Here is a 144179-nt window from a genome sequence, read left to right on the forward strand (position 1 = left end):
TGCCAAAGTGTGCACTCAAAATTTCTCCAGCTACTGTCATGCACAGACCTTGGAAGTCCACAAAGCGACTGGAGAAATTTAAGGGAATGTAGGCTACATCCTATCTAAACACCACTAGGTTACCACTACTCTGTCCCCAATTCCCATTGGTCACCAGCATTGTGTCATTAGTCAGTAGGAGAACATTACATAAAGGCAAGCAATCAGGTTATTCAAACATGAACTTTTATTTAAAACCACCAAAACCAAAGACAAAATAGAGATGGTGTAGTTTGCCCCCACAATGCAGGCATCATGACCAATAGCCTTTCTTTCTTTTATATCCCACAATGGTATGCTGCCCCAACTCCTCCTAATTCAGACCACTCCAAGCTGCAGATCATCTTCAGCAGCTGTTGTACCTGGTCCACCATGATTCTAGTCAATGCATGAATAATATTGTATCTGCATTCCATAACAGGGTCATGAGCCATGGCTATAAAGGGTAGCACTTGTTCCTCAGTAATCTGCCCACCATGTCATTGGAGACATGGTACCCACCAGAGTAGTGGACACACACCTCCAAGAAATGGTAGTGGTGATCACATGTGACTTGAATACTAACAAAACAGAACCCCTTCCTATTGTGAATTCTGAATGTTGCAAATGGCTCTCTATACCATGTATGCAGTGAATGGCAACCTGTACATGGTTTTGGGGGTGTGGTGGAGAGGGTAGATGGGAGCCAGCTATGTTTCCAAATCCTACTACTCAGGCTACAGGTCTAACCTGGCCATTGGCAACTAGTATGGTCTTGCATAGATTGCATTGGACACTGTCCTTGTATGTTGTGGGAGTACAATTGAAAATTCCCACACAGGAAAGACCCTGAGGCCAATTCCACCCCAGTGTTTTCACTGACTTTGACAAGTAGCTCCTGGACCTGACTGATCAGACCACCGACCATTGTCTTTGTAGTACTCCAAGTAACAACACATGATTCCCTGAATGCTAAGCAGACTATTGTCCACTTCCCAGACTGTAATCAAACAGATTCTCTAGCCGTTAGCAGCCCAAGCAGATGAAGGACCACAGCCAAGTTCCTGGACAGTGTGTGGATGGTACCTGTGTCTGATCATACCAGGACTCTCGGACAGACAGCAGCACCCCCATGACTGTACTGAGAACTGGAGTCATAAGAGTCATAGAGATATACAGCACAGAAACAGACCCTTTGATCCAACCGGTTTATGCTAACCAGACACTTTAAATTAATCTATTCCCATTTGCCAGCATTTTGCTTATATCCCTCTAAAGTCTTCCTATTCATATATCCATCCAGATGCGTTTTAAATGTTATAATTGTACCAGCCTCCACCACTTCCTCTGGAAGCTCATTTCTTACACACACCACCCTCTGTGTGAAAACTTTGCCCCTAAGGTCCCTTTTAAATCTTTTCCATCTCAACTTCAAACTACGCCCTCTAGTTTTGGACTCCCCCACTCCAGGAAAAAGACTACTGTATCCATGCCTCTCATGATTTTATAAACCTCTGTAAGTCATCCCTCAGCCTCCGATGCTCCAGGGAAAACAGCCCCAGCCTATTCAGCCTCTCCCTGTAGTTCAAACCGTCCAATCCTGGCAACATTTTTGTACATCTTTTCTGAACCCTTTCAAATTTCACAACATCCTTCCCAAAGCAGCGAAACCTGAATTGCATATAGTATTCCAAAAGTGGCCTAACCAATGTCCTGTACAGCCATAACATGACCTTCCAACTCCTATACGCAATGCACTGACCAATAAAGGAAAGCTATCAAATGCCTTCTTCACTATACTATCTACTTACAACTCTATTTTCAAGGAGCTATGTCACCATTCATTCAGTATTGCTGGATCAAAATTCTAGACTTCCATTTGTAATGGCATTGTAGGTCTATATACTTCCAGGTACACTTTGTTTTTTATTCATTCATAGGATGTGGGTGTTGCTGGCTGGCCAGCAATTATTGCCCTTCCCTAGTTGCCCTTTAGAAGATGGTTGTAAGCTGTCTTCTTAAACAGCAGCAGAGCATGGGCTGTCCACAATGGCCTTAGAAAGGGAATTCCAGGGTTTTGACTCAGCGACAATGAAGGAATGGTGATATATTTCCAATTCAAGTCGGCAAGTGACTTGGGAAAATACAGGTTGTGGTGCCCTTGTTTTTCTGGATGGAAGAGGCTGTGTGTTTGGAAGATGCTGTCTATGGATTTTTGGAAAATTTCTGCAGTGCATCTTATATATAGTGCACACTGCTGCTACTGAGTGATGGTGGTGGAAGAAATGGATGTTTGTGGATGTCATACCAATCAAGTCTGGATTTGTCCTGGATGGTGTCAAGCTTCTTGAGTGCTGTTGGAGCTGCCCCCATCCAGGCAAGTGGGGAGTATTCCTTTGGGGAGTCAGAGGCAAGTTACTCATTGCAGTATTCCTACCCTCTAACCTGCTCTTGTAGGCAATGTAGTTACGTGGTAAGTTTGGTTGAGTTTCTGGTCAATGGTAATCCCAAGAATGTTAATTGTGAAGCATTCAGTGATGATAACAAATTGAATTTTAAGTGGTGGTGGTGGTTAGATTGTCTTCTATTTGAGATGGTCACTGCTTGGCATTTGTGTGGTTCAAATGTTACTTACCACTTGCCAGCCCACCACTGCAGAGGTTCATGAAGGCAGCTCATCTTTTGAGGGCAACTCAAAACAGGCAATATATGTTCCCATGCATCTGCTACCCTTCTACATGGCAGTGGCTGTGGATTTGGAAGATGTGATCTAAGGAATTTCTGAAGTGCATCTTATAGATAGTGCTGCTTCCTTTGATCATTGTTGTTGAAGAGAGTGATAGTTTGCGGATATGGTGCCAATCAAGTGGATGGTGTCAAGCTTCTTGAGTGCTGTTAGAGCTGAACTAATCCAGACCAGTGGGAAGCACTTACTGGCTTTGTGTGTGGCAAACAAACTGCATGAGTGAATCAAAAGAAACATGTGACCATTCAGATTCACACATACCAAGCGCATGGCTATCAGTATGTCAGTGCATTAATTTCCAGTTCCAGAAGCCACAGCCACGCACAAAACTAAAAGTTAAACACAGTGGGAATAAAAATGACAGAGTATATAGCCAGTGCATCTGTGCAGAAAAGCTAGTTAGGATGGTAGTATGAATCACCTTGGACTCTGGCTAAAGCAACCAGCATGGCACAACACAGCAACTCAAGGCATGGATGCTGTAAGCATGCATTCAGGCTTGTAGTCAGCTAAGTGGCTGCGTGCTAAACAGCGCTGAGCTGCAGCCTCATCCGATACACGAGCGGGGTACCTGTCCCTGCATGCAAAGCATCAATGAGCAGTCTTTCAGTTGATAGTTGTCAAAGAAAACTGCAATGCAATTCTGTGCTTCCTAAGGAAGTTTATCAGAGAGTTATCGTGAGGGTCAGGAGGTTTTGATGAATGCCAGATACTCATATCCATGTACAAAGAGTGTATGTAGCTGATGGCCTTGGATTGTGCCCCAAGATGCTCTTTGGTGCTGAATATCATAGCTTCCTCATAGCCAGGGATGAGGTGAAGCTGCCAGGTATTCTCTGACTTCCAAATTGAGAATTCTTGACATCGTCTCAAGCACATTTGGTAACAAAGGAAGCTGATTCACGAGGTGAATGACAGCATTAATAAAGTGTTTTACACGTTATTAGGTTAGATTCCTTACAGTGTGGGAACAGGCCCTTTGGCCCAGCAAGTCCACACCGAGCCTTTGAAGAGTAACCCACCCGGACCCAATTCCCTCTGACTAATGCACCAAATACTATGGGCAATTTAGAATGGCCAATTCACCTGACTGGCACATCTTTGGACTGTGGGAGCAAACCAGAGTACCTGGAGGAAAACCGGACACACGCGGAGAGAATGTGCAAACTCCACACAGACAGCTGCCCGAGGCCAGAATTGAACCTGGGTCCCTGGTGTTGTGTGAGGCAGCAGTGCTAACCACTGAGCCACCACGTCGCACCTTATCCCCCTTAATTGGCCACTACCTATTGAGAAACTCTCAATTCCTGTTTGACAAATCCAAGTGAGTTGTTCCTGACATCAATTAGAACATTCTGAAGAAAGGTCACTGGACCCAAAACACAGACTCTGCCTTCTCTCCACAGATGCTGACAGACCTGCTGAGGTTCTCCAGCAATATCTGTTTAAGCTTCAGATATCCAGCATCTGCAGTTCTTTGATTTGATTTTGTTTAATGGAATGTTGGTCCTTATTTCAAGGGGGTTGCTGGTATTAAAGTAGAGAAGTCTTATTACACCTGTACAAGGTGCTGGTGAGATGATATCTGGAGTACAGCGACCAGTTTTGATCCCCTTTCTAAGGGATGGTGTCATTTCACTGGGAACAATTCAGAGAAGGTTGACTCAGATGTTCCCTGATATAGAGGGATTGTCTCATGAGCAAAAGCTAAACAGATTGGAACTGTACTCAATGGAATTTAGAAGATTGAGAGGTGATATTATTGAAATGTGTAGGACTCTGAAGGGGCTTGACAGGGTAAATGCTGACAGGATATTTCCCATCATTGGAGTTTAGTACCAGAATTAAGGGATATTTAAGACGGAAATGAGGAGGAATTTCTTCTTTCGCCAGGTTGAGTATCTTTGGAACGCCTTGCCACTGAGAGCTGTAGGGGCAGAGTCCTTGCGTATATTTTAGACTGAGATATATAAATATTTTTAAAAAGAGGTGGGGAAAGGGCAAGAAAATGGATGTGAGGAATGTTGGATCAGCCATGATCCTGTTGAATGATGGACCAGGCTCAAAGGGCCAAAAGTTTAGATTAGAGTGGTGCTGGAAAAGCACAGCAGGTCAGGCAGCATCCGAGGAACAGGAAAATTGATGTTTCAGGCAAAAGCCCTTCATCAGGATTAAAGAGCCAAAAGGTTTACTCCTGTTCTTATTTGTTATGGAGCTTAAGAATCAAGATAAATTTGTTCAAAATTATCTTCTTGTTTCAAAGTGCAGACAGTTCTAGCACCCTCCAAATTTAATTTAAATTTTGAGCATAAACCCAGCTAAAAGTGCAAAACGTTTATTCAAGGTAGTATAGTCTGCAAAATCCATAAACATTAAAATATTTGGTTACAAAAGCATAATATACAAACATTTTCTTTCATCGATTTCCTTAGCTTTGTTCCAAATGTAGCAGATACATACCCCAAAGTAAGGTGAACAGTTAATGAGTTTGAAGTAAAGTTGCAGTAAGGATAACAAATCAACAGATATTTCCGTTTCACTCAAGCTAACGGAACTCAGCAGATTGTGAATGACAGCATAGAATTCTGTGTGGCATTTCAGACGAATACATTTAGAACTTCAGTGTTGTAAAGGAGAAATATATGAAGGAATGCTACGTATCTTTCAACCCAGTTGGTGTGCAGAAGTGTTTTGATGCATTATGACCACATTTTTCTGGGAGAAAGTTCAATTTTCCTCCACATACCAGACCCCACATTGCTTTCTTTTACTCTAAGTGAACCTGGAATGCATAGTTTACAAAACACTATCCTACCCGAAGTCTGGTTACACATTTTATATGGAGAATGAAAATTAGATTCCCATTTTTGTCTGGTGGTACTGAGTGTTGGAAGGTTTAGGAATTTATAAAGAAAATGAAAAGCCTGCTGAAGTGATAAGAACATTATAAAAGATGTGTGAAATTTCACTTGTCTTCAAATGACACTATTAGGGCTGTACTGTAAGGTAGATGTGTTTTTAATTCATCATGAGGTTCTGTGCTACAAAGATAAGTTAATTCTTTCATTAACCAGCTCACATGTGTTACATACTTTTCCACTGGAGGACGTACCATAGGTATTAAAGCAAAATTAAGTAGACTTGGCCATGGTATTGGACCTTGATTTAATTGGACTAGCAAACCTAGCTGTGATTTTCAAAACTCTATTTCTGAAGGTAGAAGGAAATGATCTGTATATGCTTGCCCTCCATTGATTAACAGGTATGTAGCTTTGAAATGGAAATGTTTGCTGAGATAGTGTTCCATTGTGAATACTTGGCTGGGTCTCAAAAGCTTCAGAATTGCAAATGGCCTTATTGATCCAAGAACTGCTGAAACTTTTACAGCCTATAAAGCAGAATGTTTTAAAAATGGTTTCTTGTGAAAAATATAAGACTAATAGGCACTTAAATGATTTCCCTTGCGTTTTTTTGGTCTAGTATCAACGATAGCAAATTTGAATAAAGTTATTTGCCTAGATTAAACCTCTAAACAATATTTCAAGGTAATTCCCATTGTTATTGCATGTCTCCTAAGAATTATACATGGTGGATATTGGGCATGTGGCTATGAGATATACTTGAGGGAAGGTGAGGATACTCGGGAGAATATAATTGACATGGGAAGTGTAAGATGACATGAGGGGTGAGGAAACAGTTCTGATTGAGGAACCTTTAAAGAATCCTGGGAGCTTGGCTACTGGACCGGAGCACAAAGGTGAGTCTTCTAACTGGTCTGACTCTAAACTTATGTACTGTATCAAGGTTTGCAAAACAGACACTGAGACTGACTCCAGTCTGAAAAAGTGGTAATTCCTTGTAAATCACACTTATGCATTTTGCAAGTCACAGAAGGGCACAGTTTAAGTTTTCCAAAAAACTGGCCCCAAGAGCCCAATGTAAACTCAGTTCTAAGCTGCAAAAAATAAGAGTCTAGATTAGAGTGGTGCTGGAAAAGCACAGTAGGTCAGGCAGCATCCGAGGAGCAGGATTCCTGATGAAGGGCTTTTGCCCGAAATGTCAATTTTCCTGCTCCTTGGATACTGCCTGACCAGCTGTGCTTTTCCAGCACCATTCTAATCTAGACTCTGGTTTTCAGCAACTGCAGTCTTCACTTTTGCCTTGCAAAGAATAAGCACTAATTAAAATCTAAGCAGAGATTTAAGACCAACACAAGACAAAAGAAGAGGCAAAGGAATGACCATCCATTCCAGTAACCTACAATCTGAGTATCTCGTCTCTAGTGCTTTATAAGCAAGTTTGGGATCCATCAGTATCTTGAATGCCTGGAATATGCCCCAAAGTTTTATATTTATTTCAATGATTTAGTATACAACAGTTTAAGTCACCCAACCATGACTAATAAAAAAAGAGTAATATTAGACTCTAAAAGAGAATCATATGAAGATGGGAAAAAAATTAGCCAGCCAAAGTACTGGAAGCAATTGGAGTTCGACAAAGCAAGGCCTAGAAGTGGATTGAAAGGAGAAAAATAAGTTTAGAGTAAATTTTTAAAGACCGTAAAAGCAGATTGTAAGAGTTTCTGCAAGTATGTGCAAAAAAAATTAGTGTAGTCAAATTTAGGCTGCTTACAGTCTGAATGGGAGAACTGATAATGGAGAATAATGAATTGGCATAGCAGTTAAATATATACTTCAGTTCTGTTTTCACAGAAGATGAATGCTAACCATTTTAATTTGATCAGACAACAGTATTGTCTCTATAGTCATGCATTTTCTTTGCCTGCGCCCCTAAATTTGCCTTTGTTCATTCTTTGCAAATCTTGATAGCTGTGCTGATGTATCCACTTTCCTTCCACCATGTGCAATCAGCACAGAAATAAAATGACAAATGAACAGCAACTGTAACACAATTCCCTTTAGCCAATGCTATAAAAGATTCCTACTCAATTGATGAGTTCAGACATCATTATAAAAACCATTATCATCAATATTGCATAAATCAAACAAAATTTACAAAGAATTCAATGGATCCTTAGTTAATGAACTTCAGTGCATTCTTCACTGCTATGTAGCCTTACATTACTGTCCCTGCACACCATTGGCCTAATATTCCACATTGTTTGCACCCATTTTCTCTGCAGTCTGCAAGGTGCACTTTTAGCTAGAAAACAGGTATTAGACTAGTCAAACCAGACCTGCGCTAGCGTGAAGAGTTTTGGTCCCGTTGTCTAAGGAAAGATACATTGGAAACATTCCAGAGAAGGTTCACTTGATTAATCCGAGCATGGAGAGATTGTTTTATGAGGAAAGGTTGAGTAGGTTGGGCTTGTACTCATTGAAGTTTACAAGAATTGGGGTTAACCTTATTAAAATATATGAGATTATCAGTGGGCTTCACAAGATCAATGCTGAAAGGTTGTTTCTCTTTGTAGGAGAAACTAGGACCTGAGGGCATAATCTCAGAGGAAGGGGTTGACTATTTAAGGCAGAGAAGAGGAGGGATTCCCTCTTTCAGAGGGAAGTGACTGTGGAATTCTTTAAGGTAGAGGGCTGCCGAGGCTAGATTGTTAAGTGTATTCAAGGCTAAGATAGATTTTTAATCAGTAAGTGGCTCAAAGGTTATGGGAAAATCCAGAAAAATTGATTTGATGATCATTGAATTATCACGATCTCATTGAATAGCAGCACTGACCTGATGGGCTGAATGACCTATTTTTGCTACTGTGTCTTATGATCTCATGAGTTATTTTATTTGCTTGTTCTCAGGAACTTGGTAGTGTTAGAATTTATTCCCAACTCTAGTTGTCTGCCCTTTATTACCCGCCACATTTTAAGGGCCACTTACAGATGGACCTCTGGTGCCCATATTTAAGCTAATTGATAGAAGGATTAGAGGAGCCATTAGAAAAAATGTTTCCATTCAGAGGGTGATGGGTGTCTGGAACTTGCTGTTATGTTTGGTGGTGGAGGCAGAAACACAACTTGTTTTAGATTAGATTAGATTACTTACAGTGTAGAAACAGGCCCTTCGGCCCAACAAGTCCACACCGACGCGCAACCCACCAATACCCCTACATTTACCCCTTACCTAACACTACAGGCAATTTAGCATGGCCAATTCACCTGACCCGCACATCTTTGGACTGTGGGAGGAAACTGGAGCACCTGGAGGAAAGCCACGCAGACACGGGGAGAACGTGCAAACTCCACACAGTCAGTCGCCTGAGTCGGGAATTGAACCCAGGTCTCAGGCGCTGTGAGACAGCAGTGCTAATCACTGTGCCACCGTGCCGCCCGTTTTAAAATTACCTGGATCTGCATTGGAAGTTCTGTAACCAGTGAGATTACAGATTAGGTGCTAGAAAGTTGAATAAGATTTTAAGAGACTTTGGGCTGAATGGTCTTGTTCTGGACTTCACTAATATTTCTTTAGTTTTGTGCAACTGGAATTATATCCTGAGTAAGGAAAGGGGTTTCCTTCTCTGAAGGATGATTTTTAGATTTCTATGATTAGTGAAACAGTTTTCTTTTAAATGGCAATCCATGTAATTTATTAGTCAGGTCACGCATTACTCATTCTCTGGAAGCACTGGAACTGACACTTTAATTCATTGTTAGTAGCTGAAAAATCTCCTAACAAATTATAATGGAAAACCTTAATTTTACTATTTTCAAATAATAATTGCCTTACCTGTCACTATCATCTAGCCTCTCTCTTTTTTTGGTAACCTTTTCCCACCTTCTACTTACAGATGTGCAAAACATTTTGCAAGTTAATGAGAAATCACTTGAAGCAAATTTAAGCTTCAAGTTTGGGGGATCTTCCCAGTAATAGATTAGATTTTGCCTGATTCAATTTGTGGTTTCATATGAAGTGGTGGTGAAGGAGTTGCTCTCCTACAATAGCATTCAATTTTCACACTCTAATATTGCTGTAGTGTTGTTCATCTTGCTTTCCTTGGTCGAAGTATTTCTTTTGTGTTGTTAGACATCATTTTGGCAAGCTCCTGGCCCGTATTTCCTCTTTTTGAATGTGCTGATAGCAAGACTGCAATGAAATAAGATTAAGTAGTCAGAAGGTCTGCATCAACCCAGAGAAAAAGGTAACCACATGAAATGAAACTACTTTCACACGGCATCATTGGGAACTGTTCCCAAAATTGGCTTAAGCTCAGTAATAGCAGTCTCAACTCTGAATTAAAAAAAAGTTTTAATCCATATTCCAGACATTAGAGCATATAATAAAGATCAGCAATTCAGCACAGATGATGACATATAATACTGTTGAAAGTATTATAAAACAGACTAACCATCTGCCTTCTCAGTTAGATGTAAAAATGCACTGTTTAAAGAATAGTTATGGAATCATACAGGACAGCAGAGGCCCTTCAGCCCATCAAGTCTGTGTGTCAAAGTTCCCCCTATGTTCTGGCCAATATTTATCCCTGAACTAACATGCAAAACAATTGAACAGATGTCTATCCCATTGCTTAAGGCAAAAATGGATGCTACCTTTTCAGATTACAAAACAGTAGAGACTTTGGAACATCTTAAAGTCATAAAAAGCTGTGCATAAATGCAAGGTTTTTTTTCATACACAATTACTTTGAAATGTGGTTATGTTCAGACCAATAAATATGGTAATTTTGCCCATAAAATGGAACAGAACAAATGATCACTAATCAATTATTATTGGTGTTGTTTGTTGGCTACAAAGTTAGAAAACCAATTGATTTTGCTATTCATGTCATTCTATTTGAAATACACAAACAGGGGTTTGGGACATTGGTTGAATGTCTGCACCAGCAGATAACTCCTCCAATAACACAGTAGACATTCAGTGGTTTCCATTAACTACACAAGTTCTGTAGTAAGATTTGTACCCCCAATCTTGAGCAGGCAATATGGATGGTAACAGTTTTATTTCTACAGCTCTCAACATGTAGAATCTTATTCTAACATTAACATGACTCACCTATGCCTCAGAATATAAGACAGGTAAAATTCCACTCCTGCAACTCAGCGTTTAAACATAGACTAATACTGCAGTGCAGGACTGAAGGAATGCTCCACAATCAGAGATACTATGCTCGGATGTGCTAGAATGCTGGAGGGCTCGGTGCAGAGTGGTAGAAATTGAACTAATACTTCTCCCTCAGACAAAAACAGGTGCCAGATGTAGGGAATGCTGTACTGATAGAAATTGTCTCTTCTACATCTTTAGTGAACAGTGTCCATGTCAATTTGGTTGACGACTAAAGAAGTAAAAAGTGAGGTCTGCAGATGCTGGAGATCAGAGCTGAAAATGTGTTGCTGGTTAAAGCACAGCAGGTTAGGCAGCATCCAAGGAACAGGAAATTCCTCCTCCCACCCTGCCCCCTGTAAAAACTCCATCTGAATAACTTCTCTTTTCAATCCTCCCACTTCCTCCAAACTAAAGGAGTTGCCATGGGCACCCGCATGGGCCCCAGCTATGCCTGTCTCTTCGTAGGATATGTGGAACAGTCCATCTTCCGCAACTACACTGGCACCACCCCCCACCTTTTCCTCCGCTACATCGATGACTGTATCGGCGCTGCCTCATGCTCCCACGAGGAGGTTGAACAGTTCATCAACTTTACCAACACCTTCCATCCCGACCTCAAATTCACCTGGACTGTCTCAGACTCCTCCCTCCCCTTCCTAGACCTTTCCATTTCTATCTCGGGCGACCGACTCAACACAGACATCTACTATAAACCGACTGACTCCCACAGCTACCTGGACTACACCTCCTCCCACCCTGCCCCCTGTAAAAACTCCATCCATTCCTGACGAAGGGCTCTGGCCCGAAACGTTGAATTTCCTGTTCCTTGGATGCTGCCTAACCTGCTGTGCTTTAACCAGCAACACATTTTCAGAGCTGACGTTTAAAGAACTCAATTTGCCATTTTAAGAGCAAGAGAGATTTATCTTAAAAACTTTTGTCCCTCAATCAAAACTAGATTAATTGGTTATTTATTAAATTGGTGCTTGTTGGACTTTGTAGGTCAATATGTATGCCATATTTACCTACATGCAGTAACTGTGTTTCAAACAATATAAAGCACTTTGGAAAGTTTAAGACATAAGGCAATGTAAAAATGTTAATTTTCTTGCCAATTCTCATCCTTAACTCAGACTGCTGACTGCTTGAACAAAAAAAGTGTGTTATTTTTTAATCCGTTGTCACTGACATGGGTGGCACGGTGGCTCAGTGGTGAGCACTGCCGCCTTACAGTGCCAGAGATGTAGGTTTGATTCCAGCCTTGGTTGGGCATTGATAGGATAAATAGACAAGGTCTTTTCACTGGGGTGGGGAGTCCAGAACTCAAGGGTATAGATTTAGAGGGGAAAGATATAAAAGAGACCTAAGGGGCAACTTATTCACTCAGAGGGTGGTATGTGTATGGAATGAGCTGCCAGAGGAAATGGTGAAGGCTAGTACAATTGCAACATTTAAAAGGCATCCGGATGGGTATATGAATAAGAAGAGTTTGGAGAGATATGGGCCAGGTGCTGGCAGGGGACTAGATTGGGGTTGAGATAACTGATTAGCATGGACGAATTAGACCGAAGGGTCTGTTCCAGTGCTGTATATCTCTATGACTGTCTGGTGGGTGACTCTGGGTGGGCTGCTCTTTGGAGGCGTAGTGTGGACTAAATGGGCCAAATGGCTTGCTTCCACACTGTAGGGACCGTATGATTCTATGACACAGAGGCAAAATTTATTGCCCGTTGCCAAATGTTACTGCGTGTCTTCTTGGGTCATTTATAGAAAGAAAAGTACTGTGAGGCTGGGATGCATCATCACCCTCAATAATGACAGAGTCATGGAGAGTAATAGAGTACGATAGCATGGAGAGAGGCCCTTTGGCCCAAACTGGTCCATGCCAAACAAAATGTCGGTCCACACTGATCTCATTTCCCTGCACTTGGCCCATATCCTTCTAAAGTCAAGATTAGATGGGCCAATGGACTGAGAAGTGGCAAATGGAGTTTAATTCAGATAAATGTGAGGTGCCGCATTTTGGGAAAGCAAATCTTAGCAGGACTTATACACTTAATGGTAAGGTCCTAGGGAGTGTTGCTGAACAAAGAGACCTGGGAGTGCAGGTTCATAACTCCTTGAAAGTGACGTCGCAGGTAGATAGGATAGTGAAGAAGGTGTTTGGTATGCTTTCCTTTATTGGTCAGAGTATTGAGTACAGGAGTTGGGAGGTCATGTTGCAGCTGTACAGGACATTGGTTAGGCCACTGTTGGAATATTGCGTGCAATTCTGGTCTCCTTCCTATTGGAAAGATGTTGTGAAACTTGAAAGGGTTCAGAAAAGATTTACAAGGATGTTGCCAGGGTTGGAGGATCTGAACTACAGGGAGAGGCTGAACAGGCTGGGGCCGTTTTCCCTGGAGCATCGGAGGCTGAGGGGTGACCTTATAGAGGTTTACAAAATTATGAAGGGCTTGGATAGGATAAATAGGCAAAGTCTTTTCCCTGGGGTCGGAGAGTCCAGAACTACAGGGCATAGGTTTAGGGTGAGAGGGGAAAGATACAAAAGAGAACAAACGGGCAATCTCTATGACTCTATTAGAGTGGTGCTGGAAAGGGACAGCAGGTCAGGCAACATCCGAAGAGCAGAAAAATCGACATTTCGGGCAGGAGCCCTTCATCAGGAATCCTGATGAAGGGCTTCCGCTCAAAACGTCGATTTTCCTGCTCCATGGATGCTGCCTGTCCTGCTGTGCATTTCCAGCACCACTCTAATTTTGATTCTAATCTCCAGCATATGCAGTCCTCACTTTCGCCATATCCTTCTAAACTTTACCTATCCTATGTATTTGTCGAAATGCCTTTCAAATGTTATTAATGTACCCATCTCAACCACCTCTGCTGGAAGCTCATTCCATATGCGTATCACCATCTGTGAAAAAGAGTTGCCTGTCAGGTTCCCTTTTATTCTTTCCTCTCTGACCTTAAACTGATGCCCTCCAGTCCTCGATTCCCCAACCCTGGGAAAAAGACTGAATGTATTCACCTTATCCATGGCTCCCATGATCTTATACGCCTCTAAGTTTCCCCCTCAGTTCTCCTCCATTCTAAAGAAAAAAGTCCTAACTTGTCCAACCTCTTCCTCTTACTCAGACCATTGAGTCCAGGCAACATCCTTGTAAATTTCTTCTGCACTCTTTCCAGTTTAATAACATCCTTCCTATAACAAGATGACCAAAACTGAACACAATACTCTAAGTGCAATCTCACCAATGTCCTGTATAATTGCAACATAACTTCTCAACCTCTATACTCAATACCCTAACTGATGAAGGCCACTGTGCCAAAAGCCTTCTTCACTGCCCTGTCTCCCTATGACTCCACTTTCAGAGAACTGTGAACCTGAACTCTAAGATTCATCTATTCCACTACACTCCTTAAGGCCCTACCGTTCACAATAACACTCCTACCATGATTTGACTTTCCAAAATGCAAGACCTCACACTTATCTACATTAAACTCCATTTGCCATTTCTCAGCCCACTTCCTCAGCCAATCAAGGTCCTGCTGCAATTTCTAATAACCTTTCTCACTGTCCATGATACTGCCTATTTTAGTGTCATCAGTAAACTTACTTAACATGCCTTATACATTCTCATCCAAATCATTGATATAGATAACAAAAAGCAATGGGCCCAGCACTGACCCCTGAGGCACACCACGAGTTGCAGGCCTCCAGTCTGACAGGTATCCTTCCATTATTACCCTCTGCTTCCTACCAGCAAGCCAATTTTGTATCCAATTTGCCAGCTTGTCCTGGATTCAATGTGACCTAACATTGCAGACCAGCCTATCATGTGGAATCTTATCAAAGGCTTTACTGAAATCCATATATATTTTATCTGTAGTCCTGCCTTTGTCAACCTTCCTGGTCACTTCATCAAAGAACTCTAAGAAATTTGGGAGGCATGATCTCCCACTCAAAGCCATGCTGCCTACTCCTAATCAAACCCTGTCTTTCCAAATGCATGTATATCGTATCCCTCAGAATCTTCTCAAGTAACATAGATGTTTATTTGATTTAATTTTGATAAGTTTCCAATAACCTTTTGACTTATTGTATTTCCCACAATGCTACACCAAAGTATTTTCTTATAAAAATGTAGAAAAAGGCCTTCCAGCCCAGAAGTGAACTTTATTGCAGAAGTTGCATATAAGGCAGCAGGTTAAGGACTGGTTTATTTCCTTGAAGGACCTTGGTGAATCCGTTGTATTTTTACAGCATCTAAAAGATTCTTGACTCATGCCAACAACAGTACAGAATTAAAATTCTAAAAGTCATGTTGGAATGAACATGGGCAGCACGGTGGCACAGTGGTTAGCATTGTTGTCTCGCAGCATCAGAGACCCAGGTTCAATTCCTGCCTCAGGCAACTGACTGTGTGGAGTTTGCACATTCTCCCCATGTCTGTGTGGGTTTTTCCAGGTGCTCCAGTTTCCTCCCACAGTCCAAACATGTGCAGGTTAGGTGAATTGGCCATGCTAAATTGCCTGTAGTGTTAGGTGAAGTGGTAAAATGTACGGGAATGGGTCGCGCTTCGGCAGGTCGGTGTGGACTTGTTGGGCCGAAGGGCCTGTTTCCACACTAAGTAATCTAATCTAATCTAAACTGTACCCTGACAGTAGGTGGTCCCTCATCTCAAATGAAATACTCTTCAACATGAAATAATAGACATATTAGCTCCAAAATACCAACAGATTGCTGCCAACAGAGATTATGCCATCTATGCTAACTCACATCAAGAGCAGTAAGCAAGAAGTCATTCATTCCACCCTCAGTGGAAGGATCCATCATGTCTCGTATCAAGTGGAGTTCTGCACCCAAATGCAAGATTCTGTAATGAAGGGAAAAGATAAGTCAAATATGAATCCATTCTGTTAATTTAGTGTTTGTCGTCTACATTACACTAAATGATTTTACCAAAATGCCTATTATTTCTTTCTAAACAATCCCAGGTTAGTCAAAGCATGGATGAGATATTAATTAAGCATTTCTAGATTGAGTACAGTTAGATTTTGATAAAGTAAAGCATCAAACATTCCCAAAATCATTTCCTTTGGGTAATGGAACAGGTAATCGCAATGGAATAGGCCACATGGCCTTCTGTCATTCAATAAGATCATGGCTGATACAAATGAAACCCCAAATCCACATTCCTGCCTAATCTCGATATCCTTTCACATGCTCTACACCTTACTTAACAAGAATCTATCTACCTTTGCCTTAACAAAATGTGAGAACTCTGCTTCCACCATCTTTTCAGGGAGTCCCAAAGACTCAACCTCAGAAAAACATTCACCTTATTTCTGTTTTAAATAGGTGACCCTTACAACTATTAATTTGACCAGAATTAGCATTAATAGTTGTAATTAATAATTGCTGAACATGAAGAACTACAAGATGATAATTATCCAGGGATGGTCTTTTAGTACTAAAGGAGTACCTGAGAAAATTTGTTCATTTTGACTTTACAGAGATGAACACGGTGTATCAAATGTTATTTTCAGGGGCAAACAAACCCTAATACCAAAAGCATTAAACCAAGATAATACCCATGTTACAGCAGGGACACATCGGTATCAAATGTATACGAAGGCTCGGATTTGAGTGTGTGTACTGACCAGGGATGAAACAGCATATTCAATAGCATACGAATGTACATAGTATGCCAAACAAATCAACCCTAGTGAGGGAACCTCTGTAGCTATACAGCACTACAGTCACTTCTTGGATAAAAGTAACAACAGATCTATTCACAGTGCATAAGCAGATGACTTGTGATGGATTACTTCTGCAAATTTCCCAATGTTTAGCGCATTAGTAACACAATAGGTATGACCATTGTTGATATGAGGAGTGCTATGTTCAATTTATTTGGCATCCCAAATCAGATAATGTCACACAACAGATGTCAGTACACTGCTATTTAAAGACATGCATATGAAGTGGGTAATGGTCCATGTCCATGTTCAACCAGTCTAATGGAAAGTATGCTCCATATTATCAAATCGATGATTATTAAGTATCGAGCAAGACAAGATTTCTGCATTACATTCCTGCATTTTCATATTACGCCAATGGAGAAGAGATTAACAGCCCGAGCACAGCCAATCCTCAGACAGCATGTATGAACAATCTTGCCTACGAACCAATTGCCTAACCATTCCAAGATACAGGACAATGAAAGGGATACATAATGAGGAATCGGGTAGAAAAAAACTAACAAAACGGCACACTGGGCAAAGAATGAGTGTTAGAAGTTCAAATACTTGGGTGCCAGTAAAGGTTTCTAACAATATGTAACCAGTCTAGGCCATATAGCGTCATTACTGATCATGGTCATACATTGAATAAGGACGGGAAGCCAACTGAGACTAATGAATGACACACCAAATATGCACAAAGAGTGAGGAAGAGCACTCATGATGATGATGATGATTGTGTGATGATATCAAGTGACACCAACCAGCAACAAGATTACCAAATAGCCAAACAAGTGCAACAGAAGACAAGACCTGTACCTCCCCAGGCAGGTGTACAATCTCTAGACTGGGGAAAGTTGTCAAACCTTCAAAGCATTGCACTGAATTTTGAAATGTTAACTTTGTAAAGTATGTATAACTCGTTTGTCTAATTATTGAAGTAACATATACCTATGTCCAACCACATATCTCTGTTTGGGATTAGTTTTTAATCTTTGACAAATGGGAACTGTTGTATGTTTTTGAGAGGCTAATGTGTCAAGTAAGAGACATGCTCATGATATCATCACTATATTTCATTTTACCTTAAAAATCACTTGAAATATGTTATTCTACTGGAAGCATGTTCCTCTGCCTAGTATTACCCCAGATATCAATGTTCCTAATGAACATGTTTGTACATTATAGTTGTTTGTGAAATAACTTTAGAATCCCCACAGTGGGGGAGCAGGCAATTCAGCCCATCAGGTCCATACTGACCTTCTAAAGCACATCCAACCCACACCCATCTCCCTACCCTATAATCCATATTTCCCAGGTTAATCCACTCAGCCTGCAATCCCTGGATACTATGGACAATTTAGCATGGCCATTCCACCTAACCTGCACATCTTTGGATTGTGGGAGAAAACCGGAGTATCCAGAGGAAACAAATGCAGACAGGGGGAGAATGTGTAAACTCCACACAGTCAGCTGGCTGAGGCTGGAATGAAACCTGGGTCTTTGGCACTGAGAGGAAGCAGTGCTAGCCATTAAGCCACTGTACCACCATAATAGTTGTCTGTTGGCTTTTCAAAACCATGATATCCACATCCATTTTTTTAACGCTAAGGGAGAGAACATATTCATTGCTGCATCAGGTAAACCACTTTCTTCCTGCTTTCCATATACCTTGACTCCCTAAGAGATCAGAAATCTGTTGATCTCAATCTTAAATATATTCAACAATAGCACATCTACAATGCTCTAAGGTAGAGAATTGAATGATCCCAAATGTGCTGAGCAAAGTAATTTCTCATCCCATGCTAAATAATTGACCCTAAACCTGTATACTGCCAAGTGCCTTCATAATCCTGTGTTTCAATGAGATCCCTATCTATTTTTCCCAAACCCAGAGCGCAGGGTCATTTGACTCAGCATCTCTTACAGGATAACTCCACATTAAATAGAACAAAGCGAGCAAACATTCTCTGTACTATTTCCAATGAAAGTATGATCTTTCCTTAGATGTGCTCATCAAAACTGTGCACAGTAAATGTAGTTCTGAGATGATGTTCTGAGAAATTACTTACAATTAAAGTGTGCACATAAGACAAGATACACAAGTTCAAGTAGGGGAAAGACCAGCTTCAAACCTATAAGGCTCATCAATGGTTAACAGATAGAAGGAGCAGCTGAACAGGGAAATGGGAGTGAAACTCCAAGAATAATTTTACAATTAAGTACGTGTTTATGGGAAGGCTATTCAATTAATTAGGGAGAGCTCCCCCTCCTCACTATCTAATGTTAATGATCATGTGCTCCAATCTACATTCTTTTAGAGTAATGCTCCAGTTAGTTTCCAAAATATTGACTATTCAGTAGTATCCCAAAACAATCCTTTCTTTCCAAAGCACATCACAACCCAGATGTTGTGACTCATTCAACTCATGATAGTGCTGTGAAATTCTACCTCTTACCTTGCCCTGGAAACCACGTAAACAAGTAATGGCAGCAGGTCATCCATGGAAAGACTGTACTTTCTGTTTAGCACTCGAGTCACTGTGCCCTCTATCTCATAATACGTTTTCATGATGGTGTTCAGCTTTTCCTGAGGGTCTGCTGTAGTACTGCAAGAGAGAGTTTCACACTTGCAAATTATATCTTCCACAGCATTTTCACAACTGCAGATTCAAGAAGCTTTACAGTCTCTTCCTGATACTTTCCAAAATTATTAAGATTTGTTTATGTTCAATTCTTAAATACCAACCACTAAAGGGATAAAGAAGTGAACCCCAATGTTGTTAAGTGGTAAAGGATCATATTTCAGTAATTTGACAAATTGGGTGGAAAAATGATCAACATTAGGCAGAGAGTAGTAAACATATGAAAGACTGTGTTTGTATTCACTCATGGGAAGTGGGCATTGTTAGCGGGGCTTTTTATTGCACATCCTTAATTATCCCTTAATTGAATGGCTTGCTAGGGCCATTTCAGAGGCAATTAAAAGTCAACCACATTGTTGTGGGTATGGAGTCACATATAGGTCAGACTAAATAAGTACAACAGGTTTCCCTTTCTTTCTTAAAAGGACACTAATGAACCAGATGGGAAATTACAATGACCAACAGTGGTCACCATTTGGCTAGCTAAATTCCATTGGTGGGGCAGGGGGATTCAAACCCACGACCCTGGGACTTAAATGTGGATTTCTGGTCGAATAACATTACCACTACATCATTGCCTCCCCCAATGATTCTCTGAATGGTACAGAGCCACACATCACGGTGTTATTTCAGATTTCTACTTTGAAACCCCCATTCAATAAAACCACAGTTCCCTTCTCAGTGCCTACCTTATTTTTTGGAAACACAAGATGGCAGAAGTGAAGCAGACGTCTTTCACAACAGAGATTCTCTGTGTACAAAACACAAGATTTTCCATCCTTAGTGTTGTACAAACATTTACTGTTGTTCCACCACCATGTTCAGTCTCCATTATAATTCCAAATAAAAACTTCTAGCTGGGTCAAATAGAGTCTCAATTTCCTTGCAGTTTCACCTGCTCACTTTACATGCAGCAGACCATCTATTATACCCCATTGCATCTCCAATACTCTCAAATTTAAATACAATCAGAAAAATATTTAATATCTTAATTCTAAATATTTTAATTATAACACCTAATCTTCTAAAAATCAATGGAAAAAAGCCATGTTTATGCATTATTTAATGATTTGGAGATGCCAGTGTTGGACTAGGCCGTACAAAGTTAAAAATCACACAACCCCAGGTTATGGTCCAACAGGTTTATTTGGAAGCACTAGTTTTTGGAGCACTGCTCCTTCCTCAGGTAGTTGTGGAGTCCATAATGAAAAAGTAATGCTCTGAAAGCTAGCGTTACCAAATATACGTGTTGGACTATAACCTGGTGTTGTGTGATTTTTAACATCATAATTTAACTCTTTAAGCCCTAAATGTATTATTGTACTATGATCTTTATTCTTGTGTACTATATCTCTTCAAAGCCAAATATAGCTTTCCTCATGATTCATGACCAAATTGCTAAGAAAAATCACGATTAATGCATCTGAAATTTCTTCACCCATTCATTTTAATACCATGACGGGGGCGGGGAGGGGATCTGCAACTTTATTAATATCTTCATCTTCAATCTCATTTTAAGTCAACTATATTGCTTCACTTGACTTAATGTATCTTGTTGGCATTGTTCTCCTCTTTCCCACTATGAAAATGTATACAAAAGATTCATTGAACAATCAAGTCTGCCACTTTCTTTTATTCCTTATAGCTTTACTTGTATTTATTAAGTCCACCTTCTTCCTTACCACACTATTTCATTTAATACATGTCTGGAAAAAAATTGCTCTTTGGTTGAATAGCACGTGTAAGTTTATTTTCACATGATCTTGTTACAGCGGGAGTCACTAGCTCAGCCAACTAGATGACTAAAGTGGGATTCGGAGTAAAGATAACAGCACTAGTTCAATCACCGTCCTGATTGTGGTAGCTTGTGAAGATCTGCCTCCTCACCTTCCCCCTTGCTTGTGAAGTGGCCACCATCAAGCTATACATAAGAAATTCCCTCTCTAACACAAAGAGATGTCTTTAGTCTTTTGTTCACTACAGTTTCTTACATTTTGTTGCACACCTTGTGATCCTATATTGTTTTTTATAGCTCTTCAAGTCTTTTGGACATTCAATTTTCCTTGCTGGCATCTCTTGACTCATTTGTTGACCAAAGTTATTTTGCCTTTAATTTAACCATGGCATTTCATTGGTTGATGGGCAGAATGGGTGTTCTGTTTACTCAAGCTGCATATTAAGCAGCTGAACCAGCAATCCTTAAAGGGCCCAAGGGTAGCACAAATGCCAGCCCCAAATATTTCAGGAATGAATTTTTCCTCAGCTTTACAAGAACATGATTGGATCTCTTGGTTCTCCAAGCTCCAACCAGCAAGTTTAATTTCACACAACATGCAGAGCACAGTCCATCAAATCAGTTTTCAACTGGATGTTCACTGCAATTGAATATCACCTTCACTGTGACTTAATCTACAGTCACCTCAACATAACACATAAATGCAAGTATTATATTTGTTTTCCATGTCAGTCAACCAGCTGCCTTCTATGAATGAGTAGGATTGTTTCTGTTTATATGCTGTATTTCTACAATCAGCAGAGACAAAATTAAGAGTGGCCCGAAATTAATTAATTTCTAATTCTCTTAAATCCACCTCTTTGAGGTAAAGGGAAGTTGTTGCATGCTAACCTGTTTGCTTGTCAGATGGATGTCTTGAAGAGGCCACAAGTCCCTGCGAATTAGACAAGAATACAACTATAAAGATATTCAGGTCAAGATCATTTTTTAATCACATTCGTGACTTGCACCTTATACAGTTTGGGCAGTGAAGCAGTGAGCTAAAGTCAGGTGATGAGCCACTCACACTATAATATGCAACAATTCTCATTTAGTCCAGTATTGTTCTGATCTATGGCAAGGTTCTTCATTAGAACCAGACTAACAATTTGTTCCAACAACAATAACACTTGTATTTGCATAATTTCTCAGTGCCACACTCAATGAATGAAGTTTTGAAGTGCAGTATGTCACACTGGTGGCAGATATTTAAATAATGTGTGAGCTTTGAACAGAATCCCATAACCTTAACATAGTTTGCACAGTTATAGGTTTTCTGTCAGCCTTTGTTTTGGAAGCTTTTTTTTTAAAGATATTTTTATTAGAAATTTAATATTTTGACAGATTTACAAAAATAAACAGAACTTTCAAGCACAAACATTAATATAAAAATAGATCTTAAATATATAATCATCAAAATTCAAAGGAATGATACTAAAGAAGAAAGAAAAACAATGAAACTCAGTTAACTACTAATCTAATCCACAATTATCCAGAGTGTATAGTTGAGTCACTTACATCCTTCAAACAAGAGAAAATGTTCTCTAATACACTCATAACAGTATAATAAAAAGGAAACTATTTCCAAACAATAAGAGCAAAAAAAAACATGTTTGAATGGAGATCCTCCCCCTTGTTCTCAGGGGGCCTTACTTCCTTTCTAAAGGTCCACCATATCCTCTCCCAAACAGTGTCCCACCCTTGACCCGGGCGCTCCTTAATAGGATTTAGATATAATACCGAGCTAGAGTTGACAGTGAGCGCCCCACCCCCACCCCTCCCCACCCATACCTGAGTATATCTGATACATCAATGCCACGTACAAACACACATAACTATAAAATTACAACTCCAACAAATTACAATTAAGTATAATAACATAAAATAGCAAGAGAAGACAACCCTGCTCCCAGAAGCAAAAGTAAAGTAGAGTAAAGTATCCACTTCTCCCCACAGAGTGTGGAAGAGGCAAGCCAACATAAATTGTCTCTTACGATTTATTTAAACGAGTCTAAAAGTTCCTTAGCCTCTTCTGGTGATCTAAAATTATACTCGGATCCTTCGTGGGTAAAGCATAACGTCGCTGGGTAGCGTAAGGTGTATTGAATATTTAAGTTCCTTAGACATTTCTTCACCTCACCAAACGCCTTCCTCCTTCGTGCCAAAGCCGGGGAGAAGTCCTGAAATAACATAATCTTGGATCCTTCATGAATCATAGCTTTAGGATCCTTTCCAAGATTTCTGGAGGCATCCAGGAGTATCTGCCTCTCCCTATAACTCTGCAGCCGGAACAGGACCGGGCGTGGGCGCTGGTTTGGGCCAGATCCGCGTACTGCGACCCGGTAGGCCCACTCCACCCTTACCCGGTCAGTTTCAGCCCCCAGGTTTAAAAGCTGGGGCAACCATCGCTCCAGAAATACTACTAACTGTCCCTTCTCTTCTTGTTCAGGGAGGCCCAGAAGACGGATATTCTTTCTCCGATTTCTATTATCCAGGTCATCCATGTAGATTTCAAAGGCCCGGACTCTCTGCTCCAGAGCTCGCACCTGTTCTGCAGCTGTTTGTGCTGCAGCCTCGGAGGTCGTGGCCTTTAGCTCCGCCCCCTCCACTCGGCCCTGTAATTCCTCGAGAGCCTGGCTGTACTTTTGTAACTTTTCTTCGAATGCATTCCATCTCTGTCTGGATTCTGCAATGAAATTGACGAGTGTCGTTTCCAGCCTGGCAATCATCTCTTCAAGGCCTGTTTTTACATCAGCTGCAGCCGGAGGAGGAGAGGAGGGTGGGGGAGGGGTCTTTGTTTTCTGAGAGCTGCGGGGTCCCTTTGGTTTACTCATTATCCACTTAATATTAAACTGCTTAAATATAATAGTAAACAGCTAATTAAGGTTAGAAAATGTTTTTGGGTGGTTTGGTAAGTGTGGTGGGGGTGAGTAACTCACTTTACCCAGGTTTTGGGAAGAGCACTGTAAACTCAGACTTGCTGAGTCGCCGCCATCTTGGATCTCCCCGTTTGGAAGCTTTGGACCTGAATAAGCAAAAGGGAATTCTCCAAACAAATCAACAGCTATGGATGAAATATTGATACAGAGCCCCAAATGCCTGTATCTTCAAACTTGAAAAGAGTTAAAGGGACTTCATTGAAAAGCATAAAGTCCTGAGAGGATTTGATCAGATGGATGTGAAAAGGAGATTTCCTCTTGTGGAAGAATCTAGAACGATCAGTTAAAAATAATGCATTACCCATTTAAGACAGGCTCAGAGGGTTGCATTTCCTGGCAACTGTCTTCCTCAAAAGGAAACGGATGCAGAATCTTTAATTTTTATTTAAAGACAGAAGTAGATAGATTCTCAATTACCAGGGGATAAAAGGTTATCAGGGATATGCAGGAATGTAGAATTGAGGTTAAAATCAGATCAGCCGTGATTCTATTGTACAGGTTTGAAGGGATGAGTGGCCTACTCTTGTTCCTTATTCATATATATCCATAGAGCATAAAACATTACAGCGCAGTATAGGCCCTTCAGCCCTCGATGTTGCATTGCCCTGTGAAACCAATCCGAAGCCCACCTAATTTATACAATTCCATTCTTGTCCATATGTCTATTCAATGACCATTTAAATGACCGTAAAGCTGGTGAGTCTACAACTGTTACAGGCATTCCGTGCCTCTATTTCTCTCTGAGTAAAGAAACTCCTTCTGACATCTGTCCTATATCTATCACCCCTCAGCTATGTCTCATCATGCTAGCCATCACCATCTGAGAAAAAAGGCTGTCACTGTCCACCCTATCTAACCCTTTGATTATCTTGTGTCTCAATTAAGTCACCTCTCAACCTTCTTCTCTCTAACGAAAACAGCTTCAAGTTCCTCAACCATTCCTCATAAGACTTTCCTCCATAGCAGGCAACATCCTAGTAAATCTCCTCTGAACCCTTTCTGAAACATCCACATCTTCCCTATAATGCAGTGACCAGAACTGCACACAATACTCCAGAGTTTTGTACAGCTGCAACGTGACCTCACAATTCCGAAACTCAAACCCTCTACTACTAAAAGCTAACACACCATCTGCCTTCTTAACAACCCTATCAACCTGGGTGACAACTTTGAGGGATCAATATACCTGAACACCGAGATCTCTCTGCTGATCTACACTACCAAGAATCTTACCATTCGCCCAGTACTCTGCATTCCTGTTACTCCTTCCAAAGTTAATCACCTCACACTTTTCTGCATTAAACTCCATTTATCAACTCTCAGCCCAGCTCTGCAGCTTACCTATGTCCCTCTGTAACCTACAACATCCTTGGGCACTATCCAAAATTCCACCGACCTTAGTGTTGTCCGCAAATTTACTAACCCATCCTATTACGCCCTCATCCAGGTCGTATATAAAAATGAACAACAGCAGGAACCCAAACCAGATCCTTGCAGGTACACCACTACTAACGGAACTCCAGGATGAATATTTCCCATCAACCACCACCCTCTGTCTTCTTACAGCTAGCCAATTTCTAAATCGCCCTCACTCCCATCCCTCAGTATTTTGTGCAGTAGCCTTATCAAACGCCTTACTGAAATCCACTTACACCACATCAATGGCTTTACCCTCACCAACCTGATTGGTCACCTTCTCAAAAACTCAATAACATTTGTGAGGCATGATTCACCTTTCACAAAACTGTGCTGACTATTCCTAATCAACTTATTGCTATCGAGATGATTATAAATGCTATCTCTTATAACCTTTTCCAACACTTTACCCGCAACAAAAGTAAGGTTCACTGGTCTATAATTACCAGGGTTGGCTCGACCCGCCTTTTTGAACCAGGGAACAACATTTGCTATCCTCCAATCTTCTGGCACTATTCCTGTGGACAATGACGACATAAAGATCAAAGCCAAAGACTCGACCACCTTCGCCCTGGCTTCTCAGAGAATCCTAGGATAAATCCCATCCAACCTAGGGGATTTATCTATTTTCACACCTTCCAGAATTTCTAACACCTCCACCTTGTGAACCTCAATCCCATCTAGTCGCTGCTCTCATAGTTCAAATAAACGTAAGAGGAAGACACAAAGCTCTCATGAAGTCCTAGAACAAGGAACAAAGAAAAATAAAGTTTACAGCCCAGGAACAGGCCCTATGGCCCTCTAAGCCTGAGCCGATCCAAATGTACTGTCTAAACCTGTTGGTCAATTCCTAAGCATTTGTATCCCTCTGCTCCCCACCTACTCATGCATCTGTCCAGACGCATCTTAAATGAATCTACCGTGTCTGCCTTTACCACCTTTGCTGGTAACACGTTCCAAACGCCCAACACCCTCTGTGTGAAGTACTTGCCGCATGTATCCCCCTTAAACTTTCCACCTCTCACCTTGAAAGCATGACCTCTCATTATTGAATCCTTCACCCTGGGAAAAAGCTTGGCTCTATCCATCCTGTCTATACCCTTCATGATTTTGTAAATCTCAATCAGGTCCCCCCTCAATCTCCTTTTTTCTAGTGGAAATAAACCTAACCTGCTCAACCTCTCTTCATGGCTAGCACCTTCTATACCAGGCAACATCCTCATAAACCTTCTCTGTACCTTCTCCAAAGCGTCTACATCCTTTTGGTAATGTGGTGACCAGAACTGGACACAGTATTCTAAATGCGGTCGAACCAATGTCTTGTACAATTTTAACATGACTTGCCAGCTGAAAAAACAAGCTGCTGTTAAACAAAACTATCTGGTCAACAACTTATTGTTTGTCATCTTTTTGATGTTGGTGGTGTTTTGCTGGGGCCAGAATGATTATCCATGTTGCCTCCTGACAATAATCATTTAAAAAATAACACTTTTGAATGTTCAGTGCTCTGTGGTGCTTGGAATAAGTGTAACAAGGCACTACAAAACAACTTTGTCTTTGTTTTGCAATAAACTCCTTCAGCTTGTTAAATATATAATAATAGAATTTTACAAAAGACACATACTTGGATTGGAGACACATCACTATCAATACTTTTTCTTGCATTAAGTTTTATGTTCTTCTAAGTTACCCAATAATTTAGTTTAATTCCTTACTTCAAGACAGTTGTCCTTTCTGTTCTCAAGTAGTTTCAAACTAATGCCAAATTTAGGACATTTTTGTCCTGTGATTTTTTTTTTTGCCCTATTGGAATTAAGCTGAGATCCTTATTTCCAGATCAAGAGATCATTGTTCCAACAGCTAGACTTCAAGTTGAAATATTTAACCGATATCAAGCAAAGGTTTCATCTGTTCTCAGATGGATGGCAAAAATAATGCAATGATAGGATCTGAATTAGATAAGGCAGCTCTTATGCACTTATTTATCTCTCAATCAATATCACAAAAACAGATTTACGGAGCATTTACCTCATTAGGGCTATATTGTTTGAGCTATATTGCTGTGCAAGATTGCCTACCACATTCCCTACATTAATTCAAAATCCCTGGTTGCAAAGCACTTTAAAAAGGTGTTCAGAGTTTCTAAAATGTGTAATATAAATGCAATTTCTTTCTTATGTAAGGTGACTAAACTACCTTCTGTGAAAGGCTGCAATTCCAGTAGTCCACACTTACTTTTGTACCTCGAGGAATTCCAGCAGCTTGGTGTCAGAAAGAAGTTCCAGATGCAGTATTCCCTTCCAGTACAGTGAATCTTCTGTCTCATGGTACAACATATACAGCATGAAGAGATCAGGATAGAACCGTGGCAAGATCAGGGGAAGTGTCACTGTGTAAGCATTTAAATGATCTCTACAGGCAGAAAAGTCAAATGTAAAAAAAGATACCTCACACACTCAATTTAATCAGCGATTGAATTATTACTGATGGAAATTAACCTTTCACACTAAATGTCAATATTAATATTTAATACATCACCTCACAATAGTAACAGTTCTAAACATTAAAAGGCACATCTTCAAAGTGATTAATATCTGACAAACAATGGTAGAAGAAACTCTAGAATCATTCAAGAGGCAGTTAGATCCTGGATGTTAAACATTACCCATCGGATGCTTTCTCTTCAGGGAGCAGTGCAAATAATTTTGCTAACTGTTCAAATATAAAGAGAATGTACATTCTAGTCTGTGCTAATACGTTGATACAAAATGAAATGAAATATTGGCCTTTATCTCCCTATATAATCAGTTTACCAATTAAAATCTGATTTACCTGGTTGTACCTTCAGTAGAGGAATGGTCATTCACCAGTGACTTGGGCAAGAAGTAGCTGGAAAGTAATTAACAGAAAGATAAATTAAAACTTCTTTCAGAAAAACTAATAGTTTAGCGTTATCGGCCTATCATAGAATTATATGAAGTTGACAACACAGAAATAGGTCATTCAACCCAGCTGATCTATGATGATGTTTGTATGAAACAGAATTTTCCAAACACAAACTAAAATAAGGAACTGCAAAATCTAGAGATCAGAAACAAACAAAAGCAACATTTGCTGGAGAATCTCAGCAGGCCTGGCAGCATCTGTGGAGAGAGAAAAACAACGTAAATGTGACTCTTCTTTCAAACTGGTTCCTGCAATTTCTGATTGTTTGTTTAACTCTTATATCCATTCCTCTTTATCCATCTCACCGGCTTATCTAGTTCTTTCTTTCTCCTTCACATGCTCAGCTACATTTTCCTTAATAGGTATGCAAGCTATTCACCTCAATCAGTTGTGGTTTAAAGAATCATATTCTTACCAGACACTACTTGAGTAAAGAAATGCTCTAACATTCTCAATTTGATTTATTAACGATTATTTTACATTTATAACCTCTGTTTTGGGGTTTCCACCACAAGGTGGAAACACTTGCCATATATCTAGTTTATAAAATCCTTTCACAGTCTTAAGCTCCTCCATCAAGTCACCGTTCAGCCTTCCCTATTCTCAACGGAAGAGCACAACCATGTTGAGCCTTTCAGTGATTTATTCCTCAGTTATGGTAGCATCTTTGTAAATTTTTCTTGCATTGTCTACAAATTGTCTGTAATATTTTAAAAATATGGACACTAGAGCTGAGCAAAACTGTCCAACTGTAGCCCGAGCAAGGTTCATTCTAAATTTAAGTTTTCTTTTCATTAAAGCATTCAACAAGGTTCCTCATGGGAGTCTGCTGTGCAAGGTTACATCTCATAGAATACAGGGAGAACTAGCCATTTGGAAAAAGAACTGGCTTGAAGGTAGAAGACAGAGGATGGTGGTGGAGGGTTGCTTTTCAGACTGGAGGTCTGTGACCAGTGGAGTGCCACAAGGATCAGTGCTGGGTCTAGTGCTTTTCGTCATTTATACAAATGATTTGGATGTGAATGTAGGAGGTATAGTTACTAAGTTTTCAGCTGACACCAAAATGGGGTGTAATGGACAGCAAAGAAGGTTACCTCAGAGTACAACAGGATCTTGAGCCGATGGGCCAATGGGTTGAGGAATGGCTGATGGAATTTAAATTAGATAAATGTGAGGTGCTGCATGTTTGAAAAGCAAGAGACCTTGGAGTGCAGGTTCATAGTCCCTTGAAAGTAGAGTCACAGGTAGGTAGAATATTGAGGAAGGCACTTTGTATGCCTTCCTTTTTTGGTCAGAGCATTGAGTACAGGAGTTGGGAGGTCATGTTGCAGCTGTACAGGACATTGGTTAGGCCACTGTTGTAATATTGTGTGCAATTCTGATCTCCTTTCTGTCGGAAGGATGTTGTGAAACTTGAAAGCGTTCAGAAAAGATTTACAAGGATGTTGCCAGGGTTGGAGGATTTGAGCTATAAGGAGAGGCTGAATAGGTTGGGGTAGTTTTCCCTGGAGTGTTGGAGGCTGAGGTCCGACCTTATAGAGGTTTATAAAATTATGAGGGGCATAGATAGGATAAATAGACAAGGTCATTTTCCTCGGGGTGGGGGAGCCCAGATCTAGAGGACGTAGGTTTATGGTTTTAAGGTAAAGATATAAAAGGGACCTGAGGGGCAACATTTTTCACACAGAGGGTGGTGTATGTATGGAATGAGCTGCCAGAGGAAGTGATGGAGGCTAGTACAATTATAGCATTTAAAAGGCATGTGGATGGGTATATGAGTAGGAAGGATTTGGAGGGATATGGGCCAAGTGCTGGTAAATGGTTCTAGATTAGTTAGGATATCTGATCGGCATGGACATGTTGGACCAAAGGGCCTGTTTCTGTGCTGTACATCTCTATGACTCTATTTGTGTTCCTTTAAAGTGAAGCAAAGAAGCCAGTATTTATTCTTTTTTTCTGTCAATTATGATTTACATAATTCACTTTTATAGAACTTTTATGGGACCATTTCTCCTGAAAAGACTCTTAGAATTCAAGCAGCAAGTGAACCAAATGTTCTAAGAAAGTGAACCACCTCCATTTATCTACATTAGTGTTTGCCAATTATATGATTATTCTGAAGTTTTTATGTCATCTTGTACTTATGTCATATTTTCCTCAGTGTTAACTATACATTTCAATTTAATTTCATCTGCAAACTTTAAAATTATACTCCTGATTTCTAAGTTCACATCATTGAGGTAAATTGCAAAAACCTCATCTCTCTGAAAGACCACTTCCTCACTTTTTTCTGTTGGGGTAACTACCTTTAACCATTAGCTATTTTCTGTTTTAACCTAGTCAACTACCCATTCTGCTGATGTCACATTCTCTGACCTTATACATGGATTCACTGTGTGTTACCTTACCAAAGCCTGACAAGTAGCTCATCAAATAGTGACAGTATTGTATTCCTTTGACTATTTCTTTCTTAAGACATCTGTTGTGACTTGGAGAATGGCTATCAATTTAGGCATTGAAGGTTTCATTGGAACTATCACAATTAGGAAAGATAAATGTAGGGAAATAAATTTGGAGGATCTTTTCCTAGAGTAGACAGGTCTCCATACTCATATGTATTTCCCAGCATAAGTCACTGGATAACAATTAAGAACATTTACCCTGTTGACTGTTCATATCCTTAGGCTGCCATTCGTACCACCAAACCCCTGCCCAAATCAAATTCCGATCTCAGCACCTCAAGAATGACCTTCACCATTGTTGGCTTAAAAATCACCAATAGACCAGGAGTTAAACAAAGGACTTTCCTAATTTTTCCATTTAACTCTGGGTTACCAAAGCAGCCATACTGATGATTCATTTAAGCTTTCTCCCTCCATTCCACCAACCAATTCAAATGTATACTCTTGCTTAACTGTTGAACTTCGAAGATCCGTTGTCAGGCCTCTCCGCAATACCATTCCTGATGAAGGGCTGATGCCCAAAATGTCGATTCTCCTGCTCCTCGGATAACATAACTGATTTCACCCTAATATCATCTTTTTTCCCTTATAGCAAAGCACATGTAGCACACAAGTCCAATTCCCAATCCTTCTTATGCCTATATAGAGAGCTTATTGATGAAATCATATGAAGCAATACAGGTTGAGTGAATCTTAAATCAAAGCTAGCTACTTTGATTAGTGAGCAATCTACACTTAAAACTTCTTTTAAAATAACAGCTTGCACAACCAGTCAAAGAAATATTTTGAAAGTTTAACACTGATCTAGCCAATTGAAAAATTTATCAAGGGATGAGCATGCCCCTGACCAAACAGTTAATGGAAAAGAATGACTATCTGGACTGAAGTAGTTAGTAAAGCGTTCCAAGTTTAATACTGACCTTGCTAGCTCAAAGAGTTTCTTAGCATGTGATACAACTTCCTGCTGTGCCATCGAGAGTAACCGTTTATGCATACAGATTCCAGAATATGTCTCCTGAAATACTAGAATTAACGTCTGGAGTAGTTTTCCAAGAGGATGACGAGAAGATGCAAAGGCCTAGAATAGAATGCAAATAGAAAATCCTTGACAAATTCATTTTCTACTTTTGTCATTTTCTTTTACGTTAATCTTTTAAGGAGGCAGCATGAACAAGAAATTGGCTAAAATAAAGTGCATTTGTGTACCTTGGCTGTATAAATGGAAATCCGAACTAGGAAAGCAAAGTGGTATCATCAAACCTTTATAAGTCACTAGTTAGGCCTGAAATAGAATATCATTTTCAATTATAGTCACCATGGATTTGTCAATTTGCTCTCATTCTTTCATGTAATATGAACCTTGTTGGCAAGGCCAGCATTTCTTGTTCATCCATAAGAACGCAACCATAACAGGACAATTCAGAGAGGAGTTAAGAGTGAGCAAACTCATCCACAACCGAGCTACACATCTTCTTGAATACTCTGAGTCAACAGCATTACTGTGGGTCTGGAATCATATCTTCCCGAAATTGCATGAGTGAACCAATTGTGTTCTTAAGGACAATTAATGACTATTTCATGGTCATTTTACTGAGAACAATTTTCACTGCTAGATCTTTACTAGCAGAATTCAAATTCCACCAGCCACTGTCTCCACAACATTAGATTACATCTCTGGATCACAAGTCCAGTGACATTACCACTGTCCCACAGATGAACTTCAGAGACACTAGAGAAGCTAAGATTCTTCTCTTCAAGAACAGAGAAGATTATGGAAAGATTTAATAAATATTTTTAAAATTATGACTCATTGAAACACTGGCTGGAGAGCTCTTTCAGAGGACTGGCATGGACTTGCAATAGTATGAATTTCTGTGTTGTAATATTTTGATGATTAATGTGATTCTATGAAAAGCAGGAGAATCAATGCTTCGGGCATAAACCTTTCATCAGGAATCACTCCTTATGCAGGGCTTATGCTCAAAATGTTGATTCTCCTGCTCCTCAGGTGTTGCTTACCCTTGCTGTGCTTTTCCAGCACTACACTTTTTGAACATAATTAAATAGATTATTTGAATAGCATCACACATTTTTTTGTAGGATCTTGAAAATTATCTACATTAAATAAAAACTTGTATTTATATAGCAATTTTCACAACTACTCCTGGATGTCCCAAAGTATTTTAAAGCCAACAACGTAGTTATTGAACTGTAGTACTGACATAATGTAGAAAATGTAGCAGCTAATTTGGTCACAGTACACTCTCAAAAACAGCTTATGACCACAAAATCTATTTTTATGATGTTGATTGAGAGATAGATATTCACCAGGATGCCCTGTCTAACTCCTCTCCAAAATAGTACCATGGGAATTTTATATTCACCTGAGGAGACAGAGCACCTCTGACAGTGCAGCATTCCCATAATGTTGTCCTGGGAGGGTCAGCTTAGATTGTTGTGCTCAAGTCTTGGACCCACAGCCTTCTGACAGAGTCTAGAGTTCTACCAACTGAGCTGTGGCCCAACACTTGCATGACAACAGTGACTGCACTTCAAAAGAAAAGGAACTTCATGATGAAGGTGCTATATAAATGATAGTTTATTCTTTCCTTGCATAAACCTGTATAGCTTACCTCACTCAAGTACTCCTTCAACTGTTTCCCCTCAGTGAAGTTACATTGGTTTGGTGGGACAGTCTCAGGGGTGGTACTATTTGACCTAGAAGAATGGGAAATAAGTCATCAAACTAAGTGTCTAAATAAGTGGGTGAGATAACTGGGGGACTATTCTCAGGTCTTAGCCTTTTCACATAAATCAGAATCCAATCTGATTAATAGAATCAAGGTCTCCCTTTTTGTTTTTACAAATTATTTATAAATTATGTGTTATTCTCAATTCATATCAACATTCATATATCTGTCCTGTTTATTTAACATTGTTTCTAGCATTCCAGGTTTGCTATTTTCAGTAGCATGTAGCATTGTAAGTAAACTTCATCTCCCAGGATCCACACTGATCTGCTGTGATTCTCAAGAGTCTATAGTTTCGGAAAATGGCAAATGCCAGAATCCATTATCTTTCCAATTTTGAATTTTAAAGCCATAAACTGAAAGGCTCCCACTCAATGGAATTGTAATTGTGCAAACAAAGAAAATTGTTGCACTTTTGAAATTTATTACAGTTGTAGGAATATTTGGTCCTGTATAATTGCTAGGACAATAGGGAGCTGGTACAGGCACATTTACTCCTTCCAAAAAACTAGAGTAGAACTAGAGTAGAATACATGGGGTACAGACCATGTATAACATCAGTTGACTGGTGGAGCCAATGAACATGAACCCCTTAAAACCATTAACTTAAACAACAAAAGGGAAACAATCTTACCTACTGCAAGACAAAAAATCAAGAGGATCTTCAGTGGAATGTTCCATGGCATTTTCCACTTCTGTAGTTACTACTCTGCTGTTCTGATTTTTCCGTCGTTCTCTGTTCTTTGAATAAAACCCAAGGAAGGATTCCATTGAAGTTTCATCAGAGCCAGAACTAAGGAAATCACTAAATTGGTCATAGATTCCCTGCCATCGATCTTTAGCTGGGGTTATGTGGCTGCCCAATTGCCTAGAATGGAACAATATGTCGCATGAAATCGCCTCTTACCTTCTCTGCTGTTAACAGAAAACCAAAATATTATGTATATTGGAAATATGAAATAGAAACAGAACATGGAGGAAATACTCAAGTCAGACAATGTCTTCAGGGAGAGAGAAAAATAGTTAAAGTTTTAGATCTGATGAACAGCCCTTGGCTGCAACATTAACTGCTTCTCTCTCCATAGTTTCTGACCTCAAGTATTTCCAGCATTTTTCTGTTCTTATACTAAGTTTGCTTGTTTTGTATATCAGCCTTGAAATTCCATTGTTATTTGACCTGTTTCCAACCAGCACTCCAGCAGGAATCCAGGGAATTATCAAAGAAACAGGATAAAACAACTATGCCAGTACAGAGGAAATGATGAATTGCCGTGTTTTGGATGAGACTTTAAACTGAGGCCCTGCGTCTGACGTGGACAGACAAGAAATATCAAAATAATGTCAAGTCAACAATCAACAGTAATATAATTAATGGCTGCATTTTCCAACAAGGATAAGAATCACTTCAAAAGAAATTTTTTGGGCTATAAAGTACTTTGGAAAATGAGGTTCTATATAAATACAAGTTGATGTTTTCTCATAACATAGTTATTTAGTTAATCTATTTGTTTTCCTAAATGCTAATTAGTTTGGCTGTAACTCCCGACACATGCCATAAGTTCTGTTTATACACATTCGTGAAATGCCTTGCCAGTATCCAAGTAAGCAGAATAAGTATGATCAAATGAGATAGAATGTAGTCACTGGTGGTACTGGCTTGTCAACTGGCCACATGCATTTTGCAAACGCACAGTGAGAGCATTTCCAGGGTGTCAGGAGACATTCTTAATTAATTTTGACCCCGATTATTTTCTTTACAAGGTTCCTCACTGGCCTGTATTTGCCAGGTTTATCCACTTCCTATTCTGTTTTTAGCTGGCATCGTGTTGGATACAATACTTTGACACCTCTTGGTATGTCAGAAATATTGGAAGATTGTGACCAGGACCTTGAAAGTTTCTATGCTTACATTCTTCAGTATATACATGCCATCCAAACCACATCACGTTTTTTACTGTGATCACAGCTAACTTTATGACATTGGCCACATCCTTTACTTCTGTGAAGCCAAATATGGAGTGCTCATTATCTAACCTTCAAGAATGTTTCCATTTTGGTTCCCTAATCAGTCCCTTTCTTCCTTCGATTAGCTGTTTAGTCTTTGTATTTACAGAAGTTTGCATGACCAAGTCCTATCTTTTATATAGATAGGTAATTAATATTTTCAGTTTTCATCTGTGCTTTCTATACTCTGGTTCTCTGCTGAATTTTGAACTTGACATTGATCAAAAACTTGCTCTATTTCATTTTTAATTTACATATTTAGTCATTGAAGATGCTTTAGAATTTAACATCCTTCCTTCCTTATGAGAATCCATCTAAACTGTATCCAAAATATTCTTTTTTTCTTTGAGGACCTCTTACGTTCATTCATTTTGTCTTTAATCTGCCAATTTTTGGTAGCAATTTGCCTGGCCCAAACAGAGTGTCTTTACTTTTGACGTTTTCTTCTCCTTTTCTATTGTCAATATAAACCCAATGACGTGGTAGATATGGAATTGTTACAATGTAAACCGAATCGTTAAGTGGATTCTGTTTCACAAAGTAAGCTGCTTTCGAAGTTTGGATAATTCACACTCACATTTTGCTGGTGACCAAAGGGTTTAGTTCTTCTGTGGGTTTGCAGAATGTTCCATTGGCCTTCAAACCACTTCCCCATTTGTTGCTGAACAGTCCCTCTATGATATATCCATTACTAAAGGTGAGCTTTCCCTGGAACATAACAATTGCAAATTAGTCTATTTAAGTACAGGACTGCTTTTATTTTAGCAGTTTGATAGAACCAAGTCGTGTGTTGGGCATATAATGCAAACAGTCTGGAGTAACATGTATGCCAGACTGGGTAAAGATGATATTTCTTTCTATAAAGGAGATTTATGAATCAGGTAAGTTTTCATGACTATGCAGTTGGTCATAGCCACCATCACTAGTACAGTAAAATTATCACTATCATTTCTCAATGCCTCAATACTTCTCTAATCTCCCACCACATCTTTGATAAAAGACCAGCAGATCACCCTGAGAAATGTTGTAAAAGCTGTTTCCATATGGTTGTAGTATCTCTTAAAAGATTTACACTGCATATGTAATATGAAATTGTCATGACAGCTTTTGGTGAACTTAATGCCAATATTGGAGAAAGGCCAATGGCACCATAAGAAATCTTGGAAGAGTGACAATACATTCACGACAACCCAAGCTATTTTATTCACAAACCAAGTCAAACTATTACTCCCTGTCCTATTCAAAACATCTCCTCTCATTTCTCATCTCTCAACCTTCAATGTTTGTTATCAATTCAATTATACGAAAACTATTCAAAGCTGACATTCAGGAGCAATCTGGAAGTAAAACATGGTGAACAAAATGCTATTAACAAACAGCAGTCTCTCCAGCAGCTGCAAAGAAGAAAAGAGAAGCTATGATCTTCAATGAAATGAGTCTTTTACTTTCCCACCATCTAATCCATTCAGTTTGTAGGTCCTGACCACCATTAACTTGCTCAAGTAGTTATTCTATGTTCTTGGTCTTGAACCAATAATAGACTGAGATTGCTTCAGAATCAGTTCACCTGGGATGAACAGTTTATCTTTTTAAGAAAGATGGAACAGGTTAGGCTCATGTCCACTAGAGTTGAGAAGAATGAGATGGACCTTAATAAAACAGATAATCTTAAAGGGACTGAACAGGGTAGATACCTGGAGGATTCCTGATGAAGGGCTCATGCCCAAAACGTTGAATCTCCTGCTCCTCGGATGCTGCCTGTCCTGCTGTGCTTTTCCAGCACCACCCTCCAGACTCTGATCTCCAGTATCTGCAGTCCTCACTTTGTTCTACCAGGAGGATGTTGTTTTTCATAGGAGAAACTAAAACTAAGGGATACAGCTTCAGAATAAAAAGGTTTCCCTTTTAAGACAGAGGAGGAGATTTTTTTTCCCCCCAATGTTGTTAGTGTGAGGAGTTTCCCAGAAGTGGAAACTGTATCTAAATTCATTCAAGGCTGAGTTACATTTTTGATAAACAGAGAAGACTAAGGTCATGTGGAGAATACAGGAAACAAGAGCAGAAACCTCAACTAGTTCAGCCGTGATCCTGTTGAATGATGGAGCAGCTTGAGTGGCCAAATGGCGTACATCTGCTGTTCATCTTACATTCGGATGACTGAGAGGTCCATCTCAACAAAGTGTCATTTTTTTCCTAAGCCATTGCTCATACATTCTAACTGTTTACAATGTAGGCCACAAAGTAACATTGAGTGTTCTTTCCATGAGGCCATTGTGAATCAGCCACACAGCAGAATCACATAGGCCAAACAAAATAGGACTGGCAAGCATCTTTCTCTGACCAACATTGCTACGTCAATTATGTTTTTTATGAAAATTCAACAGACACAGTGCCATTTTTTGATGCCAGCTGAGAAATAACCAAATTTATTGAATTTGATTTATCACTTAATTTTAAAATTACAGTGACTGGACTCTATATCTAGCATCATAACTACCAAGTTACTATATCTATTTACAACAAGCCCCAATGGATGGTCCAAGTGCACAGTATTTCAAATTTCCTCTCCAGAAAATTCAAGGCCAGTTGCCATTCTGATATTGCTATCTCAGCTGGATTTACTAGCAACTTGGCTATGGACAAGTTCTGGAGTACAAGGCGTCAGTACAGTTGCCACGATGTTGTCAGGACTTACAGCCTTTATAGTATTGTGCACTTTCAGATGTTTCTTGACGTCACGACTAAACGTTGGTGTCTTTGATGCTGGGGATCACAGAGGAGGCCTTGATGGATCATCTCTTTGATACTGTTCGCTGGAGGTTCTTCAAATGCTTCAGTCTTATTTTTTGCACTGATGTGCTTGGTCTGTTCCATCCTTGAGGATGGAGATAGTTGTGGAGCCTCGGCCTTCAGTGAATTGTTTAATTGCCACCACCATTCACAACTGGATGTGGCAGGAGTGCAGAGCTTAGATCTCATCTGTCAATTGTGGGATCATTTAGCTTTATCTATTGCATGTGTCTTACACAGTTTGGCAGGCGAGTAGTCCTGTGCTGTATCTTCACCAGGTTGACATCTTATTTTTAGGTGCGGCTGATGCTTTTCCTGACACATTACCTATATTCTTCATTAATCCAAGTTGAACTCTTGGCTTGATGACAATAGTAGAGAAGAGGTTATGCCAAGTTATGAGTTTACAGATTGTGGTTGAATACAATTCTGCTGCTGCCAATGGCCCACAGTACCTCATGGATGGCCCATCAGGAGTTGCTTGTTCTGTTTGAATCCTAACCTATTCAGCACAGCAATAATACCTTACAACATGATAGAGCATTCTCAAAGCAGGACTTTGTCTCAGCTCCTGGTAATATCACAGACAAATGCATCTGCTACAAGTAGACGTGTAAGGACAAGATCAAGAATGTTTTTCCCTCTTGTTGGTTTCCCACCAGCAGCAGTAAGCCCGGTCTAACAGCTAAACCCTTTCGGACCACGCCAGCTCTGTTAGTTGTGGTGCTACTCAACGAAGTTCCCTGCGCAGAGTACATTGTGCATCCTTGCTACCCTCGGTGTTTCCTCCAAGTGAAATTCAACATGGAGGACAAGAAAATTCCTTATCATTATCAACTTGATTTGATGAGTCAACATTGAGAACTCAGAGAGCAATGCCATCCAGACTACATTCCATGTGCAACCAACTTTGGTGGATCTCCAGGGATTGTGACCGTGATGTTTGGAACATTGTCTGTAATATATATTCCAGTCTGTTCTAATCTAGTCTCCCAATTTTTATTCAGATGCTACCAAGGTGGACTTTGTAGGGTCAACCACGTGTACATTGCCATTTCCAGTGCCTTGGTCAATCCAGGCTGGCCCATCCTATTTCATTACTTTAGCAGACCATTTCATAATTAAATGCTATTTAATATTCACCATCTTGCTACTAGTGAATTACATGTAATCCAGACCAGGTGAAGATGGCAGATTTTTCTTACCCCGAAGGATAGAGTGATAGAGACACAAAGGTATACTGTACAGCACAGAAACAGACCTTCAGTCCAACCCGTCCATGCTGACCAGATATCCTAAACTAATCTCATTCCATTTGCCAGCACTTGACCCAGATCCCTCTAAACCCTTCCTATTCATATACCCAGCCAGATGCCTTTTAAATGTTTTAATTGTACCAGCCTCCACCATTTTCTCTGGCAATTCATTCCAAACATGCACCACTCTCCACATGAAAACGTTGCTCCTTAGATCCCTTTTAAATCTTTCCCCTCTCAAGCTGAACCTATGCCCTCGAGTCCTGGACACACCTATCCCAGTAAAAAGACCTTGTCTATTTACCCTATCCATGCCTCTTATGACCTCTGTAAGGTCACCCTCAGTCTCTGATACTCCAGGGAAAACAGCCCTAGCTTATTCAGCCTCTACTTATAGCTCAAACCCTCCAACCCCGGCAACATCCTTGTAAAGCTTTTCTGAATCCTTTCAAGTTTCACAACATCCTTCCTACAGGAAGTATTGGCAAACCAGTTGTGATTGTTCTTTTTTTTAAATGACAATTGACAGCTTTTAACTCTATATTTATTAATTAAATTCAAATTTCACCATCTGCCACATTGAGTTTTGAAATCATGGTCCTAGGGCATTAGTCTGTGCTTCTGGATTACTAGTCCAGTAATCATACCACTGTGCCATTGCTTCCTCTTCAAGATGTTTATGGAGGCTAAAACTCCTACCTTTCCAGTTAGAAGCAGCTCTTCTGTAAATTCCCCTTCATAGGCAGAATCATCCTCTGACAGAATTGTTCCTGGACCCTGAAGATTATATAAAAGATAGATTAAATACTGAGTTGTTTATAAAGAGCATTTGATTTGAAGACATTGAATAAAGAGAACTAACACTCAGGATAAATGAGGTCAGTATTCTGCCTCAGCTTCTGCTCATACCAAGTATAATCTGATACTTCAGATTGCCTACTTAAGAATAGGGCAGAGTAAATAAAGGGGACATTAATTCTGTCTGAGTTTGGTTTCTGGTTATGTTGTGAAATGCCATGTGTTTTGATCCCAGCTGATGGTAATACTGAACAAGCCAGATCCCAGATTGACACCTGTCATAATATACTATAAGTTTTATATTTTCTTTTTGTTTACCATGGAGGTCTGTCAGTGATTCTTTACAAGAGTCTGCTAATACACTGAACAAAATAATGAGTAAGTTCATTTCACGAAAGAAAAATGTACAATTATACTATACAAGAACAATTGTAATGAATTCATTACAAATATCTGAAAGAACAATGCAACTCTTTTCATAATAACATTTAGATACTAAAACCTCAGTGAAGGGTTACCCCATCTTCATGTTCAGCTAACATTGTGTAGTCAGCTTCATTTTCCTTAAGTTCTAGTGTGCATTCGCTTGAAGCATTTTTTTTCATTTAATGTCCCTCCCAATGACCTTTAAACGAGCTGTTGTGTCAGTTCACTTTTACTACCATGTATGGGTTCCTTAAACTCATACCTTGAGCCTTTTTGAATGTTTTCTTCTCATACCTCCACAGATTTTGGCATTTGGAATTTTCTTAGAAACAATTCAGGATGTCTCTTTTTCTGCCCTGACACTGCTAAACTAGCAGCACCTTTGCTGTTATAAATCTTTTTAGTTTTGAACAAACCCATCCCTAATCCTTTCTGTTGTTGTAAAACTCAAGTTAACAGATATTTAGCAATAGTCTCCTAGTTGCTTGCTTGTAATTTCACTAAAATCGAATTATATTGAGAAAGCAACCTTTAGCTCACTATTCAAACTGTCATTACGAACTTTGAAAACCTACACAAGTGAAGACTAAAATTATTTTTTACTCCATTTCAGAACCCAAAGTTTCAAATGATAACAATATATTATGAGCCTGTGTCTCACAGCTACAGCTAAGGGCCACATACCATCTGTTAAATGCTGTGTACTTTCCATGGAGGGGGAGGGGTGGAACAATACTGATGGAAATATAACTGCTGGTTGGTCCGCCAAGTTAACAGAAAGGAAGGAGTTCGACTAAAATAGTCTCTCAGAGTCAAGCTAATAATCTGTTTGTTAGAGAAACAATCCAGAGACTGCACAAGTCTGTAATCCACATTTTATAAATCTGTACAGAAAATAACCATTGGTGGAGAGGCACAATCTGTTGGATACCAGACAGAATGATGCCCAGATTGGAGATAAATATCTTGCTTTGAACATACAGAAAAGGAAAACAAAGCTGCCTCATATTCTACTAGACATAGGAAAGTAACTAATTATATCCACAGCTCATCAGCTAAATGGGAGATTTGTTGTTAAAATACCTAAAAGTGACTATTAAAATGAAAAGTTACTCTTTAAAGTTCTGTAATAGCTCTGAGTAAACATTGGATGCCATTTTCAATAATGAGGCAATAAATTTGTTGGGCCACTGTTTGCCATGAGAAAGGGTAAAAGAGCATCCAGTTACTGACCAGCCCCAATGCAAACATCCTCAGATATCCCAGGGTCAGCATATGGGTGGGGATGACAAAGATGACAGTCCAGCTAGAAATTCCACAGTTGAGATTCTGGTTACGTGGAAGGATTCCTCAAGGAGAGAGTGCTTGAGGAGAATTGCAGTCACTTCAGGAAAAAGCCCAAAAGCTATGCATTCTACAAAAGGAATCATGAAAACAAAATGCAACATGGAGGTATTATTGAGGTCTGACAAACAGAGGATGCCATTCCTGAAGTGGATAGAGGGAGGAGAATCTCAGCTGCTCATTATCAATGACTATCAGAGGCAGCCCAGCTGTGCCATGGGATTCTTTCCAATGTGGGAATCTCCACCAGTTTGTGAAGGCAGCCAAAGTGGGCGGCACGGTGGCACAGTGGCTAGCACTGCTGCCTCACAGCGCCAGAGACCTGGGTTCAATTCTCGCCTCAGGCTCCTCCGGGTGCTCCGGTTTCCTCCCACAGTCCAAAGATGTGCGGGTCAGGTGAATTGGCCATTCTAAATTGCCCGTAGTGTTAGGTAAGGGGTAAATGTAGGGGTATGGGTGGGTTGCGGGTCGGTGTGGACTTCTTGGGCCCTCGAAGGGCCTGTTTCCACACTGTAAATAATCTAAATGAAAGAGCTTGTATTTATATAGCAGTCCCAGAGTAAGCATGCTTTATAGCCAATGGTGTACTTCTAAAATGCAGCTTCTAGACTTCTATTAAGGGAAATACTGTGGCCAATTTACAAACAGAAATTTGACAAAAGGCAGATAAACTATTTTCATGATGTTGGTTGAGGAATAACATTGAAGAGGCACCAGGAATGCTCTTCTACTTTTCTTCAAACAACACTGCTAGATATTTAACCTCTGCCCTAAGAGGGACAAAGGCCTTGCTTAACAAGGGCAGAAGGAAGAAGGCTAGTGTTCTGAGCCACACTAGACCAACTAATTACTTTCTACTCACCACTAACTTATTGTATTGGAAGTTTCCCTCGTAGCACAGCCCGGACTGGGTAATTATGATGCCATTCCCATGCTTGCAATCTTCCAGCCATGTGCCAATGTACCTCTCTCCCCTGTATCATAGAAACTTTATATTTAATTTTTAACTAAAGTCAGAAAATTAAAGCAAAGAGTCATCAAGAAGAAATAAGCATTTGTTATTTGAACAAGCTTTTGCTGTCATTTAGTTTTTAAATTTCCTCAGTGGAGAGCTTTGCTGAGAATTATTTGGAGTACTGTATTCAGTTTCAGGATTTATATCTCAAAGGATTTATTTGCCTAGAGTAAGGGACACCACTGGGCTTGAAACATTTACTCTTTTCTCCCCGCAGATGCTGCCAGGTCTGCTGAGTTTCTCCAGCAATTTTTGTTTATGCTTGTTTCAATATCTGAAGAGTTGTGAATGGTACTGAACATTTGTACAATCATCAGCAAATATCCCCACTTCGGACCTTAATATGGGGGCAAGATTAAACAGCTGCCACTGTTGGACCTAGTACACTTCACCAGGACATTTATGCTATAATGGTAGTGTCCCTACCTTTGAGCCAAAGACCTGGGTTCAAATCCCACCTGCTCCAGAAGTGTGTCATGACATCTCTCTGTGAACAGTCACTCTCACCTCACCTTTGGAGCTGAATACTATGGGGCAGATTTGTACAAAGGCTATTCAAGAGATAAGTGGCACTCTCTGACCTCAATATGCTTGTGAGTCTGTGTTGCAGCTTCACCAGGTTAATACCTTATTTTTCAGTATGCCTTATGCTGCCTCTTTTGTGCATTCTTGCATTCTTCATTGAACCAGGTTTGATCCCTTGACTCACCATTTCATTTGAAATATAGTAATTAAAAAAAAGGAACAGGAGAAAGTCAGTCAGCCCCTTCGAGCATGTTCCACCATTCAAAATCATCATGGCTGATCCCACAACTCGATACCATGTTCCCACATTGTCTGCATACCCTTTGATCCCTTTATTCCCAAGAATCAAATCTAACTCCTTCTTGGAAACATTTTACATTTTGGCCTCAACTAATTTGTGGTGGAAAATTCTGCAAGTTCACAACTTTCTGGGTGAAGAAATTTCTCCTTTATTGCAGTCCTAAATATCCTTAGACTGTGATCCTGTTTTCAACTACCTGGTCATTGGTAATGTCCTTCCTGTGTTTATTCTGTCTAGCCCTGTTAGAAATTTTATAGATTTCTGTGAGATGGCCTCTCATTTGTCTAAATTATATAAACACAATGAGTAGAAATCGGAAAATAGAAGTTTGGCATATTGTTTACTTTTATAATGAAGTAAAAGTAAAATGTTACAGTATTCACTCATTGGTTGCACAAGAGCATGTGATTCTTGGAAGCTGGACTTGACTTTTTTTGAGACTACCTCACACTAGGTGCCTTTGGGTTGAAAATAACACTGCTCAGCAACAGCTTTCGGGATGGTGTTAAGTAGTAGTGTTACACACAACTGAGAGAAGGAGACACCAGTAGGATTCAGACGCCCAAAACCCTACAAGCAGGTCAGGTCCCTTTCTCTCCCTCTGAGTCGAAGGTAAATAATATCCAAGACTCTTCAAGGGAAAAAAGTCTAACACCATCAAAATCAAGGTCTAAGTAACTGGCTCCTGAACTAAGGACTGCATGGTTGAAAACATGATATTGTTGCCAAAACCGAAGTAACTGAGAGAAAGTCACCTAATTTCCCCTGTGAATTGGACTCTTGATCCTCTCTTTGTTTATTTTTACCCCTATATTCTACCTATGATACTGCTGAAAAACAGTCTGTCCTGTTTGTGAATCTATGTGTACATGTTTGGACTTAATGGAGATATGGTTTAATTTGCATATTAGTAGTTAATGAGTTTTGCCACGTTAGAGGATCTATTTCTTTTTGTTTCCTTGTTTATTAACAAAACCTGTTATAAATTTCTTTTATTTTAGACTGTGGTCACAGTCAGGGAAATTTTCCATCCTAGTGATTCAATTGGTTATATTTCATATTTGTGACACCTCACCAAATAAAGGTGCCCCATTTCCAGCGCACGTTCCTTCCAGGGGGGAAAATGGTACGGGTAGAGTAGAGGCACTGAAATAACTCTTCAGGGTCTGGTATCTCATCAACAGTCACCCTTCATTTACAAATACAAAGCCTTTGTCTATAGCACTATCTCTTGCTGAGTCAGGCAAAGAGTGTCAGTATCATCCTTGTGATTTAGCCAGAGCTCTCTAATTGTATCAAATTAACAGTCCATTTTGCTGACCTCACTGCAATCACCCGAAGCAAGTCAGGCCATGAGGTTAAAGATTGTGCTCAAATAAAATGCTGCTGTGGTTCTACAGTACCTCATGGATACCCAATTTGAATATGTCCTATGTCATTCTTCCTCCGCCTCCGCGTATCTGCTCCCAGGAGGACCAGTTCCACCACAGAATACACCAGATGGCCTCCTTCTTTAGAGACCACAATTTCCTTTCCCACGTGGTTAAAGATGCTCTCCAACACATCTCGTCCACATCCCGCACCTCCACCCTCAGACCCCACCCCTCCAACCGTAACAAGGACAGAACCCCCCTGGTGCTCACCTTCCACCCTACCAACCTTCGCATAAACCAAATCATCCGCCGACATTTCCGCCACCTCCAAACGGACCCCACCAGCAGGGATATATTTCCCTCCCCACCCCTTTCCGCCTTCCGTAAAGACCATTCCCTCCATGACCATCTGGTCAGGTCCATGCCCCCTTACAACCCACCCTCCCATCCTGGCACCTTCCCCTGCCACCGCAGGAATTGCAAAACCTGCGCCCACATCTCCTCCCTCACCTCCATCCAAGGCCCTAAAGGAGCCTTCCACATCCATCAAAGTTTTACCTGTACATCCACCAATATCATTTATTGTATCCGTTGCTCCCGATGCAGTCTCCTCTACATTGGGGAGACTGGACGCCTCCTAACAGAGTGGTTTAGGGAACATCTCTGGGACACCCGCACCAATCAACCACATCGCCCTGTGGCCCAACATTTCAACTTCCCCTCCCACTCTGCCAAAGACATGGAGGTCCTGGGCCTCCTCCGCTGCCGCTCCCTCACCACCAGACGCCTGGAGGAAGAACGCCTCATCTTCCGCCTCAGAACACTTCAACCCCAGGGCATCAATAGGACTTCAGTAGTTTCCTCATTTCCCCTTCTCCACCTTACCCCAGTTCCAAACTTCCAGCTCAGCACTGTCCCCATGACTTGTCCTACCTGCCTATCTTCTTTTCCACCTATTCACTCCACCCTCCTCTCTGACCTATCACCTTCATCCCCCCCCCCCCACTCACCTATTGTACTCTATGCTACTTTCTCCCCACCCCCACCTTCCTCTCACTTATCTCTCCACCCTTCAGGGTCTCTGTCTGTATTCCTGACTAAGGGCTTTTGTCCGAAACGTCGATTTTACTGCTCCTTGGATGCTGCCTGAACTGCTGTGTTTTTCCAGCACCACTCTAATCTAGACTCTGGTTTCCAGCATCTGCAGTCATTGTTTTTACTTATTTAGGAAGATGGTATTGCCAGCTTTGACAAAGGGTCAGTTAGACTCGAAACATCAGCTCTTTTCTCTCCTTACAGATGCTGCCAGACCTGCTGAGATTTTCCAGCATTTTCTCTTTTGACTTGCCACACCGTATAATGGATGCTGTTCTCAATGTGAAGACGTAACCGTCTCCACAAGGACTGTGCAGTGGACACTCCTACCAATACATTCATGGATGTACATATCTGCAAGAGACTGGTGAGGGTAAGATCAAGTAGATTTCTCCCTCTTCTTGGTTCTCTACTGCCTGCCACACACTCAAACTAGCAGCAGTGAGAGGACTGAGATTTCCCGGTCAGTAAATGTACTCTTGAGCTGTTCTTGATGGACATTGAAAATCCCCGCCCAGAGTACATCCTATACTCTTGCCACCTTCAGTGATTCTGCTGAGTGGCATTCAGTGTCGAGGTGAACTGATTCTTCAGTAAAATGGGGGAGGAGGAGGAGGAGGAGGAGGCAAGTGGTAATTAAACAAGTGGTTTTCTTGTCATGTTTGATCTAATAACGTGTTATTTCATGGGATCCAGAGTCAATATTGAGAACCAATACTTTCTTGGGTTTCTCTTGCTGTGCCAGACTATTCTGCTGGTGAGATAGAACGTCATCATTCCTGGGTATCAAGGAAATTGTAATGTTTGATTCTGTGAGTATGAGTATGCCAGTGTTTCTTACCTAGTTAGTGGGACAGGTTCCCCAATTTTGGCATTAGCCTCCAGTTGTTAGAAAGGAGAGTTTGCCGGTCAACAAGACTGGATTTGCATTGTCATATACAGTGCCTAGGCTGATGCTGGGTGGTCCTCCCTGTTTCGTTTATTTCTTTGGATTTCATAGTGGTTTCACTGAGCAGAGTCTCTTGCTAGGCATTTCTGAGGGAGGTTAAGAGTCAACCACACTGTTGTGCATCTGGAGTCACATGTAGGCCAGTTCATAGGAACTTAGGAATTGGGAGTAAGCCATTCAGCCCCTCAAGCCTGCTCTACTATTGAATGAGATCATGTCTGATCTATGTCCTAACTCAATGTAATTGTCTTTGGCTTATATCCCTTAATATTTCTATTTCATCAAAATGTTATCTGTCTCAGATTTAAAATTAGTAACTCATCCTGCATCAATTGCTGTTTGCAGAAGAGAGTTCCAAACAACTATCACACTATGTGTAGAAGTGCTTCCTAACATGTCTCCTGAACATTAACATCATTCTCAGATTAAGTCTCCTTGTTCTAGAATCCCCAACCAGTGGAAATAGATTATCCTTTCTACCCTGTCTTATCCTGTCAATATGCTGAAGACTTTAATCAGATCATCTTTTAAACTTCTAAATTCTCTCCTCATAACTTAACACCTGAAGTCCAGGTATTATTATTCTTGTAAACCTACATTGTGCTCCCTCCAAAGCCAGTGTATCCTTCCAGAGGTCTGGAGCCAGATATGGTTTCAGTATTCCAAGCGAAGTCTAATCGGTCTGGTTTTGTATTGCTGCAGTATAACGTCATTATCCTTATTTTCCAATATACGTTCAGTTTTTTGTCCAGTTATTTGATTGCCATTGTACTAGTTTTTAATTTCAGATTTTTATTCAATTCAAATTTCAACATTAGTCATGATGAGATTTGGACCCAGGTTCCCAGAATATTAACTAGAGTGTCTGGGTTACTAGTCCAGTGAAATTAATTAATTAATTAATAAATGATACATCTATTTTCCCTCTTCCTCTAAGTTTTTAAATCTACTTCTGGAGCATGTTTCATATAGATTCGGGATCAGTCATCAATTTTAAATGACATAGACTTTTTTTGTTATAAAAGGAATGAAGGGATATGGGCCAAAGGCAGATATATGGAATTAGACCACAGATCAGCCATAACCTCATTAAATGTTGGAATAGGCCTGAGGGCTGAGTGGTGTACTCCTGTTCCTATGTTGCCATGTGTCACTCTCACTACCTTAACTAGGAAAGTAAAGTCACCACGGTCCAAAAGGATCAGAGGGATATTCGCTCACTAGAGAGAGAGAGATGGCTGGTGGTGAGTTTAATCTGAGGCTCACCATGCCTCAGATGATGATAAGATTGAGAAGTCAGGATCTTCATGGTAACCTCAGTCAGTGCAGGAACTGAACCTTCACCACGAGCATCACTCTGCACTGCAAACCAGCCATCCAGTTCTGTGGTGGCAATGAACCTTGACGGAGTGGTCTCACAGTGGAGCTGTACACTTATTAATTCCACCGTCTAGTCCAGGAACTGCTGCCATCCAAACCAAGGTCAATTCACTGAGCAGAAACATTCCCTGGGTGCATGGCCTAGCTTATTCAGTGGCTAAATACTTTCAGTCATCAAAGAGCTCAAGACTTGAGGGATCACTTAAGGGGCAAATGACAATTGAAATGTTTGTTCTGTCTGATAACTTTACATTACGATCTAATAAATTGGTTCAGACTGACCTAAAATTGCAAGGTTCATAATTTATCCATCATCCTGGGTTGATCGAGGCCAGTTACAAGATAGAAGTACAAGGTTGATCCGTAAGCAATAAGAAGGAAAGTTGATCTTTTCTCCTTCTTGCCTATGGATTCAGTACTGGAATACAGTAACTGATTAGATTATCTCATACCTGTCAAGGTCATCAAATACTCCATATCCACTTTTCTTATCATTCTCCCAATGTCCCACATACTTAAAGGGAAGATTTTCCATTCGAGAGCTGTGTAAAATTCCAAATCCATGACGTTGATTGTCTTGAAAATAACCTTTGTAAGTCATTCCATTTCCATACCTAGAAACAAATTAGTTTTATTTACATTTTCAGACTGAGTTGCATAGCATTATCACAAACAAGCTATGAAACACCCAGGTATAACCCATAGTCTGTGCTCAATTAACTCAAATCTTCAAGCCATAAATGCTTTACTTTGTGTGCAGTTAGTAAACTTGCTCTATTGAATTCAGTTTTCCACTACATAAGTATAGAACGTCTGCAGACAGAGTTGTGTCACCGAGATTCATGGGTTGTAATGAATTTACAGAGTATTTAGACAACCCAGACCAAATTAATAACAATGCTAAGTTTTGAATTTCCCCTTTCAGATATTGAGCTGTGTTAGCCAAGTCCATGAAAGCATGAAATGGCGGAGGATGATGCATTGTATCCGGACATTAGTGGGGTGGAAGTTGAGGACCGGGGTGTGAGTGGTTCTATCCTTGTTGTGGTTGGAGCAGTTGGGGTTCAAGGGTGGAGATTCAGATAGTGGAGGAGATATGGAGGGCATTGTTGAGCATGTGGGAGGGGAAATTGCAGTCCTTGAAGTAGGAGGCCATCTGGGATGTTCTGGAGTGGAATTGTTCCTCCTGGGAACAGATGTGGCAGTGGCAGAGGCAGAGGAATTGGGAATACAGGATAGCGTTTTTACAGGTTGGGGCCTGAAAGGAGGTAGCTGTGGGAGTCGATGGGTTTGAAGTAAATGTCCGTATTGGGTCTGTTGTCAGAAATGGAGATGGAGACATCCGGAAGGGGAGGGACCTGGATGCTTTGGAGAGAATACAGAAAATGTTTACCATGATGTTACCTAGGATGGGGAATTTTAGCTATGAGGAAAGGTTGCTTGACTGGGTTTGTTTTCACTGGAATGCAGGAGGTTGAGGGGTGACCTAGTAGCAATTTATAAGATTATGAATGGCATGGACAGAGTGTAAGTGTGAGGCTTATTTTGCACGGTGGAGGGGTCAATTATTAGAGGACACAGGTTCAAGGCACAATGGAGGGGAAGCTTAAAAGAGATGTGTGAGGAAAGGTTTTCACACAAAGGGTGGAGAGAGCCTGGAACGTGTTGCTAGAGGCGGTGGTGGAAGCAGGCACAATAGTAGCATTCAAGAAGCACCCGGGATGAATACATGAACAGGAAGGGATTCCTGTAAGTGAAGACTGTTTTAGCATGGAAGGGCAAAATGTGGCAGCACAGACTTGAAGGGCCGAAGGGTCTATTCTTGTACTGTACTGGTCTTTGTAAGATTTTTATTTAAGGAGGGAAAGAAGGAACTGACTGGGCAAATAAAAACTGGTTCGTTTAATGTCAGATATAGGCAAAGGTTTGGAATGCTGAGAAACAGATGTTTTAATCAAGGATAGATAACATGAATCTGCTGGGAACTGAGGCACCAAATCAAGTCTTTCTAGTTTCAAAGCCTGAGAGCTGACCATGACACGGATTCAAATATTCGATGTACTTACTCACAGATGCCATAGCCATGCATCTTCCCTTGTTTCCAGTGACACTTATAACAATCAAAGATCTCAGGTCCTCCAGGAGCAACATATACACCAAAACTAGAACAGAGCACAAGTCATTAGTATACCCATAAATCAGTGGAATTCCCAATTTACCAAGGGGCTACTTGTGCCCCTTCAGTTCCCATTCACTTGTGACCATCAGTACCCTCTGATAATTAGCTGTATGATGCTGACCAAGCCTGAATTCAATACTGCTCTCTCCCCTTTCCTGAAGCAATGCCAGAAGAGGCAGGCATATCACAATTTTGTACTCTGTCAATCAAAAAGGATGCCTGTAGGGTAGAGGCCTTGGAACCTTAATGATGGCAGGATGAATGTGGAGTGCTTACGTTCAGTCTTTCCCCTCCTCCAAGCAATATAGCTATTTAGCTCATCTTGGAGCCATACAGCACATTTTGTTAATTGTTTTGTATGATTGCTGCACCTCTTAAATTCCACCTGACCCAGTTAAGTCGCAATCTGCATTGAAAGCATCGTACCAGCAAAATGTTCCAAAGTATTTTACCAGTGCATAATTTGGCAACATTGATAGAGCCAAGGATGGGAGACGGCAAAAACCAAAGGAAGAGATTTCTAGAGTGGCGGGCCTCATAGGGTTGGTAGTTATCCATCATGAAAACTGAAATGACCTTGATTTCACTTACAATAAGTGTTGATCTTACGCTAAAGTGGGCCGTGTCTTTTTGGAATACGGCAACAACTCTCCTTTATTAGATTATTTAAAACTGTCGGACAAATTGAATCACTACCTCATCATTCTGAGCAGATTTTCAGACCCACTAAAGAGGAAAATAACTACGTAAATGCACTTTGCTAGCCAAGCTCTTAGCCAGAAATGTCATGGTTGGGAAAGTTACATTGGACCATGTTTACACATCATGATGAAAGACGATTGACCTGAAACATTCTCTTTTTTCTCTTTGCAGATGTTTCCTGACCTGTCGAATATTGAACATGTACTGCCTTTATTTTACAAACAAAACCTCAAACTTAGCATAATATTCCAAGCACTTCAACAAGAAAATAATTAGGCATGAAGCCACATAGGGAGTATTAAGATGTGACCAAAAAGCTTAGTCAAATGGATGGAATTTAAAGGAGCATCTTAAAGAATGAGATAGGGGTAGAGAAGCAGAGCAATTTCAGGATGGAATTCTAGCACTTAACAACTGAAAGCATAACCATTAACACTGGAACAATGGAAGCAAAGGATGCACAAAAGACTAGAATGGAGAACACTGCATATGATTGTAGAGTTCAAGGTGGTTATAGGAAAGATGGGGCAATGGAAAGTTTCAAAAATAAGGATGGAAATTCTAAAATTAAACTGCTGCTGGACCAGGAGTATGTAGGTCAATGCAAGTCAAAGAACATGGGGATGAGAGTTAAACAGGACTTGTACAAGTGAGAATATAGGCAGCAGAGTTTGGGATGATTCTAAAGTTTCTGGAAGCTGGAAAACAAGAGACTCACCAAGCAGCCTGAAACAGTCAAGCCTAGAGGTAAGAAAAAGGCTTAGATCAGGGTATCAGTAGTTGACAGAGTGAGGCATTGAGGCAGGGGTAGAGCCAGGTAATGAGAAAGTGATGGAATTAGACAGTCTTGGCATTTCTTACCCATGTTCCTGACCATCTTCATAATTTCCAGCATAATTCCGTCCATCTGGCCATTTCATGATTCCACTAAACCAATGAAAATACCAGTTACTAAATAGCTGCTGCTATCCATAACCCTAGGAAATTCAAGGTGGTGCCCAAATTGGAAGGAAGGGATTAGTTCTGCAATCAGTCTCACCTGGCAATGAATAGCACTGGCAGTTAGTGTAGATCTGAAAACTGTAGATCCACAACTCCTATTTCCTACCCAATTGGGGGTCTGGGTTCATGATCTATAGACCTGTTTGCTCTGAACATTTCTCACTGGTGGGTCTGCTTACAGGTAAACACGATATCACTTCTCTGATTTTCTTCATCCGATCTCGCAATACATAAGGCATCTTTTAACCCATTAGCTCTTGGAAAAAAACTTTTCCAATATGTTCACTTTCATGATAGTCCTGATTTTCAAGAAGCTAACTAATTACCTTTGAAAATTACCACTGAATTTGCATCCATTATCCTAGCAGACAGCACCTTCCATGTTTCCATGTTTGCTCCACAGACTTACTGATCTCTCTTAAATAAGGTAACCAAACTGGATCTTGTTTAAATTTTAAGTGACCCTTGTGTCACTTCCACAGCCATAGTTATAAAATGAATTACTATACAAAATAAATGCTTTTTAAGAGAAGTTAGAGATTATTTCTGCCAACATTTTATATTTTTCAATCAATATTCCTTAACTAGTCAGTTCTTGTGTTTGGAATTACTTTCAGAAAATATTGTCAAGAACTGTCTGCAAGACCATCCCAAAAGAATTGTTTTTTTCTGCTATTCAGATGAAAGGACCCTGTCTTCAAATACAGATACTATTAATGGGAACATATTCATGGGAACACACTGCACCTATTGTACCAGTAATGAGGAACAGGCAGGAGGTTGTAAGACTTAATTTTGCTCAACAAACACTAATCATAAACCGTCTGAACAATATCAAACAATCGTCAGTGCTACTTCCCAATTAGACATTGGTTGAAAAGGTTAACTCTCAACAATTGTATACCTGCCATGGGGCTTTCCCTTATACCAGTTGCCTTCATAGATTGCATCCTTAAATCGAGGGTTGCTGTTATAAGTGTAGGCAGCAAAACGACAAACAGGCACATTGTATGAATCCTCTGCCCCTTCTTCACCCCACAATGGGAAATCCAGTTTGCCAGCTAAGTGCTGCCGAATAGCTTGGTTCAGCTTCCAAAACCATACCATCTGTGAATTTAAGGAACAGAATGCTCAGGTGCGAATGTGTGAGAAGAATGTGCATTTATATTGTTCACAGTCTTAGCACATCCCAAAGCACTTTGCAGCAATGCACATTTTGAATATAGTTCCCATGATAATGGACTCTAATTGCAGTGCATTAGCACGCAGCAGTGTCATGCAAACATCAAATGAAATTGATAACAACAATGTCTGATTTTGAAAATGTTCCCTGGAGCTAAATGTTGGACAAAACCTTAGAAGGATTGTCCTGCTTTTCTTAAAGTAGTACGATAGAAGCTTTTGCATCCAGCTACAGGAGCGCATATACGACTTCAGTTTAATATTTCATTCAGAAGACTACACCTCAATGCAGCACTGCACATAGTCTCCTACTTTCTATGCATTACAAAACTAAAATGTCAACCCAGAATTTGTGCTCGGGTCTGCAGTGGGTTTTCAGTTTGAAGCATTCAGACTCGAAAGGTGAGGGACCTACCACCGAGTGAAGGATATTCCAGTCAGTGTTGTGACGTATACCAGAAATTGTGTAGGAAAGAATGCCATGATATGTGGTTGGTGTTTCACATTTGGATAAAATTCAAATAAAATAAATGAATTTAAATTTTATTCCAGATACATTTAGGACATAAATTTGCAATGGGAACCAGTGTAGATTTAATGTAGTTATGGCAGTACAGATGGGCCAAAAGGCCTCTTCTGTACTGTATGATTCTATTACTTTTGTAGTATTTGTTGTTACATTATTATTCATTATGACCACAGCAACACTTTGCAAAGAGAGAGCTAAATGACCAGTTAGCTTTATTTTGTTTGGGACATAAATATAGTTTAGTGAGCAGGTCCTGACATCCTGCAAATAGTGCGACGGGATCTTGAAGTGCACAGGCACAATGAAGCAATCACTTTTAATTGAACTGGAGTACTAGTACTCAACTGCATCAATCACTCAAAGGCCAGAATGATGGGAAAAGAGTCAAAGTGGCACTCTGAGGTGAGCAAACTCTCAGCATATTGTCACTAACAAAATCGTGAGAAATCTTCCTTCAGTATGGGCTTCCTACATGTTCAAAATTACTAGTAAACATTTATTTCTCACATTGTTATTTGATATTAAAGCTCAGAGTCAATTATGGATAGTTTTAAAAGCACAATCTTAGGCCAACTCTAACTGCATCCAGAATGTCAAAAATGCATTTTATGGTAAGTATCCATTCCATTTTCTAAACTGCATAAACATTCAGATCTCAGGAGGTGACAAGACCACATCACTTCCCCTTTTGACAGTGTTTTAAGTTCCTTTCCCACCTTATCCTGGATATCTTGAACGATAAATATGAATTCTTCTTCTGGAACAATTATCTGCAATTGATTTCTAAAGAGAACAGAAATACATTTTGTTAATATGGTATTCAGGGAAAGATCCAAAAGTGCTCAAGTGGAGAAGACTATGGAATACATTGGTCAAATAAGGACATTTAGTGATATATGTTGGAAGACAATGTCTCACAATCCACTCAAAACATAAGGAAATTTCCAGAGTTTTCACTGAAAGTTGTCAGCAGCCAGCTTTTACAATAGGAACGGTTTTAATGAAAATGATCAAGACAGACCATCACAAAAATCCTGGAGGTGGTAATGAAGGCAGAACACTGGCTTCAGGTTTATCCAAGGCTGTCATTGATCCATCCTGAAGTGCTATTGGACACACTCCAGCACTGCAGTGGACTATAACACTTGATAATCATCAAATCATATTAATGCAGGCTGAAGGCAAGACAGCCTGAAGGTGGATGGCTTTTACTTCTTCCTGGAACTGAAAATTCTGCTTAAAAACTCTGTTTATTTTCTATAACACAAATAATATAAGCCAACAATTGCTTTGAAGATAGCAATTCTCTTATCTCCTTACATTGAGAAACACTACACCAAGAGAGAGATCCCTTCTCTCATTTAGGTAAAAACAAGGACTGCAGATGCTAGAAACCAGAGTCTAGATTAGAGTGGTGCTGGAAAAGCACAGCAGGTCAGGCAGCATCAGAGGAACCTTCTCTCATTTATCAGTTTTACATGTTCCACACACCTGACCTTCCACCTTGCAGCACAGATCACAACAGAAGTCAATTACTACTGATTAACAATTAGATGCCTTAAAAGAAACTGAATGTATTAGCTGCTCAAGTTATGGGGTGCTTCACCAAGAGTGGTAGGCTTCTGAACTGCAATGTTTCTTCAATTCCAACACCTCAACACTACCCCCAGTACTGCAGCAATGTGTCAAAATAACAGATATATTCAAATCCTAGAATAGGGTGCAGATCCACAATCTGTAAGGGTGAATATGCTGAGATGCTGCAGCCAGCATACACAAAATAAAGTAAAGAATTTAGATGCCTACATGCAATTTACATAAAATCAACAATATTTCCATCATGGTTCTTTTCTGTGGAATGATATTTGTGTAATTGCAAGCTGGAGAGATTATTGTAATAATGGAAGAGTGCATTTCGTATTAAGGCTGAACTTTATAAATCAATGGATAGTTTTTCCAGAATCTGCTGCCCGTTTTTGGAAAACGTTGAACCATCAGCTCAAATCTCCAAGATAATTTTAAGTGGCATAATTGAACAATTTTGTTACTTGCGTTGTTCTGATCTTCAGTTAAATATAAATCATGTTTGATAACAATATGTTTACCTTTTCTGTGCATGCAAGGATTCAAGACAATTTGTCATTTTGCCCCCACAGAACCTTGATGAAAATTTCATGCTCTGGTACCTCATACACTAATGAGAGCTAATGCAAGGTAATGATATCCAAAGGCTGAATCTTATGGGGTATTTTTGGCCAAATAGTTGTCTTGTATCCTGAAATACTCATGGGACTGTCATGGAGCTAATAGCATTACCCACACCAAAGACCGGCCGATGAACCAATAGGAGTTCTGCATTGCATCCTTTAGGGAACGCCCAATGAATTAAGTGCAACTCAGGCACTTAACTGGACAGCAATGGGCCTTTGGGGGCAGAGGTCACACTCAACAAGAGCTGTCAATTGTCAGTAACTCCAGCATCATGGAGGGACACAGTGGACGAGGCCAATGCTGTACTCACCTGAGGCTTAGGTTCAACCCTGCATCTCAGCTTATAGATGAGTGATGGTATGGAAAGGGGAGTCGGTAGAAATGACCAGGCAGTGGCTTGGGTAAATGGGAGGCTCTCAGCAAATGCCTTCAAATGAGGGATCCACCCTGGGACGCTGAAAAGCAACCCTACACAGGTTTACTTGCTGTTCTCCCTGTATGGTAAGCCCTGGCCAATGCTGGACTAGCAGCATCTGCAGCAGATGAGGCCCTTTGGTGGCCTTTATTTGTCACATTCCCCAGCCCACAGCCCTAAAAAATGGGCAGGGCACCAACATAAACAATCATTTGGAGACATAATATTTATCTGTTCCCCTCCCTGGGCAATAAGCCAAACCTCTTCTTGCTCACCTTTCAGAGCTAATGTTATCCACCCACAGCGTGTCAAGCTTGTAGATGCTACTTTCAGAACCCTAAGGAAAGAAAGGAAAAGGTAACTTGGATTAAAGTAACTAAATCCACAAAATAAATTTCAGAGGCACCAAGCTGCCAATGTATATAATTTTAGTTCCCACTTGAGCTCCAACAATCTTCAGTCAGCGTTAACACTCCAGCCTTTCAGCAAAACATTGCCGGTCAAGTCTCCACTTCAGAGAAAGACCACTTACTGCCACTTGCCACGTCACCCATTACTAGCCCTTCCTCAATACTTCTGCTGCTGAAAACCTCACCTGTGTTTTTATTATCTTCTGTCTCTATAATTCTAACACTCTCCTGATTGACATTTATTCCAGCTTCTTTAAAATGCAGCTGATCCAAACCCTGTATCTTAATTCACATCAACTACATTCATCCATTGTTAATGGCTTCATTGACCGTGGCTGCTGGTCCATCAAATCCCCAATTTTGAAATCTCATCGTTGTGTTCAAACCTCTCTAGTGCTCCTCTCCATCTCTTAAAATCCAACTCTTCGAGCCTCCAATTCAGGCTGTGCACATACCTTCAGTTTCCAGAGAAAACCATTCTAAACCTTTGATTACATTCCATGTGGTCACCCACTCCCATGTTTTCAATAATCCTCACATATGTATATTCTTCATTCTGTCATTTCCAAAACTAGAGGAGCACATTGGATGAACAAATGAAACTGTGTCAATTTCCTTGAACACAGAGCTCTTTACCTGAATAACCACAAGGCTGTCATCGAAGAGCAAAAGCCTGCCATCTGGGCAGGTCAGAGGGATATTTTTGGTGTCTTCTCTCAGACGTCGCTCTGGCAAAAACAAAAGCTCCTGAAAATAAGGAAACAATTATTCGTCAGGAAATGGAAGCAAGCTTTGCAGAAAAATGTAGGTGGACCTAACATGCAGATCCACCTCAACATGCTAAAAATGTACATTGCAGAAAATGATATTCTTCCTCAGTTGTCCTTCCCACTATCTCATTTGGAGAGTTTGACATTTATTGAGTACTGTTCCACAAAGCTCAGATATTAAGTTGGGGTCTGATACTGCAACAACCTCACTAATCCTGGTGGATTTTGGATTGGGTAAATTCAGAATGTTTTAATATAATTCTTCTCATACCATCAGAAGCAATTATTTCAGTGATACTCTGGCTGCGCCAGTGAGCTCATCTGCATTCTACTGCCTTTAATCTAACACATACCAACTCCTCTTACTAGCTTACATTTCGTATAGACAATTTTAAAATTTTTTGGGAACATGCGTGAACAATTCACCACATTGAGCCTCCTTCACCATTCAATTAGATCATGGCAGATTATCTATCTCCACATTTTATCTATATCCCTTCATGTCATCAGCCTCCAAAGGTGTAACAATTTCCGTCTTGAACATGGTAACGCCTGGATTTTCACAGTCCGCTAGGATCACAAACTCCATAGCTTCAGGTCACTTCCAGTATGGAAATCCAACTTCATCTCAGTGAGGAGATGGCATGCTCGTATTCCGAGATGCTGTTCCCTTGTTCTAGACTCACTAGTCAGGGGAAATAACTGCATCCACTCTGTCATGCCCTGCAAGAACTTTATAAACTTCAATGAGATCAACCCTCATTCTTTACTTTTCTAGAGAATACAGACCTAATTTCGTCAATCTCTCCTCACAAAACAGGGGCTGCATGATGGCGAGGGGACGGCCTAGTGGCTCATTGGTCAGCACTGCTGCCTCACAGCATTTGGGACCTGGGATCGAGTCCAGTTTTAAACAACTGTCTGTGTGGAGTTTGCACATTCTCCTCATGTCTGTGTAGGTTTCTTCCAGGTGCTCTGGTTTCTCCCATGATCCAAAGATGTGCAGGTTAGGTGAATTGGCCATGCTAAATTGTCCATAATGTTCAGGGATGTGTAAGTTAGGTGCATTAATCAGGGGTAAATATAGGGTAGGGGAATGGGTCTGGGTAGGTTACTCTTCGGAGGTTTGGTGTGGACTTGTTGGGCCGAAGGGCCTGTTTCCACACTGTAGGGATTCTAAAGAGAAAACAACCCTGCCCTCCCAGGAATTAGTCTGGTGAACTTCGGTTACATTCCCTCTACTTAGATAGGGAGGTCTGACCTACTTAGATAGGGAGGCCAAAACTGCACATAATACTCCAGGCACAATTTCACCAAGTCTGTATCTAATTGCAACAAGGTTTGATTATATCAGTGCACAAATTCTCTTGCAAAAATGCCTTCATAGCCTTAGTCTTCTGAATTGCTTCCATGCTAACCTTCAGTGTTCAATGACAAGGATACCCCCTTTGGACACCAGCATTTCCAATCTCTCAACATTTAAAAACCATTCAGCTTCTTGTCCTACCAAGGTGAATAACTTTACACTTTTTCACATTATATTCCACCTGATGAGTTCTTACCCAATCACTTAGCCTGTCCAAGTCCCTTTGCTGCTTCCGGCAATCTTCACACAATTTACATTCCCAGCTAATGTGTAACAGCAAACTTGTAAATATTGTAATTGCTCCCCAGATCCATTTCATTTTAGTTTTTGAACAGTGAACCTAGCAGGGTCTTTGCAGTATTTCACTAGTAACATTCACAGGATCATCTGCTTATTCCTACTCTTTGCTTTCAATGTGAGATTTAACCATAGAATTATATTATTCCTAATTCTATATGTTCTCATTTTACCTACTAACCTCATGTGTGAATATTATTGAAAGTATTCTGAAAATCCAAATAACACTGTATCCACCAGTTCTCTGTCATTTGAAGGAGAAGGTAAAGTTGCCATTGTCCTAGTGGACCATCGGAAGAGAGAGGAAAAGAGAGACAGAGAGAAAGAAAGAGGGAGAAAACTGGTGGTGGTTTAGTCTGAGGCTCACCTGATGTAGATAAAGCATTGTTACAGTACATAAAGAATTGAAGGTACTTACTTAGAAATAAGGAGCAGGCAGCCTCAGAGACGAAATACATACAGAGATCCACAACCAGTGATACTCCACACAACCATCTCAAAGTATAGGCAGCAGTATTGGCTTAAATCACAGCATAGTGCAATTTACTTGAAACATTAGCGCTCTCTCTCTCCACAAATGCCATCTGTCCTTTTAATTACCTCCATCATTTACAGTTCTTATTCTAATTTGGGAGGATTATGCTAACAGAAGAGGAATGATGGATTTTGATAACAAGTGAGTCTCTGACAGCATAGATTTGCTGACATCTGCCCAGTGACTCATCACTTTCAGCAGAAATCCCTGCAATTATCTGATATTTATTTAACTGGAATTGATTTGAACTGCATTTTTCTCAGACATTTTACAATATCTGTATTTCTAGCTTGGTTTTAGATGTAGATTTGCTTGCTGAACTGCAAGGTTCAGTTTCAGACATTTCACTATCATACTAGGTAACATCATCACTGAGCCTCCAGACAAAGCACTGATGGGGTGGCCAACCTTTTATTTATGTGTTTAGGTTTCCTTAGGTTGGTGATGCCATTTCCTGTGGTGGCATCAGTTCCTGTGGTGATGTCATTTCCTGTTCTTTTTCTCAGGGGATGGTAAATTGTTTCCAAGTCAATGTGTTTGTTGACAGTGTTCCAGTTGGAATGCCATGCTTCTAGGAATTCTTGTGCGTGTCTCAAGATGGATGTGTTGTCCCAGTTGAAGTGGTGTGCTTCCTCATCTGAAGTTAAAGATACTAGTGAAACTGGGTCATGTCTTTTTGTGGCTAGTTGATGTTCATGTATCCTGGTGGCTAGTTTTCTGCCTGTTTGTCCAATGTAGTGTTTGTTACAGTCCTTGCAAGGTATTTTGTAAATGACATTAGTTTTGCTTGATGTCTCTAATGGGTCCTTCAAGTTCATTAGCTGCTGGTTTAGTGTGTTGGTGGGTTTGTGGGCTACCATGATGCCAAGAGGTCTGAGTAGTCTGGCAGTCATTTTCAAGATGTCTTTGATATAGGGGAGAGTGGCTAGGGTTTCTGGATGTGTTTTGTCTGCTTGTTGGGTTTGTTGCTGAGAATGGACTTTGTCCATTGGGTACCTGTTCTTTTTGAATACACAGTATAGGTGATTTTCCTCTACTCTGCATAGTTTCTCTGTGCTGCAGTGTGTGCTGGCTCATTGCAATGAAGTTCTGATGCAGTTTTGTTTGTGGATGTTGGGATAATTGCTTCTGTAGTTGAATATTTGGTCCGTATGTGTTGTTTTCCTATAGACACTGGTTTGATGTTCGCCACTGGCTGTTCACTCTACTGTGACATCTAGGAATTGCAATTTGTTGTTGTTTTCCACCTCTTCAGTGAATTTTATGCCAGTAAGGGTATTATTGATGGTGTTGAAGGTTTCCTCTAATTTGTTTCATTTAGTGATGACAAAGGTGTCATCCACGTAGTGGACCCAAAGTTTGGGTTGGATGGTTGGCAGAGCTGTTTGTTTGAGTCTCTGCATTACTGTCTCTGTTAAGAGCCCTGATAGCAGAAATCCCATGGGTGTTCTGTTGGTTTGTCTGCAGGTATTTTTGGTGAAGGTGAAGTGGTTAGTAAGGTCCCCTAGCTTGACGATATTGTCATTGCTGGTGAAGTTGGTGGTGTTTGGTGTATGTGTCTTTGGTTCTTCTAATAGTGTAGTCAGTGTTTCCTTGGCCAGGTTGATGTTGATGGATATGAATAGGGCTGTTACGTCAAAGCAGACCATTATTTCATCCTCTTCTATCTTGATGTCTTTGATGGTCTTCAGGAAATCACCACATGAAATTATGTCACCACATGAAATGACATCACCAACCCAAGGAACCCTAAATACATAAATAAAAAGCAGGGCATACCACCAATGCTTCATCTGGAGGGTCACTGATTATGTTACCTAGTATGGTGATGAAATGGCTGAAAATGAACCTTCCAGCTCAGCTAGCAAACCTACATCCAGAACCTCACTCTGAGCTACAAATCTTCTCAAAACCCGCTTAAAGTTTAGTCGTTTATAATGCTGATGACCACTGGATAATGAAAAGGGCAGAGGTTCAAATGAAAGAAGATTTAATGTCAGGTACTGAATACAGCAGAAAAATGTAGAAAGTACAGAATGTGGGGGAATTTTGAAAAGGACACAAGAATGACAAAGGGAGGGTGAGAATAGCAGGTGGTGTAAAAAGGAACACAGAACGCTTATAAACATTGAAAACTTAAAGTCTAGTTAAAGGAATGATAAAATCAATTAGGTCAGGCTCTTATAGCACAGTGGCAGGTCCTGGTTCAAGTCCCAACTGCCCCAGATACATGTCCATGCATGTTATGATCTGCCTGTATTGCACATAAAACAAAACTTCTCATTTAGCGAGTTTTTGTACTGTACTTAGGTACATGTGACAATAATAAATCAAATCAGATCAGATGAGGCAGAGGTGTAACCTTATAAAATTTACAAAATCATGAGTGGCATGGGTAGGGTAAATAGACAAGATCTTTACCCTGGAGAGGGAGAGTCAAAAACTAGAGGGCACAGGTTTAGGGTGAGAGGGGAAAGATTTAAAAGAAATCTAACCGGTAACTTTTTTATGCAAAGGGTGGTGCGTGTATGGAATGAACTGCCAGAGGAAGTGGTGGAGGCTGGTACAATTACAACATTTAAAAGGCACCTGGATGGGTATATGAATAGGAAGGGTTTAGAGGGATATGGGCCAAATGCTGACAAATGGAACTAGATTTATTTAGGATTCTGGTCGGCATGGATGAGTTGGACCGAAAGATCTGTTTCTGTGCTATATATCTCTATGAATCTACGTTTGTCAAAACATATCTGAACGGGTTGACTAAAACAACTGTAAACAGATACAAAGAAGTTATGAAATAGTTTGGCTAACAAGTCAATGAGTTCAAATGAAAAATGACTACATTTCCTGAGGGGAAGAGATGCTAGAACAAATTTTTTTTTGGATTAGATACAGAATGATGCCATAGGACAAACGTATTGTTACATCTTCGTTTAAAGAAAAGAGAGAGGAAGCTAACTAAAGCCACTCAATTTAGGATCCTGGGAGAACCCACTAATAACTATTGTCAGGACAAGATTAAAAGTTCATTTGGAACCTAATGGCTTAGTAAGGATAGCCGACACAGATTATGAAATAACTGCCAAGGCTGCCATCCTGTCACCAAGTTACCTTTTATTTAATTGTCCACAGTGCACTTACCATGGCCAGGCACCTGGGAGTCAGTGTCCTGAACTCAGGAAATTCTAAATCCCCTATTACATTGGTCAGCCAGGGCTTCCTAAGTGGCTTGTGTTAATCACCCCAATCAAGGATCTCATAGTCGATAAGGTCCACCCTGGTTTCAATCACTACAGATCATTAAAACCTATTCTTGTGTGATCAACCTAGTTAAGATCTTTAATGAAGTGTTTATGAAGGTGGTGTGGTGGATACTGTAAAAATGAACTTTCAAAAGGCACTTCTGTTGCATGTTACAGACTCTTTCAGCAAGCAAAACACATAGCATTAAAAGCGAGAGCTCTACTGAGCCAAAGGGAATAGGAAGCAGAGAATAGTGATGTACGAATGTACCTCTGACTGGACAGAAGCATATAGTAAGAGCCCCAGGAGCCATAATACAATTATCAATTGTAAAAATCCATCTGGTGTATTAGTGTCCATTAGGAAAAGGAAAATCTACCATCCGCACTTGGTCTAGCCTGCATGTAACTTCAGATACATAGCAATGTAGTTGATTGTTAAATGACTTCGGAAATTGCCTAGCAAGCTACTCAGTTGTATCTAACAACTACAAAAGTCTGATAGGAGAAAGGAGTCCAGATTGACAACCTAGCAATGACAGACACTGACAAAGGCACAGTCCTGTCAACTCTGCAAAGTCAACCTAAAAGCATTTGGGCTGTGTCAACATCAAAACAGCTGTCCCACAAATTTTGATGGAATTAGACAGAAGCGTGCAGGGGTTGATTGGAGTATTTTGTTTACAGCCAAAGGAACGTCTGGCAAGTGGGAGGCCTTTAAAAGTGCGATAGCTAGGTTCAAAGTCTATATGTTCCTGTGAGGGCAAAGGGTGAGGTTGGCAGAAATAGGGAACCCTGGATAACAAGAGATATTAAAGCTTTGACCAGAAAAAAGAAGGAGTAATGGCTTAGGTACAGGCAGCTGGAGCCAAGGGAGTCCCTGGAGGTATATAGGGAATACAGGAGTTTACTGAAGAAGGAAATCAGGAGGGTGAAAAGGAGGCACGAGATAGCCTTGGCTGAGATGATTAGGGTGAATCCAAAGAGGTTCTTTAAGTATATTAAAGGAAAAAATAATAACTAGAGAGAAAATAAAGCTGCTCAAGAACAAAAGTGGACATGTATGTGTAGAATCGCAGAAGATAGGTGAGGCTCGCAATGTCTCCGTGCTGTAGAACTCTATGACTATATGCTTCTAACTAATTGAAGAAATGTACAAAGAAAGCTGGAATGTAAAAGTAAACTGAACAACTTTCAAAAATGTATGGCACATGCATACTTTTAGATTCTACAATAAAATGCATAATGGTTCGAGAGAGATAAGGAACCATATTAGATTTCTTTCTTCATTCTACATACACACATGCAAAGTTCATACAAAATCAGAGTGATTGACTTTGTGCAACTATGTAAAAAGAATGATATCAATCAGCCATCATTCATCTTTCCCAATTATCATTTTCACTGACGATATGTCACCTGAAGTCAAAATGTAAACAGTGAGCAAGATAGCAACAGATCAGAAGAGCTTCCTGGTGAGAAGAATATTTCCAAGTGAAATATACAAGCACAAGGCAGCTGAAACTTACCACAGTGAAGCATTAAGTGGTATGATTTGGTAAGAATAAGGAGGCAATCAAATGGTGAACTCAAAATGAATGCAGAAACAGAAAGGCCCACATCCCCACCCACACGAGACTTTTATAGCAGTAAGGAAAGTTGAGAAGGCAGTTTAAAACAGACATGTTTCATAAATAGTAAGGAAGTTACGATAAAACGTACAAAATACTGCCTAGGTCCCGGCTGGTCAAGTATGCACATCATTTTTTAAGAGATAAAGTGAATGTTTTAAAAGTAGGGGGTAGAGATTTAATGGGGGGTGGGGGGGGGAGGTGAAAGACCTCTATGACATAGATATACTTCTGAAGCTGGAGTTATTCTATTTAGTACAGATTTGGAGATGCTGCTATTGGACTGAGCTGTACAAAGTTAAAAATCACACAACGTCAGGTTATAATCCAATAGGTTTATTTGGAAGCACTAGCTTTCAGAGCATTGCTCCCTCATTGTGGACTCCACCACCACCTGGTGAAGGAGCAGCCCTTCGAAAGCTCGTGCTTCCAAATAAACCTGTTGGACTATAACCTGGTGTTGTGTGATTTTTAACTTTACTTAGAACAGAGAAGGCTACTGAACAGATTTGATGGAGAAATAAGATGATATTTCTTAGCAAAATGGCCATTACACAGAAAAGACAAGTTTAAAGGTGATTCATATACCAATCAAAAGAAGGTAAGAGGGAAAATAAAGGACAGGACGTGTTGCAATATGTAAAGTGTGCCTGAAAGGATGGTAGAAACAGATTCATTCACACCATATTATGGGAGTTGGATCAGTACTTGAAGGGGAGAGACTTGTTTTGCTGTGGGAAAGAGCAGGGCATAGGACTAATAGAATAGCCCTTAGAAGAACTAACTGAACCAATATGAATCAAATATTTTCTTGACTATCAAATTTGGTGCATCATATTGCCATTGACTCCCAGCATTCCAATTTTTAAGAGACTAAAAGAACATTGTCAGCCACCTTCCAGTTTCTTTTCTTTCTATTCTGTCCCCTGAAAGTAACTTCTCTATTAACTCAATTGCACAATTCAAAATAGTGTAGCTAATGCCTGAACTTGTGACCACAGAATAAAATGCTGCTTTGCATTACCAAGACACAAAACAACATAACAGGTTTTTTCAAAAAAAAAGTTATTTGACAACTGCAGAGATAGAGTGCAGAGAATAGGAAGTGATAAATTATTCAACATTACCTCCATTCCCCAGTCTTGGCTATTAACCAAAAGAGCAGGAATTGGCTTATCTGACCTTGCAGGTGTCTCACGCAAAATGCTGGTGGCAAAATATAGTACAGCCCAGTTGAGGAATTATCGAGAAAATATTCAATACCTTCCTCTTTCAGCAATGTTTGAGTGGGCCTAGATTTGCGTTACACTTTTGGAGAGTGGTTGTGCACAACAGATTAGTGAAAATGAAGGAGAATTTGTAAGTCCAGCCAAGAAAGGGGTTGGGGTCCCAGTTGACATTTCATTTTGAAAACAGTATTTCTGGTGTTACAACACTCCCTCATTACTGTGTCAGTATGGCTTACATGATCAAATCAGAGTTCGAACGTATGGATTCAATCTCATGCTGAGATTTCTACCATTTACAACTGAAAGTGGTTTGTGTTTAGATGCTGAAGCAATCCATATTCAAATGTAGCCAGACCTGGACATCTAGGTTTGGACTGACAAGTGGCAAGTAAAAGTAATGACAGACAAGTGCTAGGAAATGATTATCTTCAACAAGAGAGACTCTAATCATCGTCCCTTGACATTCAATGGCATTACTATCACTGAATCGTCTGCTATCAGCATCCTGTGGCTTACCATTAATCAAAAACTGAAATGGACCAGCTATATAAATATAGTGGCTATAAAAACAGGTCAAAAGGCTAGGAATTGTGTAACAAATAAATCGTTTCCTGACTCCCAAGGCCAACTTCAAAGCACAATGTGATGGAATACTCCTCACTTGTCTGGATGAGTGCAGTCCCAACAACACTCAAGAAGGTTAACACCATTCAGGACAATTCTGTGCCCCTCCAAAACATAGTATTAGCAGTACGTACCAACTACAAGATGAATTGCAGAAATTGACGCAAATATCCTCAGATAGCATCTTCCAAAACTAGGACCAATTCAATCTCAAAGGACAAGGGCAACATGGGAACATCACCACCAGGAAGCCACTCACCATCCTGACTCAGAAATATAATCAATGTTGCTAGGTTAAAATCCTGAAACTCCCTTCCTAACAGCATTGTGGGTGTACTCACACTAAATGCACTGCAGCGGTTTCAAGAAGGCAGCTCACCACCACCTTCTCAAGGGCAAACAGAGGTGAGCACTAAATACTGACTGAATCAGGGAAGCCTGCATTCCCTGAATGGATAAGGAAATACTTAATGTTAAGCCCTTAATTCATGTCTGAATTAATGAAGTTGCTGAAAACATTTCTTAAAAGAGGAGCGTTGAACATAATTTGCTCCCTACTCACTGTTAATTTGCTTCCAAGTGAATTCCACAGAGTTTTGGTCAAAGTTGCCACATCCAGAGACTGACGGATCCATTTGTCCAGATCTATAAAGGTTGCAAGTGCATCTGTAATGGGCTTTGTCTCTGGATTCTGGAAATGACAGAAAAAAAATTCCTAAAATAATTTAAACTGAATTTCTAACTTGTTATTCTTTCTACCCTGTTATGTTGCCATATATAAATCAGAAGTAGATAGATACCTGAATAATATTTATGAGATTATGAAAAGGCAGAAGATTAACATTCAGTTGATCATTTTACACATGCAATCCATTAAAACATGGTTGGCCAAATAGCCTCACTTTCTGATTCAAACTTCTGTTAAATGGTCCAAGGGACCGTGATGTAGAATTTCTCCCTGGGATAACAATACGATTATATTACAAAAATTGTTTTATAATTGGAATACACTTGAGATGATTCTATCAACAGCTCCATGTAACACAGCCAAATCATAGTACCCTATATACTCAGGAGTCAAATTTTTTGGACTACTTTTTGAAGTTAAATTTATGAGGTCGACTATTACATGGGACTCAAATTCATGCCCGTCAAAATGCATACCATATCATTAGCAGAAGCCCAACTGATCTCTAAACAAATAAAGAAAAAAATTTGAATTGTGGTAATTCTGAAAACCTGGAGCAGAACACTTCAGCCAATGGACTGGAAAACTGGGAGCGGAGCAAGACAACTGGCAGACTGGAATACTGCAGCAGGACATGGCAGCTGGCACACTGACTAATAAATGTTGATCTGTTACCTGTGAAGAACGAGGGTTGTCTTTTACACGGGATATATGGAAAATTCCAGGTGATTTGGCCAAAAATAGGAAGTCAACTTTTACGTGAGAGCGACTATTACTCGAGTATATACGGTATCTGGACAAGGAGGAACAGGCATTCTCCTCTGTATTCTTAAAGAGTGATATGTTAGAAGTGGCTCTAAACTTCTAAAAATTTTAATGTCAAATTGTAGATAGAGATATTCACCTCTCTTGACATCAAAAAATGGGAAAATTAATAACTGGTCTCAAGAATTTTAAGCGATCTAATTCACTGCCTGTGGTTCTATAATGGAAATTGAAATGCTAAATTTTTTTCAGAGTTTATTCCTCACTTACAGTACTGTTGGACTATAGTATTTTACAACCAATTTCACATTATTCAATTGGGCAGCATTTCATTGCCGATAACATTCACAAGACTGTAATACGTAGGAGCAGAAGCCAGTTCGTTTGACCACCCCGTTCGTTCTGCCATCCAATCAGATCATGGCATTTCTGACAATCCTCAACTCCACTTTCCTGCCTTTTCTCCATTGATTCCCTTACATGTTACAAATCTGCCTTTCAGTCTTGAATACAATTAACAGTCCAGACTCTACAGTCGTCTGTGGTAAAGAATTCCACAGATTTATTACGCTGAGGGAAGAAATTCCTCCTCAGTTCTGACTTTAATCTGGGAGCCCTCACTCTGAAATTGTATCATCCGCTGCTAGATCCTCCCACAAGGTGAAACAGCCTCCTCACACCTGTCAAACATCTTAAGAAACATATATTTTATTAAGATCACCTCTCACTTTTCTTAATACCATTGAGTAGAACCTATTCAGCCTCTCTTCATAAGACAGGTCTTCCATACCCAGAATCATCCTCATGAATCTTTTCAGGACTTTACCAATGCCAATATATCCTTCCTTAGATAACGGGAAAAAACTGTTCAGAGTCTTCTCGGTGTGCTCTAAGTAGTGTCTTGTACAATTTTAGCAAGACTTAACAATTTATATACTCAATTCCCTTTGAAATAAAGGCCAACATTCCATCTGCTTTCCCTAATACCTGCTAAACTTGAATGCTAGTTTTTTTTTCTTGATTTATGTGCAAAAATCCCTAAATTCGTCTGGGGGCTTCAGCTTTCTGCAAACTCTCCATTTAAATAATATTCAGCTCCTCCATTTTTCCTGTACAAGTACATAATCTCACTTTTCCCACATTTGAGTTCAGCTGAGGACTACAAAATAGAGCATAACAGTCTTTCAGTTGGATGAGATTTAGAGAGGAGGAGTCGGGGGTCATTACTGGGAGCCTTACTTTTCCTGACATATATTAATGATCTGGATTTGTGTGAGTAGTCAATTTCAAAGTTTGCAAGTGAGACAAATCTCGCAAGAATTGTAAACTGAGGAAGATAGTGTGGAACTCCAAAAGACATTGACAAGTTGGCAAATGATTGGCAGTTGAGATTCAAAGCAGAGAAGTGTGAAGAGACATACTTCAGAAGAACATTGAAAGACAATTCAAATAGGATGTACAATTCTAAACAGAATGGAGGAACAGAGGGACCTGAGTGTATATATACACAGATCATTGAAGGTGGCAGGACAGGTAGACAGAGCAGTAAATAAAGCATGTTTTTATTTCAGTTTTATTAATAGAGACTGAGAATACAAAGGCAAGGAGGTGATGTTGCATTTGTACAAAACATTTGTTAGACCCCTGCTACAATATTGTCTACAGTTATGGGTGCCACATTAAAGGAAACATTAGGACACATTGGAGAGAGCGCAGAAGAGATTTATCAGATTAGTTTGAGGAAACTTCAGCTTTGACAATAAAGCATTTTGGACTGCTGTCCTTGGAGAGATGACAGTCGAGATGAGATCTGATAGAGATTTTCAAAATCATGAGCAGGCTAGAACGAACTGATAGGGCTACGCTGTTTCTTTCACATGTGTAACAACAATGAGAGCCCATATACTTAAAATGTTGTCCAAACAAAGTAAGGGTGATGTGCTAAAGACAGCAAGTAGTTAGGGCATGAAATGCAACACCTGGAAATGTGGCGAAGGCAGTTTCAATTGAGATAGTCAAGATGGCATTAGATGTTTTTTGGATGTAATAATGTGCAGCGATATGGGGAAAGGGCATTCAATCTAATCACTTGTCTTCCACCAACTTTTGCGTCATCTGCAACCAAAAATTATACTAAAAAGCACACAGAACCAAGGTTGGTCTACAAGAGGTTACCCTGTGTAATTTTAAGGCCTCTGCCTTTTCCAAGGTAGTCAGTCTTTATAGTCAGCTTAAGCTATTTAGTTGCTTGGTGTATAGGAATAATGGAAGATTTAGTTCAATAGATTCGAGAGTTAGAATTTCACAACAAAAATGAAAGTCTTCAAACCATTGAAAATCTATTAAATAATACTAAATGATTTGGGAACTCTACTCCAAGAATGGAGTTGAATATATTTAGTCTGTGGGATTGTGTACAATAGCAGTGAAGATGTAAAGTTAGTCTTTACTTAAAGAATTATGCTGACTACCATTGGGAATTATGAGGATTCTCTTGGTGTCCAGAGTAATCCTTAGGGAAAATCCCTTCTCCACAGTAATTTTCTGGTCCTGTTGTAACCATGAGAAGCCCCACGGAATTTCAGAACTACTTGGTTAACCGTGGCATTTCTTGATACACAGCACAAACACATATTTTTTGTCATATCCTTTTTAGATCAAAGTTACGCTTTGATGTAACAGACCTTTTGCAAGCCCCAGCTGAGTTTCCTGAGCACATCGATGTATTTCTGGACCTGGAGACGTATGGGCTCGTGGAAGACTCTGTGAAGGCTCACAGACAGCGAGGCATTTGTGGACAAATCGAGGTGAAATCCTTTCAAACTTTTCTTGTTCTTTTTCCAATAATCACTGCATTTATTTCAATGATAGAGGACAGGGAGAAAAAAAGTATATTTTTAATGATTACAGACATCGTGATAGTTTGGTAATTCACAAAAAACTATCAAGACCAGAATGCTTTGCATTAATGAGGGTTCCCTCATTGCCCTGCCCTTGCCCTCTGCCAGTTGACTTCAGTATTAGACTCCCTATAAAAAGTACAGTTCATAACAGACAATACTGGAACAATTCACTCCTTTTAAAATTATTCCAGGAAATCTGAGCATCATGTCAAGGATAATACTTGCCAGGAGGTAGACAGAGATTGTGCACAGCCCAGTCCATTTATAATACACTGCAGCTAAAAACAAAATTCACAGGCACATTATTACAAACAGGACTCTCAATTATGCCAGCTTTCTGATATCACTTAGGCGGGCAGAGCATGGTTGTGTGCTCACACATTTGTTATGGCCATGAAGATTTTATAGCAGAAGGTGGAAATGATACTCAGAGAAACATCATTCATCAGATTTTCCATCATTCTTGCCTCAGTATCAATGGACATCAAATGGAGCTTGAGCTTCAAATAGATATTCAATTGTTTCTAAGAGGGCAACCCCAACATCAAAAATGTAATAACCCAAGGCAGCATGGCTTACCTAGTCAGACACAATAAAGGGCTACTTTATTAGATACACTGGGCCAAATTTTCATTCTTGAGGTGAGTAACAGGAGATTGGAAAATTTTCAGCTTCTCTCGCCTCTTCAGGAAATACTGACTCCAGACATTAGCTCATCATTGTAGGGTGTAGGGAGTTGGCTGACGTCAGACCATCCGATCCCAAAAAGAGTTTGGAAACCCCCACAGGAGCTTCCGGCCATAGAGGCGGGCCATTCAAAAGTCCCAGCTCTGTGTGTGGGAACTCATCTTGTAACCTTTGTCACTCTCTCTCTCGCTCTCATGCACACACACAAATCCCCTTAAGCATCCAACATGGTGCCCCAGGCCAAGATATGCTCCCTGCTCCTACCCTCCATGCCCTCTTGATGCCAAAGCAAGTTGTTGCAGTCTCTCTGTAACTGCCCATCCCATTCATCCATTGTACACAATAACTAAGCAATGAAGCAATATAAGCAACAGCCGTATATGTGAAAACAAAGTTTTAAAAAGGAAATCATTTATCTTTCCACTGTGTTAAAATCACCATCTTTAAAGCACACTACAGTCCAATAAAACTTTTGGTCATCCAGACTTTTAAAGCTTCACATAAAAGCCACTCAAACCTGTGACAATAAACGTTGTAAATGTTGCTTCTTTACTCTTTCATGCATTGGATCATTGACATGGCCAGCATTTCTTGCTCATCCAAAATTGATTGCTAAGCAATTTAGACAACAGTTCAGGATGGGTCTGGAGTCACAAGTAGGCCAGATCCGGTAAGAACAGCAGATATTCTTCTCTAAACATATAGTGAACTAGATAGAGTTTTACATCAATTAATGATAGATGCCATAGTCACCATCATCAGTAACTTTATATGAATGATTTATTATTTAATTCTACACTAACAGTTCTAGTGGGGATTTGAACTCTTCTGAATTAGCCAGAGCCTCTGGATTAATACATCACAATGCCACTATCCCTATCCCTGATTTAGATTGATGAGTTCAGATAGTCAGAGGTGCCAATGACTCAACATCCTAGATAATTCAGCTCTCAAAGCACTGTATTTTGTTCTAATCATGTAACCTAATTATGCATTCTAATTCAGTATGAAGGTTACTCATTCATTCTGTATTCAGATCCAAGATGACATTTTTTAAAAGGTTTCCAAGTAGGCCTGACTTGGCAAAACTCTGGCCCTTTCTTTTTTAAGCTGCCAGCCTTTAAAATGGCATTTCATCCTAAAAGGCGGCAAACTACTGAAATAATGACCAGAGTGTAGGTGAAAAGAAATGTACACAAAGGCCAATTTCCCACAGCCCAAAACCCTACCATCATAGAAACAAACTGGAAAAACAACAATAATTGCAATGGTTCTTTGAGGTCTTGAGTGTGAACAGAAAATCAGTGGCAATTAATTTCTAGTTCCATTGAACTTGCTGACCACATCATTGTTTGCTTCAGATTGCACTAATGTGGATAAGAGAGGAAATGGAGGAGAGGAAGTATTGTTCTTTCAGAATGACAAAACAAAATTATAAGGCATTATGCATCTTTTCAATAAATTGGATTCCCTTCTATCCTAAAGCTGTTAGATTTCATCAACATACAGTTCAATGTGCATGTTTACTGCTCCTCAGATGCTGCCTGAACTGCTGTGCTCTTCCAGCACCACTAATCCAGTTCTGTGCACATGTTTCCTGATGAAGGGCTCTGGCCCGAAACGTCGAATTTCCTGTTCCTTGGATGCTGCCTAACCTGCTGTGCTTTAACCAGCAACACATTTTCAGCTACTACAGATCTAGTCAAATTAACTTAGGACCAAAATGTCACAAAAATATTTATCTGTTGTCTGCTCGTTCCCTTTACTTCTCTTTTGATCCAGCTCACTACCTTTTCCTCATTCAACCCTACTGCTACGGTTGTCAGATACAGCTGATTTTATTCATTTTCACTCTTACCAAACTGCAGCCAGCTTATTTCCACGAATAGCTTCTTAACCCAAAATCTTGCCTTTGCCATAACTCAAGGATTTACCCAAGGTTGCTTCATCGTCCTCGTTCTCACTCTTCCCTCTTAGAGTGTTGACCCCAGCTTTACTTTTTATATATAAAATTGAGAATCTGGTGCTCTACCATTGAGTCATGTAGCACAATAGAGGCCTTTTGGCCCATCAAGTCTACACTAGTCTCACTTTCTAGCACTTGGTTCATAGCTTTGAAAAATATGACTTTCCAGGTGCTTATCCATGTACCTTTTATATATTTGTTTCAGATATGCTTTCTTTCTACACACATACAAACTGAAACTAGACATTCAGCACTCAGCAGATCCCTGAAAGCTAAGCTGTTCCCATTGTTGCTTTTCATTTCCAGCTTTCAGTTTTGATTTAGACTTGCCATGGCTGCTGGGTCTTGGTGGTTGTGGGCTTTCTGTTTCCTTGGCAACTTTGTCACAACCTCTATCAAAAGGATTAAGAATTCCTACCTCTACAGCTCTCCCAAGCAGTGAGCTTCAGTTTCCTTCCACCTTCGGGATGAAAAATAATTTCCTCAAATCCCCTCTAAACCTCCTGCCTTTCACCTTAAAGTTATGCCCTCTTGTTAGTAACCCTTCAACTAGGGGTATGGGTGGATTACACTTCGGCGGGTTGGTGTGGACTTGTTGGGCTGAAGGGCCTGTTTCCACATTGTAATCTAATCAAGAGCATCTTTCCCTCTAAATTTCATATAGGGCAGCACGGTGGCACAGTGGTTAGCACTGCTGCCTCACAGCGCCAGCGTTCAATTCCCGACTCAGGTGACCCACTGTGTGGAGTTTGCACGTTCTCCCTGTGTCTGCATGGGTTTCCTCCGGGTGCTCCGGTTTCCTCCCACAGTCCAAAGATGTGCGGGTCAGGTGAATTGGCCATGCTAAATTGCCCATAGTGTTAGGTAAGGGGTTAATGTAGAGGTATGGGTGGGTTGTGCTTTGGCGGGTCGGTGTGGACTTGTTGGGCCGAAGGGCCTGTTTCCACACTGTAAGTAATCTAAAAAAAATCTACATTTTAGCCAGCTGCTTTCTATCCACTCTGTCCTTGCCCCTCTGCTTTCTCTGTTAACCTGACTCTATCCAGCCTCTCTCTAAAATGCTCCAGTCCAACATCCTGCTGAATTTCCTCTGCACCTCCTCCAGTGCAAGCACATCCTTCTTACAGTGTGGCTACCAGAACTCCACACAGTACTCCCACTGTAGTCTCATCAAATGTAACCTCCCTACTGTAATAATCTATGCCACGACCGATAAAGTCATGTCCCATATTCCTTACCTGCCTTATTAACCTCTTTCGCTTCCTTCAGGCAGCAGTGGATAAGCATTCCAAGATGCCTCTGAGCTTCCCAGTGATCTGCCATTCATCAAGTACTCTAATGCCTTGTTACTTCTTCTTCCAGAGGTTTATTGCCATGTTAACTTATTTGAATGGTTAATTTTGCCCATGAGCTTGTTTTGTGGGACCTTATCAAAATTTGTCTTGAAATCCAAATACACCATATCCACTGGCTCTTCTTTATCTATTCCACTTGTTGGACCCTTTGACCAAGGATCAGTTAGACTTGAAACGTCAGCTCTTTTCTCTCCTTATAGATGCTGCAAATGCTTTCCAAGTGTTCTGTTATCTTTTAACATAGATGTTTAGCATACTTAAAATATTTGATGACTTCTGGATCATTAATCAGTACGATATACACTAAGCTGTCATATCCATCTTGGTTAATGCAGGAAATTATATTTATGCAGTGACTTTTTGTAACAAAAGATCCCGAAGGTCTCAGAAGCATTATAAAACAAAGTATGACTTTACATGATGACGTATGGTATTATTTATATTTGAACAATTATTTTACATTATATGTTAATTCAGGGTTGAATTGAAGAAAACCAGTAGTAGTAAAAATAATGGTGGTTGATGAATTAATGAGGTTCAAGGCTGACAAATCCCCATGGCCTGATAGTCAGCATCCCAGAGAATACTAAAGGAAGTGACCCTGGAAATATTGGATGCATTGGTGGTCACCTTCCAAACTTCATAAACTCTGGAGCAGTTTCTATAGGTTAGAGGATGACAAAAGTGAGCCCATGCTTTTGAAAAAAAAGGAGACACTTACAGATCAGTTAGCCTGACATCAGTAGTGGGGGAACTGTTAAATATCTATGTTAAAAGATAACAGAACACTTGGAAAGCATTAATGGGATTAGATAAAGTCAACATGGGTTTATGGAAAGAAGTCATGCTTAACAAATCTACTGAAGTATGACAATGCAACATATGGAATAGGTAAAGAAGAGCCAGTGGATGTGGTGCATTTGGATTTCACGACGAATTTTGATAAGGTCCCATACAACAGCTAGTAGGCAAAATTAAATGCATTCAGGATTGGGTAATGTACTGGCTTGAATTGAGAACGGGTTGACAGACCAAACAGAGAGGGGAAATAAAATAATTCTTTTTGGGTGGCAGGTGCACTACAGGGATCTATGCTTGGGCCCCAACTATTCACAATATATATAAATGACTTGGATGGGAAACCAAATGCAATACTTCCAAATTTACTGATAACACAGAACTAATTACGATTGGAAGTTGAGGAAGATGTAAGGAGGATTCAGAGTGATCTAGACAAGTTGAGTGTGTGGGCAAACACATGGCAGATGCAGTATAATGTGAATAAATGTGAATTTAAACACTTCAATGTGAAAAACAGAAAGGCAGACTATTATTTAAATGAGGATACAGTAGCAAATGTAGATGTACAAAGAGATCTGGGTGCCCTGGTGCACCAATGAAAGTAAATGAAAAGGTGTAGCAAAAGCAATTCGGTATCTGACTTAATTGCAACAGGTTTAGAGTTACTGTAATTATATAGGGCCTGGGTGAGACTGCATCTGAAGAATTGCATCCAATTTTGATCTCCCTACTGAAGAAAAGATATATTTGCCAAACAGAAGAGCAACAAAGGTTCACCAGGCTAATGCCAGGTATTGTATGACTGTTGGGCTGGGGTTTAACAATTAACCACTTTTATATGGGACTGAAATCATGTCTGTTCTTGGTGCGTTCTTACCTTCCTAAGGAACCATCATGAGCCAGGTTTGGAACAATCCAAAAGCATTATGGTTTTGAATTGAAGAATTGAAAATAGCACTTCCAAATAATCACCAGTTCCATTTTGAAGGCCAACTGGAAGGTTCACTGAAAGCTACTCATTATCCTGACTTGGAAATATATTGCCCTTCCTTCAGCATTACATGGCCGAAATCATGGAATTCCCTCTATAATGAAAAACTGTGGGTCGACCTACTTCATGCGGACTGCAGCAACTCAAGAAGTCAGCTCACCTTCACCTTCTCTAGGGACACTAGGGAGGGGTAATACTTACTGGCCCAGCCAGCAATGCCTAAACCTTTAAATAAAAAATCAGGTGTTATAAACAAGTGACATTACAATGGCTGGAATGGAAAGTTAATAATGAGCACCTTTTCTGTCATTTACCATATTAATCACCTGCTCCTTAAAGGTCCAATGTTAATTCCAGGTTACTGTGAAATGTTCTTTTTTTAAAAGTATCAGTTTCTATGGAGCTAGTAACAATGATGAACAGTTTGTTAAGGATTATATTGAAAAGTGGGGAAAAAAGTATCATTTGTCTAATTAGGGGTTGCATCTGATCTGCAATTGCTACTAACTATCCATTTTCCACGGTTATTCCGAAGCTTCAAGGACACAACTTCAGAGAAAAAGTGAAAAATAGCAATTAGGAGTCAATGAACATTCAATATCTACAATTATGAAGTCATCGAAACTCTATCAATGGCACCTACCGTTTTCCCCTGAACTCGTACCTTGTTTGTTTCGCAATGTGTTCAAAGCCACAGAGAACAACATAGTTCGTGAACGCTGTAAAGTACCTGAAAAGAGAAACAATTACTCAAGGGAGAGAAAACATACCCTGGACCTCAGGAAGTAGCTGAGAGGAGAATAGGATGGCAGAGTGTGAGAGTTCAAAGTCAACTGGTGAGTGCTGAATGGAGAAGAGGACCCAAACTCTTATGCTGGGCCAATTGCAAACATGCCAAAATATCCAAGAATTGAGTTTGAATCTGTTCTTCACATAGATCACCCTTCCACAGTTTATAATGTCTCCAACTATGTAGATCTAGCAAGTACCTTCAATGGCACAGAGATCCAGCTGAGAGGCTCCCTCACGTGCATACCAATCCTCGGTTTCTGCCTGAAATTAGCACTGACTGACTTGCACAGGAAGAGCCTGTGGTATTTGCCCTGATCGCCAACTCTATTAAAAATGCAGTCTATCTTTTGTTTGAAGTAGTTAGGTGCCATTGACTGTATGCTGTGGCTGAGGCTGCCTAATGATTTGTGATAGAGCATAGACCACTGGTGAATTTAAACACAAGACTGACTGTTCTTAGCACTTTCATGCAACAAATGATCTTGTTAAGTAAGTACAACTAAATTACTAGCCAAGTATGACTACTAAAGACTATTGGGAGATGTACAGATTATATCAGCTCATTTGAAAGGTAGTGTAGATCTCACTGTCTCCAACAAAAGACTGTGAGAAGTATCAAATTGAATGGAGCTAATGCAACATCAATGTTAATTATTTCAGACCCATTATCTGACACTACAGAGCCTAAAGTCTTTTGAATTACCCAGATAGAAAACTAGTTCCTGGTGAGCAGAGCAAGTATTGGACGTTGGGAACTCTACAATGACTGTCAGAGGAAGCAAAGTCCTTTTCCTGTTGTAAACATAGAAACTTTACAGTACAGCCAAAATTAGGAGGCCCTTCAGCTCAGGAGGCAAGGAGGAAAGAGGGTGCTTCAGAAGGGCAGCCTACAAATGACATCATCTTTAAACCAAAAAAGACATTGAGAATCTGGCTACAATTGCGGAGCAGAATCCTCTCCGAAGGGCACATTGTGCCTTGCAGCTTAAGCTTGGGAGGCTGGAGGGGGCTTCATGGCTGCCTGAATCACTGCTGCATGGCCATTATCAGCAAGCTAAACTTCAGCAACCTGGAGGCCAACTTAGAAATTCCAGTTGGCCCTCAACAATTAACCCAGGACTGACATGGAGCCACAGAACTGTCACACTGGCCAATGATGAAAATTTGCATATCACATTCCCCTCGTCACTCCTCCATATCTGCTTCCACTTGTGACTAAAACTTAAGCCCTTAATAGTGTGTCATACAGATTAAACATGGAAGGTTCCCATCTCTAAAGGCAATGTTTCTGCTGTCAACCTGTCAAATACCAGACTTATTGGAAGCAATGTTAGCATATCAGGAGTTGACATTTGAATCTTCAGGTTAATTGTCCAGTGCCATGATAGTTAGGATAGCCAACTGGTTAAACCCAGTTTTGATCATTTCAAAAATTGTCTCTAAACCTTTAATAACCTCCATCTGCAAGGCACTTGTAACCATTAGCTGACTTGCTTACCGAATGTAAACTTCCTTGAGCCATTGTGTATTTACGAGTAAATAGAGCTCTTTTCGGGTCAATGTGTCCAAAGTATCAGCGAGATGCAAGCAGTGTTCTTCCGATTCATTGTAGAGAGCCTCCAGACTCTCCTCCAAGACAAGGAGAGCCTCTTTCAACTGCGGCCGGTTCTTTTGATCAGATGTTTCTGAAGAAAAGAAACGCTGTTCTTACTGATGTCCATATAAATGAGGTCGAGGGTTAGACTAGTAGATGCTGTACCAGTCAGCTGAGCTGTCAAACTGGCATCAGTGCCACTGAACACCACAAAGAGTATACATCAGGTCAACAATTCAATATCCCCTGTTTCGTTCTTATACCCAAGAAAAATTTATAGCTGAGCCAGTTCCAGATAAGAACTAAAGAATAAAAATAAGAGAAGACCATTTGTCCTTGGAGCCTATTTCAATCAACAAAATGATGACTGACATAATTGTGTTGTAAACATCACTTTCCTATCTGCTGCCTACAACCCCCAAGTCCATTATCAATCAAAAATTTGTCCAACTAAAACTTGAATATATTCAATGGCCGAGCATCCACTGCTGGCTGAGGAAGCAAATTCCAAACAAACCTCTAAGAAATTGCTCATCATCTTCTTAAATAGGAGACCCATTATTTTAACACTGTGCTCGTTAATTACACATACGACTGATTCAAACCCGAGCGAATTCAGTAGCAGTGTGTAAAATTTCAACTGTCCACTCGCTATGAATTTCTCTTGCATAGTATCTAGAATTACCTTTCCACTGCCTTTATTTGATCGTTAAAATCAGCATGGATCTGTTCCATTTACATTTATGTTTCAAAAACTTAAATGGAACAGACCTGTGCTGATTTTAATGATAGACAATCAAGGCAGTGGAAAGGTACCTTAAGATTCGATGGGCAATTCTGCCTGACGATCACTCCCTGTGAACTTTGCTCAATCCCAGAAGAGCCAAAGTGATCAAACATTTCACTGAAAAAGGAAAATAGCTTGGTAAGATGAGGAAGGACAAGCAGAGACGGAATATTTGGATTTTCAGAAAGCTTTTTATAAAATGCCACATAAGAATTAGTGTGCAAAGAGCACTTGGAATTGAAGATAATATTCAGCATGGACACCTTAATATTTAGCTATGTTCGACTGCATCTATCATGGATTTGCCCACTCATTCAACTTGTTCAAATCACCCTGAAACCTCTGTATATCTTGCTCAGCACACTCAATCCCAATTAGTTTTGTCATCAATAAATTTGGAAATATGAAATTTGATTTCCTGATTCATAACATTGATAAATAATGGGAATAACTGGGTGCCCGAGCACTGGATGTCATCATCTTTCACTCCCAAAATAGTCCACTTCTTCTAACTCTTTGTTACCTGACTGCTGACAAAGAGTTAGAAGACGTGAACTATTTTGGGAGTGAAAGATGATGACATCCAGTTATTCCCATTATTTATCAATGTTATGAATCAGGAAATCAAATTTCATATTTCCAAATTTATTGATGACAAAACTAATTGGGATTGAGAGGGCTGAGCAGGATATACAGAGGTTTCAGGGTGATTTGAACAAGTTGAATGAGTGGGCAAATGCACGATAGATGCAGTCGAACATAGCTAAATATTAAGGTGTCCACATCAGTATGAGAAACAGAATGGTTGAAAATTATTTAAATAGTGATCAATTAGGAATGGTTAATATACAAAGGATCCTTACACATCAGTCCCTGAAAGTAAGCATGCAGGTGCAGTAACAATTAAATAGACAAATTATATTTTGGCCTTCATTGCAAGAGAGCTTGAGTATAAGAATAAATAAGTCTTATTGCTGTTGTACAATTTGAGACCATCCTGCAGTGTTGTGTGCAACTGTGGTCACTTGACCTAAGGATTAGATTAAAGTCCATACAGTGTGGAAACAGGCCCTTCAGCCCAATAAGTCCACACAGACCCTCCGAAGAATAACCCACCCAGAGCCATTCCCCCTTGACTAATGCACCTAACACTACAGGCAATTTAGCATGGCCAATTCACCTAACCTGTATATCTTTGGACTGTGGGAGGAAACCAGAGCACCTTGAAGAAACCCACACAGACAGAGGGCAAATGTACAAACTCCACATGGACAGTTGCCCAAAGCAGGAATTGAACCCAGGTCCATGGCACTGTGAGGTACCATTGCTAACCACTGAGCCACTCTGCCACCCCAGTTAGCATATGAGTGCAATGAAGGTTCACCAGACTGATTCTTAGGATGACAGAATTGTCATACAAAGAGAAATTCGATTAACTGGGCCTTTTTCACAGGAGTTTGGAAGATTGGAGGGGGTTCTTTGGATATAAAGCCCTCTCTGCCTCAATGAACTTCAAGAAGGCTACAACTAAATGTAGTGAAAAGTTAAGGCCCCAGTACTGTACATATCCTTTGGACACAACATGAATCAGATCCTGCCAAATAGATTGCATAAGTTTTAAAAAAAATGTTGTTACTTAGACATGACGTAACCTTCTTAAATGCATATGGATGCTTTCAGTCCAATTCTTTTTCCAAATGCTTACTTCCTCGTCGAACCCAAAAATACATTCTAGTAACAAACTGTTGTGAAGTTGGGTAACGTAATTGTAGATTGGGAGACCAGAAGTTAGAATTTGGTGTGGGTAAAATTGTAAAATGCTGGGGGAGATGCTTTCCATGGTTCCTTTTCTGTATTTAGAGATTAAAATGGATGCCTGTGAGCAGCAGCTTGGGCTTGCAAGGGCACAGAGAGTCTGAAATATTTGTATCAAAAGGCCACACAGTTAGCATTCCAAGTAACAGATTTTACCAAGACAACAGGGTTTTGAATTTAGCCAATCAATTTGAACCAGGCACTTAGATACCAAAAACCTATCGAATTTATGTCTGATGATTTTGACATCATTGGACCAATCCTACAGCAAATTATTAATATGTCATCAAGGGTATAAAAGAAGGGCCAGCTGGACAAAGACCCCAGAGCTAACTGTCACCTGCCAGAATTAACAGCTCTTACCTCTCTAGAAAGAAATTGAATCTTACAGTCATCTATGGATTTAAAAAAGCACCATCCAAATGCTAATGGTATCAATGATGAAGAAACAATGGAAAAAGGCATTCCTGTGAGAATAGGAGGAGGTGTGCTTGACAAAACACACAAAACATTCAGGAAGACGTAACCTGGCTGTAATTTCAAGAGACTAAATTCTATATTTTTTATATAGGAGTGGGATTTCTATTAATTGGAACAACATACCAGTAGAATTTTGTTTTATTCAGGAATAGTTAGTATTTAGCAGGGATTTATTCAGTTTGTTAATAGTTTAGCTAATAAGTTCACTGTTAGAGTTAGATAAATAAATTGTTACTTTTTGATTTTAAAGGGAGTGTCAGGGATTAATTTTATTTAACCACTAGAAATTGCCGAAGAGCAGGTTACACCACGTTTCATACTCTTTTTACAGATTATATGGCGAAGTTCTCCTCTTCGGGTGTTTCAGTTTCAGTTTGCAGAGAGGGGTCAACCTCCACTTTATAACTATATGTAGCTCAGCCACAAATGACAAAGATATGTTACATCACCAATCTGCTAATCTTATGTTCAGATGGGATGGATTTGGTGACATTGCAATAGTGATATTAGCGATTGACTCAGATTAAATTTGTAACTCTGCAAACATGTCCAGATCAGTTCTATGAAGGTTCCATCTGCAGAATGGGCTGAATTTGTCCTTTTTTTAAAAAAAAAGGCGTCAATTTCAGGAAATTCTGTGGAAGAGTTTTCTCTGAGCCCAGGCAATGTTTCTCATGCAATTTTCCACCACTCCAATTTTCCACCACTCACTTGATGAGCTGGGTGTTGTCCTCCACAGCGCCACTCCTTGCAAAATCTTGCATTCAGCACAGGCAAGAACCCAAACTGGTGTCACGACTTCACAGCCCTCAGGCCGCTGGTGCCATTTTTAAACCCCAAATGTACACCATTTCAATCACTAAATCAGAAAATGCCCTTAGTGAGTTGGTTTGTAATTCCAAACAATATGGCTGAGATGGGCAAGCTTGACACCCCTCTTAATCAAAAGTGACCTAGTGGATGGGGTGGAGAAGAGGTGGGCTGTCCTTTATTATCCAGGACCACCAGGGGAGACCAAGTCAACAGAGTATCTGCAGCAGCGATCTGGATCAGTGCAGTATCCATGTCTCAGAGAATCGCGCAGCAATGCCACAGGAAGGTTTATGACCTTTACCACTTCATGAGTGTAAGTGCCACCATCTTCTCTCTACACCTCTCACACATTAACTCCGCAACTCCGACCATCTCCCACCAAGCCTCAAGGATTACCACCCTATTGATACAAGCAGCATCTTGCCTCAATGGGCGGCACGGTGGCACAGTGGTTAGCACTGCTGCCTCACAGCGCCTGAGACCCGGGTTCAATTCCCGACTCAGGCGACTGACTGTGTGGAGTTTGCACATTCTCCCCGTGTCTGCGTGGGTTTCCTCCGGGTGCTCCGGTTTCCTCCCACTGTCCAAAGATGTGCGGGTCAATGTGAATTGGCCATGCTAAATTGCCCGTAGTGTTAGGTAAGGGGTAAATGTAGGGGTATGGGTGGGTTGCGCTTCGGCGGGTCGGTGTGGACTTGTTGGGCCGAAGGGCCTGTTTCCACACTGTAAGTCTAATCTAATGATTGACATGGGAGAAAGTGATGGCTGACCTGCTGTGCTTTTCAAGCACCACACACTTGATTTTAATCTCCAGCATCCTCAGTCCTCACTTTCACCTACTTATAGAGAACCCTATTTGAGGGATAAACAGGGAAAGGTATGGAAGCCTGATTTTTTATATTCAAGAAAGGTCTGAAAAATCATCATTGTTGATGTAACTGTATGTTTTGAGAATGAGGATAATCAGTGAGAGAAAGTCTGAGCCTGTTAAATATAGACACCTTAATCAAGAGAAGATTACCTACCCTTACAGATGGCACCGAGATTTCCTTTTCTGTTTTTATTGTGGGTGCCAGATGCAAATAGACTGATCTGAACAATAAGCTTAAAAACCATCTCAGCATTCAAAGATATCATTCCTTTGTCCAAGAGAAATTGGGACTTACAATTTCCTTAAACCTATAAATCCTATAAACCCTGCAGATTTTTAGTGACAGATAAACTACTTTATCTGTGCACCAATAACTTTTATGATGGTCCATGGATGTTAATATTATTTTTGTGTTTTATAGTTCTAATATTTTAATATTTGTTTTATTATTTTAGAATTGATTATTTTAAGATACTTTAATTGTTTTAGTGTATATTTTAAGGCATTTTAGAAGTCGGTAATTTCAATCAATAACGTTTGTAGTTTAGATGAGCACTTAGAAGGGTACTGTTAGGATGTTAATCATTAAATTTCACAAACAACACATCAGATGATGTAAATGCCTTTGGACTATAAATTAACTTTGGACTATAAATTAACTGGTGCTACCCAGTTCTGTATTCCCATTAATCCTCAGTTTGGTGAGCTGCTTTAAGCCCCATATGTCTCCTTCTCATCTCCTTATCATAGCTTGAGGTAGCTATATGGAGGTGTCCTACGTAAGAACTCAGCAAAAATACTATATATGGTGAGAGTATTTAATCAGCCATGATTTCATTGAATGGCAAAGCAAATGCAATGGGCTGAATGCCCTAATTCTGCTCTTATGTCTTATGGTGTCACAAGTTGTATAGGGTGAGTAAGTGGGGAGAAAGTTGCATATATGAACAAGGGTGATAGATCATGAGCCCAGGTAAGAGGTGGGTGCAGTTCAGAGATAGAGTGAGTGAGAAATACTGGTGAGAAAATGGTGACACACTAACGGAGTAGAGAAGGAAATTGATTATCTTCTGGGCAATCCAGATGCTAAGACTACTCTAACTCAGGCAGCAACCTTGCAGCAGGTTGGCATGGTCTGATGTTGTGGGCTTCATTGCTGGCCCTGGATGAACAGGAGGTCCTGCCTGTGCACCACCCCATCCAGCAGGAGTTCCAGAACCATGCTTATAAAATGGGATACCAATTGCACCCTGTCAAGAATATCAAAGACATCAAGAGCCATGCAGCTCAGTTCCAAAGTGACAGTTCTTGTCCGGGTGCTAGGATGCCAGTCAATTCTCAAATCTCCAGTGAGCAGTGAGTGACACTGGAATGGCATGGGCTAAGATGGGACGAGCATCAGATGAGATATTCACCATAAGGCTGAAATTTCAATTAATACAGCAAGATTGATAAGATTCAGCGATAAATCACATTTGACCACATGGTGAGAACCACTCCACCAAGCTCTACATGACTAACACTTAACCAAAAAGTACTAAACATTCAACTCATCGAATCTACCTCAACATTGTTATTATTAATGCCCCAGGTGCAACAGGAAAATTTAGTAGAACATCCTGTGACATATGATCCTAATTTTGAAATATATGTAGGATTCTAACTGCTAAAACTACAAAGTTAAGTGTGGACAGTTTAGTAGATAGCAAATGTATGTGGAAGGAAAATGTGCTGCTTCTGCACAGGGAATGGTCTAGTTCAGAACTAAAAATTCCCAAAGCTGCTCTCAATTTAATCTACATCAACTGACAATTTTTTTTGTATAAACCTCACCAAATTATTTTCTTCCCTCCCCTACTTTTATGCAATGTAGCTTCATCCATCAGCCTCCCTCAACCGTCTCATTAATTGGATGCTCAAGGTAATGTTTTCTATTCTGCTGTAGGTTTAAAGATTACAGATCACTAATAGGCTTGAGAGAATGAAGTCTATAAGACGTAAGTGTTCCTTTTGGCTCAGTCTTAAATTATTTTAAGATGAGTCAACATTTGACAATTACTTACCAGCCTTGACAAGAGGCTTTAGAATGTGAGTTTTCAGATCAGTCAGTGAATTCTTGAAGGATTGCTCCAACTTGAAGAGATAGGCAGCTTCCCTTTGGCATTTTTCCTTTAGGGAATTCAAAAGAAAAATCAATAATGCTAAACACCACACTTCATCTGCAGAAACATTAAACAGTGTTTTAGGTAATGCCCAGTTTGATGTTATATTGTAGAAGATTGTGCACTGTTCCACTGTTTTGAGGGTCTAGGAGAGAACGTGAATGCATTAAAGATGGTTTAAAAGAAATACAGAAAAATTCAGAGGCACAGGGACTATAATAGTATTCAAATAATAGTTTACAATATAGATCTTGAGTATTGGCGAAGAAACTCGCATTTTCTCCAATGTTTTGATTTGCACTCAGACATGTTCATGAAATATAAACAAAAAGTACAACATGGAAGGAAAAGGAAATTGGTTTTAAATGGACACAACACCTGTAACTGAAATTGGTTAGCTTGCAAAGCTAGCGACTGAAACCAAATGTAAAAGGAAGTTGGTTTATTATCCAGTTGATTTTAATCAGTTCAGTCATTACCCTTTCTTGTGGTCTGCAAGTTATTTCACTGTCACCTTACAAAGTGGTCCTGGTGGAAGTGTGGGATCAAACAGACAGCCATCACCCAACAAACGTAAGTTGATATTTTGATGGAAAGATGGAACAAAAGGTCTTCTTAAATTGAAAGATTTTGTGACATTAAAAAAAATTCCACAATCCAATTTTGAGAAACCAGATGAAACAAAGGAATAGGTCTGTGCTGAAAAAGTCACTAAAAGTGTTTGGACAGATTTGCACAGCATGTAATAAAAGGTGATTGGAAAATTAACTTTTATCACAGTAGATGAACGCAAAAGGTGAGGAAGTTATTTTCATTTATACAAATGAATGCTCTAGAATATTGCAGTATGAAGCATCTAAACAGCTATATTTAAAAAGAGCAAATTAATTGTAGGTTCACACAAATATATCAGGGCTTCAACAGTTAAATTGAGGACCAGTTGCATAAATTTTGCATGCTTTTCCTGAAGATTAGGAAGAACAAAATTTGGATACATCAGTCAGAAAAAGGGCAGTTCAGGCTCAAAGGGCTACATAGCCTTTTCTCAATCTCACCCCAAAAACAAAACAACTTTAAATGTGTTTTATATGGTGCTTTACCTTAATTTCTGGCCCCAAGTTCAGGATTGTTCTGGAGCTTGACGTTGTATTCCAATTTCTAGAAAATCTGGCTCTCTGTAGCAGTACATCTGGATCAGCCTGCTGGACTGGATGATTTGGGTCCATTCTGTGCCTCAACTGAATATTAGAACATCCATCTTCCTCAGCAGATTTTTCAGAAGAGTTTACTGGTTAATTAAAAAGAGAAACGTTAGTATTTAAAATTATCCAGGATTTTCCAGCAGCTCTCTTAAGAGATAGCATTCATCACATTAGTTCACTCCACAAAATTTTACACACTTATGAAGATATACCTAAATTGAGGTGTATAGCAGCAACAGCATGCTGGGGCATATGTTGACAAAAAAGATTTAATGAGCTAACAGATACACCTTATTTCACATTCCACTGCCTGTCCATCTGGAACTATTTAGATTTCATAGCAAATATTTGACAGCAAGTCAAAAAGTGACAAGCACACACAAAAGTGATAAAATGGTTAAAATTGAAACATCAGTTTTGGGTTTCAGTTCCGTGAAGATCTGACCTTTTATTTTAAAGATCAGAAAGTCATTTTGAACATTGAGTTCAAAGTAGTACTTTGGAAAATTTGTCATTCAGCTAAATGACCAATATGCCACTTGGGAGATAATTGCTAAGATAATTTGTTGACTAGAATTTTGCAACCATTAGAGAGAGAAAGAGAGAGTGAGTGAGAGAAAGAGAGAGAGAGAGAGAGAGAGAGAGAAAGAGAGAGAGAGGAGACAGAAGCACATCCATGCTGAATAAAGATGTACATAACAGCAGAGGTGCTGTGATCAGCACTCTCCAGTGAGTCATAGAGTCATAGAGATGTACAGCATGGAAACAGACCCTTCGGTCCAACCTGTCCTTGCCGACCAGATATCCCAACCCAATCTAGTCCCACCTGCCACCATCCAGCCCATATCCCTCCAAACCCTTCCTATTCATATACCCATCCAAATGCCTCTTAAATGCTGCTATTGTACCAGCTTCCACCACTTCCTCTGGCAGCTCATTCCATACACATACCACCCTCTGCGTGAAAAAGATGCCCCTTAGGTCTCTTTTATATCTTTCCCCTCTCACCCTAAACCTATGCCCTAAGTCTTGAGGTACTTAGAAGTCAATAAGAAGAAAGTTCCAGAAGTAGAAGACTGTAAGGGTGCCAAAGAGTAAGGATCCCACAAAGGTGGCGAAGGCATGTATAGGAAATACATGTTAAGTAGGTGTGCATTGAGTCTGCAGGTTATTTGAGGTGTTTCGGGAGAGATTAGCTGAAGAAAATAACATCTAGTAAATGCCAAAAGGAGACAGATTATACCTGTGCCAGCTGATCAAGAAACATCAACATGAGGGCAGAGGTGACTCCAATAAAAGTTCAAATTTCTTTAAGACACTGCTGGGATTAACGGGAAGAATCATTCTTTCTGGTGTTAATAATGGGATTGTTCCAATTGTTCCTTTCTAGTAAAATGTAGTTTGTGATTTTCATTTGTGTAATAATTTTTTTTACTTTATTGAAAGTGCATTGGAAACCTGTTGTGAACATGTTCAGCAACTGATCCCCACAGAAAGCACAAAGGAAAATAAAGCTTACCGTCTATCAAGCCAGGTCCCACTCTGGGATCTGACTTGTCCAGCAGTACCTTCAATTAGGATCATAACACTGTCATCAACAATAGGAAAGCAGAGTGGGGAGGGAATGAATAGATCAGTATCGAAAGGGAAAGGTGTGTGATCAGATGCTGGATGAGAGATAGGGAGTTGGATGGAAGACCATACAAGGCACTGAAGCTGAGACAGTTATGCATTAATTCCAATATATTTCCTTACCATCTCTTGTGGGCGGCACGGTGGCACAGTGGTTAGCACTGCTGCCTCACAGCGCCAGAGACCTGGGTTCAATTCCCACCTCAGGCGACTGACTGTGTGGAGTTTGCACATTCTCCCCATGTCTGCGTGGGTTTCCTCTGGGTGCTCTAGTTTCCTCCCACAGTCCAAAGATGTGTAGGCCACGCTAAATTGCCTGTAGTGTTAGGTTAGGTTAGGGGTATGGGTGGATTACACTTCGGTGGGTTGGTGTGGTCTTGTTGGGCTGAAGGGCCTGTTTCCACACTGTAATCAAATCAAGAGCATCTTTCCCTCGAAATTTCATCTTACATCTCAAATGGATTCACACAGTAGGTATCAAAGAAAGAAATATGATCAAATATCTAGTTTTGGTCCATATTCATAAACCCCAATGCAATAAAAAAAAACCTGACGGGAGTGAAAAAGAAACACTAAATCATAGAATATTAGTAATTCAGGCATTGGAACTATTCAGCGGATCTAGCAGCAAGAACCAGAATTTCATGAAGGAATTGGAAAACATCCTCATTCTGCACCTTCATGTAGTCACAGCCTTCGCATAATAAGGTGATCAGAACTGCATGCAATACTCCAGTTGTGCCCTAACCAGTTTTTAATACAATTCCAGCATAACCTCTCTGCTCTTATATTCTATGATGTGGAGGAGCCAGTGTTGGACTGGGGTGGGTAAAATTGAAAATCATACAACACCAGATTATAGTCCAAAAGGTTTATTTGGAAGTACTAGCTTTCAGAGCACTGCTCCTCCAAAATAAACCTGTTGGACTATAACTGAGTGTTGTGTGATTTTTAACACTATGCTCTATGCCTTAGTTAAGAAAAGCAAGTATCCCATATGCCTCAACTGCCTTACCTCTCCTCCCTGCTGAAGAAGCATAATGCCAGATTTGAAAATGTTAATTCTGTTCCTCCCTCCACAGAGAGGAAGAGTAGGCAATGGCCTGGTCATATTCACTAGGCTTTTAAACAAGAGATCTACGAGTAAAAAATGAGGTCTGCAGATGCTGGAGATCACAGCTGCAAATGTGTTGCTGGTCAAAGCACAGCAGGCCAGGCAGCATCTCAGGAATAGAGAATTCGACGTTTCGAGCATAAGCCCTTCATCAGGAATAAGAGAGAGAGAGCCAAGCAGGCTGAGATAAAAGGTAGGGAGGAGGGACTGGGGGGAGGGGCGATGGAGGTGGGATAGGTGGAAGGAGGTCAAGGTGAGGGTGATAGGCCGGAGTGGGGTGGGGGCGGAGAGGTCAGGAAGAGGATTGCAGGTTAGGAGGGCGGTGCTGAGTTGAGGGAACCGACTGAGACAAGGTGGGGGGAGGGGAAATGAGGAAGCTGGAGAAATCTGAATTCATACCTTGTGGTTGGAGGGTTCCCAGGCGGAAGATGAGGCGCTCCTCCTCCAGCCGTCGTGTAGTTGTGTTCTGCCGGTGGAGGAGTCCAAGGACCTGCATGTCCTCGGTGGAGTGGGAGGGGGAGTTAAAGTGTTGAGCCACGGGGTGATTAGGTTGGTTGGTTCGGGCGGCCCAGAGGTGTTCTCTGAAGCGTTCCGCAAGTAAGCGGCCTGTCTCACCAATATAGAGGAGGCCACATCGGGTGCAGCGGATGCAATAGATGATGTGTGTGGAGGTACAGGTGAACTTGTGGCGGATATGGAAGGATCCCTTGGGGCCTTGGAGGGAAGTGAGTGTGGAGGTGTGGGCGCAAGTTTTACATTTCCTGCGGTTGCAGGGGAAGGTGCCGGGGGTGGAGGTTGGGTTGGTGGGGGGTGTGGATCTGACAAGGGAGTCACGAAGGGAGTGGTCCTTGCGGAACGTTGATAGGGGAGGGGAGGGAAATATATCCTTGGTGGTGGGGTCCGTTTGGAGGTGGCGGAAATGGCGGCGGATGATACGTTGTATGCGCAGGTTGGTGGGGTGGTAGGTGAGAACCAGTGGGGTTCTGTCTTGGTGGCGGTTGTATGCGCAGGTTGGTGGGGTGGTAGGTGAGAACCAGTGGGCCTGGGTTTGAATCTTGCCATGGAACTTGAATTCAATAAAAATCTGGAATTACAAATCTGGGCAATTAGAAATGGGCAATTAATGCTGGCTTAGCTAGTGATGCCCACATCCCATGAATAAAAATAAATGCAGCCAGAACTGCCAAATTTCTCCAGCATTCAGTGTGTTTATCCTTGACCCTCCCCTTACTACCTTCAGGGGCCTGCAGATGTGGGCATCAAAGGTCTCTCTCATCTTCAGTATTTTCCAGATGACAATTTTATCTGCAAGCTGCTTTGGGCCAAATGGTATCTTCCTTTCGTAAAATTAGTCTTTCTCCAACTTAGAAATTGTATTCCCTGCCCATTTTTATCCTTTCCCATAACTGACCTAAATATGACCGAGTTATGATCACTATCTCCAAAATGCACCACCGCCCCACTACTGATATGCCACCCCTGGCCAGGCTACTTTCTCAATCTTAGGTCCAGAACATTCTCCTCCCTTGTTGGGTTTTCTACTTACTTGCTAAGTATATTCCCCTGGTTTAATTTAATATTTTGTTCCTTCAAAACAGTTTAGTTTTGTTTTTAGTAGGTAGTTTCATTTTTAATTCACTTATAGGATGTGGGCATTACCAGCTGAGGCAGATTTTTTTGCCAGTCCCTAGAAGTCCTTGTGAATGTCACGGTGGGCAGCATTCTTTAAACTCCACAGTTCATATGCATGTTGACCCACAATGCCCCCGAGGAGGGTTTTTCTGGATTTTGATCCAGCGATGGTGAAGTAACGGTGATATATTTCCAAGTCAGAATGGTGATTGGCTTGAAGGTGAATTTGCAAGTCCTGATATTCTCATGTATCTGTTCTTCTAGATGGAAGTGGTTGTGGGTTTGGAAGGTTCTGTCTAAATCTTAGCAGGACTTGTACGCTTAATGGTAAGGTCCTGGGGAGTGTTGCTGAACAGAGACCTTCGAGTGCAGGTTCATAGCTCTTTGAAAGTAGAGTCACAGGTACATAGGATGGTGAAGACGTCATTTGGTATGTTTTCCTTGATTGGTCAGAGTATTGAGTACAAGAGTTGGGAGGTCATGTTGCGGCTGTACAGAAAATTAGTTCAGCCATATTTGGAATGTTGCATGCAATTCTGTTTTGCTTCCTATCGGAAGGATGTTATGAAACTTGAAAAGGTTCAGATAAGATTTACAAGGATGTTGCCAGGGTTGGAGGATTTGAGCTATAGGGAGACGTTGAATAGGCTAGGGCTGTCTTCCCTGGAGCATCAGAGGCTGAGGGGTGATCTTATAGAGGTTGATAAAATCATGAGGGGCATGGATAGGATAAATAGACAAGACCTTTTCCCTGGAGTGGAGAGTCCAGACTAGAGGCATGGGTTTAGCATGAGAGGGGAAAGATATAAAAGGGACCTATGGGGGAGTTTTTTCATGCAGAGGGTGTGCATGTATAGAGTGTGCTGCCAGAGGAAGTGTGGAGGCTGGTACAATTGCACCATTTAAAAGGCATCTCGATGGGTATATGAATAGGAAGGGTTTAGAGGAAAAAGGGCCAAATGCTGGCAAATGGGACGAGATTGGGTTAAGATATCTGGTCAGCATGGACGAGTTGAACTGAAGGGTCTGTTTCCATGCTGTACGTCTCTATGACTCTTTGACTCTGTGAGCACTAGTGAATCTCTACAATGCATCTTGTAGGTGGTATCCACTGTTGCCACTAAATATCTGTGGTCGAGGGATTGGATGTAGTGCCAATCACGTGGACTGCTGTGTCATGCAAAGTATCAATTCTCTTTAATGTTGTTGGAGCTTTACGCATCCAGGCAAGTGGGTCATATTTATTCACACTCTCCTCAAATTACTATTAGCCCTGTATTATTCGTTCACTTTTTCTAAAATTTGATTACATGTTTGATCCTCAATATTCCTGACTACTTGGAGGTCCCTAATACAGTGGTTTTGCTCGTTTTGTGTTTTTGTGTTGTGTTTTTTAGTCCCCCGCCTCACCCCATTTCCCAGAGCAGATCGATCACACATCGTTCCATGGTCTTAGCTCTGGCTCACAGAAACAAACATTCGTTCTTATTCTCTTCCAAGGTCAAAGAAGAGAAATCTGAGAAAGATGCAGTCTGGCTTATTCTTTCATGACCTGGATAGATCCCCTTTTGTCTAATGTACATCCATTCCCCTGCTGCCCTGCAGTTCCTCAAAACTGCAGATTGACCACATCCTGAAATGTGCTGCCCATGAGACACACAACCTCCTGAGTACACCATCATGCCCTCAGCTAGTGTGCAAGCTCAAAAACCCAGAGGTCAAGCTGATCCAGTCAGAGATACTTCCTGCATCCAGACTGCCGACAGCACCTAGAATTTTACCAAGGCAGCACTGTGGCTCAGTGGTTAGTGTTGCTGCCTCATAGCGCCAAGGACCCAGATTCAATTCCACCCTCAGGTAATTGTTCTGTGTAGAGATTGTCCAATTTTTTCATTTCTTCCCACAATCCAAAGATGTGCTGTTTAGGTGGATAGCCATGGTAAATTACCTTGCAATGTCCAGAAATGTGCAAGGTTGGTGGATTAGCCACAGTAAATACAGATTGACAGAAATAGGATTAAAGTCTGGGTGCGATGCTCCTCAGAGGGTCGGGGCAGTCTCAGTGGGCCAAGTGGCCTCTTTCCACACTGGAGGGAATCTCTGATCCCACATCATGCAAGATGTGCAAATTTGAGATCCCCAAATAAAACTGACCTTTCTTTTGTTTTACCCTTGCTCCTACTCAAGTATTGATTAGAAAAGTCTTATTTTTGTTCATTTCAGACAACCAGAACCCCTTGACTCTGTTAAGAAAATAAATAATTTTGAATGCTAAAAGATTATGTAAATCTTTTATATTGTACTTACAGCCTTAAATCAAAATCCAGTCAGAAGAAACAAGAAAGAAGAGAAATAGCCAGCAGTTATCTACATGCTCTCCCTCTGTCATTACGCCCCACTTTCGTTGAAGCAGCTGTAACAGGATTTAGCTGTTACTGGGACCACTCTGAGTGCAGTTAAAAAAGTAGCAACAATCATCGCTGAGTCCCACAAAAGTCTGCTCAAATGATGGTTATGCGAATCCACATTTGAACAAATACCATATCAAGGTCTCCTGGTAAAAGTGGACTAAATGGGAATTTTGGGGAAGGTCAGAGTCACCGAGCATGCTGGCAAATGATTGTGATTATTGGAGGTCAGTTATTTCAGCTCATGGACATCCCTGCACTTGCTCTTCAGGTTAGATATTTTCAAATCAACCTCCTCAGGGATGTCATTACACACCTCTGGAGCAGATGCAACTTGAACCTGGGTTTTCTGGCTCAGTCCTTGGCCAAACCATCTTTAGCTGCTTCATCAATTACCTTCTCTCTATCATTAAGATTGAGGGGGAGATGATTGCTGATGATTGAAGCTGGAGTAGTCTATTCAGCCCCTCCAACCTGCTAGATCTCAGCTGATCATTCACCTGAATACCATTTTCCAGCACTATTCCCCTATAGAAACATAATGTGGACTGGGTTATAGTCCAACAGGTTTATTTGAAACCAGAAGCTTTTGGAGCCCCTGTTCCTTCCTCAGGCATATAGTAATATAACCACCAGGAGTAGGAGGAGGGAATTCAACCCAACCTCAGTTCCTGCCCACTCTCTATAACCTTTCAACCCATTACTAACTAATAATCTGTCTATCACTGACTTAAATTTACTGGTAATGTCCCAGCATCCTAAAAGTATTTTTTAATCCCAGTTTTAAGATAAGGAGTAGCATATTTAAAATAATGACCTCTCATTCTTTATTGTCTCACAAGAGGAAACATCCCTTGTCTACTTTGTCAATCCCCTTGAACATCTTATATACCTCAATTAGAGATAGAGGTAGAAAATTACACACGTACACCAGCCTTTGGGTGAAGAAATATTTCCTCATTTCAGACCTAAATGGCCCAGACAGACTGTGACCCTTGTTTCTAGAATTCCCAATGAAGGAAAAATGTCCTCTCTGCATCTAGTCTGTCTAACCCTGTTGTATACATTTGAATAAATTTCATTATGATTCCTTCTCATCCTTCTAAACTATATGAATAAAAGCAAACCAATCTGCCCTTCTCATGCAAATTTGTGAGAATTTTGCTGGTGGGCGGAGACTAACTGGAACATCAATAGCAAACGGCTTATTTCCATGCTGTATGTTCTATCAACTCTATGTTTGCCGAATTAATGCAGCCCAAGCCATTTTTGAGCCATTCTCAGCCCGTCCATTTTCCACACCAGGCCTCATTATAATACTGCATGTAAGCTGATATAAGCAGGAAGAGTTAATATTTTCAACATGACTGTTCTTCAGAGAAGATAACATCTTCCGGTTCTGAGGAAGAGCCATATCGGACTGTAAAGGTTAACTCTCCATAGATGCTGCTAGACTTACTGAGTTTCACCAGCATTTTCCATTTTATTTCAGATTTCCAGCATCTGCAGTAATTTGTTTTTAATCTGGTGTTTACCTCCTGACCTATAAAAACAATATTAAATTTTGCTTTTAACTTCCTCTTCTGACAACTTAACTCGGTCAAAAGATCAGCTTTTTAAAAGAAGACCCAAAAATAAGGAAAGGGGCGAAAAAAAACAATAGGAGACACTTAGTGACTGGGCAATTTTAATTACATATTGATACCAATAAAGAGCAGGGAATTATACAAACAATACTCAAAAATGTAAAAACGTGACAAGAGGTAGATTAACATAGCTCAAATTGTCCAAACGGGGGATGGGGATGTCAGTCTTTAATTGACTGCAGGAATTGTCAGAGCAATGAATCTGAGTGACCTCTGAATACATACAGCTGTATCTGAGCCACAAAATGACTGTTAAACATGGAGAGTATATTCATCAAGTAATCATATCTTGTTAGTTGGCTGTGTCTGCCAAAACTCAGTGGTAATTCTACCCGAGTCTGTAACTCATGGATTCATATGCCAGTCAAATACCTCATCCAGACCAACACATCACTGCAGTACTAAGTGAGTAAGTGAGTGCTAAACTATTGGAGGCATTGCCTTTGAGAGGTAATGTTAAATCAAGACGGGCCTAGTATCTCAGCTACCTGAAAAACAGTCCACTCTTTTTATCAAACAGCTACAGGAGCGCTCACCAAATAACCTAATTGACATTCTTGCCATAACAAGCACCTAACATTGATTAAATAGTCATTACTATACTTCTACCTGGGTGGTCTACAGTGACAACATTTCTAAAGAATTTTTTTTGGTTTAGGCTCAGATGTCCTGGGATTGTGAAAAGCACAATTTAAATACAAGATTAGAGCGGTGCTGGAAAAGCACAGGAGCTCAGGAAGCATCTGAGAAGCAGGAAAATTGACATTTCAGGCAGGAGCCATTCTTCCTGCCCGAAACGTTGATGTTCCTGTTCCTTGGATGCTGCCTGACCTGCTGTGCTTTTCCAGCACCACTCTAATCTTGACTCTAATCCCCAGCATCTGCAGTCCTCACTTTCACCCAATTTAAATACAAGTCTATTTTCATTTCAGAACACGAGTATCACCTCCAGTGAAACCAAATTTTCTGATTTAAATCATGATGCTATGAAAGTAGACAGAGGCAGAAGCAGAAGCTTCTTACTCAGGAAATCCCTTAAGAGTTACTCTGGGGTAAATTATCATCACTAAAGTGAAAGTTAACACAACCGCTGGTGCAGCAGTGCTCAATTAAAGTGCAGTACCCGTATTGTGGCCCTGTATTTTACCAATATCTTTGAATAGGATTCCTCCACCTTGCTTCATTTCATATCCGACTTCCTCAATACAGAACACGACACAATTACAGCAACAGGCAACCAACTTCCCTTTCCATTCAACACCCACAGAAAAACAAGGCATATTAACCCTTTTGAGGACATTAATTTAAGTTATGCTTCATTAAAATGAAACATCGATTGTATCAGAGTTGCGCAGGAGGTGCAAGAACCAAATTAGCACATCACATTTCAAATCACCTTATAAACTGCCTTTGTGACGTGCTTAACACTGATATTTGCTGACAAGTAAGAAGGGAAAGTCTTTCCCAATAGACACATGTGTCAACTTGATGAAGACAGGAAAAGGAAGACATGAACAAATTTAACCCTGAAAATAACAAAGGGCCAAAAGCAAAATATGGAAAAACCTTCACATGAAGCAAGCTGAAGTTTACATTCATAACTTGGCACTAGTATTATGGCAAATAAGAGTGCATAATTTTGCAAACTCAAGCCCTAATCTTACCCCATCACTGTGATAATACCAATGTGGAAACTCAGTTATTTCAGTTAACATCAGGGGTGGAAGTAAGTTTCACAAGGCACAGATGAGGCTGTTTCTGTACACTTTAACTCAAGTCTTTCTAAATCACAAAACAAAACATTTTTTCACAGGATCTAACTGTGGCTGGCTACACCAGATTTGTCTCCTGCTAATTGACCTTAGAGTAGTAATGGTGAGCTGCCTTCTTGAACCTCTGCAGTCCATGTGGTGAAGATGCACAGCATTGTTAAGAACAGAGGTCCAAAATGTTTATTCATTGAAAGTGGAGGAATGGCAATATATTTCCAAGTCAGGATGGTGAGAGACCTGGAGGGGAACTTGTGGGTGGTGGTGTTCCAATGTATCTACTACCTTCTTCTTCTGAGTGGTAAAGGTTACATATTTGGAAGCTGTGCCAAAGAAATTTGGCTGTAAAAAGACCAACTTCCCATTTGTCTTCTCATTGCATTTTCCTTATGTATTCAATTTACTTATTTCCTTGCCCTGAATTGAACGGGAAGAGGTATTCACTGGTTCAAACTCCTTCATTACCCATTTATCTAATCTCGAATCAGTGTCAAACAGAAATGTTAAAACTTTGAAAGCAGAACCTAACAAATCTAACATTCACATTGCGGACTGACTAATGACCTTGCCAGGTTTTCACATGCAACATGAATGGCTGGGAGTGTTGTATAATCTCATGGCAAACCTTGACATTCAAATATATAGCCAAGAGAGACTGGAGTAGTCATACTCTACTGATGTGACTACAAGATGGGTGGCATGGTGGCTCAGTGGTTAGCACTGCTGCCTCACAGCGCCAGGGACCTGGGTTTGATTCCCACCTCGGGCGACTGTCTGTCCATTGCACGTTTTCCCCGTGTCAGTGTGGGTTTCCTACAGGTGCTCTGGTTTCCTCCCACAATCCAAAAGATATGCAGATCAGGAGAATTGGCCATGCTATATTGCCCATTGCGTTAGGTGTATTAGTTAGGGGTAAATATAGGGCAGGGAATGCGTCCAGGTGGGTTGCTCTTAGGAGGGGCAGTGTGGACTTGTTGGGCCGAATGACCTATTTCCATACTGTAGGGAATCTAACCTAATGCACAATACTCTCAATGATATTTCAAAGTTTATATCCACAGCACATGCCATTACACATGATCACGCAGCTACACTCAAGGACAAGTTACAGAGACACTTGATGGACTTGTGTAAGGGTGTTAACCTGCTTGATGTTATATATGACAGGATTTGTCTTCCTTGCTCTGAGTCCATGCATGTACCAGCCACATAAAATACACAAAGCAAATGATCCTTCATATTCTATTTATCTGTGATTGGTTCTGCACAACATGATTTCAATGAATGGCTGTGTTGACTGGTCAAACAGTTCAAAATGAATCTTTTCCATAGGCTGGAATCCTTTGTAGTGTGTCATGTTCTCTCCAAGTTACAATTTCTTCCCCTGTACCTCAAAAAGCGTAAAGAGACAATGGAAGAATGTTGTGTTTGTGTTCTGCTATGAGAAATTTTTAATACATAATTCCTTCACATTGTCAGGGCATTGTGAAGCACTTACACTAATCAGTTACTTTAAAAGTAGAGTCTTTGGTCATTTCTCACTTTGTGGAATCCTGCCACTCTTTTCGCCTGTATAGCAATCTATTTGTGGGAGAAAGGGAATGTTGTGATGTGGAGTGTGAAACAGATGCAAGGGTGATCATTTGGCAGGTTCATGTTGGAATAGGAAGTATAAACGTGGCCAGAGCCCAGAACCCACTGTGGAGAATCCCCCGCCAGATATACGGTCCAGTGTGTTCCCCTCACTCCTCACGACTTAATCTTGCTGACTACTTCATATACTTCTTGGTGCCATTGAAGGTAATGGAGAACAGCCCACATACCTGAGAGAGGTGATTATCTGTCAACCAGGTCATAAAGTGGCATGAAAGATCTCTAGGAATCCAAAACAGAGCAACCAGAATAAGGTAAAGTCACTGAAAACCAGGTCATTTGCAATTCTGGCATGGTCTTTGAATTTTCTTAGCTTAGATCTCATCTTGCAGCTGCACACCAGATTTTTAGCAAGTCATGTATGAATATGTTGGGTTTGACATCCATGAATAGGATTTCCAATCCTGATACTTCAATCGCCAGGTTGGCTGCAAGATGTCAGAATAGCGTTGGATCAAGTTTTTCTGGTGTACACCGGTATGCGTCTGCGTGTGCAATTCTTCTCCTTTCAAGAGAATATTGGCTGCACGGAGCAGCCAGCAGCACAAGCTGCACAGGGTCATAGGCACAAAGTTTTCCAGATCTCCAGTTCTGAAGTGTCATACCAGACTCAATGTTAACTCTGTTTCTCTCTCCTCCTGCCGAATATCTCCAGCATTCTGTGGTTGTTTTAGGCATCAATACATGAAAAGAAGCCTCCTGCTGCTCATTCATAAGATTCTCATCTCATTGTTCAAGTCTAGAGGCCCTGGTGGATGAGCTGTAGGGGAGAATGGCTGTCCTCTTTCCCCAGGGCCACCAGAAGAGACCACAGCACCAAGCAATGCTCGCCTGGTCTGAAGTAACTATCCAGGTCAGTGCAGTATCTACAATCCAGAAGAATGCACAACAACGCCTCAAGAAGGTTAATAACCTTCTACGCTCTACAAGGGTAAGTGCCACCAACTTCCTGCTGCTACATCACACTCATTAACTCTGCTACTTGAACTCACCTCCTATAAAAACTCATGGTCTACCAATCTCACTATGGTATCTAGCGCCTTTCTTCAATGGCTCTGAGCCATACCAAATCCCAAACTTTCCTTGTCCCTGTGCTTCATACACACCCGTTCAGGTCACCTCAGCATCATTTCTGACTGAGAAAAGACCAGACTGCATGGATTTCCCAACTGATTCATGGGTAATCCCCAGACTAGTTACACTTCATTTGCAGTACTGATAATGGCTAACTCCCTGGATTGAGTTTGTACATTACCCTTAACTGATTGTAACAACGCCTGAGAGATCATTGGCCTCTTGCCTGGACCAAGTACAACTTCCCTAAGATTTACATTTGGTGGAGACTCATGCAGTAAATTTGCCACATAAGATACTGGCACATGTTGTAGGTGTGACACTGATCTACCAGTGCTGTAAACTAACATATCAACCCCTCCCCTTGCATGGTCAGTCAGTGCAAAGAATACGAGCTGAGCCCAACTCAGTTTCATCCTTTAAGATGAAACCTTAAAGGATAAAATGAAACTTATTTTTCTCAAAATCGAGAGTTCTATTTCTTCATTCTTACAGAACATTTTCAATTTTCTCACCATTACTCATGTCACTCAGACTCTGAGGAAATGACACCATTATCTTAAGGCCCGAAGTTAATGCTGAACTAGAGCAATGCGTGGCAGAGGCTGAGCCGAACAAAAAATTCAGCTCAACTGTGCAAGCCGAGGTGTTGAAGGTTTTAACTCTTAGGTCCAGTGGGGACAAGTATTGGGTATTTGGGAGCTTGCCAATATTTTCAATGGTGATGCACACAAGACAAGTAAAGTTGGGTAGAAAAGTTGGACACTTAATATATTCATTATAATGCACTTGTTCTACTTAATTTACAGCTGAAAGAACAGAACATGATGTAATGATAACTTTGTTCCCATTGTAACAGACGAGTTACCCCTGAAATGGAATATAATAAGGAAAGAAGTGGTGACAGAATAAGTAGGGTTAACAGCATTTTAATTGGAGTGAAGCATAGCTGTGTGCTGAAAAGATAATTAAATCATTGCTATAATCAACAGAAGAGGCAGTAAAGAGAGGGGAGTCAATTAATCTCTTCTCTCCTATATGTGACAGGTGGTATATAGTGTACTTACGGGATTGAGGAAGACAATATTGATTGGAAGCACCACATGAAAGGATTGTTTCAAGATAGAGCATCGCTTACATCAGTGCCATTAGTGTCCACGTGTTGATACCTCTGAAGAGTCTCAGCATGGGCACTACAAGTGCTGCTCCTATTCATCCTCCTTGAACTCACCAGAAGATAACATTCATTTCTGTCAAACAGCACTCTTTGCTATTTTGCTATGTTGGGAGCAAGGCATACATGATCATACATGAGAAACTGTATCATTAGAAGGATAGGTGCATAATTCCCCAGAGCAAGCAAGCAAGCAAAGCACCTGGAGTAAAAAGCACAATGGCATTGTTTGTTCTGTTTGTCTAATTCCAGATAGGCATCGCAAGCCACACCCTCAAATAGATATTTATCATTGTGCAGGATGCATTCCCAGAGGCTGTAGTGGGCTGAACAATAAAGGCATTTCTGACTGCTCAGGAAAAAGGAGTCAAGACAGCCTGTCTGGAACCTTGCACAGATTAGCATGAATCATTTACAGCAGTCACAAACAAACACTCAGAATGGAGTCCCTTCCTGCCCCTGCTTTCTCAAATGGTATTGTAAAGGCTAAAAGAGTGCATTCTGCTACCGCCTACATTGAAGCAAGCAAGGCAAACAGAGAAATCCCTCCATAGTGGACTTGCTTCACCAGTGTAAAAATCTCTGTAAAGATTTTCCCTTGTATACAGATCATCTTACCCCATGTTGTGTATATATGTGACCAAGTTAAGAAATCATACAAATGTCCCCAGTTTTCCTGAATGCATTTTTACATTAAATTTATCATAATTAACATTAGAGTAGTTGAAATTCCCAAACACCCCTCGGCACGACTTAGCAATTTGATTCACATAACCTAATAATGACTAGAGGTATTTTGTAACTGATTTGTTTAATTGTGGTCATAGTTGTCACGTAGGAAGCCAGTTTTCATACAACACCGTCCCAGTGATGTTTGCTGAAGGATAAATGTTTGCAATATAGCAACTTGCACTTACATGTTTATTGTTAAACATAGCAGAACATCTCAGGCTGTATGATCACAGCATCATTAGACAAAGTAAAATTAACAATCCAAAACCTATTCACATTCCTACATTTATTTTTACTTAATATTCATAAATGTTTCTCCACTACAAATGATTTTGTTTTACTTCAGTGATTGTAGCAAAGCATCTCTTTCCCCATAACCTGCACATAAATTAATCTCTTCATTACAAATTTAAACCAACAACCAAACCAATATTAAAACACCTTTCTCCAATTCTCATCTAATTTCTCGGAAGTAATTTGATATCAACGATTCTGAATTCTCAAATATTTCCTCATAATTGCAATTGACCATCCCTTGCATCATCCTAACGAATGTTCTCTCTACAGTCAGTTGTTGGGTGCCTTTTTCTTCCCAACATTACCCTTCAGCATCTGTCCACTGAGTTTAATCATTTTTTTCCAATTCCCACTTAACATTTCATTCGGAACTCTATGACAAGGCTGTTTTCCAAATCTGCCACTTTGGATTTCAGTAAAATTTAAGATTTGAATATAATCATTTGCATAAAGAAAGCCAAGTTGGGTGCAGCACTGGCCCCTGGAGTAGGTTTATTTTTTTGAACGTTGCTCCATGGTATGTAAAAATTGCTGGCTTGGCCTGCATTTGCTGCCCTTTGGAGTGTCCTTGAGGAGGTGGCTGTGACGTCCATTCCTGAACCACTCCATTCCATTTGGTACACTTCCAATGTTGTGAGTGAGGAAGTTCCAGCATTTTGATATAAAGGGTATACAGTAGTTCCAAGTCAGAATTGTCTGTGGCTTAGAGGAGAATTACAAGCAGTGCTGGAAATACGTTTCTGCTGTCCTTGTTCTTTTAAGAAGTAGAGGTCATAAGCCTTGGATAATTATTTCCCCAACCCTAGCCCCTATTCAATTTCTGCTGCCTTGCTTTCCCACCTCTGCTTTGCCCTTGCTCAAAACATACCAGGAATGAGGTACAAGATTAGAGAAATTGTGCATATGTTCTTTGGAGAAAGTGAGGACTACAGATGCTGGAGATCAAAGTCAAAACGTGTGGTGCTACAAAAGCACAGCCAGTCAGGCAGCATCTGAAGAGCAGAAGAGTGGATGTTTCCACCATTAGCTCTTCAGCAGGAATGTGTGAATGTGAATTCCACATTCCTGATGAAGGGCTTATGCTCTAAACGTCGATTATTTTGCTCCTGGGATGCTGCCTGATCGGCTATGCTTTTCCAGCACCACAGTTTTTTACGTATGTTCTTTGAGTCAGAGAAGATTAAAAAGTGACTTTATTGAGGTATGAACAATTTTGACAGGGTAAGGGAGGATATTCTGTTTCCACTAGTTAGTATGTCAATAATTAAGGGTCACAATTTCAAGATTCAAGAGAGCTAGGAGTGAGATGAGGAGCAACTTCTTTACTCAATTGTTAGGATTTGGAATGCTTTGCCTTGGAGAGTGGTGGAAATGAATTCCATAGGGAGATTCCAAAAGAGAGCTGGATATAAATTTGAAAGTGATGGATTTAGAGGGTTACAGAGAAAGAGCTGGAGAATGACTGACCTGGGTAGCTCTTTAGGGAGTTGGTACAGACATGACGGGTCAAATAGCCTTTTTCCCTTCTGTAAAAGTCTATATGACATTTCAAATTTGTCCCAGTTCTCATGAAAGGCCACAGTCGTGCAATGTGCAATCCAGAGATTGACTAATATCTCCTGAACATTTTCACGAACTTTTCAATTTCCAACATCATGACACTTTACTATTATATCAATGAGTTTGTAGTTTCTACACAATTCACCATTGTTCAAAATTATGCTCTTGCTAGTTGACTGATTTGTAAGATTAGTGAACCAATCTGTAAAACATTTATCGGGCTCTGATTTAAGTTTCCAATTCGTTTTATCAACAAAGTTAAACCAGGTATCTGATTACAGTAAAAACAAATTCAAGATTCCAGTAAAAGACTCTTTATCTGATGTCTGCAGGATTCCAATATGAAATTCATTTGCAGTTAGCCCGATAAATCATCCCCTAATTGGCAAACTTAGTCAGAGGAGCCAAATATAAAGGGGTTCCACACATCAGATCTTGCTGTTGAACATTTGGAGGTTAAAACACAATCCAGGGAGAGACTTACAATACGCTACCTCTCAATGTTCTTAATGTTGACTACAAATATCTCACATAGAAAACTCTGAAACAGAAACTCTCACCAGGGCTTTAGATTAAAACTCTCCCTCCTTAAAAAAAACTAATCATAAGTGCCATGATTATCATCGTTTCCAATACTACTTTTCCTTTTTTAATGTTATAACTATTAATTATACATACAATTTACAAGAGAGCATTACTGTGCCCACTAGGATCTGAAATACAAAGCAATCATGATAAAAACACCTATCAGATTGACAAAATAACTCATCTAAAATGTTGGCATTTCTCTTTAAGATGCTGATGTTTCTGCTTTCATATTTCATTTTAATGCTGAGAAAGATATTGCAATATCCACATCCTCAGGATATCTCAAATTGTTTCACAGCTAATAAAGCACTTTTGAAACATTAGTCACTATTGTAAAATTGCCATTGTCGTATTTATTAGCTATGGCATGTCGGTAATGAAGGCCCTATTTTATTAGGAAAGGTATCAGAGGTTTATGCTTTCGGAAACAGGAATACATCACAATCTTTTAGATTGCTCAATAATGCAGTTCAATCCCACATTCTTTAAGTCATTCATTAAACTGCTGAAAAAGTTCAAAATTATGAGCGATTGTAATAGAGTAAAGAGTGAGATAGATTTCCTATTGGCAATAAGTGACCATAGGACAAAAATAGATTGCATTTCACAAAAGAACCAAGGGAAAATTGTTTTTTCTTTCCCCTTCATTTCACAGAGAGTTGTGATCTGGAATGCTTGGCATGTAGGGAGATGAAGATGCAGAAATAATTCCCCAAAAACTGCAACTGGATAGTTAATTGAAAAAGAAAATATGTGCAGGGTTGTGGAGAAAGAGGTGACAATGGAGACCACAAACATGCCAGGGCTTAATGGCCCTCTTTCCATCCATTGTGATACCTTGAAATTCAAAACAAACAGCGGAAATAAAGCGCAACTAACAAAAAAGGGAAGGTAGTGGTTTAAGATTTGCCGCCTGTTTATGAGAAAAGGAGGAAACTGGTAAAATTTTGTAAAAGATCACCTCACTGATGTAATGCAAAGGAAATGGAAAATAGAAGATGATGTACTCATTGCCAAAGCTTCAACAATCTGGGGGAATATTGCACAAGGAAACTGATTTGCATTCACAAATCATATTTTACTTAGTAAGTCAATCCAAGTTGACTCATTTTCTTATTTTGCTCCTATGAAGTCAAAAAGCTATTAAATAGAGGATATGAAACTTATAGGAAAAAGTGACGTCTGCAGATGCTGGAGATCAGAGCTGAAAATGTGTTGAAAATCAGGAATTCCTGATGAAGGGCTTATGCCCGAAACGTCAAATTTCCTGTTCCTTGGATGCTGCCTGACCTGCTGCGCTTTAACCAGCAACACATTTTCAGATATGAAACTTATACTCAAACAATGTCCAAGGTGTGGGAAGGAATTTCAGTATCGAATTCAGACAGCTGAAGGTGCAGTCAGTGTGATATAAGAATGGTAATTACTCAAGAGACTAAAGTTGAAGGACAGGCACAATCCCTAGAGGTATTTTGGGTTAGGGAAAGTTACAATGAACTATAACAAAAAAAGTCCTTCATTTGCAAAGGCATCTGAAATGAAAAAGAATGTTGGAAATGCTGAGCTAGTAGATTCACACCAGAATAGAAAGAAGATTCAGACTCAGGACACAAGGAGGATAGATTGCCTGATGTACATAATGAATTCACTGCATCCAAACTATCAATACACCACCCCTTGATTTTAAGGCCTACATTTTTTTTAACTACGTACAGTAAAAGACGATGAACCTTGTGCCATTAAAAAGGAAGCAGAATCAATTAAGCCATTGTAAACTGGAGCCCAGAATATGCGGCATAGCATCGTTATTGTATTCTTTAAATATATAAACAATTGCATGCATCATTTCAAGTGTTGTTAAAACTCCCTAGTTCGCATCTTCCCTGAATACTCCCAATATCTTTTGAAGTGGAAACAGATTTTAAAAGCAGTTCTGAAACAATCCTTACACAATATTTGACAGCTGTGGCTAATGTTGAAAAGAAAGAAACATGAAGTGCCAAAGGTGGTATCCTGAGAGTTTAGAAAACAAACAGCCAAACTGTGCACTGAAAGGACCCCCCAAAAACAGCAATGTAAACTTCCAGATTATATTGGGAAATATTGGTGGAGGGGTAAGTAGTGGTTATGACACCAAGGATAAATCCCTGCTCCTCTTTATAAATACTTCCACTGGATCTTTTGCCTCAACACATGTTACAGACAGTGCCTTCTGATTAATGTCTCATCAGAAAGATGTCACCACCAACAGTGCAGCACTACCTCAGAATCGAGGTGGCAATCTAAACATTGCACTCAAACCTGTGATTTCCCAGACCTGCATTCTTCTGGCTCAAGTGCCTCGCTGAGCTTTTGTTAATACAGTAGCTTGTGCTGTGTGATTTTTCTTCATTTGTTTAAAAAAAAGGATCGCATATGCTTTGGAAGCATTTATCTGCAATAAATCACATTGGGACAGTGGGTAGGACTAGTTCCTTTATTCAAGGGAAACACTCTTTCCTGCCAGATTCAACTGGTTAATAACAGGAGCTGAATATAATGGGTGCACACATTTTCCAGAACTGTGCACTGCGCATTTTTACCATTTCTTGGGATTGTTCCAGGCTCTTTTGCTACTGTTGGATACATTCCAACATCTCACTGCAGTGCTGAATAACATCCACGCTGCAGCTTTGCATGTTTCATACAAAAAAGGTCATATATAATTACTGAACACACACCCTTATTTCTGTGAAAGTTCCATGTATGAAGTGCCCAAGTTATAGAATCAGGGAAGTGTGGGATGGAAAGCTGATCCAAATGGATAATAATTTCCCTCCAAACGTCTGCTTCCCACTGCAGTCAGCAAAAATGGTTTGCAAATCTCAGCATTGTGCAGAAAGTTACGATGCAACAAGTTTTAATCGTCACAACTCAAGTGAGAGGGGGAGAAGAGAATTCTTTTTTCTAAAAAATAGGAGGGCTGATTCAGCAGCTTTGAAACGCTTGCCAAGGACAAGCTATCTAAGCAATTGACAAACTGTGCAAGTTATAGCAAAATAAGAAGTGATAAGCTCAAACTATATTGGATTTCTAGGGGACTCTTTCCCCAATATAATCTGGCAAGATCAAATGCGTTGAGAATAATTCCAGTCGCTACTTTTTTTGGTACAGCAGCAAGCATTTTTATAAGAAAGCTTCATTGTCTTACCTGGTGTTGGTACGTCGTCTCAGTTGGCCTTTTTTAAACAGGGCTCATTCACATCAACCCTATCACAGAGCAAAGTGAGGTTGTGAAACCAGAGTTAATCATGTGTGGTGTAAACTACATCAGTAAGGAAGTACAGTTCAGTAATCAGGCTCCTCCTCTCCCATGTCGCTTTGCATGAATTCCTAGTAACCATAGTGATGGCTGCTGCACCTTCCCAGAATCTGGAACCCTCCCATTCATCTCTGTTTATGAGTTGACTAAAGATCCCCCAGCAGGTTTACATAGTATTATTCCTGTTGTACCCGACTGATTTGTACATTTGCGCAATATACATGGTGTCACAGCATGTGGACCAACACAGACAGAAAGCAAACAAAGGACTATGTTGTCAGTATTACTCTGGCAGTTTGTGGTTTCTGTGACCACCCCACCCAAAGAATTTTCATGCAAGTTACAGCAAAATCTGTGTACCCAATCTACAGAAATGCACAGGATACTGTTGGGGATACCACCATGAGCACCACCCAGCAGACCTCAACTCTTTGAGAACTGGTTCTGGCAGAGTTAAACTCCAGGCTTTCAAAAATGTTGTGGATTCTTCATTGTAAAAGGCCAACTGAGCCATTTGGTTCAAGGGTGTGAGGGATGGCAGCAAATGACAACCTTGCCAGTGGAGTCCACATCCCATGACAGAATAAAGATTGGTCAAGTTTGTTTACTCTGTCCAACTGGATCCTTTAATGATTTAGTTATTAATTTGAATTTTAACTGGGTCCAATTCGGATGTCCAATTCAAATTTCCTACAAGACTGACTGAAGTCCCATTTTCTTGCTGCTGGCTCTGATTTTAACCTGCTGTTCCAAACTATTTGAGAATACAGAGCTCCGCAAATCTATAATCCTTATTGGGCATCCCTGAATAATACTGGTCAGGAGTTACATGTAGGCCAGACCAGGCACAAACAGGTTTCCCTCCCTAAAATGGGGCATTAGTGAACCTGTTGGGTTTTTATTGTAGACAACCCATTGCAGCTGCATAGCAACACCTGTAAGCATGAGGTGCAGCAGCAAACATCACTGACATTGTCACCAGGCCTAAAAAAGAAGATATGCTGTATGGTCTGTTGTACCCACTACGTAACATTCCTGCATTCCAAGATCTGTACAAAAAGACACTGGGCCTGCCTCTACAAGAAGATGCAGCCAGAGGCTACAACAGGGAGGGAACAAGCAGAAGACAGGAGCAGCACTATGACACCAGCAGCAGGGAGCCCAGCAGAAACCTACATAATTGCAAGTTAATACATGAAGTTCACAACAAGACAGACCCAAGACCCAGAGTTGAATAACATCCAAATAATGGATGAATAGGCTTTTTCACATTGTCAATATAACACATGGGCTGACTATTACTTTTTGTCTAATTGTCAATTTTATTGAGTTTCGCTGAAGGGTTCTGTCTGCATCTTACCAGAATCATTAAATTATCGGCCATGATTTAGAGATGCCGGTGTTGGACTAGGGTGTACAAAGTTAAAAATTACACAACACCAGGTTATAGTTCAACAGGTCTATTTGGAAGCATTAGCTTTTGGAGCGCTGCTCCTTCATCAGGTGGCTGTGGAGTATAAGGTCGTAAGACACAGAATTTATAGCAAAAGTTTACAATGTGATGTAACTGAAATTATATATCGAAAAAGACCTGGATTGTTTCTTAAATCTCTCACCTTTCAGAATGAACATGTTGGTTTCAGTTCTTTCATACATAAATCGCAGAACATTTAAAAGTTACATTCTCAAATGAACATTAACAATTGGTGTCACGTCAGTCCAGATAATGCATTGAAGGTGTGAGTTGCTCTGTGTGAGAGTCTCTGTGCCACAATGGTCAGAGTGATTCTAATCAAAGCATTGGATTTACAGAATCTTACATGGATCATGCAGTTTTTGATCAAAGTAAAATGTAATTCTGCAAGTACAAATTCATCCCACAAACTTATATGTCCATGTGTGCTTGTGGGTGTGTGTGTTTGGGGGTGAGGGGGGGTCGGGGATGTGGTTATGGATATCTGTGTGACAGTGTGTGTATGTGTCTGAATGTGAGTGTAAAGGGACATGTCTGTGAGAGGGTGCATGGGTAAGTGTGGGAGTGTATGTATGAGCGTGTGAGAGAGGGTCTGTGTGAGTGTATGAATCTGTAGGAGATTGTGTGTGTGTATCTGTGTGTTGTGTATCTGTCTGTGCATGTGTATCTGTCTGCGTGTATGTATGTGTGTGTGTGCATCTGTCTGAGTGTGTGTGTATAGTGCAATGGGCTCACCTGTAGTGTGACGTGAACGCCAGGTCTCGGTTGAGAACATCCCCATGGGTACCGAACTTGGCTATCAGCCTCTGCTCAGCCACTTTTTGTTGTAGCCTGTCCTGAAGTTTACCTTGGAGGACGGTCTCCCGAAGGTCCGAGGTCGAATGTCCTGGACCGCTGAAGTGTTCTCCGACTGGAAGGGAACACTCCTGTCTGTTTATTGTTGTGCAGTGCCCATTCTTCTGTTGCCGTAGCCACTGCTTGGTCTCACCAATGTACCATACCTAGGGGTATCCTTGCCTGCAGTGTATGAAATAGAGAACATTGGCTGAGTCGCAACAGTACCTGACACATACATGGTGGCTGGTGTCCCCATGTGTAATGGTGGTATGCATGTTGATACGCTGACATGTCTTACAGCATCCACCATGACAAGGTTGTATAGTGTTGTCCTGAAAACTGGGCAGTTTGCTATGAACGATGATCTGTTTGAGGTTTGGCGGTTGTTTAAAGGCAAGCAGTGAAAGCATCGGTAAGGTCTAGGCGAGGTGCTCATCCTCATTGATAATGTGTAGCAGGCTGCGAAATATATGGCATAGCTTTTCGGCTCCAGGGAAGTACTGGACAACGAAGGGTACCCTGTCGGTTGTAGCTCATGTCTGTCTCCTGAAGAGGTCATTACAGTTTCTTGTTGTGGCACGTTGGAACTGGCAGTCAATGAGTTGAGCATTGTACCCCGTTCTTATGAGGGCATCCTTGAGTACTTCCAGGTTCCCCTCACATTCTTCCTCATCTGAACAGATCCTGTGTATGTGTAGGGCTTGTCCATAGGTAATGGCTGTTTTAAAATGTTTCAGGGGGAAGCTGGAGAAGTGTAGCATGAGGTTATCCTTGGGTTTGCGGTAGAGTGTGGTGCTGAAGTGCCCATCCTTGATGGAAATGCATGTGTCCAAGAATGAGGCAGATACTAGAGAGTAGTCCATGGTGAGTTTGATGGTGGGATGAAACTTGTTGATATCACTGTGTAGTTGTTTCAGTGACTCCTCACCATGGGTCCAGAGGAAGAAAATGTCGTCAATGTACCTGTTGATTGGAGATCCTGCATAGAGAAGAAGTCTTGCTCGAGTCTGTGCATAAAAATGTTGGCATTTTGGGTCCTCATGGCTGTTCCATGTGTCTGGATGAAGAACTGGTTGTCAAATGTGAAAATGATGCAGTCAAGGACAAAACAGATGAGTTGTAGGATGGTGCTCAGAGATTGAATGTTGTTAGTATTGAGTACTGAGGCTGTTGCTGAAATGTGGGGGATGCTGATGTAGAGTGCTGACATATCCATTGTGATGAGACATGCTCTTGGTTCTACTGGTCTGTGGGTGTTGAGTTTGTCTAAGAAATCTGTAGTGTCGTGATAGAAGCTGGGGGTCCCGTGTCCAATGGGTTTCAAGATGCCTTCGACATAGCCAGAGAGGTTCTCACACAAGGTCCCATTGCCTGATACGATGGGACGTCCTGGTGTGTTGGTTTTGTGTATCTTCGAAGAACATGTTGGAGAACACTTCAGCGGTCCAGGACATTCGACCTCAAACTTTTGGGTGACCGTCCTCCAAGGCGGACTTCCGGACAGGCAACAATGAAAAGTGGCTCAGCAGAGGCTGATAGCCAAGTTCGGTACCCATGGGGATGGCCTCAACCAGGACCTTGGGTTCATGTCACACTACAGGTGAGCCCATTGCACTATATACGCACACAGACACGCATTCACAGACAGATTGACACACACAGACAATCCTATACACACACACACACACACACACACACACACACACTCTCTTCGATAGACTCATACACTCACACAGACCCTCTCTCATACGCTCCCACACTCACACATGCACCCTCTGACAGATTTGTACACCTTTACACTCACACTCACCACAACACACACTCTCTCACAGACACTCATTACCTCTGCCCACACTATCCCCTCCACACACACACAGACACCCACTTGCACACATAGACCTATAAGTTTGTGGGGTGAATTTGTACTTGCAGAATTACATTTTACTTTGCTCAAGTGCGTGAATCATGTAAGATTCCGTAAATCCATTTTTTACATTAGAATCAGTCTGACCATTGTGGCACAGACAGTCTCACACAGGGCAGCTCACACCTTCAATGTATTATCTGGACGGACCTGACACCAATTGTTAAAGTTCACTTCAGAATGTAACTTTTAAATGTTCTGCGATTTATGTATGAAAGAACTGAAACCAACATGTTCATTCTAAAAAATGAGAGACTGAAGAAACAATCCAGGTCTTTTTCAATATATAATTTGAGTTACATTAACCCAAATGTAAACTTTTGCTATAAATTCTGTGTCTTACAATCTTGTACTCCACAACCACCTGATGAAGGAGCAGTGCTCTGAAAGCTAGTACTTCTGAATAAACCTGTTGGACTATAATCTGGTGTTGTGTGATTTTTAAATAAATTATCTGCAGCACTTCTCTCTAGTCCCATGATACCACCTGTTATCTTGGGAGTATTGCCAATCAGCAGATACCCACTTAAAGGACAGCATCTGCATCAAGGCTGTTGTGCATATGGACGTGTTGGCAATTTGATATTGCCTTGCACCAGTGTAATGGCACAGCATTTGCAGAGTCACAGTGCTCATGGCAAATGGCTGGCACTCCCTCACACATACAATCCAACTCTCTCACCCTAGTCACTCTTTAACCACTAGCCACACAATGTGCTGTCCTCCTCTCTAAACACCATGTCTAAGTCACCACTACTCTGTATCTTGACATTGTCCTGTAGGGGAGCATCATATCTAAGCATCCATTCAGATATGAGCTTTTATTTACAGACAACAAATGGATAGAGGCCGCAGTTCACCCCTATACTATAACGAAATGCTTACATGATGACCAGTGACTATTCTACAGTTCCCGGTTGTCTGTTACATCCCATTCTCGTCCACTGAAACAGGGTGTCACTCAGGATCTGTCTGGCTTGACATGCCCAATGCACCTGAGCTCTGTCAAGTAAAAAGAGAACTTTGTCCTCTTCAATGTCTTTGTCCAACTCAGAAGTCGACTGCTCCCCTTCTTCAGCCTAGCAGACATTACCTCATCACCTGCTCCAATTGTACAGAGCTCAGCATGATGGGAGGATGCAGCAAGAATATATGATACAGTGGAGAAGCAAATAAGAGAAGCAAAGATGGATTAAGAAAGGATACTGGCAATTAAAAAGGTAAAACCCTGAGGTCTTCCACAGGCACAGCAACAATGAAAGGGTGGCAAATAGAATACCACGCCAGGCAGCGAACAGAAAGAAGATTTACACATTGTAAGCAGGAGCATGGCCAAAATGTTCAATTAATAATTTGCTTTAGTCTTTACCAAGAAAGATATTAGCCAAGCCATGTTGACAAAGGAGGAAATTCACTTCTTGGAAGCGGAGTAACGGGTAGACAAGATAATGAAGAAGGCGTTTGGTACGTTTGCCTTAATTGCGTATAGGAGTTGGGAGGACATATTGTGACTGTACAGGATATTGGTTGGGTCACTTTTGGAGGAGAAAGTGAGGTCTGCAGATGCTGGAGATCAGAGCTGAAAATGTGTTGCTGGAAAAGCGCAGCAGGTCAGGCAGCATGCAAGGAACAGGAGATTCAACGTTTCGGGCATAAGCCCTTCTTCACTTTTGGAATACTGCATGCAATTCTGGTCTCCCTGCTACAGGAAGAATGTTGTAAAACTTGAAAGGTTTCAGAAAAGACTTATAAATATGTTGCCAGGGTTGGAGGGTTTGAGTTATAGGGAGAGGCTGAATAGACTGGGGCTGTTTTCCCTGGAGCATCAGAGGCTGAGGGGTGACCTTATAGAGATTTACAATATTATGATGGGCATGGACAGGGTGGATAGACAAGGTCTTTTTCCTGGGGTGGGGGAACCTAGAGAGCAAAGGTTTAATGTGAGAGGGGAAAGCTTTAAAAGGGTCCTAAGGGGCAACATTTTCATGCAGAGGGTATTGCATATATGGAATGAACTAGGACAGGCTGGCAGAGGCTGGTACAATTATAACATTTAAAAGGCATTTGAATAAGTGTATGAATAGGAAATGTTTAGAGGGATGTGGGCTATATGCTGGCAAATGGGATTAGGCTTATTTAAGATATGTGGTCGTCATGGTCAAATTGGACTGAAGGGTCTGTTTCCATGCTGTACATCTCTATGATTCTATGGGAACCTCAAAGTTGACTAGGCATTCATGCCTTGAATAGGCATTCATCCAAGGAAATTTGAAAGAAGAGAGTGGAAAGAACAGAGGCACTGGCTATAATTTTACAGACTTCCTGAATCATAGGATGATACCAGAGGACTGAAGAATTGCAAACATCAATGCCCTTGTTCCAAAATGTGTGCAAGGAAACATGTAATAATTACACAGTTTAACTTTACTGGTCTGGAATCATCGCGACATAATAATTCTGGCTAAAATTAATGATCACAAGGACTCATGTAGGTTGGTTAGAGAAGCCAACATGAATTTCCTAAAGAGGACGTAGTGTTTAACTGTCTTAGAGTTTTTGAGGAGGTAATGGAGAGTTGATGAGGGTAATGCCGTTGGTGTCATATAAATGGACATCCCAAAGGCATTTGACTCAAAGTTGCATTTTAAAAAAAACCTGAAAAATATAAATTAGCACTCATGAAATAAAAGGCACAGTATCTACATGCTTAAAAAATGGCCTGATTGACAGAAAACAGGATGTGGTGATTAGTAGCTTATATTTGGTTCAGAAAATATTTATAATGGAGTTCCCAGAGGTCAGTATTGGAACCCTTGCTTTTCATGATATATTTAAATGATCTATATCTTGTAAGAGACAATTGCAAATTTTATAGATGGTATAAAATGTGGAAACGTTGTAAACTATGAGGAAGTAGTGTAGAATAGTGAATGTAGAAATGTAGAAAATTGTGATGTAATTTATTTTATTTGGGAAACGAAATTTTCAGGTGGAGGAAATTGGATTTTAATTTTCAGCGCAAAGGTCTGGTATTTCTTCTTTAGGATGGTGAGAAAAATGTCACATCTGTACTCAAAAAGCTACCGCCCTAACCACATTGCCTGTAGCCTATTGCTTACACAGTTAAATGATTACGGGTGTGTCCCTGACACATTTACAGTGACCATTCAATGACATTAGCATTGTTGAATTCCCTGAAAATGTGTTGCTGGAAAAGCACAGCAGGTCAGGCAGCATCCAAGGAACAGGAAATTCGACATTTCAGGCATAAGCCCTTCATCATTGTTGAATTCCCCTCAAATCAAAATCCTAGGGGCTACTATTGACAAGAAGCTGAGCTAAGCTTGTGATATAAATATTGTGGCTACAAAAGCACATCAGAGTTTGAATTCCTGCAGTTCCTAAATTGGCTCCTAACTCCCAAACGCTTATCCACCATCTACAAAGCACAAGTCAGGAGTGTGTTGGAATACTCCCCTCTTGCCTGGATGAGTGCAGCTCTAACAACACTCGAAGCTTGACACTATACAAGACACAGCAGCCTGCTTAATTGGCACCACACGCACAAACCTCCACTCCCTTCACAACTGACACTCAGTAACAGCAGTTTGTACTGTCTACAAGAAGCACTGCAGAAATTCAAAGATCTTTAGATAACCCCTTCCAAATCCTCAACCACTTCCATCTAGAAGAACAGTAGATATCTGGGAATACCACTGCCTGCGATTTCCCCTTCAAGCCATTCTCACTTGGAAATATATCGATGCTCCATCAATGTCAAAATCCTGGAAATCCCCTCAAAATAGCAGTGTGGGTAATGAACTGCAGCAGTTCAAGGAGGCAGCTTACTTCCAACTTCTCAAGGGCAACTAGGGAACAGGTAATAAATGGTGGCCAGCCAAGGAATGCCCATGTGAATTTCAAAAAGTCACAACACCTCAAATACTTGCAACACTTTGAGATGTGATTGCACAAACTTCAAAGCTTAGTGAGATCAAACTATTCATGAAATGTCCAATGATCAATGTTCATTATAATAATGCCCACAATATCCTTTTGCACCCTAACATTTGTGGACTCAATCCCTGTTCTCTGCCCCCTTCAAATTATGCACGTAAGACCTCTGTCAGCCACCCACCCTTTGTTTTAAAGTCTGCCTTTCTTCCCTCTCCCCCAACCCTTCTGGTCTCCCAATCCCTCTCCACCCAAATCTCCATTTTGAGATCTCACTGCTGCTTTAATCCCCCCAAAAAATGGCACTGACCAGTTATGTCTTCCATTATCTTTTTCCCTTGTTGTCCCCAAGCAGAGAGTTACAAAAAGTGTGTCCTCATCATTGGCCGCAGTTGATTTGGTTGTTCAGGCCCCAAATGCAAAGCTGCAGGGACATTCCATAATTTGTTTCTTTTGTTCAAATATTTAGTTTAAGCAATAGTGCTCAGCCAGAGCATCAATTTTAAAACAATGCAGTATTCAGTTACATATGTTTGTCCCTGAAAGATCAGTAAGGTATCCTAATTAAAGCTGCTGTCAACAATCCCTTGGAGGTAACTTACTCTTATGTTGCTTTGCAGAAGTTCTAACAGAATTCCAGAAAGTGGGCTGAAAAGAGTTAATTTGCAGATGAATCTATTTAAATCCCTTCCTACTTTCTTAGAATATGGCTATTCCCTTCATGGTGTCATGGTCAAAGATGTCATAGAGCAGCTGCAGGACATTGTTCTGTGGGAGGTGTGGTTAGTCAGATGGTCCACATTAGTGCTAACAGAGATAGGAAACAGGATATGACACTACAGTCAGAATTTCAAAAGTGAGGTGAAAAATGAGTAAGCAGGACATCAAAAATAGTAATCTCCAGATTAGTCCCAATGGCATTGGCGAGTGAATACAGAACTAGAAGGATAAGGCATGTGAATACCTGGCTGGAAAGACGATGCAAGAGGCAGGGTTTTAGATTCTCAGAATAGTGGGACTGCCTCTGTAGGAGAGGCTGTGGGTGCATTCTGGATGGGTTCACTTAAACAGATCTTGGATTGACTTCATTGTGAGGTGTTTTATGGTTGGGGAGGTGGGAGAAGACTTAAACTAACTCAACAGGCATGTGGAAACCAGGAGAATATATTAGAGAGTAATTTAAGGGTGCACAGCACACTAGGAGAGACAAAGTAATTCAAATAGAGAGTAGTAAGTTAATAGGTAGAGCTGCAGACTGAAACAAAGTAATGGATTCTAATTCAAGGTTACAATGCAATGCTTGTGAATGCATGGATACAGTCAATAAGATTGGCAAGTTACAGTTTAGATTACCAAATGGAATCATGATGTTATGATAATAACAAAAACTCAAGGAAGTGCGGCACTGGGTGTTAAATATTCCTAGCTACAAGGTTTCCAGAAAACATGTGAAAGGAGAAAAAAGGAGTGACCAATTGGTTAAAGTGCATTGCAGAGATGCAGCAAAAGGAAGTCCCACAGGATCAAGGTCAGAGTTAATTATTTGACCAGAACTAAGAACCAAAATGGCTGAAAATCACATGGTCCACTTTAGTCTATAGACAACTGGCTGATGTTACAACCAATCCCTTGGTAAAGTTCCCTAACTTTATTTTTAAAAAACTCTTCCAGTCAGGATACTGCAAAATGTTAAACTTCTAGGTGTAAAGGAATGAACTAGCTCCTCTTCAATATTCACTACCTCTCCATTGGTATCAAAAGGTTAATTTGCTTCTTGATAGTCCTTTCGCCCAGTTGAAAGGATGATGTATTTAAAGTACACTTCGTTAAATTGGCTCAAGTTCACAAAAGAGAATTAATTAGTTATTAAATGCGAGTATAAACACATGCTATTTATCCTAATCTGTATGAGTCCACAAAAGATTAAAGTTAAAATTAAAATAAAGACCAGTGAGTTGTGCGCAAAAAGTAATATAACATGTGGCTGTTATTGTGAAGGTCATCTGTAGCATTAATGTTAGCAGTTGAACAGTCAGTTTTGAGATTCTTGACATTACAAGTTGATTGAAATTCTTTTGTCCTAGTCCCGTTTTACAGTAGTTGCTGGAAGCAGAGAGAGGGTCCATGATTAAAATTACTCAGCCTTTGAAGGGGCTGAAAGGGTAAAACTGAAAACAGGTTTGCAGGTGTAGAAAAGTTGGGTAATCAGTCCTTTCTAAAGCCCTTGCTTTTTAGCCTTTCCATTTGAAATTTACCCAGTTCAGTATAGATAAAACTTCTGGTGGTGATGTCACTCCAGACACCATAACCATGCCCACTCAGGTGACAGTCTCTGACCCACACCCAGCGCCAGCCCCACCTGAGGTCCTAGCTCCCAGCCCTGCCATGTTTTTACTATACCCCTAAACCTCCCCCTCACTGAAGTTGAACACTTAGACCTCAGCAAAGGCCTCACCTTCATCTCGCTATGCTTCTGGATTACTAAGTTCGACCAAAGCTGTTGAAGGGCTTGGATCCTGTTCCTCTGATGCTGCCAGATCTGCTGTGCTATTCCAGCACCATACTCTTGACCAGAATATAGACAGTCCCATCACCAGTGCTGTCCTCTAACTCCCCAGGACTGGGCAGGCAGACTGACGATTTCTTAAGGGTATTTTCTGGAATGATGACATGCAAGTCATGAAGGAATGTCCAACGCCTGAAATCCCAGGCTGGGATAATCACAATAACATCCAGCTGGTCCAGGATTTGATCCATATTACTCACAGAACTCATCCTTTTGGCTCTTGATAAGGAGAAGGTATTTCAGTTCTGGATACTGTTTGCTTCCTGGATCAGGTTTCCACAGACTGCAGCAGCCACAGTGCAGGTATTGAAGAATAACAGGAAATTCTTTTCTTCAGTATTTACCAGTGAGGGGGACCATATTGTTGAAGAGGAGAGTATGAAACGGACTGGTAAGCTAGAGGAGATACTTGTTAGGAAGGAAGATGTGTTGAGCATTTTGAAAAACTTGAGGATAGACAAGTCCCCTGGGCCTGACAGGATATATCCTAGGACTATGTGGGAAGCAAGAGAGGAAATTGCAGAGCTGTTGGCAATGATCTTTTCATCTTCACTGTCAACGGGGGTGGTACCAGGGGACTGGAGAGTGGCAAATGTTGTGCCCCTGTTCAAAAAAAGGAAATAGGGATAACCCCGGGAATTACGGGCCAGTTAGTCTTACTTCGGTGGTAGGCAAAGTAATGGAAAGGGTACTGAGGGATAGGATTTATGAGTATCTGGAAAGATGCTGCTTGATTAGGGACAACCAGCACGGATTTGTGAGGGGTAGGTCTTGCCTTACAAGTCTTATTGAATTCTTTGAGGAAGTGATCAAGCACTGGATGTAGTGTACATGGATTTTAGTAAGGCATTTGATAAGGTTCCCCAAGGTAGGCTTATGTGGAAAGTCAGGAGGCATGGGATAGTGGGAAATTTGTCCAGTTGGATAGAGAACTGGCTAACCGGTCGAAGTCAGATAGTGGTGGTAAATGGTAAATATTCAGCCTGGAGCCCAGTTACAAGTGGAATTCTGCAGGGATCAGTTCTGGGTCCTCTGCTGTTTGTAATTTTTATTAATGACTTGGAAGAGGGAACCGAAGGGTGGGTCAGTAAATTTGCAGACAATACGAAGATTGGTGGAGTTGTGGATAGTGAGGAGGGCTGTTGTCAGCTGCAAAGGGACTTAGATATGATGCAGAGCTGGGCTGAGGAGTGGCAGATGGAGTTCAACCCTGTCAAGTGTGAGGTTGTCCATTTTGGAAGGACAAATAAGAATGCGGAATACAGGGTTAACGGTAGGGTTCTTAGTAAGGTGGAGGAGCAGAGGATCTTGGGGTCTATGTTCATAGCTCTTTGAAAGTTGCCACTCAGCTGGATAGAGCTTGTAAGAAGGCCGATGGTGTATTAGCGTTCATTAGCAGAGGGATTGAATTCAAGAGTTGTGAGGTGATGTTGCAGCTGTACAGGATCTTGGTAAGGCCACATTTGGAGTACTGTGTGCAGTTCTGGTCACCTCACTTTAGAGAAGATGTGGAAGCTTTGGAGAGGGTGCAGAGGAGATTTACCAGGATGTTGCCTGGAATGGAGAATAGGTCGTACGAGGATAGGTTCTCATTGGAACGGCGAAGGATGAGGGGTGACTTGATAGAGGTTTATAAGATGATCAGGGGAATAGATTGAGTAGACAGTCAGAGACTTTTTCCCCAGGTACAACAGAGTGTTACAAGGGGACATTAATTTAAGGTGAAGGGTGGAAGGTATAGGGGGGATATCAGGGGTAGGTTCTTTACCCAGAGAGTGGTGGGGGCATAGAATGCGCTGCCTGTGGGAGTGGCAGAGCCAGAATCATTTGTGACCTTTAAGCGGCAATTGGATAGGCACATGGATAGGTGCTTAAGTTAGGACAAATGTTCGGCACAACATCGTGGGCCAAAGGGCCTGTTCTGTGCTGTATTGTTCTATGTTCTATGTTCTATCGCCGTCATATTGCCTTTTCATTTTGGAAGAAGACTGAGTCAGGGCAGCTCGCATGTTATTCTCTTCAGTGAGCCTTTCCTGTGCCTCGTACAGAGGAAGTTGTTGGGATTTGCTCTATGCAGGCCGGAAGTAGGAGTTGTCCTTTTACCCATGTTGATGATGTGCTCCTCTGTCTCTTTCATATGAGGAGGATGAGTGAAGGCCAAGAAATATCCTCCACCAAGATCAACTTGACATGGTGTTCAGGACTCCTGGTCAACATCAGTGCAGATGAATACCCTGCTACAAGTTCTTAGATCTTTTATCTGATGTATTTCATCTGTTTGGGTTGCTCCTTAGCTCTGCTGAAGTGTCCTGGCTGGCAAACTGACAACTGATCTAGACCAAGTCAATACCCACCTAGGGCCATGGACCGGACTACTGATAGTTGGTCATAAACCAGTTTATTGCTGCCATTTTGTGGTACCGGATGGCTACAGCTGAGGTTTTGGCTCTCCTGATAAGATGTACCTCCACACAGGTGATGACCTTCTGCCTTCAGAGTCTGTAGTGATACCTTTATTTCAAACCTCCTCCCAGATGGTACACCCCGCCAACATTGTTCCACAATCAGGTGCACGACATGAGTTATGAAATGCATAAGTTGGCAAGTGGAGCTTAATTTAAGTCAAAGCAGAGCAAGACTTGTACAGTCAATAATAGGCCCTGGGGAGTGTTATAGAACAAAGAGATCTAGGGGTGCAGGTTCATATATCCTTCAAAATTGAATCACAGGTGAAAAAGGCTTTTGTCATGCTTGCTTCCATCACTTAGAACATTTGAGTATAGAAGATGGAACATCATGTTGCAACTGTACAAGATGTTGGTAAGGCCACGTTTGGAGTACTGTGTGCAGTTCTGTTTTCTGAACTATAGAAAGGATATGATTAAAATACAAAGTCTGACGAAAAAATTTACTTGGATGCTATCTGGACTGGAAGGTTTGAGTTATAAGGAGAGGCTGGATAGGCTGGGACTTTTTTCCCTGGAGTGTAGGAGACTGAGGGGTGACCTTATCGAGGTTTATAAAATCACAGGAGGCATAGACAAAATAAACAGCTAACAGCTTACCTCATGTTAGGAGAGTCTAAAACTAAAGGGCATAGTTTTAACAAAAACAGAAATTGCTGGACAGGTTCAGCAGGTCTGGCAGCATCTGTGGAGAGAAATCTGAGTTAATGTTTCTGGTCCAGTGACCCTTCCTCAGAACTCTATGATCCTGGGTGGATTCAAAGCACAAAGGAGGAAATTTGACTTGGAATCCACGTGATGTGAGTCTGAGCCAGGGGCAGTCACTGATGAAGCTGTGGAAATGAGTTTTAGCAAATACCTGATCGAACACCAGGAGCACCAGTGAAATTAATGATGGTGGACCAGTAAAAGCAATTGGAACGGAAATCCCATCAGAAAGAGGAGCAGGTCTTCTTCAAGGAGGGTACGCCTCAAAGAGAAGTGGCAGTGAGTTAAATACTAAATACAAACCGAAAGAACTATGGATGCTGTAAATCAGAAACAAAAACAGAAATTGCTGGACAAGCTCAGCAGGTCTGGCAGCATATGTGGAGAGAAATCAGAGCTAATATTGCGGGTCGAGTGGCCCTTCCTCAGAACGGACATAGGTTTCCGGTGAGAAGAAAGAGATACAAAAGGTCTAGAGGGACAATTTTTTTTCACACAGCAGACAGTGAATGTCTGGAATGGGCTGCCAGAGGTAGTGGTGGAGGCGAGTACAATTTTCTCATTTAAGAAACATTTGGACAGGTAGATGGATGGGATAGATATGGAGGGCTATGGACCAAATGCAGCCAAATGGAACTAGATTAATTATGAAAAATGGATAACATGGACAAGTTAGGCCGAAGGGCCTGTTTCCATGCTGTAAACCTCAATGACTGCAGAAGATCATAATATATAGGATCAGAATTAGACCATTCAGCCCATCATATCAGCTGCAACATTTAACTATGGCTGATATGTTTCTCAACCATTTTCCTGCCTTCTCCCTGTAACCCTTTATCTCCTTACAGATCAACAACCTCTCTCTGTCTTAAACACATTCTGATTTGAAGATGCCGTTGTCGAGCTCTCACCATTGTTAGCAGCTAAGCTGAGAATGCAACTTTAAAAAGAAGGGTTTTGTGATTTACACATGAAAGAAGTGAAACTATCACTGTATTCTAACAGATGAAAGGCTTAGGAGACAATCAATTTTTCAATGTATAATTTCAGTTACATCACCCTGCAAATTTTTGCTATAAAATCTGTGTTACAATCAAGCCCTCCACAATCACCTGATGAAGGAGCGTCGCTCCGAAAGCTAGTGTGCTTCCAATTAAACCTGTTGGACTATAACCTGGTGTTGTGTGATTTTTAACTGTTAAACACATTCAATCACTTGGGCTCCACAGCCCTTTGCTGCCACCCCCTGGCTGAACAGTTGTCATTAATAGACTGGTTGGGACTTCAGGATGCCCTGAAGGCACTGCCTGTGTTGGAGAATGCTCAAGAGATCTGTGCCTGAACTATCACAGGTTCAGGGGGCACGCAGAGGGGAATGTTGTAATTGCAGGAGTAACCTGAGTCTGACCTGCTGGGCAGCAGAGGAGTGGGCTATGTGTTGCCATATGTGTTGTGGGGTAGTTGGCTTCTGGACATGGACATTTTCCAGGAGGAATAAAGAAAGTGTTGGAGGTGAATATCTCTAAAAGCTTGTTTTTAGTCATTCACTAGCGAGATAGGCATTAATACCTAGATGGCAGTGAAGAGTCACACATAGGCCAGACCATGTAAGAGTGACAGTATCCCTCCATAAGGGAAATTAGTAAGTCAGATAGATTTTTCCTGACAATCAGCAATGGATTTGTGGTCATTATATTCTAAATGTCAGGTTTTTAATTGAATTCAAATTCTACTTCTGTCATGGTGGGATTTGAACCCAAGTCTATGGAACTTTGTGCCTGGATTAATAGCCAAGCAATAATATGACTAGACCATTGACTCCCCTACATTCTGCAGGAGGAAGGATTGTTTGATGGATTTTGCCACAGCAATGCAGTTGACACGTGTAGGATTGGTGAGCATTCTGAACCTTTAAAAGTAAAAGATCTTCAGTTTACGCTCAGATCTTTTGTCATTTGTTTTTCATTCACAATAAACTAGCATGTTATTTATGACATTGATATTGTTTCTTTGAAAAGGTGAAGAAAATAGATCAATAGCAGGACAAATAGTGTGTTGCTTCTGCAACATGTGGAAGGTGTTGGACACCAAGGTGATCCAGAGTGAACACACTATTATCAAGTTTGAGCAACTTGTGATATAAGTTGAGGAACCAGAATTCATACTGCAGACATTCCAACACATCAGGGATGGGCAGAGTTAACAAACAATTTAATCTACTCATCTCCTTCACCTCCAAGGGTATGGCCACATCACAGGGATCCTTTTAGGGAATGATACTCAGCAGGAAATGAAGGGACAGAGATAAACACAGGAAGAACAGCATTGGGTCATACAGAGGAAAAAAACAAAAGCTAAAATTAATGTTCCTTTACTTAATTGCACATAGTTTTCAGAATAAAATAATTCAAGGCACAATAGAGATTAATGGATAGGAGCTTATAGCCATTAGAGGCATTGGTGCAAGGGAATGTGGTGGAGCAGCATTGTTAGTGTAGGATAGAATAATTACAATAGCAAAGGAATGATCCTGGATCAGAAGATGCAAAATCCATGTGGCTGGAGGTAAGAAATACCAAGAGGGCATTACACTGGTAATCTATGGGTCCCCTAACACTGGATATACAGCAGGACAAAATTAATCAGGTGATAATAAGGATATTAAAAAGGTAGTATATTCTGGAACAATATATTGTAGATCCAACCAGGGATCAGAGTTAGGGTTACATCAATAAATGATGCCATCAAGGAAGTAAACCATGACATCCAAAATTATCACTTGTGTGGGACAGGAATAAAACAATCAAGGAAAGAGAAAAGATCGTCTAACATACAATACATTAGTGAGCTGGGGGGAAATGATATGAAGTAGAATGATGTTAGAGACATGTGTTTAACAGGCCTGTATGTATGTTGAATTAGGCAGCAAAAGGACTTGGAGAGATTTACAAGGGTTTTCTTGTAAATCTGTAGTTTAGCACAAATCCCAGTTTCCACCTTTTCCTTAGCCTATAAGATGCAGGATCAGAACATATTGAGTCTGCTCCATTATGCAATGAGATGACAACTGATCTGACAAACCGCAACTCCACTTTACTGCCTTTTCCCTACAACCCTCAATTCTTTCACTGATTAAGGTCTATTCAGGTGGAGAGATTTTTAACAACTTGGCAGTTGGTAAAGAGAGACTTCCACAGATTCACTACCCTCCGAAGAAATTCCTCTTCCACTGGCTTAAATGGGTGATCCCTGACTAAGATCTCTGCTTCCAGAGTCTCCCAAGGATACACTACCTCTCTGCATTGAACCCCCTCAGAATCTTCACTTCAATACTATCACATTCTTCTGAACTCCAGTGAGTGCAGGCCCAACCTCCTTAACTTCTTCTCTTAAGAAAATCTCTCCTTACCCAGGACCAGCTCAGTGAATCTTCTCTGGACTGCCTCTAATGCTAATGCGTATTTTCTCGATTAAGGGTACCAAAACTGTTCAGTAATCTAGATGTGGTCCATCTAATGCCTTGTATAATTTCAGCAAGACATTCCAATTTAGTAGGCAAAAGTGAGGACTGCAGATACAGTCCTCACTTTTGCCTAGTTGATTTTAACCTTACTGCGAATCCTCCTGCAAGGATGTCTACCTTGAAGAAGTTCTCCTCCTCTCTCCACTAGAATCTCAGTGAGTCTCCCTCTCACTGTAACCCTCACGTCACCACCTATTGGACTCTTTGCTACCTTCCCCCATCCTCCCCTCTGACCTATCACCACCATCTCCACCCCCCTTCACCTATTGTACTCTTTGCTACCTTTTCCCCAGCCCCACCCCCCTCACCCCCCACCCATTTATCTCTCCACCCTGGAGGCTTTCTGCCTCTATTCCTGATGAAGGGCTTTTGCCTGAAACATCAATTTTCCTGCTTCTTGGATGCTGCCTGACCTGCTGTGCTTTTCCAGCACCACTCCGATTCCAATTTAGTACTCCGTTCGTCTTGAAATGTAGGTAAATATTTTATTTGCCTTACCTATTCCACACTGAAGTGCATGCTACAGAATACCCCAAATCCCTCTGTACTGCAGTTTTCTGCAATCTTTCTCCATTTAAATAAGTACTCAACTTCTTTGTTCTTCCTACCAAAGTCCTTCAGATTTCCTATCTCAGATTCTCCACATAATATACACTCTGGCAAGTTTTTTGCCATTGACTTAACCCATTTATATCCACCTGCAGACTCTTAGCATTGATAGAGAAGTGCCAAAAATAATCTCGAAAGAAGATTATGGAGAAAGAATTTGTACATTTTGGGAGAGTTATGTGTGAACTCAGTGGAACTGACCCCAAACAAGGCAGCACAGACACTTCTAGTGCAACGTCAATCTGTCTTGACCTCCAACATGATTATGGACGGATGGAAGGGGAAGATTTGGTTGAAGGACCAGACCTCCCAATGCAGACCCCAAAATAAGAGCTGTCAGACATAGTGCCTTATTGTAGGGGACACTGAGACCCATAACATCCACAAATAGCTCACCTGTCTGGCCTGTTGGAGCCACTTCTCTCCTTGTCCAGAATTCAAAACATTTATAAACTTCATGTTCAGATTTCCTTCCTGTTCTCACTTTCACCTGGTCTAATTTTGACTCCTTCTTTCTTTGACATCTGTTTCCATTTCTGTGGCTAGGCTAGCCTCTGATAACTAGGAGAAAGTGAGCACTGCAGATGCTGGAGATCAGAGTCGAAGAGTGTGGTGCTGGAAAAGCACAGCCAGTCAGGCAGTATCCGAGGAGCAGGAGAGTCGACGTTTTGAGCATAAGCTCTTCATCAGGAATGAGGGGGTGGCCCAAGGGGGCTAAGAGATAAATGGGAGAGGGTGGGGCTTGGGGGGAAGGTAGCTGGGAATGCAATAGGTAGATAAAGGTGATAGGTCTTAAGAGGAGGATGGAGCAGATAGGTGGGAAGGACAGTGAGGACAATTCAAGACGGCAGTGTGAATTGGAAGTCTCCTTTGTCCAAGGCCCGAAAAGATCCTTTCACATCTAACAGAGATTTATCTGTTCTTCCACACATGTCACCTACTGTGTCTGCTGCTCTCAATCTGGTCTCCTCTACACTGGGGAGACAGGATGCCAACTTGCAGAATGTTTTGGAAACCATCTCTGGGACACACGCACTGAACAACCCCACCGTCCTGTAGCTGAACACTTTAACTCCCCCTCCCACTCAGCCAAGGAAATGCAAGTCCTGGGCCTTCTCCACCACCAAATTCTAGCCACCTGATGCCAGCAGGAAGAACGGCTCATCTTCCACCCTGGGACTCTCCAACCACACGGGATCAATGTGAATTTCATTAGTTTCCCCGTTTCCCCTCCCCACGCCTTATCCTAGATCCAACACTCAAACTTGGCACTGCCCTCTTGAACTGTCCTGTCAATCTTTGTTCCCACCTATCCACTCCATCGTCCTCTGCGACCAATCACCTTCATCTATCTATTGTATTCCCATCTACCTTTCCCCCAGCCCCACCCACTCCCATTTATCCCTCAGCCTGCTTGAGCCACCCCCTCATTCCAGATGAAGAGCTTATGCTCGAAACATTGACTCTGCTGCTCCTTGGATGCTGCTTGGCTGACTGAGCTTTTCCAGAACTAAACTCTTCGACACTAACTTCTAATGACCATTATAAATCCACCAATTCTCATAGATACCGAGATGAGATATCATCACATCTTGCTTCCTGTAAGGACTTCATTCGATTCTTCCAGTTGCTACCCCTGTCACATCTATTTTGCTGATGCCACCTTCTGCAGAGGGTCCTCAAACATCCACCTTCACCCTCAAAGAAAGATTCCCAGCTACTGTGTTTAACAGGGCCCTCAGCCATGACCAACATTTCCTGCACACCTGCCCTCAGCGCTTCTCTTCAACAAGAGGGTGCCCTGGTCCTCTCTTTCCATCCCACCAGCCTCCAAACATTAAGGTGCCATTTCCACCATCTCCAGTGTGTGGCCACCATCAGATACATTCCCCTTCTTTATCACCATTCCCAGCTGCTTTCAGTTCTGAAAGGATCACTAGACTCAAAACATTAACATTTTCTCTCTACAGATAGCACCAGATCTGCTTTTCTCCAATATTCTGTTCCAGACATTTTTTTTAAAATTCTGGATGTTGGAAATCTGAAATAAAAACAATTTATTATTACAGATGAACAAGAACAATATTTTAAATATTTATATGAATTATTGCAGAACTTGGGGTTAAAAGTTAACTCTGTAAATGCCCAAGGCCAGGTAAAGATGGCAGATTTCTTTCCTGAAAGGATATTAGTGAACCAGATGGGTATGGACAACAAGAGAACTCACTATTACTGAGACCAGCACTCTAATCCTGATCTAATAAATTTGATATAAATTCCAAGGAGGGACTGAACCCTTATTCTCTGGGTTATTATTCCAATGATATTATCATAACACCATCTTTGGAAGAAGGGCTGTTATGTAACCATAGGCTGATAAATGGAATAATGACCTTTCCTCCTGACCAGAAGAAGCAAACGAGACAGGAGCAGAGGAGTTTGGGAGATTGGGAGTGTACCCAGTGTCTCTGAAACTTCCCAAGTTCAAATCTACAGGAGTGCCATCATGAGAAATCACCAGTTTCATTGACTGGGAGGAGGCTACTGGTGGGGACTGCTTACAAATTGTCAGCTGGTAGGACTTTTTTTTAAAACTAGTGTCCTTTTGTGCATTTGACTAACAAACAACATTTTTTTTAAATGAAAGGAGCAAACTAAGGGGCTTGAGGAAGTCATGACAACGGAGCTCATCCCCATGATACATGGGGAATCACAAAAGCTTCAGTTGTCCCTGGTGAACACGCGTGCAGGAAATGTCCAGCTTCAGCTATTGGCTAAGTGCATATTGGAGCTAGAAATACAGGTTAATTCACGTGGAGTATCCTCAATGCTGAACATACCATGGATAGAACATTCAGTGACGTGCTCATACAGCAGATGAAGGCTGAATAGCCAGAAAGGGATTGGGTGGCCAGTAGACCAAGTACAGGAAGTCATGCTGGGGAACCCTATAGCTGATCCTTTCTAACAGATATACTGTTTTTATTACTATTGGGGTTGGGGTGATGGGGGTGGGGGGGGCAGTGGAAGAGAGAAATCAAGGAGACAGCTGTTTATGGGAAAGCAGCAAAAACCACCTTTGTGGCACTATGGGTGGGTCTGCTGCAAAAGAGTGGAGGAAGAAGAATGGCAGGGCAATAGGGGATTCAAGCGTAAGGAGGATAAACAGGTGTTTCCAAAGCTGCAGAGACCCCAGGATGAAGAAGGAACAAAGTACAGTACAGCACAGGAACAGGCTCTTCAGCCCACCAAGTCTGTGCCAATTCATAATGTCTTTCTGAAGTAAAAGCCTTTTTGCCTCTGCATGGTCTGTATCTCTCTATTCCCTGCCTATTCAGGATGCCTCTTAAACATTGCTATCTGTATCCAGCTAGGAGAAAGTGAGGACTGCAGATGCTGGAGATCAGAGCTGAAAATGCATTGCTGGAAAAGCGCAGCAGGTCAGGCAGAGTCCCTTCAATGCGCTTTTCCAGCAATACATTTTCAGGATCTGTATCCATCTCCAACACATCTCTGGAAACATATTTCAGGTACTTACTACCCTCGGTATAATAAAAACCTACCTTTCACATCTCATTTAAACTTTCTCTGTTTTTATGAAACCTATGTTCCCTGGTAATTGACATTTCTACCCTTACAATATTGTTCTTAAATGAGAATAATTTTCACTGAGAAGCTGCTCCTCAAGAGGAGAGACAACCAGCAGTGGTGGCAAGTGGGTGGAGATTAGCTGGCAAGGGACTGTGTGGATAGAACAGACAGCTGTTGAGAAGTGGTAGCAGCCGGCTGACATAGCAGAAGACAGCAGCGTACTGAAACTGCATCTGCTGGCCAGGGCTGGCATACTTACAGATGACAGAATTCCAGAGTCTCCAATGTCCCCAGCTGTCATGGGAGACAGTATTAGCCATTGGACAAGCTGGCTACTGCTATTACATCCTGTCGTGAAGGTAGGCATCTGATACATGCATCATTAAGGCAGCAGTGAACCTGAATCTGCGTCATCACAGATTCATTTGGAGACCTGCCCGGGATCCCACAGCTGACTGAGCATCAGGGTCACGTAAATACCCTTTTTAGCCACACACTTGGATTTACTGATGATACCAGTTGGGATGAACGCTGATGGATTAGGTTGCAGTTTTCCAAAGGTAAAGTGCATTATGGACTGGACATGAAAATATTTAAATACTTTTCAGACAGCCAGAGGCTTTTGCCTACAGGAGGGGATATAAATGCCTTAATAGGAAGCTGGTATGTGACCACAAGCAACTATCATTCAGGTCTACGCCTACTCTCTAGATGGCAGCCTCAGTGCCAACATAGGCAGTTCCCAGTGCCCACCCTATTCAACAAGTCACAAGCTTCAGAGGCTGGCCTCTCAGCAACAGAGGATAATCTTACAAGGTGTAAGATGGTGCCAGTACAAGACATGTGGAGTGAGGCCTTCATCGAATCGGCTGTTTTCATGCCTTCAATTCAGATGATTGGATTAGATTCCCTACAGTGTGGAAACACGCCCTTCGGCCCAACAACTCCACACCGATCCTCTGAAAAGTAGCCCACCCATACCCATTTTCCTCTCACTAATGTACCTAAGACTATGGGAAATTTAGCATGGCCAGTTCATGCACAAACCAGAGCACCCAGAGGAAACCCACACAGACAGACCCCTGAAGCTGGAATCGAACCAGGGTCCCTGGCACCATGAGACAGCAGTGCTAGCCACATCCGAGGAGCAGGAAAATCAACATTTCGGGCAAAAGCCCTTCACCAGGGCTTTGATTACAATGGTAGATGAAGGGCTTTTGCCTGAAGCATCAATTTTCCTGCCCCTCGGATGCTGCCTGACATGCAGTGCTTTTCCAGCACCACTCTGATCTAAACTCTGGTTTCCAGCATCTGCAGTCCTCACTTTTGCCTAGCAGTGCTTGCCACTGAGCCACCGTGCCACCCAACATTATAATCAGCCATTCATATGCTCAAGTGTGGAGGGAGATCAATCATCTGACCTGAAGAAATAAAGAAAGGGATTCACTTGCTTAGAGGGACACAATAGCATTTTATTTTGTTGACTCAATCAAACTTTTAATTCAAATTTGTGGTCAAGCAACTTTCAGCTGTACAATGCAAAAGCTGGTTTGGTCCTGCACTGCTGGGGCCTCAGGCCAAAGCTCCTTATATGTATTTAAGAGATAAAATATTGCACAGGACTAATATACAGGGTTAATGTTTCATGATGAGTTTACTTCAGAGTATATTCATTGATTCTTTTCCATGGATTGCCATGTTGCTGTGGTGGAGAGGTCTGAGTGTTCAGTTGATCCCAGGATCGGTGGCATCAGGAGTTCAACTCCCAACAGGGCTACACAATGGTGGTGAGGTCGGAGGGAAGGAATCAGACGTGGTATGATCTCAAACAAGTCCTCAATGGTGATTCAGGCACAAGATACTGGTGTAATATCAATAGTGGATGAAGCCTACAGCAGTAGGAAGAACCCCAATTATCGAAGGGTCCATGCTGGATCCACCTTCTGTCAAAGGACCATGTGTCTAATGGGCAACAGCATTCCGTGTTAAAAAAACATCACACAGACACACACACACACTCTATGGTGATTGGCGAGAGGTGCCAGGGACTGGATTCAAAAATCTGGAAGCCCCTAGCTTCGGAGCAGCATGTTCATCATAGCATTTGACTCAGTTGTTTCACCTGTGGAACAGGACAGCAACTGGCAGCTTTCTTCATGACTGAGTTACCCTCTTCAGGATCCACTTTGCTCACCTTACATAGGGAAAGGAGAAAGTGAGGTCTGCAGATGCTGGAGATCAGAGCTGAAAATGTGTTGCTGGAAAAGCGCAGCAGGTCAGGCAGCATCCAAGGAACAGGAAATTCGACATTTCGGGCATAAGCCCTTTTTCAGGATTCCTGAAGAAGGGCTTATGCCCGAAACGTCGAATCTCCTGTTCCTTGGATGCTGCCTGACCTGCTGCACTTTTCCAGCAACACATTTTCAGCTTACATAGGGGAAGGGCTAGAAAGAAATGCCCTAAGAGAGAGTTTGTTGCAAAACCAACTAAACTAGAAAACCACATCCAGAGAGTTCATCTACCTATACTCTAAAAGACCAAAGTCAAACTCAATCTCAGTATATGCAATGTATGAACATTCACAGATAATGAGCAAACCAATCATCCAGAATGAAGAACTGCCCTTATTTCCCATGAAATCCAACACTTCAGGTGATTATTGCTGTCTTGGAGGAGACTTGGAGAACAGGTGAAAGACTGCTGATGGAAGGAGGTCGTGGTTGCACCATTTTCTGGAGGGGAAAAGCCCAAGGATTAATGTTGGATTAAGAACAAGTGTGTCAACTGATTGATCTCCTTGTTGGCACTAATTATTGCCTCATAATTTTCTATCTACAAACTTGCCAAGAATCAACAGGCAATGCTCATGAGTGTCTATGTTCCAACCTTGATACTATAGATGAGTTCAAAGGAGGCTTCTACTCCACCTTGGAAACAATACTCATCAACATCCCTAAGGAAGCTAAAATTGTCAAGTCAGAGACTTCAGTGCCAGGGTTGGAAATGAACCATCAGAAAAGGAGAAATCAGGAATTACAACTCCAATGGATTCTCCTTCTCATTAGCTGGTAGCCACCAACATGCTTTTCTGCCAAAAATGTTTCCAAGACTTTGAGGCATCATTATTGTCTATGTCATCATTTAATCCCCAATCCAAGAGTATGCCCTTATTACCAACGCAATAATCAGTGCAGGCAGTTGCTGGACAAACCACCAGCTCATCTATTCCTCTTTGTTCACCAAAAGCAACTGAAGATGAAGAAACAGTTCAGGAAAATGTTTGATGTTGAGCAGCTTCAAGAGCCATGCAGACTGGTGAATGTCCACAATGTCTTCATAGAGTTTGTTTTTATGGAGTGGAGGAAATCTGGAGAGAACTGAAGACAGACATCATCTCATAGGAGAAAGTGAGGACTGCAGATGCTGGGGATCAGAGCTTAAAAATGTGTTGCTGGAAAAGCGCAGCAGGTCAGGCAGCATTAAAGGAGAAGGAGAATCGATGTTTTGGGCATAAGCCCTTCTTCAAAATTGACCAAGGAGGAATGCTTTCTATACCTGGCAAAACACATTACCATTGAGGCAAAAGGGAAGGATTCAAATAGCAAAGATGGAATTACAAAGAAGAACTAGGAAAAATCAAGAACTAAATGGTGGATAATGAAAGCTAAGGAGCTGTAACTCCTTGCTGTCAAGCAGACATCCAGAGTCTCTTCAATACCAGCATGGCAATACATGACATTGGAGAGTTATGGCTGATGATTCATTGATTAACCTAATTATGCCTATTTTTATATTCACTTGTGAAATGTGAGCATTGTTAGCTGGCCAGCATTTACAGCCTGTCTTTATTTAGGCTGTAAATGAAACTAGGCTGTAAATGAAGTGGAAATGACAAACTATTACAGTTAAGTCATTAGCAAGAATCCAGCAGAGGAAAGAAAGGCAACAGCTGTGGATAATGTCTTTAAACCTGGTTTTGTTGACGTTAAAAAAAACATATTTTTGTTTAATTTACAGGTTAAAAAGTGTAAGAGGCTATCTTTTCTAGCAATGTAGTTACCTTTGTAATCATCATAATTCTCCACTTTGTCCCTGAAATTATATTGATTCACTGCGTCAGGATGATCTTATGTATCACACCGTTCACTTTGCACTTCTACACACTGTATAATGAATTAGAGTAGTAAACCTATTAGTACTTCATAATTTTCTGTATTACATTCGTATTGCATAGTTAAGCAATTTTTTCACTATGTTTATTTTGAAGTAACTCATTCCAAACACCCACTGCTAGCAAGAGACAAACAGATATTTGTATCAATTAAACAAGATCTGAGGTGATAAGCTCAAGTTTATTTGTATTCATTCACAGATTGTGGGCATCTCTGGCTGGGTCAGCCTTTATTGCCCGGAGGACAGTTAAGAGTCAACCACATTACTGTGGTTCTAGAGTCACATGGAGGCTAGACCAGGTAATGGCAGTCCCTTCCCTAAAGGGTGTTAGCAGACGAGATGGGATTTTCATGACAATGACACTGGAGTTTAAAACTGGGTATGTACTATGATCCACCTTAGATTGGTGAGATTAACATCAGCAATTATGAATTGAACTTTGCAAACCCCCAGATCCAACAGGATTTTAAAAATTTCATTCACAGGCCAGTATCTATTTCCCATCTCTAATTGCCCAGAGGATAGTTAAGAGTCAACCACATTTCTGTGGGTTTGGAATCACATGTGGGTCAAATCAGGTAAGGATGGCACTTTCCATCCCTAAAGGACATTAGTAAACCAGATGGGTTTTTCCAACAATTGACAATGGATTTGTGGTCATCATTAGACTCCTAATTCCAGATTTGTATTCAATTTAAATTCCACCATCTGTTATGACAGGATTCAAACCCAGGTCCCCAGAACATTACCTGGTTCTCTGGTTTAGCAGACCAGTGATAATACCACTAGGCTCTGATCTCCCCTTCAGTGACAACTGATTCTGCTGTGGATTGGGTTTTGGAAAAGTTAAGTCAGCCCTCTTTTCAGTTTCTGGAATGTACTGACTGGGAACCTCATAATGCTAAAGTATTTAGATGAGCACTTAAAACGTCCTGACATTCAATGTTATGGGCCAAGAGCTGGAAAGTAGGACTTGGTGCAGATTTAGAGTAGCTTTTATCAGTGTGGACTCGATGGGCCAAACAGCCTCTTCTAATTTTATGATATCAGCACACCTCCAACCCACAAAGTTGAAAAAGCCATTAACATCTGAAAAACCACAAGGCCTCCAGCGGAAGTGGATTCCCTAATGAAGTACTAATATACAGCAGAGAGGTACGCTTTATGTGGAACCACAAACTCATTACCCTTGTCTGGAAAGAAGAAAATATGCTAGGAGTCAAGTCTGAAGTAGGGCAAAAGCAGGAATTAGTTTAACAAAGGCAACTCATGCAAAGCTCCATTGGATACTGAGCGCCACATTATGAAACAATCTACTAGGCACAATTACGTAGATTGTTCCATTAGCAGTTACATTCATGCATAAAGGGGCTAGGAATCTGTAGCATGATTAAACAGATGGAATCATGTATTAAAGGTGTACGTCTTCAGAATTTGCTGAGATTAAATCTCTCTACACTCTCTCTGCATATGCTTGCATAAACCAGCTATTGAACAATACTCACAGCCAAATCTCTGAGATGGGAATCAAGTGGTAGATCATTTACCATATCCTCCAGAGCCTCCTCTCAATGTGAGCAAATATTGAAAGTGAAATCCAAAAATTGGCTCAAATGTGTCAGTGCAGTCTTTGGATGCCTGAGGAACAGTGTTCAAAGTTCCAAATCCTCAAACCCAGCACCAAGCACATGGTCTATAGAGCAGCTGTGGTGCCCACCTTCTTGTATGGATCAGAAACATGTACCATGTAAATTCTCCAAAATGTTTGATCACCAACACTGTCTTTGTAAAATCATGCAAATTATTTGGCACAGTAAATATACCAATATGGGCATCATTTCCCAGGCCAGTATCCCAGATAAGAAGGTACTAGTCATATGAACACATGATGGGCAGGCTATGATGTCTACATGCCCAACACAAGGCTCCATAAACAAGTGCTCTACACAGGGCTTCGCAACAGTGAGTGATCACCAGCCAGGCTAGGCGGGGCAGAGGAGAAATGCTACATAGTCACCCTGAAAGTCTCTCTAAACAAAATGCAACACACAGACTGCTACGCAGGAACTTTTTGCACTAGAGCCTATAAGTTAGAGGTGAAGAATTCACAAAGGCACAAACCACTTTGAGTGCCACCAAATGAAGCACATGAAGGCCAAGCATAAGCATCAGAAAGATCGCATAGAATCCAGAGTGTCTCACACACTCACCTCAAACACAATGTGCCCTGCAGCTCCAGGATAGGTTATTCAGCCAGGACAGAACCACCCTAAGGTATGCTCAACCCTATGGGACTGTCAACAAGAGCAGGCAACATCCTTATGGGATGAGCATTTAGAAGAAAGCAATTGCCCTGCTATAGATAATTGTTGGTTATACCATTTTTGAAAGCCTGTGCTGGCATAACACTTTGTGCTGGATCTCCATTTCAAATAAAAAGTGAGGTCTGCAGATGCTGGAGATCAGAGCTGAAAATGTGTTGCTGGTTAAAGCACAGCAGGTCAGGCAGCATCCAAGGAACAGCACCCTGTTCCTTGGATGCTGCCTGACCTGCTGTGCTTTAACCAGTAACACATTTTCAGCTCCATTTCAAATGGTGGACCTGCCAAATGTTAGGGCTGCTCATGGCTGAAGTAGTGTAAGGTGCTCCTCAGTTGACATCAAATGGCAAAGGAAGATTTTTAACTGAAGCAGCAACATTCATAGTCTGATGTTTGAAATTAAACTTTAAGCTAGAGTAATTAACTGCTTTCATAAGAGGAGTACACCAGAAGGTACATAGGTTAACATAATACACAAAAGGGCCTTGCAAGATGTATACAATGGGCTCTGTGGAACAGAAGCAGATATAACTGCTTGTGTAGAGACAATTAGATTAAAGAAAGTACAGCCTTGGATGCTGCCTGACCTGCTGTGCTTTTCCAGCATCAGACTCTCAACAGCCTTAAGAAATGCTGCTAGAAGTCCCTGTACCAGACTGATCCAAAGTCTGATATTCGTCATGAGATAGAAAGGAAAGGTCTGACCATGCACTGATCCTGTATTTATATGATGTTAAGACCCCAAAGTAATTGGATGAGTAGCTTAGGTGATAGCCAGCCAAAATGAGCTGAGTAACTGTATTGAAACTGCAGGTTTTTCTTTGTTCAGTGAAGAAGATTGCATAGAGGCTGTCTCCCCAGTGGCGTAAAACAATAAACTGCTTGATTCTTCAAATAGATCTGGGTGTCCAGTGACTCATTTAATCATTCCATCACATTAGTTGTGAATGCTTGCTGACACCATTGCATCTTTGTTGAATTGCAGAAACTGAGTTGATAGAGTTGCTAAGTGATCATCTTGGTAACCGGAAAGAAATTTGTATTTTATGTTGTGAACCATGGATTAACAGAGCAATATCAGCAGTGTGCTTGCTCCTTCATCCTCCGCGTAATATGATAGTTAATGGACCGGTTTGTTTCCAGTCTACTCAGAGCTCCTGTGAATTTACACAATCCACTGTTGTCCAAGTGAATTTGTATCTAAAATGTTAACTGACAAGTTTTACCCATAAGGTTGAAGGGGCTGTTACTGAATTAATTAAATGTGCATGGTAGTGTTGCAAGACGAGTTCACTGCTGTTCGCCACAGAACTAAGCAATGTGTACATAGTCAACTTAAGCTGGATGCATCATGCTGAATGCAACTCAGCTGCAATTCACCATCAAGTGTCATGTAGAAAGCCCATTCTGTTCAACAAGAACCAAAATCTTTCTGCTTAAAGCTTCATGTCGCTATCCTTCCCCACTATTCTTTTAATATAAATCAGTAATTTAGATTAATTCCAATCTCAAAAGGTTAGTAGCAATGAATCTCCCAAAGACGTTCCAGATGGCCATGGACATACCAATGACTTTGCTATAATTAGATGCCAGCATGCTTTACGAGTAATGAAGTGCATTTTTAAAATAAACGTATATGTTTAGTTTACAACTGAGTCATGTGTGAAGAGACAGATGCTTTTTTGGCCATGGTTGGTTTCCCCACAGGTGCAGGGGTAATTGATTACATCCATGCAGCCAGTGAAAAATAGCCATCTGAATGGCCCAGCACTGCTGTGAACTTGTCAAACTGTGCAGTGTCTGGGAAGGAGCATGGTGAGTACAATCAGATTGCAGGCACCAAGTGATGTTTAATGACCTAGATGGTTGCTGAAAGATGAAAAAAGGTTACACCTTGAAATAATGGCTGATGACTTAACCGTTTCATTGGGCATTACCACAAATGTTATCACCACACTTCAAATTGTAATACCAAGTATGGATAGCTTGTTAATGTATGGACAATGTATCATCTTTTATCATGGATGATATTTTTCTCCTTGTATAATGTTGTATTTTGCAGAGTGTTTTAGTCCATTCTTTAAAAGCAAATTTAATGCACTAGAGAGCTTGATCTCAGTACAATTACAGATATCCAAGAATCACTGTGCAAAGTCTTGTTGGAATTGTTTTTCAAACTGGCACATTCCAAGATCCAGTCTTACTAGCATAAAACATCTAAAAGGATGGTGACTTGCTGTCCTAAGTCCAGAACTATGGTCAACAAAACTTACTGCCAATAGTGAAAAGGTCAATATCCAGTGGTTGAGTTTTTTAAAACGATTTTTAAAAATGCGCTGCTGTATTTAAAATCACAGAGGCAGTGGATAAAATTTCAATTACAATCTTCAGAAAAATACTTTTGAATACCAAGTTGTAGGATGGGCAAAGAACAGACAAGTAGGCCGAACTGATTTTGAGACTCACAAAAAGGATCATATGGCTTTTTTTTGTGCTGTGTTCTTAACAGTTTCAAACACCAATTTAAGGCCCATTCTTACCTCCAGCTAGGCGGGCAATGAAGAGTGGGTTCCTGTTCGAAACAAGTAGATACCTGTGACCCAGCTGGGGAATTGGATTCAAGACTAAATTCTCTCCCTCCCTTATAAAGAAATACTTGTCCCAAACATCTTCCAGAATCATCCTGGCTGCAAATCAGCTTTTTTTCAAAAATAGCCAAAGGGAGAAGTCAGATGCCATGCATTGAAGTTTTAATCACTGACATTAGGAAACAAATAGAAAATCCAACTTTTAAAATCAGAATCTTTAATTAAAAACCTTGGAATCTGACGCAGCTACTTCTTAAGATTCAGAAAGAAACTACAGAAAGCTGTGCATAAACCTTCTCAAACCTATCCTGAAAGCCAGAAATAGTCCAAAGACAAATAATATATAGCTGGTCTCCAAACACCAAAGGATCTGTTTCCGTGCTGTACATCTTTAAGATGCTATGACTCTAAGATCTAGAATTACCTATGGGCCAATTCCCTGGAATGATTTAATTTTAAATCAAAGAAACAGCTAGGTTGGTTCATTGTTTTGAAAGCAACTCTGGTGGTATACACCTAATACAAACAGAGTACTCCAATATGCTTTGGACCTTTCCAAAGTCTCACAAGCATCTGAACGTTTCATAGTAGGTACGAAGAGAAACTGGAATAACCCCCAGTCAGAAATGGATGGAAATAAAGGATAGTGTGTGTAAACAGCACAAATGATGTACCCGTGTGGCTACATAATATTAATTAGACATATCTGCACACAGCTAAGATTCAGAGATTAAATGCAACTTCCTGCAGTTCACACAGATCTGCATTATCTTCCCTAGTTATTCTCATTTCAACTAGCAGTTCACATCGTCCTCATCTCCTACTGTCGCGAAGGCAGCCAAGTGGGTTCTAATGTTTTCAGTGGTGCACAAAAAGCTGTTGTGGATTACTATGATTTAGCTATTGTCACAGGCCAGCCTAACAAGTTCCACCACATTAGTCACTGGCTTAATTCAAGAGGCACATTAACTTCTATCTTTCTCGCTTCTTTCTTCCCAAATCCAAAGTGAGAAGCTGCTCATTCAAAATGACTCTTATGCCGTAAGCAGTGACACCAACAAGGGTTAGAAAAGATGGAGATCTATTACTAAAGATACCTCCCTACTGGATCTGTTTATTTAGGTTTCTATTGAGATTTCTCGTCCTTCCACGTGAGAATGATCGCTTAATGTTAATCCTTAATTATTCAGTAAAGACTCATTTTACAAAGTTGTGAATTTTTACCTTGTCAATTTATTTATGATATTTTATACAAGTAAATGGATATTCCCATCGTCTCTCCCTTATTATTTCACTCTTAAAGTTAACAGTTTACCAGTAAATTTGTTTTATTTCTCTACCTTTATGAGTGTTGTCCTATCCTGACTTGGAGATGCTGGTAAAAAGTGAGGTCTGCAGATGCTGGAGATCAGAGCTGAAAATGTGTTGCTGGTCAAAGCACAGCAGGCTAGGCAGCATCCAAGGAACAGGAAATTCGACGTTTCGGGCAAGAGCCCTTCATCAGGAATCTCCTGTTGGAGATGCTGGTGTTGGACTGGGCTGTACGAAGTTAAAATTCTCACAACACCAGGTTATAGTCCAAAAGGTTTAATTGGAAGCACTAGCTTTCGGAGCATTGCTCCTTAATCAGGTGGTTGTGGAGTATCTGGAGTACTTGATACCTATTTTGTCATCTGTGTTTAATTAGTCACATATGTGGGCCATCTCCACATTCTAATTTCAGAGTGGACTCCTCTGGCTTTTCCTAATTGCTGCAGTGATGTATTTAATGGTTAATCCAACATGAATCAATGTATATTCTACTTGAGTAATTATGCTTATTGCTCAATCAAACCTATAGTTCTAACCAGATACCACTACAACTCAAGTTTACAACTCTAGACAAACAGACATAACAAACCTGCCTCTGAATTACACTATCATTCGAAAGTGTGCAGATTGAAGTGAAGGGAAGGAACATCCTTTGTTCAGATCATTCCACAAACAGCCTTCACACAGAGGCAAATATTGTGAATATTGAAATCTGGGTTAGCAACAAAAATAGTGGAAATATTCATCAGGTCAAACAACATCTGTGAAGACAAACAGAGTACATGTATGTGTCAACATTACAACCACACACATCCCTCATGTCTCCATTCTAGCAAAACCAGGCTTTCCAGATAATCTGGCCCAATTTAGATTCAACCCTTTCGCTCACTCCAGGCTATCATTCTAATGCTTTAAATAGATTTGACAACAATACGATTCAGTTCAATTTAACATCTTTATTGTGAATTGGTTACTGTTACAAATCTGTTTAATGGAATGTAAACATTCAAAAATGTTTGAAGTGAGAGCCTCTGTTTCCTTCGGGGTTGCTGCTCAACAGACAAGCTTTCATCTCCATTCCATGCCAGAGCTGATATTGGCCCAGCAAGTTAGTCTGTTTTGAAGTTTTTTTAAATTAGGTCTGGGATGATACCCTTGCCAACACTGCCCATTCATCTGGAGAGAACCTTTCCTGTTGGAAATTAAAACAAAATCAGTCAGGGCACTGTGTATAAAAGTTGGCAAGTCATGCTGCAACTGTGTAAGACATTGGTCAGGCCACATTTGGAGTACAGTGAGTAGTTCTGGTTGCTGCACTATAGGAAGGATGTGGAAGCTCTGGAGATGGCGCAAAAGAGGTTTACAAGGATGTTTCCAGAATTGGAGTGTCTTAGCTATAAGGAAAGGCTGGACAAACTTGGATTGTTTTTGCTGGAGCTTCAGTGATTCAAGTGCAACTTGATAGAATTAAATAAAATTATGAGAAGCACGGACAGTTCGAGTCTCTTTCCCTGGGTAAAAATGTCAAATACTAGAGGGTATAGGTTTAAGGTGAGAGGGGATGTTTATAGGAGATATGCAAGGAATGTCAATTGCACAGTCTGGAACACACTGCTGAGAGAGGAGATGGTAAAACCAGATACACTAGTGAAGTTTAAGAAGCAGATAGAACATGAACAGACAGAGAATTAAGGGATATGGAGCATATGTAGGCAGATAGGATTAGTTTAGGATAGTATCAATACAGCAATGTTGGAGCAAAGGGCTTGATCCTGCTCTGTACTGTTCTATGTTCTATATATGTGAATTTAAGGCACTTTGGAAAAATTTTATCAGGAATAGCAAAAAGAAAGATCCACCCTCTCCTCACAGCAATATCCTTTACACTAAACTCCAGTCGAATATTTTATCTTCATTTTTAATTTCTTATTCAACTGACAAGATTACAAGCATTTCCTTTCGGTGACTCTTCTGCACATGCACTAGATGTGATTGTTTCCATCTCTTCCAGGGATAAATAGACATAGGCCAACTCACTGATTGTTCTTGCTGAGCTTTGAGGATAAAAACTCAGCTCCCTTTCCAGTTAGTTTGAGGCATGTCTGCTAGTATGGACCTTGTTCTATGAAGAATCTGTTTCTGGACTCTGATGTCTCTTTAAGCAGGCTGTCTTTATGTAGGGTGCCATGGTGGCTCAGTGATTAGCATTGCTGCTTCTGAGTGCACGGGACCCAGATTCGATTCCACCCTCAGGCGACTGCCTGTGTGGAGATTGCACATTGTCCCCATGCCTGCATGGGTTTCTGCCCAAGTCCAAAGGTGTACAGGCTAGGTGGATTGGCTGTACTAAATTGTCCATGGTGTCCAGTAGTGTGCATGCTAGATGGGTTAGCCATGATGAATGAAGGTTTACAGGGATATGGTAGCGGGGTGGGTCTGGTGAGATGTTCTTCGGAGGTTTGATGTGGACTCAATGGGCAAATGGCCTGCTTCCACACTGCAGGGATTCTATGATCCTGAACACTAAAATTATTAAAGAGTTCAGCAATTATCTCAGTGGGTAGTTGTCTAGTCTTTTAAGTCATCTATTTTCTTGAGAAAGACAGCTTTGAACTCCATTCAAAATAAAACCATTTCTGACCTTCATTAAAAAAATTTGCTCTTCATAGAAATAAAACCAAGACAATATTTATCTCCATTTTAGAATCCATTGTCTGAAATAAGAATAATATATTATAAATCTTCCTCACATTGTGCCTTTCACACCACAGGATGTCCTTCAACAATTTACAGCTTTTGAAGTGGAGTCGCTGTTATTAAATAGGGAACAAAGCAGCCAATTTGCACATGTTGGGATTTCACAATCAATGCAAGATGACCAGATAATTTACTTTACTGAGGTTGACTGAAAGACAAGGTAAAAACAATGACTGCAGATGCTGGAAACCAGATTCTGGATTAGTGGTGCTGGAAGAGCACAGAAGTTCAGGCAGCATCCAAGGAGCAGCGAAATCGACGTTTCGGGCAAAAGCCCGAATCAAGCAGCTACAAATCTGGGACAGGGGTAGAGAGAGGTGCTGCATTCCCCTGCTATTCTTTGAAATATTGTCTTTAGATGTGCTGTATCTTAAGATGGCTTTAATTATTTTAATGTCTTTCTCAAAGATGTCACTTCTAACAGCACAGTTCTCCCTCAGTGCCGAATTTTAGTGAGCTTTTTGTACGAGAGTGTTGCCTTAGATTTCGTGCTCAGATCCCTGGAATGAAGAATTATCCCAAAGTCAGTCGTATGACAGAATACTAAAATAAAACCAAAACTGAGGATGTTAGAAATTAGAAAGAAAAACATTTCTATTGTAGCATCATACAATTATAGAATCCCTACAGTGTGGAAAGAGGCATTTCGGCCCATTGAGTCCACACCGCCCCTCTAAACAGCATTCCATTGAGACCCAGTTCCTCAACTAAACCTGCATTTACCATGGTTAATCTACCTAACCTGCAAATTCATGGACACTATGGGGCAATTTAGCATGGTCAATCCATCTAACCTACACATCTTTGAACTGTAGGAGGAAACTGGAATGCCCAAATGGAAACGACGAACACAGGGAGAGAACATGCAAACTCCACACAGACAGTCACCCAAAGCTGAAATGGATCACGCATCATTGACGCTGTAAGGAAATAGTGCTAATCACTGTTGTGTAACAGAATACTCTGCACATACCTGAATGAGTGCAGCTCCAAAAAACACTCAAGAAACTTGTCACCAGCCATCACAAAGTAGTCCATTTGATTGAGATCACATTCACAAACATTCACTCCGTC

General features: G+C 40.8%; 1 protein-coding gene across 2 annotated transcripts; it reads right to left on the reverse strand.

Annotated features, from left to right (window-relative positions):
• Positions 1 to 5083: 5083 nt before the first annotated feature.
• LOC132815061 (ALS2 C-terminal-like protein) lies at positions 5084 to 108304 on the reverse strand. 2 transcript variants are annotated; one of them, XM_060823751.1, is made up of 27 exons: positions 108194 to 108304; positions 87623 to 87810; positions 86424 to 86529; positions 79499 to 79685; positions 77873 to 77938; positions 71190 to 71355; positions 67615 to 67743; positions 57992 to 58102; positions 57221 to 57282; positions 55036 to 55102; positions 53513 to 53715; positions 52468 to 52533; positions 50792 to 50887; positions 49178 to 49339; positions 42950 to 43061; positions 40219 to 40296; positions 36051 to 36181; positions 34104 to 34337; positions 33353 to 33437; positions 31640 to 31797; positions 28144 to 28200; positions 27547 to 27723; positions 21809 to 21851; positions 19872 to 19933; positions 18997 to 19146; positions 15573 to 15669; positions 5084 to 9814 (listed from the first exon to the last, which is right to left on the reverse strand). In XM_060823751.1, the coding sequence occupies exons 2-27, from the start codon at positions 87746 to 87748 to the stop codon at positions 9758 to 9760; spliced, it is 2988 nt and encodes a 995-aa protein (XP_060679734.1). In that variant the 5' UTR covers positions 87749 to 87810; positions 108194 to 108304; the 3' UTR covers positions 5084 to 9757. The 2 variants fall into 2 exon arrangements, with proteins under 2 accessions (XP_060679734.1, XP_060679733.1); XM_060823750.1 differs by having other exon boundaries at positions 77852 to 77938.
• Between the last annotated feature and the right edge of the window lie 35875 nt (positions 108305 to 144179).

The sequence above is a fragment of the Hemiscyllium ocellatum genome, chromosome 4 (assembly GCF_020745735.1).
Source record: "Hemiscyllium ocellatum isolate sHemOce1 chromosome 4, sHemOce1.pat.X.cur, whole genome shotgun sequence".
In the NCBI taxonomy this organism is placed as follows: Eukaryota; Metazoa; Chordata; class Chondrichthyes; order Orectolobiformes; family Hemiscylliidae; genus Hemiscyllium; species Hemiscyllium ocellatum.

Bases quoted from the DNA above. Each gene is read 5' to 3' on its own strand.
- LOC132815061 (XM_060823750.1), bottom strand. From the start codon at position 87,748: ATGGACCCAAATCATCCAGTCCAGCAGGCTGATCCAGATGTACTGCTA. The intron at 50,888-52,467 runs GTAAGAAATGCC...GCTCTGTTCTAG, and splicing joins GAAGATGGTCAGGAACATGG to TTTTGGTGTATATGTTGCTC. The intron at 21,852-27,546 runs GTAAGTGTGGAC...TCTAATTCGCAG, and splicing joins GAATTCCTCGAGGTACAAAA to GGACTTGTGGCCTCTTCAAG.